The 104,902-nt window shown below is 40.5% G+C and overlaps 2 protein-coding genes, 1 long non-coding RNA gene, 1 other non-coding gene and 1 pseudogene across 8 annotated transcripts; 3 read left to right on the forward strand and 2 right to left on the reverse strand.

The window, feature by feature from the left end:
- Positions 1–336: 336 nt before the first annotated feature.
- LOC122198395 lies at positions 337–2,077 on the reverse strand (annotated as a pseudogene).
- Positions 2,078–15,580: 13,503 nt separating this feature from the next.
- On the forward strand, positions 15,581–26,455 carry LOC122226204 (zinc finger protein 300). 3 transcript variants are annotated; one of them, XM_042949056.1, is made up of 7 exons: positions 15,581–16,680; positions 17,390–17,516; positions 18,107–18,224; positions 20,840–20,949; positions 23,164–23,290; positions 23,535–23,657; positions 24,790–26,455. In XM_042949056.1, the coding sequence occupies exons 5-7, from the start codon at positions 23,257–23,259 to the stop codon at positions 26,337–26,339; spliced, it is 1,707 nt and encodes a 568-aa protein (XP_042804990.1). In that variant the 5' UTR covers positions 15,581–16,680; positions 17,390–17,516; positions 18,107–18,224; positions 20,840–20,949; positions 23,164–23,256; the 3' UTR covers positions 26,340–26,455. The 3 variants fall into 3 exon arrangements, with proteins under 3 accessions (XP_042804990.1, XP_042804973.1, XP_042804980.1); XM_042949039.1 differs by lacking the exon at positions 20,840–20,949; XM_042949046.1 differs by lacking the exon at positions 20,840–20,949 and having other exon boundaries at positions 18,181–18,224.
- A 7,698-nt stretch (positions 26,456–34,153) lies between these two features.
- On the forward strand, positions 34,154–43,084 carry LOC122201708. Its single transcript, XR_006194310.1, has 2 exons — positions 34,154–34,251; positions 42,810–43,084. It is a non-coding gene; the product is annotated as an uncharacterized LOC122201708 (long non-coding RNA).
- LOC122202527 lies at positions 42,106–42,212 on the forward strand. Its single transcript, XR_006194715.1, has one exon. It is a non-coding gene; the product is annotated as a U6 spliceosomal RNA (small nuclear RNA).
- Positions 43,085–61,322: 18,238 nt separating the features above from the next.
- Positions 61,323–81,965, reverse strand: SMIM3 (small integral membrane protein 3). 3 transcript variants are annotated; one of them, XR_006205520.1, is made up of 3 exons: positions 81,237–81,294; positions 63,316–63,671; positions 61,323–61,576 (listed from the first exon to the last, which is right to left on the reverse strand). XR_006205520.1 is itself a non-coding variant. In XM_042949079.1 (2 exons), the coding sequence occupies exon 2, from the start codon at positions 63,658–63,660 to the stop codon at positions 63,478–63,480; it is 183 nt and encodes a 60-aa protein (XP_042805013.1). In that variant the 5' UTR covers positions 63,661–63,671; positions 81,687–81,965; the 3' UTR covers positions 61,920–63,477. The 3 variants fall into 3 exon arrangements, 2 of the variants coding, with proteins under 2 accessions (XP_042805013.1, XP_042805006.1); XM_042949079.1 differs by lacking the exons at positions 61,323–61,576; positions 81,237–81,294 and adding an exon at positions 81,687–81,965 and having other exon boundaries at positions 61,920–63,671; XM_042949072.1 differs by lacking the exons at positions 61,323–61,576; positions 81,237–81,294 and adding an exon at positions 79,912–80,161 and having other exon boundaries at positions 61,920–63,671.
- Positions 81,966–104,902: the final 22,937 nt, after the last annotated feature.

The following is a 104,902-nucleotide window of genomic DNA, read 5'->3' on the forward strand; positions in this document are numbered from 1 at the left end:
GTCTAGCACATGGAGAGTTACAAAGGAAAAATACAAAACCAAACCTAGGTATAAAATTTAAAAAAAATTAAATATTGAAAAATTCAAAACTCTGGCTCATCAAAAATGTTGAATAATTGTCTTCTGTGAGAGCTCAAAGTTTTTGTTGATGTGAATGTGTTTACGTACAACTAAGGCTTACTGGTTAAATATCTGAGGAAGATCTGGCCTTGAGCACTTTCTTTACATCCTAGACCTGTAAACCAAGTTTTCTCAGTCATTAAAACAAACTTCTCAGCAGCTGCATTTCTGTGAAACAATGGTCTCAAAACAAGAAAAGAAAAGCAAACAAAAATACTAAGTGGGCATGTGGCAGAATCTCTGAAAATGATAGTCTCCAAGAATTTCAAGTGACTGTTGATTATGGTCCACTAGGTTATAATATGTAATTCCATTACTTGCTGTTTCTCTTTTTAATTGGGAAAGTTTGCCTATCACTCTGACCAGTGCCCTGTTTTCATCCTTTAGTTTCTATTTGTCTGCTTTTACGTCTGGTAGCATTGGAGCTCTACTACTTCTGGTATTCTTTCTAAAGCTTTTTGTTCCCTTTTTTCCATTTCCAGTAGAGACTTCACAGTAAATCTTTCTAATCTCTAGATGCCTTTTTTCCATCTGCATTTTAAGATCTGTCAGTTCCATACTTGCATCATGTAGCTATGTTTTCAGCTTTTTAATTTCAGCTGGAATTTGTTCATAAAAGTTCTTAAAGTCAGAAATCCTCCTTTTCTAGCCTGCCACTGTAAAGTTTTCTTTCTTTTAAAAAAGTGATCCAAAGCATCCCAGTAAGGCATCGCACTGATCACTAATTGATGTGGGACTGGCTTTTTATGTAGAAATGGAATCTAAGTTTTCTTTCTTATTAGATCCCTCTTCTATATGATTGTTGTTCTTATTCATTTTCACTGATAGCTTATTTCCAATATTAAACTTCTGTAGATCTTATTTCTCCTTGTTGCCATCATTCTATGATTGATTTAGGTAGTGATTCATCTTCATTCCTTTTTTTTTTTTTCTCCCTGTCTTTCATTTTCCTTTGTTAATACTCTGGAGTAAACAGACGTTATACCTACAGGAGTATTTGTCCTGTTTAGTTGACTTGAAGCATAGAGTGAACTGTTCATGGTAGACAGTGAAAAAGAGTGGTTGAACTTGAAGTTGATTCTGGTCTGTAACACTGATAAGTCTTAGCGTATGTTCTGAAGTACTTTTGTTTATATTCATCTCTAGATGTTTCTGGCTCCCTTTCTTCTTTATCCTTCTTTATCCTGATTTCCTTCATTCTTGTTCTCTGGTTCTGGTACAACTTACTGTTTTTCAGCCTCTTCAGTGTCACTCCCTGCGTTGATTTTCTAGACTGTTTTGCTTTCTAGATCTTGCTTTTCTTTGGGATTCAAATTTTTCATCTCTAAGAGGATTGAGGTATGGTCTGCATCTCTGCTCACCTCTGGTGCCGAGGAGACACTGCCAGGCAGCAGTTGTCGTCAGGATTATATTTTTGGAGGTTTTTATTACTTATTTAATCTCCTTACTAGTTTCAGGTTTATTCAGATTTTCTACTTCTTTTATCAGTCCGTCGTGGTACATTTTGGGTTTGTAGGAATTTGTCTATTTCATTTAGAATATCCAGTTTCTTGGTGTACAGTTATTCAGAGTACCCAAAATCTTTTTTATTTCTGTAAAATCAATTACAGTGCCTTCTGTTTTGTTTCTGATTTTATTTGAATCTTTTCTTTTTTTTCCTAAGTCAGTCTAGCTAAAAAATTGTCAATTTTGTTGTGCTTTTGAAAGAATCAACTCTTGGTTTCATGGATTTTCACTGGTTTTTATTGTCTACGTTGTTTATATCTGCTCCAATTTTTGTTATTTTCTTCTGGTAGCCTTGAGGAGCAGACACTGGTAACTATTATATAATTTTATCACTGTAGAATTGGCAGTATATTCTGACTCTGTGTTCATAGATGACTGATTAGGTGAGACTTCTCTAAGACTAGCAGACCTCTGTATGTAATACAACACTCCCCCAAGTGTTACTGCTCATCGCTTTGCTTTATTTCACTTTTTTAATGGCATTTTTGTCATGTTATAATTTGTTTATTTACTCTCAGTCCACTTTGCTAGCATTTAAGTACGACTGGAGCAGGAATATTTAGCTGCATTATTATAATGATATGGCTCAAGCTCTAGAAGAGTACATAGTATGTAACATTCACTAAATATTAGTTGAAGGACTCAATGACAGGGTGAATGAACAGTTTTACTGGTTTAACAACCTGTGTGGAATAATATTCCAAAATTTCATTACATTAGGAAGTTTATAAGGTGTGGGTAAACTGGGACTAAGAAAGACCAGAAGAGAAAGGTATTTTTATTTGGGGAAGATAATCTAAATCTTATTTGCTGTGGCCATTGGTGAGAGTAGTGATAAATCTGTATACTAGTAAGAAGAGCTTTCTCAAAAGCCTTGAGGTGAAAGGTGGGGAAGAACAGAATGTCTAAAGTGGAATGAATTAGAAGGGGTATTTGATGTAAAAAAAAAAAAAAAAAAAAGCAGATAAATGTAGGGCATTTTAAACATGGTGAAGAGGTTTTTTTTTTTTAAGAAAATTTTTTTTAATTTAATACATACCATAAACTACACATAGTTAAAGTGTATAATATGGTAACTTTGGTCTTACATATATACCAATGAAACTGTCACCACAATGAAGACAAGGAACATGTCCATCCTTGAGAGCTTCTTCTTACCCCTTGGTAATGACTCTTTATTCACTTGCTCTCCACCCTGTACCCAGGCAACCAATGATCTGCTTTCTGCCACTATACATTCATTTGCATGTCCTACAGTTTGAAATAAATGGAATAATAAAGTGAAAATTTGTTTTTCCTGGTTCCTTTCAGCATATTGTTTTGAATTTTAATCCAATTTGTTGTGTATCAAGAGGTCTTTCCTTTTTCTTGCTAATTTGTATTCCATTGTATGAATATTCATTTTCCTATGATAGATATTTGAATTACTTCCAGTTTTTGTTACAAACAAAGCTGCTGTGAGCATTCCTGTATAACTATGCACGCGTCCTGGATATTGTATGGTGTATGCACACATGCCTAATATTTAGTCTCTTGGATAATTATAAATGGAATGGCTGGATCGTATAGGTTTATGTTTAAAAGAAATCACCTATTTTCCAAAGTAGTTACACCATTTTACATTCCTACGAGCAGTGTCTAAAAGTTCATTTCTCTATGTCCTCACCAACATTTGGTAATACTAGTTTTTAAATTTTAGTCATTTTAGTAGGTGCATAAGTGGTATCCTATTGTGGCTTTAATTAACATTTCCTTGATAGCTAATGATGTTGGGCATCTTTGTATGTTCTTTTTTGCCATTAATACACCAGGGAAGTGTCTGTTTAAATATTTTGCTCAGTTTTTAACATTTTGGTTTTAGAACTCTTTGTACATTTTGGCTGCTGGTTGTTTAACAGATATATGATGTGAAAATATCTGTCACTAGTCTGTGGCTTCTCTTTCCATTCCCTTAGTGGGGTCTTTTGAAGACTAGAGTCCAATTTCTCATTTATTCTTTTGTGGTTCATGCTTTCATTGTCCTTATCTAAGAACTCTTTGCCTAATTCTAGGTCCCAAAGGTTTTCTCTTACATTTTCTTCTAGGAGTTTTATAGTTTTAGATTTTATATTTAGGGTTATGGTCCATTTTGAGTTAATTTTTTTATATGTTATGAAGAATGGATTAAGGTTCAATTTAAAATATAGATATCCAGTTGTTTGTTAAAAACACTATTCTTTCCCCCACTGAAATGCTTTTGTTGAAAATTTGTTGTTATTATATCAGTTGTATCTATTTCTGATCTATTATTTCATTTACCCATTTTTCTGTCTTTACACCAATACCACATTGTCTTGATATTGTAGCTGTGTATATAATAAATCTTGAGATCAGGTAGTATTAGACCTCAAACAAATTTTTTTTTTTGCAAAGATTTTTGGCTATTCTTAAGACCTTTTCATTTCCATATGAATTTTAAGAATCTTGTCAATTTTGGGTCACCTGGATGACTCAGTTAAGTATCTGACTCTTGGTTTCAGCTCACGTCATGATCTCATGGTTTTATGAGATGGAGCCCTTCATCTGGAACCTGCTTGGGATTCTTTGTCTCCCTCTCTCTCAGCCCCTCCCCCACTTGTGCTGTCTCTATCTCTTGCAAAAATAAAATGAAACTTAAAAAAAAAAAGAATCTTGTCAATTTCATCTCAAAAGTTTGCTGCAATTTAAATTGATTGCACTGAACCTCTAAATCAGTTTGAGATTTACAATAATGAGGCTTCTGACACATGAACAGGACATAGTCCTTTTATTTAAGTCTCATTTCTATTTGCATTGTTTTCTAGTTTTCAATGTATAAATGTTTCCATTTTCTGTCAGACTTACCACAAGTCTTTCATATTTAAAAGAAATTCTGTAGATATTTTAAATTTTAGTCTGATCATTTGTTGATAGTATATGGAAATAAAACCGTTTATTGATCTAGTATACTGCAACTTTCCTTCCTAAACTTACTGATTAGTTCTAAGAATAGCCCTTTTGTTGTTGTTGTTATTGTTGTTGTTGTTGTTGTTGTTGTTGGCAGAATACATCAAGTTTTCTATATAGAAAATCATATATCTATAAATAAAGATTGCTTTATCTTTCCCTTTCCAAACTGGGCATCTGTTATTTCTTTTGTTTACACTGATTTAGAACTTCCAGTACAATGATGAATGGAAGTTATGGGATTGATTTCTTTCACTTTATTCTTTTTTTAAAAAAAGTTTTTTAATGTTTATTTATTTATTTTAAGAGAAAGAGATCAGGGGAGGAGCAGAGAGAGATGAAGAGAGAGAATCCCAAGCAGGCTCCACACTGTCAGTGTAGAACCTGATGTGGTGCTTGAAACCCATGAACCGTGAGATCATGACATGACCCAAAACCAAGAGTCAGATGCTTAACTGACTGAGCCACTCAAGTGCCCCACCTTCACTTTATTCTTTTTTAACTTTTTTTTTTAAATTTACATCTAACTTAGTTAGCATATAGTGCAACAATGATTTCAGGAGTAGATTCCTTCATGCCCCTTACCCATTTAGCCCATCCCCCCTCCCACAACCCCTCCAGTAACCCTCTGTTTGTTCTCCATACTTATGAGTCTCTTCTATTTTGTCCCCCTCCCTGTTTTTATATTATTTTTGCTTCCCATCCTTTGTGTTCATCTGTTTTGTCTCTTAAAGTCCTCATATGAGTGAAGTCATATGGTATTTGACTTTCTGTGACTAATTTCATTTAGCATCATACCCTCTAGTTCCATCCATGTAGTTGCAAATGGCAAGATTTCATTCTTTTTGATGGCTGAGTAATACTCCATTGCATGTATATACCATTTCTTCTCTATCCATTCATCCATCGATGGACAGTTGGGCTCTTTCCATACTTTGACTATTGTCGATATTACTGCTATAAACATTGGGGTGCATGTGCCCCTTCGAAACAGCATGCCTGTATCCCTTGGATAATACCTAGTAGTGCAATTGCTAGGTCATAGGGTAGTTCTATTTTTAATTTTTTGAGGAACCTCCATACTGTTTTCCAGAGTGGCTTCACCCGTGTGCATTCCAACCAGCAGTGCAAAAGAGAGCCTCTTTCTCCGCATCCTCGCCAACATCTTGTTGCCTGAGTTGTTAACGTTAGCCATTCTGACAGGTGTGAGGTGGTATCTCATTGCGGTTTTGATTTGTATTTCTCTGATGATGAGTGGTGTTGAGCGGTTTTTCATGTGTCAGTTGGCCGTCTGGATGTCTTCTTTGGAGAAGCATCTATTCATGTCTTTTGCCCATTTATTCACTGGATTATTTGTTTTTTGGGTGTTGAGTTTGATAGGTTCTTTCTAGATTTTGGGTACTAACCCTTTATCTGATATGTCGCTTGCGAATATCTTTTCCCATTCCATCAGTTGCCTTTTAGTTTTGCTGACTGTTTCCTTCGCTGTGCAGAAGCTTTTTATTTTGTTTCCTTTGCCTCTGAAGACATGTTGAGTAAGAAGTTGCTACAGCCAAGGTAAAAGAGGTTTTTGCCTTCTTTCTCCTCAAGGATTTGGATGACTTCCTATCTTATGTTTAGGTCCTTCATCCATTTTGAGTTTATTTTTGTGTCTGGTGTAAGAAAGTGGTCCAGGTTCATTCTTCTGCATGTTGCTGTCCAGTTTTCCCAGCACCACTTGCTGAAGAGACTGTCTTTATTCCATTGGATATTCTTTCCTGCTTTGTCAAAGATTAGTTGGCCATACGTTTGTAGGTCCGTTCCTGGGTTCTCTATTCTGTTCCATTGATCTGAGTGTCTGTTTTTGTGCCATCACTTTATTCTTTATTACAAGATTGCTTTAGTATTCTAGGGCCTGTCCTTTTCCATTCAGATTTTAGAACAACCTTGTCTAAGTTTGCAAACAACAACAGCTTTCTGTGATTTTAATAGAAATTGCATTAAATCTATAGATCAATTTGGAGGAAAACTAATATCTTTACAAGTTATGATCTTCAAATCAATAGACATGAGCTATCTCTTCATTTGTTTGATTTCTTTCAACAACCTTTTGTAATTTTCTTCGTAAAGGTCCTTTATGTGTTAAGTATAAGCCCAAGTGTTTTGATTCCTTTGAACTGATTCAAATAGTGTTATGTTCTTATTTCCATATGCTTATTATTAGCATATAGAAATGTGATTGATTTTTATGCACTGATGATCTTGTATCCTTTGACTTTGCTGACCTCACTTACTAAGTTTTAGGCTTAATTTTGGTAAATTCCTTTGGATTTTCTATGAAGGCAGTGATTCATATCAGTTTTATTTCTTTCCTTTTTGACCTCTGTGCTTCTAATTTTGTCTTCTTGTGTTATTTTGATAGGTAGGATTTTCAGTACTGTGTTGAATTAAGTAGTGAGAGCAAATACTATTCTTCGTTCCTTATCTAAAGGAGGAGATGTGTAGTCTTTCACCATTAAATATTATGTTTGGTCTGTTTTCCTTTTTTGTATATACTCTTTATCAAGGTGAATAAATTCCCCTCTATTACTAGTTTGCTGAGAGTGTTTGTCATGAATGGTGTTGGACTTTTGTCAAATGATTTTTCTGTGTTGATTGATATAATCACATTTTTTCTTTGTATCTTTTTGATAAATGGGTTACATTGGTTAATTTTCATATTTGAGCCAGCTTTGCATACCTGGAATACATTTCACTTTATCATAGTGTGTGATTCTATTAATAGATTGTTGGATTTTGTTTGCTAATATTTTGTTAAGGATTTTTATGGCTAAGTTCATGAGAGACATTGTTCTGTAGTTTTCTCTGTTGGTGTGATTTTGGTAATAATTCCCTGATAAAATTATCTGGCATGTAGTCTCCTCTGTTTTCTGGAAGAGATTGTATAAAATGAGTGTTATTTCTTTAAATTTAGGTGATTTCTCCAGTGAAATTGTCTTTTCTTTTTGTGAGGTCTTTACTTAAGAATCAGTTTTAATTTGGAGTATGTAGATTATTTCATCTTGGTTGAGTTTTGGTGTTTGTGAAAATGGTCTATTTCTTCTACCTTGTCAGATTTATGAGGCTAGAGTTGTTCATAATATTTTAGCATTATCCTTCTAATGACTGCAAGAACTATAACTTCTTAACATCCAGATCTGTAATTTCCAGTATCTTTTTCGATTCTGATCCCTTTTCTTTTTCTTTGCTTTTTCTTGTTATGAGTATCATTTTCCAGTTTCTTTTTTTTTAATTTTTTTTAACGTTTATTTATTTTTGAGACAGAGAGAGACAGAGCATGAACAGGGGAGGGGCAGAGAGAGAGGGAGACACAGAATCTGAAACAGGCTCCAGGCTCTGAGCTGTCAGCACAGAGCCCGACGCGGGGCTCGAACTCACGGACCGTGAGATCATGACCTGAGCCAAAGTCGGACGCTTAACCGACTGAGCCACCCAGGCACCCCTCATTTTCCAGTTTCTATACATGTCTGATAATTACTGATTTGATGCAAGACATTGTGAATCTTACCTTGTTGGGTGCTGGATATTTTTGTATTCCAGTGTTTTGTAAACCTTTCTCTGCAGTTCAGTTGTTACTTGGAAACAGCTTGATCCTTTCAAGTCTGATTATTAGGCGGCACCAGAGCAAGATTTTAGTGTAGAGCTAATTACTTTCACTATTGGGGTAGAACCTTTTGAGTACTCTTCCCAATGCCTCACGAAGAGTGAAGTTTGCCAGTCTGGCTGGTAGAAATAGCATTAATCTTGGCTTTTTTGACACCTAGTTACTGTTTTCTCCTTCATTTCAAGCGTTTATTTTTCCAAACTTTGATAGATTACTTATATGCATACACTGACCAATATTCTGATGAGTACTTACATAGACCCTCTGCAAGCTCTGGAGCTCTCCTTTTGGTGCAGCTTTGTGCTCTTTGGTTCTCTGCTCTGTGAATCTAGCTTCCTTGGTCTGTCTATACTCTTAGTTCTTTCTCCTCAACCCTGAGAGTCTGCTGGTTGTTGCCTAGGCTCCCCTTCCCTATGCTGCATCCTGTAAATTTTCTTAAGGCAGTAAACTGAGCAATCAAAGGGGTTACCTCATTTGTTTCCCATCTTTGAGGATCACTTGAAAACCATTGTTTCATACATTTGTCTGGTTTTTCCATTGTTTCAGGTGAAAGTGTAATCCATTCCTTGTTACATCACTTTGGCCAGAGGTAGAAATTTGGGATTGTTTTATAAAATTTAATTTTGTTTCATAATTATGTAAGTTTTTAAAAAATGTTTATTTAGTTTAGAGAGAGAGAGAGCAAGAGCACAAGGCGGGGAGGGGCAGAGAAAGAGGGGAACAGAGGATCTGAAGCCGGCTCTGCACTGACAGCAGAGAGCCCGACGTGGGCTTTGAACCCAGATCCATGAGATTATGACCTGAGCTGAAGTCCAATGCTTAGTCAACTGAGCCACTCAGGCACCCCTCATAATTATGTAAAAATTTGAGGTTCTAAAGTTAAGTCAACATAACATGTACATTCAGAGAAGATTAGGTACTGTCTCTGCACCCTCTACCTTATTTTCTTCTTTCCTGTGGTAGGAAGTGTCTAAAATGGGCAAAGATTCCCACCTCCAGGTATCCTTTGTTGTAATACCCTCCATATGAGTAAGTAGCTTTGAACCAATGGAATATAGCAACATTGAATGAGTGCTACTTCTGTGATTAGGTTATAAAAGACTGACTTCTGTCTTGCTTATAGACTCTTTCTCCTGCCTCATTAAATATACAAGTCATAAGTTGGAGAGTCCTACATGGCAAGGTACTATGGGTAGCTTTCTTTCAACAGCCAGTAAGGATGTGAATGCCCTTCGTTCGACAACTCTTGAGACAGTGAATTCTGCCAACAATCATATTTCCTCATTTGAATCTTCAGATGAGATCCCAGCCTCAGCCAATACATTGATTATAGATTTTTGGGAGTCCTTGAAGCAGAGGACCCAAATAATCCTTGTCCGGATTCCTGACACACAGAGACAATAAATGTGTGTTGTTTTAAGCCACTACATTTTGGGGTAAGTTGCTACATTTCAGTAGATAACTAACAACACTTCCCACCTCCACCCCCCCAAGAGAAAGCAGGGGAGGGGCAGAGGGACAGGGACAGAGAGAATCTTAAAGCAGCCTCCACACACAGTACAGAGCCAGATGTGGGGCTCAATCTCACAACCGTGAGATCATGACCTGAGCTGAAATCAAGAGTTGGATGCTCAACTGATTGAACCACCCAGGCGCCCCTAACAACATCCTTTATAGATAATATTTTGATGGTTTATTCTTTCATTGCTTGCTTTTTTTCAGGTAAACATACATACAGTTGATCTTCATTATTCACAGATTCCATATCTGCAAATATACCTAATTGCTGAAATTAATTTATAAACCCCAAATCAATGTGGTCCTTTTGTAGTCATTAGCAGACATGTACAGAGAGTGAAAAATTTGCATTGCCTCATGCACACATTTCCATGTGAGACTGAACTGAAGGGATACTCTTCCTCTTGTTCCAGCTTTCAAGAGGATGGAAATAGCAGGGGCAGTGTACTGGAGTGTAACAACCTCCAGCTCTAGGGCCGCTCTGGTGGAGTAAGAATCCAACTCTGGCATCTGTTAATGGAGTCACCTCAGGCAAGTCACTTAATGCTTCTGAACCTAATTTTCTCTTTTGTAAAATAAAGTATAATTTACCAGGATTAATTGATTATAAGATTATAATCTTAATTACACAAAGTTGTAAACTTCACGAAGTTGCAGTTTAAGATTATATCCAATATATATGTGTGTGTGTGTGTAAGTATATATATTTATATATTTCCCCTAGGAGCAATGTGTTTTTTTAATTCACTAATTCTGTTTGCAGCAACCTTATATAGGACATAAACATGAATAATGACAATTGACTGCATATATATTCATTCATTTTCACATTTTATAAAACTAAATGGTAATAAATTTTTCATTTTTTTCTTGTAACATTATATCCTGAATTTCACTCCATATTAGTACATAGAGATTTTTCTGTCTCTCTTACTGATGAATAATACTGTTTTATGTTGATACCATAATTTATATAACCAGACTTCTATTAGTAGATGTCCGGTTAACTGCTATCTTTTGATACTAAAAACATTATTGTAATAAATAATCTTTTGACCATATTTTTTTGTCTTTTTTTTTTTTTTTTTGGCCAATATATCTTTGAAATATATCTTGGAAGTGGATTTTCTGAATCAAAGGGTGAAAGTTATGTAGTGTTGTGATTTTAGAGATATGTCCATATACCCTTTAACAATCCTCCCCTTAAGAAGTGGCGCTCAATTCCCATTTAACTGTGGGCAGGCAGGCCTTAGTGAATCACTTTTAGCAAACAGAATACAGAAGAAGTAATAAGATACCACTTTCAATTTAGGTTCTAAAAAGAGTGTGGTTTCTGTTTTGTGTGCCTTTGCTCACCCTCTCTCTCTCCCTTGACTTGCTCAGTCTTGGTAGAAGCCAGCTATCACATTATGAGGCAGGCTTGAGGAGAGGGAAGACCACGGCCATGTCAGGAGTAGCCTAAAAAAAGGCCCACATAGTGAGGAACTAAACCTGGAAACTGATATTCTGAGACTTGTCATCAGCCACTCGATTGAATTTGAAAGAATATTCTTCTCCACTTGAGCCTTGAAATAACTGCAGCCCTGGCCAGCAGCTTGACTGCAACCCCATGAGACGAAACCTGAACCACTCAGCTAAGCTGTTCCCAGGCTGACGCACCGAAATATGTCACAGTAAATGTTTATAATTTCACACTAACTTTCAGGTAATTCATTACACAGCAACAGATAACTAATACATGTATTTATTTTTATTTTTGTTTTTTATTTTTTTAATAGTTTCAAGTTCTTTAAATTCCAGTTAGTTAACATACAATATAATATTAGTTTCAGGAGTAGAATTTAGTGATTCATCACATACCTATAACACTCAGTGCTCATCACAAGTGCCCTCCTTAATACCCATCACCAATTTAACTCATCCCCCTGCCAACCTCTCCTCCAATAACCCTCAGTTAGCTCTCTGTAGTTAATAAACCAGTTAAGAAATGGGCAGAAGGCGTGAATAGGCATCCTTCCAAAGAAGACATACAGATGGCTAACAGACACATGTAAAGATGCTCAACATCACTCATCATGAGGGAAATACAAATTAAAACTACAGTGAGCTATCACCTCACACCTGTCAGAATGGCTAAAATTAACACAGGTGTTGGCAAGGATGTGGAGAAAGGGGAACCCTCTTATGCTGTTGGTTGAAATGCCAAGGTGCAGCCACTCTGGAAAACAGTACGGAGGTTCCTCAAAAAGTTAAAAATAGAACTACTCTATGATCCAGCAATTGCACTACTAGGTATTTATCCAAAGAATACAAAAATACTAATTCAAAGGGACACATGCACCCTAATGTTTATAGCAGCATTATGAATAATAACCAAACTATGGATAGAGCCCAAATGTCCACTGACTGATGAATGGATAAAGAAGATGTGCATACTGCTAGGAATTTACCCAAGGAATACAGGAGTACTGATGCATAGGGGCACTTGTACCCCAATGTTTATAGCAGCACTCTCAACAATAGCCAAATTATGGAAAGAGCCTAAATGTCCATCAACTGATGAATGGATAAAGAAATTGTGGTTTATATACACAATGGAATACTACGTGGCAATGAGAAAGAATGAAATCTGGCCCTTTGTAGCAACATGGATGGAACTGGAGAGTGTTATGCTAAGTGAAATAAGCCATACAGAGAAAGACAGATACCATATGGTTTCACTCTTATGTGGATCCTGAGAAACTTAACAGAAACCCATGGGGGAGGGGAAGGAAAAAAAAAAAGAGGTTAGAGTGGAAGAGAGCCAAAGCATAAGAGACTCTTAAACACTGAGAACAAACTGAGGCTTGATGGGGGGTGGGAGGGAGGGGAGGGTGGGTGATGGGTATTGAGGAGGGCACCTTTTGGGATGAGCACTGGGTGTTGTATGGAAACCAATTTGACAATAAACTTCATATATTGAAAAAAAAAGACAATGTGCATAATGGACTATTACTCGGCCATAAAAAGAATAAAATCTTGGGGCACCTGGGTGGCTCAGTTGGTTAAGCGTCCGACTTTGGCTCAAGTCATGATCTCACGGTTTGTGAGTTTGAACCCCACATCGGGCTCTGTGTTGACAGCTCAGAGCCTGGAGCCTGCTTCCGATTCTGTGTGTCTCTCTCTTTCTGCCCCTCCCCTGCTTGCACTCTGTCTCTCTTTCTCTGTCTCTCTCTCAAAAATAAATTTTAAAAAATTTAAAAAGATAAAATCTTGCCATTTGCAACAATATGGATGGAGCTGGAGTATATAATGCTAAGTGAAATAAGTCACTCAGAGAAAGACAAATACCATCTAATTTCAGTCATGTGGAATTTAAGAAATGAAACATGAACATAAGGGAACAAAAATGATAATTTTCTTGTTTCTGAATCCATTTACAGAACTGAGTTAAGCAAAGCCTCAGAGGGACTCCTTCATCAACTTGAGCCCATTTTATGCCTGTCAGTTCCATGCAAAATTCAGAAAGAATTGGATGTTCCTGAGGCTGGACATAGGCCTGGAAGTGGAAGTCGGATTCAATTTTTCCAGTTAATGTGTTCAGCAAAGTGTTGGAAGTTCATTAATTTCTTGGCTCTGGTGGCGTTTCCCATCATTCCTACATGCTGACTCAAAATTAGTGACAATTATGTAGTCAAACAATGGATTTGCTTCTTCCTAGATTTCCATTTGTTGGCGCAACTGACTCTTCTAATGAATTCAAGCTGCCACGCCAGCTTCTTGGTCACCATTCCCAGCACGCCTTTGTCCTCACAGCCCAACTGCTGGAAGTCACTAATACATGTATTTTGGCTAGCTATTGCTAAACCACCTATATAGGGACTGTATCATTTTTCTGTCCCACCAGTAACATATGAGAATTCCTTATTCCCTTGGCCTTATCAACACCATATATTTCCAAAAGTAGAATACTTTTTAACAGGCTAATAGATGAGAAATAGGATCTTACTGCAGCTTTAATTCTTATTTCTTTCATTACAAGGGAGGTCTCCTCCTTCAGCTTCTTTTTTAATGAGATACTACGTTAGGGACAGCTTTGCATCACACTTTGGCTCAAGAGCTAAACTTTTTTAAATTACTACAAGGTTCTCATGGTTAGGCCCTTCCCATATTTACAGCATCCACTGGCATCACTCCTTGAGGAGTCTTTTTTTTTTTTAAAGTTTATTTATTTCGAGAGAGAGAGAGCATGTGTGTGAGCACAAGTGGGGCAGGGGCAGAGACAGGGAGGGAGAGAGAGAATCCCAGGCAGTTTCCTCACTGTCAGTGCAGAGCCTGATGTGAGGCTCAAATTCACTAACCAGGAGAACATGACCTGAGCTGAAGTCACAGGCTTAACTAACTGAGCCACCCAGGTGCCCCACTCCTTGAGGATCTTAAATTAATCATTATACCCCTAGTGCCTAGCACAGTGGCTACACTGCCTTAAGCACAAGGCATGCAATAAATATTGATGTAACTGTGGGAGTTCAAATTGATCGCAACTGCCCACTTTTTACCCTCTTTTTTTTTTAAATAATTACTTTAAAAAATTTTTTTTAACGTTTATTTATTTTTGAGACAGAGACAGAGCATGAACGGGGTAGGGTCAGAGAGAGGGAGACACAGAATCTGAAACAGGCTCCAGGCTCTGAGCTGTCAGCACAGAGCCCAACGCGGGGCTTGAACTCACGGACCGCGAGATCACGACCTGAGCTGAAGTCGGCCGCTTAACCAACTGAGCCACCCAGGTGCCCCTAAGTAATTACTTTTTAAATTTATAGCCAGGTTAGCATATACTGCAACAATGACTTCAGAAGTAGATTCCTTAATGCCCCTTACCCATTTAGCCCATCCCCCTTCCCACAATCCCTCCAGCAACCCCGTTTGTTCTCCATATTTAAGAATCTTTTATGTTTTGCCCCCCTCCCTATTTTTATATTATTTTTGCTTCCCTTCCCTTATGTTCATCTGTTTTTCTCTTAAAGTCCTGAGTGAAGTCATATGATTTTTGCTTTCTCTGACTAATTTCACTCAGCATAATACCCTCCAGTTCCATCCACATAGTTGCAAATGGCAAGATTTCTTTCTTTTTCATTGCGAGTAATACTCCATTGTACAAATATACCACATGTTCTTTATCCATTCATCCATCAATGGACAGTTGGGCTCTTTCCATACTTTGGCTATTGTCGATAGTGCTGCTATAAACATGGGGGTGCATGTGTCTCTTCGAAACGGCACACCTGTGTCCCTTGGATAAATACCTAGTAGTGCAATTGCTATTTTACTCTCTTCCTTGAGCAATAGTTAGGCCCCTCTCTTTTCCACAGGCCCCTAAACTTGGCTGGTCCCCAAGTTTAACCACATAAAGCAATATGTATATGCATAACGTCCTCCCTTAACAGCTTTTCACGGAATCTGAGAACTCCAGAAACATTTTTAAGTGTCCTGTTTTTGCCACTTGCACTCCTACCTGTTGAAGGTTACTGCTAACCCTTCTTAACCCTCTATAAAAAAAGGGGGGTTGGGGCGGGGGTGGGGAAAGGTAAGGTTTGATTTTGAGATGCTTGCAGATTTCTGAGAATGAAGTGTTCTCCCTATTGCAACCATCTTTCTGAATAAAATCTCTCATCTAGATCGATTTGTTTTTACTTGACATGATAAAACTGCTCAATGTAAAACTGCTATTCATTTAATTACGTAAGCCAAAAATCTCATGGCTCTTTCAAAAACTGATGATTCAAAAGCATATCTAAGCACAGGAAACATTAGTTAGCACTTTTTTTTTTTTTTTTTTTAATATAAAAGCCTGAAGTACCTAAAGGTTATGGTAAGTGCTTTGTGGTTCATTATTTTTTCAAGTGATGTTTTCCTGAAATCTAACCTCCTCCCCGCTTCCTCTCCATTTTTGTTTTTCAGTCTCCCCTTTCTCGGTCTCAACCTCCCCCCGCGTCTCCCGTGTTGTGTCCCCTAGCTTCCCACTTCTGTTCCTACGCGTCCTGCTTTCGGTCCTGCCGGCTCCCACCGCTGTCTACACAGCCCTCTCCTTAGCAGCAGGATCGCTGCCCCTCTTCTCGCCAGCTTCTCCACGTCAACGCTTTGTGCCTCCGTCTCCTCCTCCTCCCTGCCTCTGAATGTTCCTTTTTCCTTCAGGCCGCCTCAGCAACTTACAGCAATGAGTAGTACTAATTTCCCCTAGAGACTCCCTTATAATAGCTTTTAGTATAAAGTTCATTTCTACTGTGGATCCCCTCCTCCGCCCACCAGTGAACTCTTCCACCACTTCGCGCCCACAGTGGGATCTCCGCGGAGGCACTGTGCCATTCTACGCCTCACCCCTCCAAGCTAGGCGAACCTCCCGGTGTAGGCTGTACCATTACAAACATATTTAAGGAGTGCCGTCCATGAGAGTATTTTAACATTCGAAATTCTTCCTCTTTCACCAAATGCAGTCTTCTAGTAGGGGTCGTATCACTCAAATTTCTTCCCCAAACCTGTAAAAGCTCTCTGCAAAACCTCGCACCTAGCTGGTTCGTAAAATCCTCCTCCCCGTCATCTTGCCCCCTTCCCTGGGGCAGGGGGCGGTGGCACATCCCAAACTCCTGCTCGGAAGGAACCGAATTCCTCCGCGTGTACGGAACTGACCAAATTCTCAAGATGGCGGCCCCAGTTCCGACATAGCACCTGGGGGCGGCCATATTGCCTCCTGAACAAAGCCGCCGAGGATGCGGAGTGGGCAAAACCTCCCAGCACGGCTCGGCGCAGGCTCGGGAGCCCCGCGCTGTGCTCACCCAGACAGGAAGCGGGAGAGTTCAGCAGTATGGCTGTGACAGCCGTCCCGGTTAAAGCCGTGATGGGCGTTTCGAGACCTGATAACGGAGCCGCAAGACAGAAGGCGGTTATGTGCGGTGAGTCTGTTGGATTGATAATGGGAGAGGAGGGGTCTGTGAGGGTCAGTGATTGCAGATTTATGAAGTCACGGGTGGGGAGGTGTGTGGGATTCATGTTGGGTTTATTTGGGAGTCAGGGTTGGAGTGAGGTATGAGATTAGTAATTGGGGAATAATGTGTCAGTGATGGAGTTGTCTGTGGGATCCGAAATGGCGTGTAGGAGGACTGACTGGGGTCAGTGATTGATGGGACTGTGGAGAATCAGTGATTGGTGAGGAGGCTGCGGACTAAATGACCATCCATGTGGTGGTCAGTGATGTAGTGGTCATGGGGGAATTCTGTGGGTGTGTCATTGCTAGACCCAAGGATTCAGAAATTTGGAGGGAGCAATAATGGGATCAGGCATGATCAGCCCTACTTTTCGGGAAAGGCTTTTACATACTTTAAAGTTTCCACAGGTTTTAGGCAACCATTGAGTTCTTAAAGGTCAGACCCCTTCGCGGTCCACCATTGCCCCCTTAGCCTGGCCCTCGTCTCCCCCCAAAATGGTCATTTTAAAACAAGACCAAACAAATTTAAAAGGATGGATTGTTATCAAAAGTATGATTTTCAGCCCAGCTTTTTCTAAGAATTGAAATCATGTTGTTTTATTCAAGAAACACTTACTGAGCACCTGCTGGGTACCCAGAGATGAGTATAACTATTTCTCTTGATTGTTTCCTTCCAGATCAGTTTTGACAACGCCTGGAATACCCCATGTAAAACAGCCTCCCTGTCTTGGGAGCATTCAGTTGCTCTGAACCAGTTCAGTCTTGTCTGAATGACTCCTTCTGGGACTGAGAAAAATTGACCGGGTAATATGCCTTCCTGCATTGTAGTATATTCTCTTGTATGAGTGTTTCCAACCTATCACCATTTTTATATGTAGATGACTGCACTGTTGAAAATCTGTAATAATAGTTTAAACAGAAAACATCTTAAAATTAACATTTTGGCCCATGAATATTGATTGGCAAGAGAGTTTGCTGAGTTGGGGGAAAATATAGAAGACCTGTTGGGAGATTATTGGAATTCAGCTGCTGGTTCTTTCTGGGGAATAAGGGAATGCATTTCTCAGTTTTCCATTTGGTCATGGCCATTCTTGTTGCTGGAGCAGTCCATCTACAGTTTACTTTATACATATCCATTTATGTTTATTGCCTTAAGAGAATATTCTACAAATAGAATTACTGATTCATAGGGAAACAATAAGCTGTTAGTAAGTCAGTGTGAAATATACCTTCACATCTTTACAATTAAACCACCCTGACCAAGTTCTGTATCTTCATAGTGTGGTCATGAGAGGACCTCCTTCACCTAGTGCTTCCTGACCCTCTCAAGGACCAAATAGCCTTATCCCCACTGGTTGTGTCATCATACAGCTGATTCTAGTGGTTGTTTCTAGATTGGTGAATGTGGAAGCAGCAGACGGTCTGGTCTGTGAAAATGCCCATCTGAGCACCAGTCTTGCTTTTTCAGACATCTGCACTTGTAGAAGAGAGCAGAGAATGATGAAGTCCCAGGTGAGTTGCTTTTGTATTTAATTTGCAGAATTTCCTTCATTTTCTGTCCGACCAAATGGAATAGTGCAGATAGCTGAAATTTGGATTAGGGAGAAGGTAGCCAAAATGAAAGTTAAGACCTGGAAAGAGTTTCTAGGGAACATGTAGATAAACCTGGCCTGAAAACATTTTTAAAAACGAACGTACCAGTTTTTCTGATCTTTCTTGAAGACATCACCACTTAATTGATTTACAGTCCTCTAAAGAGAAAACAGATCAATTTCCCATGGGAAGAAATTCTTTCTTACCATGTAAGACTAAAACAAATTTCCATTCTGGGTCTTTGTCTAGATGATGGAGTACACAGTATTCTTAGCAACACTCCTGTGGTAAATGCAACAGTAGATTTCTGGTAGCTGTATCACAAAATGATCTGTTTTAGAGGGAAGTTATAGTGTCATAGCCAGACTCCGTGAACTTTATCCTTCAGAGCTAGGCTCACCAAACTATTGCCCGTAGGCCAAATTCAGCTCTCTATTTTTATGGACAGTTTTATTGTTCATGTATTGTCTGTAGCTGTTTTCCTGCTACAATGGGAGCATTGGGTAAGTACAACAGAGACCGTATGACCTGCAATGCTGAAAATATATGCTTTACTGAAAAAGTTTGTTAGATTTCTGGTTTAGAGGACCTGATTGATTATAGAGGCTTCCTATTGTCCAGTTTTACCTACTGCTAAAATCTAGATAACACAGGATGGGTGCATTTTGAATGGTCTTCCCAAATCTATTTTTCTCCCAAAGGGCAGTTCTTACATTATAATTCTCTGGCAAAGCTTTGTAGAGCATGGGTCCCTGATACTCCATACCCTTTGCTGTGGTTTCAGATTGTGTAGGATCACTTTCCAACTCGAGGCCAGTTCCTTCTCTGCACTTCCCTTTTTAATAGTGTGTAGTGATTTTTCTCTCTGCCAACATTGGCTATGTACATGGTATATAAATTTCAAACTATATCAGTGATAAAAATTTAAACCTTTTAACTCTCCTCCTTCTAAGACTCTGTGTTAACCATTTGTTTGTAATCTTCCAAACCTTTTCAATATAACTATGATTAAGTGTGTACACGTGAAAGTACAAATGTATAAGAGTGTCTTTTACTTTCTTGTGTTTTTCTTTTGGAGAAATAATGTTACACAGTAAAGATTCCGTGCTGCAAAACTTGCTTTTTAATTGTCCCAGGTAAAGATTTTTGTATACATTTTGAATATCTTCCTATGCCAGTACCTAGAATCCTTTTTTTTTTTTAATGATTATTTATTTTTGAAAGAGCACAGCGGGGGAGGGGCAGAGAGAGGGAGACAGAGGATCCAAAGCGGGCTCTGCACTGACAGCATCGAGTCTGATGTGGGGCTTGAACTTATGAACCATGAGATCTTGACCTGAGCCAAAGTTGGACACTCAACCGATTGAGCCACCCAGGTGCCCCTAGAATTCTTTATTATCTTAGCGGATGCATGATATTTCTTTCCAGCCTGGTCAAACAGTGACTGTTTTCTTATCTGTAAAATGGGGATTAGAAACCTCATAGGGTTGTTGTAAGAATTAAGTAAATAAAAACCATGCCTGGAATTGTACCTGGGATGGTTTGTTCTAAATTAAGTGTTAATTGTTGGTATTGTTATTATATTGTCATCATTATTATTATCAAATATAGTAATCAACTTTTGCATTAGGAGTGCTCATGTGTATTTTACAGTAAAGCTTAACAGGTGGGTTCTATTGCAAAAAGATAAGGTTGTTTTGTTTTTTTTCTTGAATGTCAGTAGCTTTAGAGTTGTGCTGTTCAGTGCAGAGTGACCAGCCACATGTGATTAGTGAGCACTTGAAATTGGTTAGCCTGAATTGAGGTGTTCCTTAAGTGTAAAATACATACTGAGTTTAGAAGACACAATTCCAAAAAGCACACTAATAATTTTTAAAGGTCAGTTATACTTTGAAATTATATTTTGGATATATTGAGATACCTATATATATTTGAAAATAATTTTTTGAATGTGGCAACTGGAAGGTTTAAAATTACATATCTAGTTAGTCTTATATTTGTTGGAGTAGCTTTAGAGAATGAAAATGGATTTTTATTAGCTTAATAAATCCGACTACTGGGGCTTATTAACGGATTGTATGCCTGTTCCTTTAGGAAGAGGGATTTATATTTTTCCCATACTGTCCAGAAGTGAAGTCATTATTTGTACACATATCTATTCTTCCTTTCTTCTTCTAACACCTTCTCTCTTCCATTCTCCCAGTCACCCAAGCCATAAACATTTGTTTGCAGATGATAAGAGTACAATTTCCCACTGATTATACATTATATTTTTCTCAAAATTAACAAAATTTATGCATACTTAGTATAATGAAGCATTTGAGTATAATTCATAAAGCAAAATCAGAATGTTAAAATTACATCTCTTAAACTTCCTGTCAGAATGGATTTTCTCTACATTCCACATTTATTTTCTTTCTCATGTCACTGTTCTTTAGATCAAAAGAATGTAACTGATTAATCCACAGAACTATTCTTAGTTAAATGTGAACTTTATTTTATTTTCTGTAATCTTCATTCATTCCTTTTTTTAGTGAACATTTCTTGAGTACCTAATTGTGTCACATGCATTGACTGGCTGTGGAGTATCTCAAGAAGATTTCGGTATGGTTTTTTTTCTGGGAGGAATGCAGAGAAAAATTAGGTAAACAGACATGGAAAGCAGCATTGACAAATAAAAATTTTATAATAGATATGGGAGCAAGGAACTGTTAAAACAGAGAGGGGGGAGCAACCAGCTGTATAAGGAGTTAGAAAATAGGCTTAAAAGATTATTGAGCTTTAGATCATGAGAGAAGTAGGATAAGGATGGGAAACAACATTTACAAAAGTAGAGAGGGCAGAGTGGTTTTAGGAAGGCTGAGCATTTGAGGAAAACGAAAATCTAGGGTGTTTCATTGGAAGTTTGACTAAGGGTGTTATTAAAACAATAAAATACAGAAGACCTTGTTTACAATATCAAGGAGTCAGTGTGGAGCCATTGAATCAGAATACCTGCTTTTTAAAGCTGAGAGTTAATCATATCTTCAGTGCCTGACCTCTGGCAAGTGATTACTGAACTACTGTAATTCTAGGTTTTCTCATATGTAAAATTAGAAAGTGAATAAGGTTGTTTTAAGGACAAATTAAATGTTTGGCAGCTTGATGGTGTGAATATGGGACTTGGCGTGGGACTGAGATGATTGAGACTGATTGTATACGAAAGGTTAGAACCAGTGGATACTTTTAAGCAGGGGGTTTTGACAGTGGAAACCGTGTTTAATCTGTTTTTGTTCTGAAAGCAATATTTGATAATAATGAAATATTTAGGAGGAAAAGCTGAAAAACATCACTCAGATTCTAGTAGATGACAACTGTGAACATGATGGTGACCTAATTAAAATAGTCCCTTTCCCCTCCAGAAATACCTTACGGCTCTACATTTACCCAAGTTTTTTTTGTGTTAATGTCACATCAATAATCTTATTTTTTTTATGAGTGTTTCCTGTACATTTCTCATTATGTCTGTTTTCAGTATTGCTACTGTAATTGGTATACTTCATTATATTACTAGTTATTACATATATATATCTATCTATATCTATATATCTATATATATATCGGAGAACCATTAATTGAGGTGAAGCTATGATTATTTTCCTATAAATTGAGGGTATTACATTATGATCTTAAAGAACACTGACATTCTGTGATTCTCTATATGTGTTTTTTCTCTTTTTAATCTCTTATTTTAAAAGGCTTTTTCTGCTAGGGGCGCCTGGGTGGCTCAGTCGGTTAAGTGCCCAACTCCTTGTTTTGGCTCAGGTCATGATCTCACAGTTGTGGGTTCCAGCCCCACATCAGGCTTTGTGCTGACAGCATGGAACCTGCTTAGGATTCTCTCTCTTCCCCTCTCTCTGCACCTCCCCTGCTCGCTCCCTCTCTCTGTGTCTCTCTCACTCTCTCAAAATAAATAAAAAAGGAACATTAAAAAAACTCAAAAAACAAAAGCTTTCTCTGCTCTGTAATTATTAACAAAAATCTTCCCATGTTTTGTTACTTTTATGCTCTTGGCTATATTTTTAGAATTTAATTTTTTGCTTCATCTAGAATGTATATTTTGCATTTCTCAAGACATAAAATATGGTGTATTCGTTTTCCAGGGCTACCTTAACAACAGACCACAGACTGGGTAGATTAAACAACAGAAATTTATTGTCTCAAAGGTCTGGAGGCTAGAAGCCAAAACTCAAAAGTGTCAGCAGGGTTGATTCCTTCTGAAGGCTGTAAGAGAACAATCTTCCAGGCCCCTCTCCTTGACTTATAGGTGACCATCTTCTCCCCATGTCTCTTCATATCATCTTTCTTCTATGTGTGTCTGTCTCTGTGTTCAAATTTCTCCCTTTCATACGGATATTAGTCATATTGGATTAGGGTCCATCCTAATGACCTCATAGAACTAATTACATCTGCAGTGACCCTGTTTTCAAATAAGGTCACATTCTGAGAAACTAGCAGTTAGCATATAACATATGAATTTTAAGAGCATACAATTAATTCCACCTTTAACATATGGATTCAACATTCTTCCTTTCCTGTTGACTCTCCTGTTGTTTCAGTATTATTCTTTGAATAATCTGTTTTCCTCTCAGTTATTTGAATGCTGCCCTTATCATTTATTAAATTACCATTTGTATTAGGTAGGCATTTTGATTTACCTCTTCTGTTTTCCTAATCTGTCTCTTCTTGTAAAGACAAGATTTTGTGCTGTTTCTCCCAAATACTATGATACAAAACTAGGTGTAGTTGTAGTTTTATATACTATAGTAGGAATGATGAGAATGGTCACTTCAGACTGAACAGGAATATACTGTTACAGGGGTTGGTATCATTCAAGGATGTGGCTGTGGATTTCACCCAAGAGGAGTGGCAGCAACTGGACCCTGCTCAGAGGACCCTGTATAGAGATGTGATGCTGGAGAACTTCAGCCACGTGATCTCATTGGGTAAGGATGGCTTCCCTGCATCACTCAGACTTGTCCAACCAAGGGCCTTTCCTTATCAGGTGCTGTGCTTAGGTGGTTCCTGAGATATATAATGACTTACGATCTTCAGACCTTCCCAAACAGAGGTCATGGTGTTTGCTGAGGGTCAACTGGACTGATTCATTGTAGCCCTTCTGAAACAACACCTTCTCTTTTTTCCTTCAGTGCCCCCAATCCCAATTCCTCTGTGATTTCCACTTAATAGGATATCCAGTTTCCAAACCAGATGTCATCTCTAAGTTGGAACAAGGAGAAGATCCATGGATCATCAAGAGAGACGTATCAAATTGGATCTATACAGATGAAAATCAGGCAGATGGGAGACAAGGGAAGTGAAATCTCAGATTGTTTTGTTTTCTTAATTGATTGATGCCTGAGGCTTGATAAGAAATCCTTATCGAGATTTCTTATTGTTTGTTCCTGTGCTGAGAATTTAGTAGGCATTTGACAAATAATTAAATAATTCTTAACCTTTATAAGGAGGAGGCTGTTTCTTATTGATCTTCTTCCTTTCTGCATATATGTGTATCTTTAACACCTTTTATGAAAAGGCAATAGAAAGGCAAATTCCTCCGAAGAACATAGGTTGTACTTTACATGGTAAGACCTCCAGGCACATGGTGTACAAAATTATGTGTCAAATATACCATTTTAAAAGTTTTACCATTTTAAAAGTTCGGAGAAAATGCACGTCTAAATATGCAGCAGAATTTGAGAAGGTGTTTTTTGGAGCGTGCAGCTGTAGCTGCTTTGAAACATACTAAGTGTTGGTGATGCTGAAGGAGGAAGGTGAAGGCAGATTGTGGTGGGGAGAGGGTGTGTGAATAAAACTTTGAAGGTAGAGAATGAAGGCTTTTCTGGGAGAACTTTGCTAGTTTCTGTTGGTATATATTGAAGGTGTTATGGGAAGTAGTGGAATATAAGCTTGGATTCTTGGTGTGAATCTGATACTGAATCCATAGCAGGATCTTGGACTTTTCTGTTGTTTGTGTTAGTTTTTAATTAGGAAAGTAGACTGAAGAGAGTTAAAATATTTTGAGTACAGAAGGGACCTTGTTTCTTTGGATAATGGTCACAGGATAATAGTTACGTATATATGTAGCAAATGGTTTATAAGATAAATGAATTCAGAAAGTGAAAAGGATTTCCATTCAGAAAGCAGGAGAAATGGGAAAATTCTAGAAGAATAATCCACGATTAGAGTGATAATAACCCAGATACATTTCTATTTCCTTCAGGTCTAATTTTTCTCGTTAATATCCTTTTCCATCCATTCATCTGATCATACTTTATGCTGACCTGTGTTAGGAGATGGCCTGTCTCTGTCCCTGTGTTCTGAGTTCATCAAATACATTGGATTAATCATTTGTTCTGTTCTTCTGCATTATATTTATTGTTCTTTTTTGTTTGTTTGTTTATTGTTCTTTATAATTGTTTTATTTTATCTTTCTTTCTTTTAGACAGGAAAAGTAACCTTGACAACCCCAAATCATGTATTTTGGGGTCTGTTTCCTTCCGTAATAATATCCTGAAAGGAGTCACAAAGGATGGTTCATTGTACTCCATTTTAAAAGTCTGTCAAGATGATGGCCAGCTACAGAGATGTCAGGAAAACCAAGACAAGCTTTTCAGGCAAGTAACAGTCATCAGCAACAAAACAGTGACTGTGGAGTCAGGCCATAAATATAATGCCTTTGGAAAAATATTTCAAGAGTGCATAGAGCCAGATACTTTAAGACAAAGATCCCATAGCTATGATGTATTTAAAAAGAACTTGAAATATAATGCTGATCTACGTAGTTGTAATAAGAGTAATTCAAGAAAAAACCCTGATGAGAGTTTGGGATGTGGAAAATCATCTAGCTATGGTGCATCTAATTCTAATCTTGAGAAAATTCACAATGGAGTAATGCCCTGTAATAACAATCAGTGTGGGAACATTTTTAGTAGTAAACAATCCCTTATGCAATATCAGAATGTTGAAACTAAGGAGAAAACCTGTGTGTGTGTTACATGTGGAAAAGCCTTTGCCAAGAAGTCACAGCTTATTGTACATCAACGAATTCATACTGGAAAGAAACCATATGATTGTGGTGCATGTGGGAAAGCCTTCAGTGAGAAGTTTCATCTCATCGTACATCAGAGAACTCATACTGGGGAAAAACCTTATGAATGTTCTGAATGTGGAAAAGCCTTCTCTCAGAAATCCTCCCTCATTATACATCAGAGAGTTCACACTGGGGAAAAGCCATATGAGTGTAGTGAGTGTGGGAAAGCCTTCTCCCAGAAATCACCCCTCATTATACATCAAAGAATTCACACTGGAGAGAAACCTTATGAATGTAGAGAGTGTGGGAAGGCCTTCTCCCAGAAGTCACAGCTGATCATACATCATAGAGCTCATACTGGAGAGAAACCATATGAATGTACTGAATGTGGGAAAGCCTTCTGTGAGAAGTCCCACCTCATTATACATAAAAGAATTCACACTGGGGAGAAACCCTACAAATGTGCTCAATGTGAGGAAGCCTTCAGCAGGAAGACGGAACTCATTACACATCAGTTAATTCATACTGGGGAGAAACCTTATGAATGTACTGAATGTGGGAAGACCTTCTCCCGGAAGTCACAGCTCATCATACATCAGAGAACACATACTGGAGAAAAGCCCTATAAATGCAGTGAATGTGGAAAAGCCTTCTGTCAGAAATCACATCTCATTGGACATCAGAGAATTCACACAGGAGAAAAACCTTATATATGCAGTGAATGTGGGAAAGCCTTCTCTCAGAAGTCTCACCTCCCAGGGCATCAGCGAATTCATACAGGAGAAAAACCTTACATATGTGCTGAATGTGGAAAGGCGTTTTCCCAGAAGTCAGACCTTGTTTTACATCAGAGAATTCATACTGGGGAAAGACCCTATCAATGTGCTATCTGTGGGAAAGCCTTCATCCAGAAGTCACAACTCACTGTACATCAGAGAATTCATACAGTAGTAAAATCATAATGAACTGAACGCAGAAAAGCCTTCAGTATTAGCTCGAGCCTTAATAAATACTAGGAACCTGATTGATTTGATATTTATGAGACATCTTTATAGATGTCTGTAGTGTGGTGATACCCAACTCAGCAAAGATGATGGAAAATAATCATAAATGAGGAACATTTTCAACATGGTGTGTAAAACTTTTAAAGTTATGTATATAGAATGTTGTCAAGTTACATATTCTATGTTATACCACATTAATAATAACCAGACATTGTGAAATAGCTAATATTAGCTTGGCATCATTTTGGCCATACAGTAATTCCCTGTAAAGGACATGAAGAAAGCTTGAGTTAAGTAAATAAATAAATAAATAAATAAATAAATAAATAAATTCCTAGAAACTACATTATAAGGAGGGGCTTAGCATGACCCCTAAAGATACATGTAAAATTCTTGTACAAAGATGGAAAGATAGGTGGATCAGATGATGTTTATACATTTTCCCGTCTCAATCATATAAGTTGACCTGTCTCTCTGGAAGGATCCTGGATCTTGAAATTGGTGCTACTTGACCAGATCACCCATTTATTCTCCCTCACTGGGAGTTTGGTGTTGTGGAAATGCTTTGGTACTGAACCAGATGGTCTTGTGTTCTAATACTGGCTCAGCTACTCGCAGATTGTGTAACTTCAAGCAAGCCTGCTTCACCCATCTGAATATTTCCTATCAGTAAAAAAAAAAAGTATAGTGAAGAGTACATTTTCATTTATTATTCTTTTTGTCTTTCATTTCCATGCAGCTGGATGCTAAGACTAATATGTAAAAGCTACATCTAAACTTGTATTTCAGACACTCTGCTTTTGATAACCCATTCCCAGGACTGTTCATTTTACTGTTTTTGACCCTAGTGGCCTTGATTCTTGGTATGTTCAAGTGACATTTTATTATGCATTTGTTGTTTTTTACATACATTTATAAACTGGTGGTTACACATAAAGATCACGTCTAATGTCTCTTCAGTTATTTTCTGATTCCTGCCCTGCAGCCCCAACTGTTTTCTCTGGGAACAAAGAACACTTGTAGAGAAAAACTCTTCACAGGCTTAAGAACTTAATATTTCTAAAATATCTCCTCTCTTTGCTTTGGTTGTCTATTCCTGCATGAGCAGCTTTAGATGAGGACCCTTGCTAGAGGTTTCTGCAGAAGAGCATTCCTGGCACGAAGGAGAATGTCTGTATACTTATGTTCACATAGTTCTTTATATAGTTTCCACTTGATTCTTTCACATTTCCTGCCCACCAGATCCTCTTCCTCAATGGCTGAACTGTCTGTTGTGAAAAGATGGGAACCCCCTGGGTGAGAACCTCTTCAGGGGATGCCTAACATGGATGTGGGAAATTCCTAGTCCGTGCACGCAAATTCTTGGTCTCATTATGAGCAGTGAGCTGAGAACACTGTCATCAGATGTAATTGACAATTCATACCAGGGAAAGAATGCTTAGGAGTACATGTTTTGGGTTGAGCTGCTCTGATGTTTTCTCGTGGAAGACATCCCAACTGATCCTTACAAAGGCGTGAGAAGGACAAATAAATAGATAAATAAAATTTTAAAAAGGATAAGAAAAAAAAGGAACATATCAGGAATACATAGAAATTTAATGAAGAGTGTGTTCTATATAGTGACAGATACAGAACTTATGTAGAATAACAAAGATTCATAATTCCTACTTTACAAGCCTCCCATTTGATTTTCTGCTGTCACAAACCTCCAAGCAGCCTGTTGATCTGATAATGGGCTTCTATAAACATCCAAATTTAGACTTAGCACCTACTGACTTAATACTTCACCATACTTTTTTTATTTTTTTGAGCATTTTATTAGAGGAGCTGATCAGTGCAATGAAGGAAGAATAGGAAAATGGGCATAGGATTAAAAAGGAAAAAGTAATAAGGACATAGATGATGCAGTGGTGTATAAGGAGAACAAAAATAACTGATTAAATATTAGAAATAAAGGAGTTTAGTTGCTTTATATAGTTTTAATATTAAAAAGTAAACTCATTCTACATATCAGCAGAATGAAAATTTTAAAATGCCATTTACATTAGCATAAAAAATATGAACCCCCCCTAAAGTAAGTCTAATCATGGAGTATAGAACTTCTATATAGAAAATTATAAAACATTACTGAATAAATTAAACAAGACTTAATTAAATAAACTGAGAGACTTACCAAGTTTTTTGGTTGAAAGACTCAATATTAAAGATGCCCATTTTCCCCCAAAGTGATTTGTATATTGTTGGGGAGATGAGAAAAATTGAAATCCAAAGGAATAAGCCCATTCGTAAATATAGAGTTAGCTTATTTTATTATTGAGCAACAACAAAATACCAGATAGCATGCAGGTAACTAGCAACTGGCTACAAATTTCTGTGTGGATTTAGCTCTATTATGTGGAATTAAAGCTACAGTTGTTATGAATCATCCTACTGTTAGTAAGTGGCAAGGACTCCATTTTTATCAGTAGTTAATTGAGCTTGCTCTGATGCCCTGTTTTGCTTAATTCTGTATCATGCTTATTCTGATAGTCCATTCTTGATAAGTTTTGACAGTACCTATTACCATGTTTGCCCATGGCACCGAATCTAGGACATATGATTATATCCCTCAACGTCCCTGAATAAAGATCAACTTCCCATGGTATTCAATGCATTTTATATCAAAACCCCAATAAGCTTTCTTTTTTTGAAATTTTTACAATTTAATTATAAAATTACATATGGAAATGCTAAAAGGTAAGACTAGCCAAGATACTTTTGAAGAGCAAATTTGGAGAACTTACCAGACTAAGATTTTCCATAAAGTGATAATTAAGACAACGTATTGCACATGGGCGGCCAAATAGACCAATGGTAAGAAAATCCAGAAACATAATTACCTATAGGTATTTGAATTACGACAAATATGGCAATGTAGAACAGTAGGAGAAATGTTGTACTTCAATAAATGCTTCTGGCTCAGTTATCCATATGGGTAAAACAGAAAATGAAAACATAATTACTGCATACTATTCACAAAATCAGTTCCACCTAAACCTGTAATAGAGGGAAATGTATTGCAGTAAGTACAGATCAGACAAGAAGAAAGCCCGAAAATATCTAAGCATCCAACTCAATAGGTTAGAATAAAAAAGTATGGTGAACTACAAGAAAGTAAAAAAGGAAGTGATAAAAATAAGATTAAAAATGGAAAAAAAAGAAGTAGGAACAACAAAATGTTGACTAAAAAGATCATTAATACCATGGCAATACAAAGAAAAAGGAGGTATAAATATCCATAGCAAGCAATGAAAGGAAACAGCATCACTTCAGAATCTACAGATAATTAAAGGATCTTAAAAAGATTTGAATACAACTAAATAAAAAATGCCGATTCATACATATATTCCAGAAAAGAGAAGAGCAAGGATTTCTAACATATTTTATGAGGCTAGCACTAACCATGATGCTAAAGCCAGACAGAGACATTCTAAGAAAAATACATTTGGTGGCCAATGTTTTTCCTGAACATAGACCATAGCCATCCTTAACAGGATGTTTGCAAATCAGATTTAGCAATAGTTTAAAAGGAAAGTACATCACGGCCAAGTAGTGTTTAACTTAAAAATGCAAGGTTGGTCCAATATATGAAATCAATTGGTGTCATTCATCATATCAGCAGCCTAAAAAAAAAAAAAAAACCATGTGATCATTCAATGATGCAGAAGATTATTTGACAAAAATTCCACATCTTTTTAGAGCAAAACTCAGTGAACTAGAAACAAAGGGTAGCTACTTCATAGTGTTAAAGAGCATCTATTAAAAAAAAAAAAATCTAGTCATCATATTTAATTGTGAAAGACTAAATGCTTGCCCCCAAGCATTTTTTTCATTTGGCAAATGGTCAAAGATGTTTGCTTTGCTCTCCCTAGTGAACATTGTGCTGGTGATCTTAGTGCAGTAAGGAAAGCAAGAAAGGGAAGGTGGTTGTGGTGGTGCAGCATACCTTTGGGGAAGGAAGAAATAAAATTGTCTCTATTGCAGACAACCTGGTCTTCCACGTAGAATATTTCAAAAACTACAACAACAACCACAAAACTAATAGACTTAATAAGTGGCTCTTGTGTAGAATTTTAAGAAACAAATGAGCAAAGGGGGAAAAAGGCAAACTAAGAAACAGACTCATAACTATAGAGAACAAACTGGTGGTTACCAAAGGGGAGGTTAATGGGGGGATAGGTTACATAGGTGATGGGGAGGGGCGCCTGGGTGGCTCAGTTGGTTAAGCCTCCGACTTGACTTCGGCTCAGGTCATGATCTTACTGTTTGTGAGTTCAAGCCCCACATTTGTCTCTGTGCTGACAGCTCAGAGCCTGCAGCCTGCTTAAGATTCTGTGTCTCCCTCTCTCTCTGCCCCTCCCCTGCTTGTGCTTTCTTGCTCTGTCTCTCAAAAATAAATAAACATTAAATAGGTGATGGGGATTAAGGAGTGCACTTGAACTGAGCACCAGGTGTTGTATGGAAGTGTCAAATCACTATATTGTACACCTGAAACTAATATTGAACTATATGTTAACTAACTGGAATTTAAATAAAAAGTTTAAAAAAAAAAGTGACTCTTGAAAAAAATAAATGGAGAGATAGTGTGCTTACAGATGGAAAGAGTCAGTGTTAAGATATCAGTTCCCCTTAAATTGATGTGTATGTTGAAGCACCCACAAAAATATTCCAGCAGCATTTTTGTAAAAATTGACAAGCTGATCCAAAAATTTATATGGAGGTGCATGTGGATGGCTCAGTTGCTTAAGTGTCCGACTCTTGGTTTCAGCTCAGGTCATGATCTCGTGGCTTTGTTGGTTCAAGCCCCACATTGGGCTCTGTGCTGGCAGTGTGGAGCTTGCTTGGGATTCTCTCTCTCTACCCCTTCCCCACTTGTGCTCTCTCTGTCTCTCTCAAAGTAAATAAATAAACTCAAAAATTTCTATATGGAAATGCAAAAGACCTAGCATAAACAAAATACCTTTTGGTCGGTGGCGGGGGGTGGGGGGTGGCGGTACGGTTAAGAAGAGTCATATTACCTGATTTCAAGGTTTGTAAAGTTAGAATAATCAAGTCTGTGGTATTGGTGTAAGAATAGACAGGCCAATGGAACAGGACAGAGTCTAGAAACCAAACCATACATATATGGACAACAGATTTTTAACAAGGTCATCAAAGTAACTCAATGAACAAAAGGTAGTCTTTTCAACAAATAATGTTGGAACAATTAGAAATCCATTTGCAAAAACAACCAAAAAGGATTTTGATCCATAGTTACACACCATTTACAAAAATCAACTTGAAATAGGTCATGGATATACATGTAAAAGTAGAAACTATAAAGTTCTAGAAGCAAACAGAAGATAGCTGACTTTCATTATTCAACGGTTTTTCAAGCAAGAAATAAAAAAAACCCACGTCATGAAATTAAGAATTGATAACTTAGAGTTCATTATAATGATAACTTATGTTATTTGAAATGCACTGTTAAGAAATTGCCATAGTTACAATACTTCAGATTCATCCTGCATATTGCCTCTGCCAGGCCTGGTGTCAGTCATTCCTCCAAACAGCACTGGTTTCTTTTAGTGGGCAATGGTATTTGAAAACCCCAGTCTGTCTGCCACAGGTACTCATATCCAATGGGGTGTCATTGAGTCTTGACCACCTTCAGTGGACATGGCAACAAATCAGAACATACTGTTTTAAATTATGAGTTCATACTGTTACATTCATATTTTTCATAAAACCCTGATATTTTACTAGTATTTCTTTCATCTTACACTGAAAATAATGATTCCTAAACACATTAGCAGAATTATGTAATTACTTTCTCTTATAGTATGCTTAAACAAATATCAAATATTCAACACTAATATTACTATAACAATAAATGAACAAAACTTCAGATGAACAAAATATTCTTATGTAGATAACCTTATTCATAATATTTTTCCAGTTCAATGGCTATAAAAATTCAACCAAGTTAAAAATAATTACATTAACAAGCTAAAATTGCAAACTGATAAGTATCTAAGGAAGCATAGTCATGTATTAGATGGTCTATGAAAGCTCAAATTCTCCCTTCTTACTACCCATAAAATTCTCTTTTTAAGTCATCTTTGCAGATGAATCATTGACATACTTCCCCACGTTGATTCTTAATTTCATATTCTAGATGTCTTTTTTGTTTTCTCATTACCAGCTCTATATTGTGCTTACCCACCAGGCATAGCCATGTCAACATCATTTCTATTCATATCATTACAACTAGGAATTTCATCTTCCTTTTGTGCCAATGAAAGACTTGATGTTTGAGTCCTTATCTGTAGTAGCTCTAGAAGAACCCATTCAGTCATCTTAATGAGGACCTCCTGTGGTACATCATATTGTGATATGAACTGAGGATTATATATTCTAATGGTTTATGCTTTAAGTGGATTAGAGGTTTTGAAAAATTCCTGCCAGGGGGAAATAATGTATTTCTGAGTTGGTGAGACTGAAAGATCACAGAATTCTCTAGGAATGCATTCAATTACTGCCTAGCACTTACTCGTGCAAATCTGGATTTGTGAGAGATCTCAAGTAATCCTTGAGATGGTTATCTGGAAACTTCTCCAGTCTCCTGAACGACTATACTTCTTTCACACCACCAGGAGCTTCATAACTCTGATGGTAATAGACTGCACACCCATCATGACTTACCTCCTTACCATACAATGCATGCCATGTGACCACAACCTCTTGGAATCTTTTCACCAGATTAAACAAGATAGCATCTTCACACAAAGGCTGTAGCAATATTTTAAAGCAGGAAAGCTGTTTTGAGAGCACACAGTTTTGTATCATCAAAACAAAACAGAAAACTGTTTTTAACGCCTTTCCTTTATACCTACCAGAAAAATCAAAATATCCGACAAACAAAAGAGCTACTTAGTTTTCATTTTTCAGAAGTCATAATTCAAACCCAGGTATTCTGATTTCAGAGTCCACACTTATAACCACTGTGTTGTGCTGCCTCTCCTGCTTTGCTCTCCCTTCTAAACTGTGCTTTGAGCTAGTTCATGCTTTGTGATGCCTGCACAAAGGCAGCATATGGTTGCTTTCTATTCAGCAACCTTCATTTTCACCAAAAAAGATCTGCACTTAAAAAAACTTTTTACATCTCTATTCAAAATTTTATCTTAATCCTAAAGCTTTGGTGTTCAAAAAGGACCAATCCTACATCCTGGCAGTGAGAATTGGTTGGAAACACATAAACATGGGGGCACCTGGGTGGCTTAGTCAGTTAAGCATCCGACTCTTGGTTTCCTCTCAGGTCATGATCTCATGGTTTGTGGGATTGAGTCCTGCATCTGGCTCTGTGCTGACAGTGTGAAGCCTGCTTAGGATTCTCTCTCTCCCTCTCTCTCTGCCTCTCCCCCACTCATGCTCCCTCAAAATAAAGAAACAAACACACATTTAAAAAATTGTTCTGGAAACACATAAACATGAAAATCAGGCTAGATTTTTAAATAAGCTAAGAAAACCGGTGCATAAAGAACATTGGAGAGACCACTGATGCTACATATTCAGTGAACCCCCCTAAGCTTTGTCCTTCTAAGATTGGACCATCCAGAAATATAGTACCTTGGGAGGTATGTCCTGATTAATGATACTCTCTTTTTGTTGCAGGTGGTGCCAAAAAATTACCAGCAGACACTGGCTCTGGATTTTGTTGAGATGATCCAGAGAAAGCCTGATCAGATGTCTCATATTGCTTTAGGATTCCTTATCTAAGGAAACCCTTGGTGAGCTCCTGGATATGGCTGTCTGAAGAAGGTCACACCATCCATAAGTATACCTATGAAAGGTAGGCCAAACCAGCCATTAGAGGGGCATTATGGTCACGTAATGGCAAAACATGATCATGACCATATTGTAAGAGTCTCATACTATATACATGAAGTGGTACATTCCTTGCAGGTAGATTGGGACAAGCTGGAAGTATATGGTAGAAATGCTAAATAAACTAAAATAACTAAACATTTATAGCTAATAATCCAAAAAAAGGATAAAAAAGAATAACAAATATACAATTAATCCAACAGAAGGCAGAAAAAGGGAAAAGATAGCAAAAGATAGAACAAATAGAAATCAAAATTGAGATGATACACTTGATCTAACAAATATATATTTTCACATTAAATATAAATGATCTAAACACCAATTAAAAGAGTAGGTTGTCATATTGGATAAAAAGGCACAGCCCTGGGGCGCCTGGGTGGCACAGTCGGTTAAGCGTCTGACTTCAGCCAGGTCACGATCTCACGGTCCGCGAGTTCGAGCCCCGCGTCGGGCTCTGGGCTGATGGCTCGGAGCCTGGAGCCTGTTTCCGATTCTGTGTCTCCCTCTCTCTCTGTCCCTCCCCCATTCATGCTCTGTCTCTCTCTGTCCCAAAAATAAAATAAACGTTGAAAAAAAAATTTTTTAAAAAGGCACAGCCCAAATTTATGCTGCCTGTAAGCACACTTTAAATATAAAGACACAAATAGGTTAAAAGAATGAAAAAAGATATACCAGGCTAACTCAAATTAAAATTATAGAAGGAACTGTATTAATATTAGACAAAATATATCTCAGAACTAAGAATAATTACAAGGGATAAAGAAAAACATTTCATAATGATAAAGGGGTCAGTTTATTATGAGGATGTACCTAAAAGTTTACACACCCAATAGCTGAATTTCAAAATACATGAAGCAAAAACTGATAGAACTATATGGAAAACTAGACAAGTTCATAACTGTAGTTGGAAATTTCAGTCCCCTCTCTTAATAATTAATTGAACATGGAGATAAGCGATCAGCAAGGATAGAGATAGACTTGAACATCCTCACTACCAACCAACTTGACCTAATTAGCATTTGTAAGAACATTCCATCTAACAACAACAGAATACACATTGCTTTTAAGTGCATACAGAACATTTACTAAGGTAGATCATATTAAGGGGTCATAAAACAAGTCTCAATAAATTTAAAAGGTAAAGTGTATTTTCTGAGCACAACAGCATTAAGTTAGGAATCAGTAACAAAAGTATCTCCCAATATTTGGAAACTAAATACATCTTCCTAAATAATCCACTGGTCAAAGAAAATATTAAAAGGAACTGAATGAAAATGAAAACATAACATATCTAAAGTTGTGGGATGCCTCTTAAAGCAGTACTTGAAAGGAAATGTAAAGCACTAAATACCTTTATTGGAAAAGATGAAAGGCTATGGCCTCTCACTTTCCACCTTAAGAAGCTGGTAAAAGGGAAGAATGAAACCCATGGTAAAGAGAAGAAAGGAAATAATGAAGTTCAGAGAACAAATCAAATGGGGAAAAAATAGAGCAAATACAGTTGACCCTTGAACGATGTGGGGGTTAGGGGTGCCAGTCCCCCATGCAATTTGAAAATCTGCATATAACTTTTGATTCCCCCAAAACTTTACTAGTATACCTACTGTTCTCTGAAAGATTTACTGATAACATATAAACAGTCGATTAACACATATTTTGTGTGTTGTATGTGTTATACACTGTATTCTTACAATAAAATAAGCTAGGGAAAAGATAATATTAAGAATATCCTAAAAAAAAAAAAAAAAAAAAAAAAAAAAAAAAAAGAATATCCTAAAGAAGAGAAAATAACATCTTAGTGCTGTACTGCATTTATTGGAAAAAAATATGTGTATAAGGAGACTCATGCAATTCAAACCTGTATTGTTGGAGGATCAACTGTAAAAGAAAGCAAAAGTTGGCTTTTTGAGAAGATTGATGTGAGTCACAGTCTCATCAGGATAAAAGAGAGAAAACGATCGGAATCAGAAGTGACAGAAGTGACATAACTACAGATTCTGCAGACATCCAAATAATAAGAAAATATTATGAACATCTTAATGCCAGTAAACCTGATAGCTTGGATGAAAGGGACAATTCCCGTGAAGGACCAAAATACAAAAATCAATGTATATCTACATAGTAACAACAAACAGAAACCAAATTTAAAAACAGTGCTAGGGTCATCTGGGTGGCTCAGTTGGCTAAGCGTCCAACTCTTGATCTCAGCTCAGGTCTTGATCTCAGGGTCGTGAGTTCAACCTCTGCGTTGAGCTCGGTATTGGGCATGAAGCTTACTTAAAAAACAAAAAAAAAACCAGCACCAGTAATAGCATTAAAATATGCAATATAAATATACCTAATAAAATATATGCAAAACCTATACACTGAACACTATAGAACATTGCTGAGAGAAATAAAAAGAACCCAAATAAATGGAAAACTGTATCTGGTTGGTTGGGCAGAAGACTCAAGATCCCAAGTTTCCCCAAACTGGTCTATACATTTGACATAATCCCTATCTAAATCTCAGCAGGCAATTTTTGTTTGTTCGCTTTTGTAGAATTTGGCAAGCTGATTCTAAAATTCATATGGAAATATAAAAAACGTAAACAAGTCAAGACATTCTTGAAAAGGAAACATAAATTTGGAGAGCTTCCTACTCAATTTCAATACTTTCTGTTAAAGCTACAGTATCAAGACCGTGTGATACCAGCTTAAAGTAAGATATATATGACTCCATTTATATGATGTCCTGAAATAGGCTAAATTAATCTCTGGTATAAGAAATCAGATTTGTACACCCAAAACTAACATAACACTGTATGTTACCTATACTGGAATTAAAGTTTTAAAAAAGTCAGAGCAGTAGTTGTCTCAGTGAGTGGGTTAACTGGAAGAGACATAAAGGAATTGATGAAAATTTTCTGTATTTGGGTATGCATTTCTTAAAACTCAAGCAATTCACTTAAATTGTTTGCACTTCACTGTGTGTTACTTATATACAATGAAACAAGACCACAAAAAATCACATTGTCGATGAAAAAAACACAAAATTTGTAGCATTAGAAATGAAAAGTATTTCAGTGAGAGAACAGAATATGAAGGTGCAACCTACTTTATATATATTTTAATGTTTATTTATTTATTTATTTTAAGAGAGAAAGAGCACAAGAGGGGGAAGGGCAGCGAGAAAGAGAGAGAGAATCCCAAGCAGGCTCCATGCCATCAGCGCAGAGCCCAATGAGGGGTTCAAACTCACAAACTGTGAGATCATGACCTGAGCTGAGATCAAGAGCCAAATGCTTAACTGACTGCGCCAGCCAAGCACCCCATCTACTTTGTATTTTTTAACAGTAGTTGGTAGTGTTCTGAGGTTCAGGTCTTTTGGAAAAGGATCTTCATATTATCATGGTTATAAAGCAATGAGATGATTTGGAATAACCTGCTTTAATATCTGTATTTGTTGGCTATTTCCATATTTCCTCCTTTTTGGCATTTCCACTTAGGTATATAATCTTAGGCTCCTTTCCATTGGCTTATATGAAGGGTTTCTGGGATCACATAGGATTACAAAACAAACCCAAAACAAAAGGGGCGGGGTCTATGGTTGTATCCTGTCTTCAGAATTTCAGACCTCCCGAGTTGTCTGGACTGGACAAGGGCTGTCTCCATGCTGAGACCGATAAGCTTGAAACCCACGACCCGTGGGCAGAAGTGTCTGTTCAGGGTGGAAGAAGAGGAAGATGAGGAGGAGGAGGACAAGAAACCCTTGTCCTCAACACAAGTGGTTTTATGCTGGAAGCCACAGGTGACTACTACCACCTAACATCGAGGAAGAGTGCTCTGTCTTCAGCCAGGCCTTTGAGGAAAGGGAATCTGACAATGGGTCTGACACCGATGAGAATCTAACTCCCAAGCTGAGCAGATTGAAAATGAATGTGGCTTCTCTCGGGACAATTCACAAATACTGCCACCGGAAGAGAAGTCAGGGCCGGGGCTCCAGCCGCAGTACTTTGGAGGCCAGAGACGATGCCGTTTGATAAAGGTACTCTGGCCTCATTGCTGTTCCTGGAAATGTCCCAAAAACTTAGAACAATGCCTGTCAGGGGCGCCCGGGTGGCTCAGTCGGTTGAGCGTCCGACTTTGGCCCACGTCATGATCTCACAGTTTGTGAGTTCGAGCCCCGCGTCGGGCTCTGTGTTGACAGCTCAGAGCCTGGAGCCTGCTTCAGATTCTGTGTCTCCCTCTCTCTCTGCCTCATCCCCACTCATGCTCTGTCTCTCTCTGTCTTAAAAATAAATAAAACATTAAAAAAAATTAAAAAAAAAAAAAAGAACAATGCCTGTCACAGAGTAGGTATCCCATAAATATTTGCCAAATGAATTAAATAAAAATTTCTTGATTCTGTTCATGGGAAAATAGAGACTTAGGTAGCTGCAGCCTTTCAGTTTAGTAAGTGTTATTTAATATATATTTTGTAGGGGCAGAGAACATATGCCTTAGGCTTGTCTATAGCTAAAAAGCTGGTTGTTGGAGGAAAAGTTGGCCTGGAAGCTTAGAGAGGTAATGTAAGAGTTAGTGAGCATTAGTTGAGATCAAGAGAAATGAGGTAGATTCTATGATAAGCTAGCAGCAACTGGGTGATAACTAAATGACCCAATAAGTATGACAGGTTACTTCATACTTCATGTATGATGACTTCTTTGTGTTCATGGCACCCAAACCTCTTATTGACCAGAAAGGTCCGTGAATCAGACCTGCTGTCTCTAGCCTTAGCATGGTGGCTCTCGTGACATTAGAAGCCATATTTATTTGGCATCTGATTTAAGTGACAGAGTCTGTAGAGAAAAGTCCAGATAAGTTCTTAAGTTGCTATTGCCGTAATTAAGAAACTGTGCTGAATGTTTTGAAAAACATCACAAACATCACAGCTCTCAAAATCCACTTAAATCATGTGATTTAAGATTAAAGACTGGCAGAAAAAATTTAACCATATAAATGACCTATTTGACAACTCCTGTACATTTGAATTAATTTTCTGAATATGTGTTGCTTCATATTATTTTTAAAATATTTATATGGGATAAAAATTTTAATGCATTTCTCTAAAGTGTTTACAAACCCACTGTAATTATGTGTAGCATATATAGATATGAATGATTTATTCTAATTGTATTATTTTCCTTATCCCAAATATTTTTCTTTCTAATGCTGAATACCCTTAGATTTATTTTTTATTTTTTTAATGTTTGTTTATTTTTGAGAGAGAGAGAGAGAGAGAGAGAAAGAGAGAGGGAGTGGAAGAGGAACAGAGAGAGAGGGGGACAGAGGATCCTAAGCAGGCTCCATGATGACAGCAGAGAGCCAGATGTGGGGTTTAAGCTCATGAACCATGAGATTGTGACTTGAGCCGAAGTTGGATGTTCAACCCACTGAACCACCCAGGCACCCCAGAATTTTTTATTTTTGGATTCAAGTTAGTTAACTGAATCCCCTTAGATTTTTAAATTCAAAACCCGAACAGTATCACAGGATATTTGATGCCTAAGTTAGATCTCCATAGAAAATTAGGCCTACTATCATGGGCTCCATGATAAAATATCTAGTTCACAGACAAGAACCAAATTAGTCATAATATGGGGTAATTTTTGTTTTCTAGTTATTGTGAAGTTGAGAGTATCATTTAGAACATATAATTCTCAAGGTTTAGTGTTCATTATAATTACTAGCTTCATTCCAGTCCAGTTAAATGTTTAGAGCTGTGTAAACATGGATTCAAAACCAGAAAATGTTTCCTAAGTTCTAGCTACTGGAAAAGAAGCTTGACATATGGTAATGTGGAAACATTTTCTAGAAATATCAAGTTGATACTCTTTCCTATTATACTGGATTCAACAAGTATCAAGAGTTTTGACTCTCTCTTTCCCAGGCTCAGTTAGAACACCATGCAGACACTGAGAATAGTATGTACATATGCTATTCAGACTTGAGTGTTGAGTAAATGGAATTTCCTTAAATGAACAGAAGAGAAATAGAAGGCTCATAATTACTTGATGATTTTCGGCCCAATCTAACTGGAGTTATGGTATTGCCATTCATAGATTCTGGGATAACTATTGGTGAAACAAGTTTTGGAGGGAAAGTAATAGTTCCATATATAATGTTGATCTTTTCATCAATATGTAAGAGCTATAAGTTACAATTTTTATTTTTTATGTTTTTTTAACATTGCTAATTGTAAATTTTTGATAACTGATTGTATTTTTTTGTGGGTGCATTTTTAATCAGACTTTTAAATACATTTCTCACACAAAGATTTTTAAATAACTCTTGGGGCACTTGGGTGGCTCAGTTGGCTAAGTGTCTGAGGCTCAGGTCATGATCTCATGGTTCGTGAGATCGAGCACCATGTGGGGGCTCTGTGATTCTCTCTCTCTCTCCCTCTGTCTCTCCCCTGCTTACATGTTCTCTCTCTCTCAAAAAAAAAATTTTTTTTTAACTTTTAATTTTCTTTAGTACATTTTAATCTTAACTCTTAAATCGTTTATCTATTTGAAGTTATTCTACAGTAAACTATGCAATATGAGTGAAATGTTCCTCCCTAGGGCTATCCAGTAGTCTCAAGTCTCAAGTCTAATTATTGAACATTTCATCTTTCCTAGGCTGGTATGAAGCATCAACTTTATGATGTATGATATTTTTGTATGTGATTGAGCTTATTGTTTTGTTCTTTTGAGAAGATAGTATATAAAATCCAAGTTTGGAAATGTGAATATCAAGAGCCATTGGAACATCTGTGTGTCTCTGAATGCTTCCTCTAATTTACCCCCATTGTTTATAATTTTCTGCCTCACTCAAGTCCGATGTACTGCATATATTGAAACATGCTTCAATTTGATCAGATGCAAACTGATCAATATATCATTTGTATTTATAATTTACTCTAAGTATATTCATCCCATCTGTCATGCCTGCTGCCTTTAGCTTTCTTTGCTCCCTGCTTTGCATTGCATGCCCCACTGATCCTCAGTGTAGACAGAGATGACAGCTGGAAGATATATTAAAAGAAGTTCTAGATTATGAAGAACTATGAGCCCAGAGGATGGTTAAGAGAGGTGAGGGTCAGAAACATTCTCACTGGAGCCCAGTGTTCCTTTCATGCATGCTCAGAAATGTGTCATTGTCTTTCCCCAAGTACCTTAAGAGAAGCCACATTCCACAATGCACAGTATGGTGTCTGGGGAGCTCTGGATGTTCTGACATATTCTAATTCACTCTCAGTGAATTCACTCTCCCTGCCACTGTCATTACTGCAATTCATGCAGGTCCCTGCAAAGAAAGAAAGAAAGAAAGAAAGAAAGAAAGAAAGAAAGAAAGAAAGAAAGAAAGAATAAAGAATTAAAAATAGCTCTGTAACTCTCTCCTCCACTCTGATGGAATTTACAAGTAGGAAGATAACCAAAGAAGTTCTCATCTAAGAATGTTTTTAGGAGCATTTTTGCATTGCTTATTATAAACTAACCTGGAATATATGGATTAGGGGTCATAACTCAGAGAACAGAAGTTAGTCACATAGGTTCCCTGTGTAACTGATGGAATGTAAAAACTAAGAGGCTCTGAACTTAAACAGCTTCCTCAGGCAAACTGTACAACACACACAGTGAATATTCATCTCTTATTCTGAAAACAAAATATATCCCAGTGCAAAAATCTATTTTTTGGAGGCACAGATGATAGTTTGGACTCCTCCAGAGATAGATATCGCTATCTTTGTGCCTGCTTTTTTGCTTGTATCCTTCACTAATTATTAGTAAAATTTGCTATTAAGTACACAGCAGTGCTCACTTCGGCAGCATATGTACTAAAACTGGAATAATGCAGAGAAGATTAGCATGGCCCCTGGGCAAGGCTGACACGCTATTAAGTAAAGTGTATAATTTCTAGGGATCTACTTTGACAATTTGACTTCTGTGGGTAGTGTAAGGACTTTTGATCAGAGCTGTGCCATTCAACTGGCTTTTGGTGTGCTTCTGAAATTGCTATGAATTCTTATGCTCAGTTTCTCACTATTATCTTATTTTCTCCAAAATTTCAATTATCTCGGGTCTTTAAATTTTCTTGTTCTTGTCTTTTTCTACTACTTTAAAAAAATAAACATTTATTCATTTTTGAGAGAGAGAGAGAAAGAGCAGGGGGAGGGACAGAGAGAGAGGGGAACAGAGGATCCAAGGTGGGCTCTATGCTGATAGCAGCGAGCCCAATGTGGGGCTTGAACTCAGGAACTGTGAGACCATGACCTGAGCTGAAGTCAGACACTCAACCAACTGAACCATCCAGGTGCCCCTCTACTAATTTTGATTCCTTGGGGTAATCATTAATTTTGATAAAATTATTCATAAAATCATTGTTTTCTTCCTAAGTTATATAGGAGTTAGGAGTTAGGCAGTCCTTCTGTTTGGTGCATCATATTCAAAATACTCAAACTAAAATCAAAACATTTGATTTCTTAATTGAACTGCTTGTTCCCTTCTCATTTCACAGGAATGGAAAGTTCCTCATATGTTCTCACCAAGAATAGTGATGCCAATTCGGTCCATCTGGTGTGTAAAGCTGCAGAGTGGTACCCAGAGCCTGAGGCAAGCTGGAAACCTCCAAGGACATAATTTAAAGCCACCCTCTGAAAATGACGGAGCAAATGGGAAAGGCCTATTCTCTAGTGAAACTTCAGTCCTGGTAATTGAACTCAAAAATTGTGCTCTGTTCCATTCTCAACTCCAGGCTCAACCAGAAAAAGTGGACAACTATTTCTGTTTCAGGTTAGTTTGTCTATAATTATATCTCATTGCCTGGAGAAGTACTTTAAAATTGAATGCATATTGTTGAGTTTCTAACAGAAAGGAAAATGATAACTGAGTTCCTATACTGTACTTTTTAGAACCAAATGAACACTTACCAAAATAACTACATCATTCTCTTCTCTGATCTTTATCATTTTATTCTTTCTGCTAGCTTTGAGTTTACATTGTTCTTTTTCTAGCCCTTTAAAGTGTAAATTTAGGTTGCTGAATTGAAATCTTTCTTTTTTAACATAAACATTTACAGCTATAAATTGTCTTTTTAGCATTGTCTTTTATTGTATTCTATAAGTTTTAACATGTGTTTTGTTTTCATTTGTCTCAAAATATTTTCTAATATCCTTTGCAATTTCTTCTTTGACCCATTAGTTGCTTAAAGTGGGGTGTTTAATTTCTACATACTTGTAAATTTTTGGTTTTCCTTCTGCTATTAGTTTTTTGTTTTGTTTCATTCTAATTAGAAAGACACTTTGTGCAATTTTAGTTTTTTAATACTTCTTAACTATTGTTTTGTGGTCAAACATATGGTCTGTCCTGAAAAACAACCCATGTGCACTTAAGAAAAGTATTTTCTGTTGTTGTTGGAATGTTCGATGTGTCTGTTAGATGTATTTGACGCTTTGGTGGTGTTCAAGTCCTCTATTTCCCATTGATGTTCTGTCTGGTTGTTTTATACATTATTGAGGTATTGAAGTTCCCTACTATTGTTGCAGATCTATTTCTGTCTCTGATTCTAACAATGTTTGCTTCATAGAGTTTGGAGGTATGTTTGGTGCATATATGTGTGTAATTATCATACCTTCTTGGTAAATTGATCCTTTTATCAATATATAATGTCCTTTAACACTCTTTTTTAAAAAATATGTTTACTTATTTTTGAGAGAGAGCATATGGGAGCAAGCAGAGGAGGGGCAGAGAGAGAAGGTGACAGAGGATCTGAAGCGGGCTCTGTGCTGACAGCACAGAACTCATGAACTGTGAGATAATGGCATGAGCCAGTCGGATGCTCAACTGACTGAGCCACCCAGGTGCCCCTTTCTTTGTCTCTAATGACAGTTTTTGACTTAAAGTCTATTTTATCTGATATTAGTATAGCCACCCCACTCTCTTTTAGTTGCTATTTGCATGGATATCTTTTTCCCATCCTTTCACTTACACATTCTTGTGTCTTGTGGACTGCATATACTTGTATCATTTTTTAATCCATTTTGTCAATCTCTACCTTTTGATTGGGGAGTTTAATCCATTTACATTTAAAGTAATTGCTGGTAAGATAGCACATACTTCTGCCATCTTGTCATTTGTTTTTTCTATGTCTTACAGTTTTTTGTTCCTTGTTTCATTACTATTTTTCTTTATGTTTAGTTATTTTTTTTGTATTTACATGTTTTTATTCCCTTCTCATTTCCTTTGGTGTATATTTTATAGGTACTTTTTTGTGGTTACCCTGGGGATTACATATAACATCCTAAAGTTATAACAATGTATTTTGAATTGATACCAATTTACTTTCAGTCATATACAAAAACTATATTTCCTTACAGCTCTACCTCTCCTTTGTTATCGATGCTATAAATTAAACTTTATATATTGTGAACCTATTAACATAGATTTATTATGTTTTATCCATTTGTCTCTTAAATCCTATAGAAAATAAAAAGTGGAGTTACAAGCATACCCTAGAGGTATTGCAGGTTCAGTTCCAAACCACAACAATAAAGAAAATATTGCAATAAAGCAAGTCAAATGAGTTTTTTGGTTTTCCAGTGCATGTAAAACTTAGTTTATACTGTAGTGTAACTAAATCATAACATTATGTCTAAAAAATATATATACCTTAATTTTAAAATACTTTATTGCTAAAAAATGCTAACCATCATCTGAGCATTCAGTGAGTTATAATTTTGCTGGTGTAGGGTCTTGCCTCACTGTTGATAGCTGCTGACTGATCAGGGTGGTGGTTACTGAAGGTTGGAGTGGTGGTGGCAATTTCTTAAAATAAGACAAAAATGAAGTTTGTCACATTGATTGATTCTTTCATGAACAGTTTCTTTGTAGTATGCAATGTTGCTTAATATCATTTTACCCACAAGTTGTTTTTAAAAATTGGAATCAACTGTTTCAAACCCTGCTGCTGCCTTATCAACTTAAGTTTATGTAATATTCTAAATCTTTTGTTGTCATTTCAACAATCTTCACAGCATTTCACCAGGAGTACATTACATTCCAAGAAACCACTTTCTTTGCTCATCCTTGAGCTGCTTCTTCTTCTCATCCATTCAACTGCAGCAATTCAGTCACATCTTCAGGCTCCAGTTCTAATTCTAGTTCTCTTGCTATCTCCACCACACCTGCAGTGACTTCCTCCACTGAAGGCTTGAACCCCTCAAAGTCATCCACGAGGGCTAGAATCAACTTCTAAACTCCTTTTCACATTGATATTTTGACCTCTTCCCATGAATCACAACGTTCTTAATGGGATCTAGAATGGTGAATCTTTTTTTTTTTTTAATTTTATTTTTTATTTTTTAAAATTTACATCCAAATTAGTTAGCATATAGTGAAACAATGATTTCAGGAGTAGATTCCTTAATACCCCTTACCCACTTAGCCCATCCTCTCTCCCACAATCCCTCCAGTAATCCTGTTTGTTCTCCATATTTATGAGTCTCTTCTGTTTTGTCCCCCTCCCTGTTTTTATATTATTTTTGTTTCCCTTCCCTTATGTTCATCTGTTTTGTCTCTTAAAGTCCTCATATGAGTGAAGTCATATGATTTTGGTCTCTCTCTGACTGACTAATTTCACTTAGCATCATACCCTCCAGGTCCAGTCATGTAGTTGCAAATGGCAAGATTTCATTCTTTTTGATTGTCGAGTAATACTGCATTGTGTGTGTGTGTGTGTGTGTGTGTGTGTGTGTGTGTATACGACATCTTCTTTATCCATTCATCCATCGATGGACATTTGGGCTCTTTCCATACTTTGACTATTATTGATAGTGTTGCTATAAACATGGGGGTGCACGTGTCCCTTCGAAACAGCACACCTGTATCCCGTGAATAAAAGCCTAGTAGTGCAATTGCTGGGTCGTAGGGTAGTTCTATTTCTAGTTTTTTGAGGAACCTCCATACTGTTTTCCAGAGTGGCTGCACCAGCTTGCATTCCCACCAACAATGCAAAACAGATCCTCTTTCTCCGCATCCTTGCCAACATCTGTTGTTGCCTCAGTTGTTAATGTTAGCCATTCTGACAGGTGTGAGATGGTATCTCATTGTGGTTTTGATTTGTATTTTCCTGATGATGAGTGATGTTGAGCATTTTTTCATATGTCGGTTGACCACCTGGATGTCTTCCTTGGAGAAGTGTCTATTCATGTCTTTTGCCCATTTCTTCACTGGATTATTTGTTTTTTGGGTGTTGAGTTTGAGAAGTTCTTTATAGATTTTGGATGCTAACCCTTTATCTGATATGTCATTTGCAAATGTCTTCTCCCATTCTGTCGGTTGCCTTTTAGTTTTGCTGATTGTTTCCTTTGCTGTGTGGAAGCTTTTTATTTTGATGAGGTCCCAGTAGTTCATTTTTGTCGAGTGGTGAATCTTTTCCAGAAGGTTTTCCATTGACTTTGCCCAGACCCATCAGAGGAATCACTCTCTATTGCAGCTATAGCCTTATGGAATGTATTTCTTAAATAATAAGACTTGAAAGTTGAAATGACTTCTTTTTTTTAACCAATATGGGGCTTCAACTCGGGGTCCTGAGATCAAGAGTCTTATGCTCTACTGACTGAGCCAGCCAGGTGCCTCTTGATACATGCTTATTATTACACTTCAACTTTCTCATCTGTAGAAGATATTCATCTAACAGATGCAGAGGATTAAATGATTTAATGTGAGTAAATTACCTAACACAGTGCCCAGCATACAGTAGGCATTACATAAGCTAGACAATAGCACAGGAATGTCAAAGGCCTCCATGCGTCTTTGAGAAAATGTGTGAAAGAGTAGGTTTTTCCCTTGAAATTTAGAATATTTAGATTAGGCAGGAAACTTGCCAAATTTCTGTAAAATTGACAATGAAATCATAATGGATTTTTAACGGAGCTTGAGAATCCAGCCTCTTCCAAATAATCCATGTTTTTATTTCAGAAAAGTTCCTACAATTGTTCACCATTATTTAACAGGAGACAAACAGCCTGAGAAATATTCTCTCATATCTTTTTTTTTCCTAAATTATGGAGAGACATTTTGAATGATTCAGTACATAAAAGCTTAACCACTAAAATATGCCATAAAGCAGAGCAGAGACGTAAGATTGTGAAATGAAATAGTATAAATTATAAAATACCTTTTGAAATCCTTAATGCCATCATTAATGAGGGAACATTTTCTTTACGTACAGTCTTTTCAAAGTGCCTAATTAGCAAATTAATACTACATGGAGAGAGCTCTTCTCGGCTTATAATTGAGACATTTGAGAATTCATATCCCCAAAAGATTTATATACTAGAAATTCTATAATGATTATTGACCTTAAAAATGAACCATTTTTTTCTACACATTTGAAAAGATACGAAATATATAACACATACCACAGCTTCCAATTTGAATATTGGTTATAGTCAGAGAGATAGGACCAGCCTCATATCTGCCACTTATTGGCTATGGATGCTGGCAAATGACATAATTTCTTTCATCTTCACAGTGCCAATGTGTAGAAAGTAATTATATCTACTTCTCAGGGTCATAATGTCACTAAAATGAAATAATATAGAGCTTGGTAAATAGTATTTAGCAAATGCTTGAAAATAAAGTGGTACTCTTCTTTTCTTGTTTCCTTGATCAGATCAATACAAAAACCATTAGGTGAAGCTAAAGCAAGATAGATGACCACAGTAGGGTTAAGCAGACTCCTGTGGTGGCCCAGAGCACGGTGTAAAGGCCCAACCAAGCTAAGCACAATGGAATAGTTAGGAGTGTTGGAACCCAAGCCAGCGAGGAGGGCATCACATAGGGAGTGTGGGATTCAATGGTAACAAGAGATAGGTGACATCCAGAAGAGTTGATCAAATAAATACATTAAAGTTTCTCATTCTTGAGAAGACAGTTTCAAATATAGAAAAGGAGAAAACTTGAAGGAACCCTATGGTATTAGACTGGAATTGGGGATATTAGCATGAACCCATAGTTTTCAACATAAATAGATACAGAAATACTGATGTAAATACATGTGTATATGTAATACATATAATACAATTGTAATATATTCATTAGCTCTGTCCACTGAAGACAGGAAGCAGCAAAACTCCGATAACATTCAGCACATGTAGCTCCAAGATCTTTTCTAAAGAAAAGATCACACTCCCCTAAAAGGAACCAAGGTTCCTTGGAGAAATGGCTGACACCAAGTCTAAGGCAAGGAAAGTATAAGATGAGCCTGGGATATCTTGTGCCAGGAAGTAAAGAAATGCACAATGAAGTATGGAGACATGTCAAAAGGACACTTTTGACTGGCCAAATCTGGAACCGTTTGAGCATCAAAACAAAAGGTGATAGTAACAGGTTGTAACCACTGAATAAAAGTAGGAATCCATGAATCCAGACTGAAATAAATAAATGAATGGAGATATTAAAAGCTTGATGAGAAACAGGATATTTACATAGTCTCAAAATACTTCCTTACAAAAATACTTATTAATTACAGTGGGAATACAAAATTACAAAGTGTAACTTTACAGTGGAGAAGCCTGACAGACAGGAATAAGTGACCAAAACTAACACTGCCAACTAATGGGACACATTGAAATTGTGAACCATCTGATAGAATGCCATGAGAATAGAGCATCACTTCTGTGATATTCCTGTCAAAGGTGCAAACCTAAACCTAAGCATAAGAAAACATCAGACTAACAACTCACAGTGAGGGCTAGTCTACCAAATAACTGGCCTACAATCTTCAAAACGCTAAGGTCATGAAAGTCAAGACTCAGGAAGTGCTCCACAGTGAAGAAAACTAAAGAGATAAGACAATGAAATGAAGCATGGGACACTAAGCCGGGTCGTTTTGCTGTGAAGGACAATATTAGGAAAATGGGTGACACTTGGAAGAGTTGGAGAGTTAGATGACAGTCACGCATCAGTGTCAATTTACTTACCTGGATAGTGACGTCATGGTTACGGAGGAGAATGTTCTGGTTTGTAGGAAGTACACACTAAGTACTCAGGTAGTGAGGGAGTCATATCGGCAATTTAACTCAAAAAATTTCAGGAAAAAATATGCTCTTTTACTATTCTTGCAACTTTCTGCATGTTTGACATTGTCTCTAAATAAATAAGCAAATGGAAAGTTAACAAATGAAGGAGGAAAACACTAAATCCACTCTGAAGGAAGGAAAAGGTATGTCAGATCAGTCACATAGTAAAGGGATGATATCAAACGAAACAGACACAATACATTTTAAAAGCTCAAAATTTTCTTAGAAGATCGTAACAGGGATCGTTTTAGAAATGTATACCTTCTAGGTTTCGAATGACCGGGTTTACTGTTACGATGAATCATAACGCAGGAGTGCTTTAAATCTCTTCCCATCACCAGGCAAAATTTCTCTCCCCTCAGTGAAGAACATGAGAGGTTATTTTAGAAAAATAGTTTAGTGTGTCTCTGGCCAGCCTGCTTTGCTCATGATGACTAAAGAATTAGAAACTGCTCTTTGTGAGGCTGGGGGTGTGGAGTCATTTGTGCCATGAAACATAGGGGTGGCTTGGTTAACAGGCTCTAATCATCAGCAGGATCCAGAACAATGATTTCCTTTTAATGCTTGAGTGAAGGGTCGGAACTCCTGGGCAGTCAACCCTCAAAAGTATGCCTGACGCTTTCAAACTAAGCCAGTTCTGCTCATCATTTAGTGGCAACGGCCTTTGATAAATTAAAACGTTTTACAAGAATTACATTAAAACTTTCCAAAAGTTTAAAATAAACATCTTCTCTTGAAGAGGAGAGACATTGTTATCATCAATTAAAAAAAAAAAGAAAAGAAACAGAGGGAGACAAAAGAAGAAAAGAACTCTAAGAGCCAAGTAAGTTAAAAATTTGTTTAATTTTATTTTTGAAAGAGAGAGAGAGAGAAGGGAGACACAGAATCCAAAGCGGGCTCCAGGCTCCAAGCTGTCAGCACAGAGCCTAACGTGGAGCTCGAACTCATAGACTGCAAGATAATGCCCTGAGCTGAAGTCCGACGCTTAACTGACTGAGCCACCCAGGTGCCCCCCCCCCACCCCCAAGTAAGGCTTAAAGGAGTAAAAGGAGAAACATTTCAGGATAATTAGAAAATTAAACTAAAAATGATCTGGTCTGAGGTAATATATTAAAGGCCTCCTATGTTTATTTTATACTAATGTGACCCATTTGCCCAAGAAATGTATACGTGTCCCTGCAGACACCTAAGACATGCAACGATTTTGGAGGTAAATCAAAGAGAAGAATTATATCAAAGTCACGGTCTCCATCAATAAATTGGAATTGTTACTAACAGAGGCGTTAAAGGATCTCCCACTTTTTTTTCACTGCAATGGACAGAGTAGAACATGGGGAGCACCTGCAGGGTGGGGGGAGGAAAATCAGAAAATAAGGCAGTACTCTGGTATCCTATAGCCCTCCTGCTCTTGCCGGTCCCAGTGGACCGGTGACATTCCACAAAAACATCTTGATCACAACCATTTTTTTCTTGAAAGAATTTTGTTAAGGAACATTACAAAAATTGTTTTTATCACTTTCCTCAACCTTATCTTGACAGATTAAGTACACAGTTAACTTTGTCAGGAGACACTGGGTGGCTTACCTGGGAGAGCGAAGGCAGAGAAACTTCTTCATTCAACACATGAGAGGAAATATCCCAAGAAACGCTGTTTTCTGACATAGACGGTGAAATTTGTCTTTACAAGGAAGTCGTGTTAAAGGCTGCATTCCTGTGATTTTTCTTACGTGCCTTTCAAGGCCTTTGCACAAAGCCTTGGCTCCACACCTTGTGCTTCCAGCCTCAGTGGCCCACCCTCCTGGGACTGACACATTTCTGGGATGTTTTCAGTTGGGTTTCTGAGGATTGCTGTGAGGAGGAACATTGCCCCAGTCATTTCTCGGGACAGAAATTACTGACCTTTCTGGTTTTCTATCAGAAGAAAAAAAATTTTTTTTCACATGGCTCTAATAGTTACAGACTATTTTTGTAAAAATACATAAACAAAATTATTGGGTTTTGCGGGTACTGAGGACCCTGAGAAGCAGTGAAGAGACTTTTCAAATACCTTCACATATTTAAAAAAATGAGACTTTCTTCCATGATTTGATGACCAAGAAGTTGTATTCTTGAGTATGTTTGAAGTAGAAGTTTTAAAATATATTTTGAGGTGTTTTCATTTTTGTCTTCTTATTTTAATATTTTATTTTTTAATGTATTTTTATTTTCAAGAGAGGGGTGGAGGGGCAGATAGTGACGGGGGTTGATGCTCTGGAGCAGGCTGTGTGCTTGACAGCAGAGAGTCCAACGCGGGGCTTGAACCCTCGAACCTCAAGATCATGACCTGAGCAGAAGTCGGATGCTTGACTGACTGAGCCACCCAGGCGCCCCTATTTTTTAAACTTCAATTTTTTCAACCTAATTTTTACTCCCCAATGTCAGGTAGAAAACTGCTTTGGTGCCTAAACATTGAGTTACCAGAAATATTTAAGAAGAACTTGCAGTAGATGTTTAGAGAATATTTTGATGAGGGAAAAATCGATCAAAATAATTTTCTAACAACAGCAGATTTTACTGAACAGGAAAAAATTTTTTAAGTAAAATATTTATGTGAAACCTCTTAAACTTCTAAACTCTGAATAAAAGACATGGGAGTATTTCATTCATTCATTCATTCATTCAAATATAGAATTTAATATTTATTTTTCTTTTATTAGGGAGAGAATTTTAAATTCTGTTACCTGTAGCTGGGTAGCTGGAGACCTCTGGTCATTAAATTGGCTGTTTTGTACATTCTTTTTTTTTTTTTACTTTTTTTAAATATGAAATTTATCAAATTGGTTTCCATACAACACCCAGTGCTCATCCCAAGTGCCCTCCTCAATGCCCATAACCCACTGTCCCCTCCCTCCCACCCCCCATCAACCCTCAGTTTGTTCTCAGTTTTTAAGTCTCTTATGGTTTGGCTCTCTTCCTCTCTAACTTTTTTTTTTCCTTCTCCTCCCCCATGGTTTTCTGTTAAGTTTCTCAGGATCCACATAAGTGTGAAAACATATGGTATCTGTCTTTCTCTGTATGACTTATTTCACTTAGCATAACACTATGAAATACGGAGTTTTGCAGCAACATGGATGGAACTGTTCCGTACATTCTGAGCCTTTTCAGAATTAGCCTAAATTGAAGACAGAGCTAATTATCTCACTCATTATAATGGCTATGGTTCAGGAGATCCATTACTGGACAGAAATCTATGCTCCTCACCATACTTCATATCAGAATCCATGTAAATGATTTCATTAAAAGTAATGTTACTTTAGTAAGCTTACTGTATAATTCTCTTAAATCTGCCAAATGTTTCTCAAACAGGGGTGGGGCCACACAATGCTTTCCGAGCTGATTAGATGAGACCAAAGGGGCAGGGCTGAGCCTCACTCCCAGCCCCACCTTCCCGCCCCCATCCTGACCAAGCTAAGGACTCACCTCCTCTGTTTTTCTTAAGAGAGTCCTGGAAAAATCATCACTTCTTCCCCAAAGCTATTAATTAGAGAGTGGAGTGATTTGATAGAATTTAACACAAAATCGTTAAATCTATATTCCACTTCTTTTCTTGAAAAAAAAGCGTGGCAGAAAATATAACCAACTCTTAGAACTGATATCTACAATTATAATATGTGATTAATTGGGACCAGAAGAATTTTAAATTAGAGATTCTATTTTTTCCTATGGTTGTTTTTCCTGGCAGGAATTCCCAACCTCTCCAGTTTTCTTTGTTGAAGTTCTTGTAAAAAGAATGCTCAAAGACCACAACAGATTTCAGGAATGTTACCTCTACCTATCATTTTATTCTTCTCCCAACCGGAAATACTATTTTTTGAATTAATTTTGAAATGGAAGTTTCAAAATATTTCTGGAACATATTTCTCTTTCCTTTAAATAAGGACTTAATTTCATCCTCAGATCTTAGGTGTAAAATAACCATTTTACAAAACTTATTTTTAAGTTTACTGAAACTTTGTATGCAGAGACTTTTAACAACTATATTTGAGGTATTTCAGTGAGGACCAGTACCTTAAACTGAGCCTTCCAACTAATTATGAAGAATAATAGATATCCTTAAAGAAATTTTCTTTTGTTTTTTTGTTTTGTTTTTTAATTTATTTTATTTTGAGAGACAGAGAGAGAGAGAGAGAGAACATGCTCGCACATGGGGGAGGGGCAGAGAGAGAGAGAGAGAGGGAAAGAGAATCCCAAGCAGGCTCCCCACCAGGGCAGAGCCTAATGCAGGGACGGGTCCCACAAACTGTGAGATCATGACCTGAGCCGAAGTCGGATACTTAACTGACTGAGCCACCCAGGCACCCCTTCTTGAAGAATTTTTTAATAGAATATTCAAATCAAATAAGTTTAAAATTCTAACAATTGCATGAGGACCAGGGAGACTGTACAATGTTTGCCACTTTGTTAATTCTCATCTTTCTCTCTCTCTTTAGTATATCAGTTATGTTCTATCTAATGCATTATAACTATTATTTGAATTATAGTTAAGTTTTTATTAAAAATTTTTGCAAGTACTCTGCAAATTACTATCAGAAATTAAAACCCTTTCGAAATAAGTACAGCATTTCAAGTTTTATTTTTTGAATATTATTATTATTATTGTGGTAAGAACACTTAACCTAATTCTTGTCTCTTTTCTTGGGTGTTCTAAGCTTCTATTTTACATGTAACTTTGGATACCTCAGCTCTCTCTGATTATTAACATCTGTTTTTGTCACATTCATCCTGCAACAGAATAAAACCAGACCATCTCAAAGGGCAGAGCCACCTCCTACCCTTTCCCACAAAGTGTAGAGATCGCTTTGGATTTACAGGAATTCATAGCCTTTGCCAAAAAACCTGCCTTTTTTCACAATGGATCGCCTATTTCCTCTATGAGTTTGGTATCTGTGCTGCGGAACTGTAAGTGAACGTCTTCCATTTTCAGCATTTTCAAAACTCAAAAAGAACAAAGGCCTTTATTTGAGGTCTCAGGCTTGCAATTCCGGGAGCGGAGGTTCCAGCAGCCACAGTACCCCACTTTTGGGGTGAAAGCAAAGAGTTTTTCTGAAAAAGAGGAAGGGGGGCAATTACATGACTTGCGTAAAAGAAGAGAAAAAAATGTGGCTGGTACTAACAAGCTAAGTTGCTTTTGGCTACGCATTGATAGATTATTCTATTGGTGTTAACAAAGAAAACCATGCCTGGTATGCATTTCTTAACTGTTCTGTCTTCAGAAAGCCCACAGTCAGCAGCGGGTCATCAGGATGCCCCACTGACTTTACAAACAATTGCTTGTGAAACAAGTGACGCTTCTAGACCATTCAAGGGTCTTTTTGCCCAGTTCAAGGAGTCCATTAGCGTTTGTTTTAGAAAGGAAAATGGAACTTTATCTCAAAGTGGAGTCTTCCGTGTCCAGGAGTTTTATACAATTCCACAACCCCGACTCCTAGAACTTGTCTAAGGCTTTTTTCCTAGGCGACTCCTTGTTCTTTGCCATCATCTCATTATCTTCCCAATATGCTGACTGACTTCTGCATGTCTCCATACTTAAGATACTAGTTTTCATTTAGACTTTTCCATCTGCATGGGAGGAACATTTTCCCTGTACACTTCTAGGTTTTTTTGGCTGGTCTGAGAATTAAACTGGCATAAAACAGATTAACAAACAAACCTTTAATTTCATATGTACAGGAGCCCCATTAAAATACAGATCCAAGGGCAAGTCGGGCAGTTGAGGCTTCTATGCCATCCTGAGTCAAGGACTGGGCTAGGGGCCTGGGGCTTCAAAGGGGAGGAGGGTAATTCACAGGACTGTAGAAGAATAGACGTTTGGTAATTAGATGCTTGCCCTGCCACAGGGGAAGGTCATTCAGATAAACATAATCTGTGGTAATAGCTCTGTTTCTAGACCAGGCCCCCTAGCTAAATTCCTTTAGGTAGTTAAGGGAGAGGTAAACAGTTTTTCTTCAATCTGCTGGGTTTTGATTGCCTTCAGGTCAAAATAATCCTTATGCCAAAGTGATATATTTTGGGGTCACGTATTCTGTTCCTCTTCACATCTTTCTAACTTAACTATTTCCAATGGGAATATTATCAAAAGATTGTATCTCATCCGAGAACTTTCTCTGTAAAGCTGTTTCTGAGATAAAATATTTATTTAATTACACAAACACAAAGGTCTATCAGTAGAACATGAGAAGACAAAGTAACTCCTTAAAATTGGGAAAAAAAAAAAAAGGATGTGATTGTTTTTCTTTCTCTTTAGTTCATACTCCTCTTGGCCGCCTGGCAAAGCCTCAGTGTTCCCTCCCCCACAGCTCACATTCTGGCTACCAACCTTCATCTTCTCTCCCCCACCCCCCTTTCCCTTTTTCTTTCCCTTTCTAATGTGGATGATGCTATCTCCCCTCATTTGATAATGTTAACTCTAGAATTCTTAGTCCATTCACGCAGTTGTGGGAAAACTGTCATCCCACATCAGCTTACCAAGTGTATTCGTTTCCTAGGCTGCCATAGCAAATAACCACAAATTCAATGGCTTAAAACAAGAATGATTCCCTCACAGTTTGGGAGATCAGAAGTCTGAAATCCAGGTGTTGGCAGAGCCCTGTTCCCTCCAAAGGCTCTGGGGGACAGTGCACTGCATGGCTCTTTCCATCTTCTGGTGGCTCTGAGAATTCCTTAGCTGAAGGCCACTTCAATCTCTGTCTCCACGGTACTTTGCCTCTTCCTTTTCTCCCTGTATGTCTCTCCTATGTGTGTGTTTTATAAGGACACTTGTCACTGGATTTAGAGCCCATCCAGATAATCCAAGATGATCTTTTCATCTCAAAATCCTTAACTTAATGATGTCGATAAACACCTTTTCCTCAAATAAGGGCACATTCACAGGTTATGGGAATTAGGAAGTAGGCATATCTTTTGGGGACCACTGTTCAACTCATTACAGTATGAATATTAGTCCCTTGTAAGTGTCAGGCTCCTTGCAACAAAATGAAAAGTTATGGTTCATTTAGCTTAGCTTCCCATACATTTAAAATAATTTAGTACTAAGTATGAAAAAAAAAAAAAAATGAGTGATCTACTGCCCTCATGTCCAGAGAGTCAGTCCATAAATGATTCTTTGGCCAATTGCTGTTCAATTTCTAGAACACAAAATATCTTCATTTTAAAAGTAAATGTCAATTCTTTGTTATACATGATGCAAACATTTGCCAGGTACAATGAGACAAGAGCATTCATATTGGACTTTTTTAACAATAGCAACAATATATCTTCTGAGGTTCAAATCTTGAGGAAAGGCAAATAGAAGTATATAGAACCCCAGCAGAGGCACTAATAACAATTCAGACGTTCATAAGGAATTGGGACACCTGGGTGGCTCAGTCGGTTAAACATCCGACTTCAGCTCAGGTCATGATCTCAGCTATGCTGACAGCTCAGAGCCTGGAGCCTGCTTCAGATTCTGTGTCTCCTTCTCTCTCTCTGCCCCTCCCCTGCTCACCTTCTGTCTGTCTGTCTCTCTCTCTCAAAAATAAACAAACATTAAAAAAAAGTTCATAAGGAATATATCCCTCGTTATGAAATCTTTTGTTGAAATGAAAAATTATGAAAACTATTTTTTGGTAAAAACTATGTTTTATTCTCTTTGCATTTATCATGTGTCTTCATGTCATCAACACTGAGTTCCAACCATTACTAAACTTTTATTGTACAGTCATATTATAATTTGGATTTAAAAAAAATTAGTGTTTATTTTTGAGAGAGAGAGACAGACAGACAGAGTGTGAGCAGGGGAGGGGCAGAGAGAGAGGGAGGCACAGAATCCGAAATAGGCTCCAGGCTCTGAGCTGTCAGCACAGAGCCCAACGTGGGGCTCAAACTCACAGACCGCAAGATCATGACCTGAGCTGAAGTCAGACGCTCCACCAACTGAGCCACCCAGGCGCCCGGGTATTGTTGTTGTTGTTGTTGTTAACATCACTAAAGACACAAATCTGAGAAGAAAGGCTTGATCATTGCAGTAAAATAATTTAAGAAAAATGTATAAAAAGAATATGAGGATAATAGTTATTTGAATTAGATTTTTGTGTTATTTTCTAATTCCTCCTTAGACTGTTTAGCTGTTGTGATATTGAAATTTATAAAAATATAATTGGTCATTCAGATGACCAAAATCTCTTCCTCATATATATGTGTTCATTGGCCACAGTTCCTGGCTCACAGTTACTTGGAATTTCCTGAGTGATAAGAGCACTGGGAGCATCTTTTGTCATCATATTTGGTCTCTTGGCCTCAGTTCCTGAAATTGCTTCAGAGCCGTAGAGGTGAAATGGGTGTCTTATTATTCGTAACAAGCCCTTTTCCACCACAGCTGGATTTGTGTCAGTGAGGTGACTTGGAGGGCATGTAAAGATGGGGCTGGTTGCCAGGGAAACCGACCATCAATCCCACCCCAGCCTCCTGATTGCCAGGGAGGGAAGAAGGGTTGGAGGTTGAACCAATCACCAATGATCAATGATTTATTCAATTATGCCTATGTAATGAAGCCTGCATAAAAACCTAAAAAGAAGGGGTCCATAGGGTTTCCATGTGCCACGATGCCAGGCCCCAAACTCTACAAGGATAGGAGCTCCTTTGTTCAGGGCCTTACTCTATGTTTCTCTCTGTCTGGCTATTGATTCATATCCTTTGATATCCATTGTAATAAATCAGTAATCTAGTGAGTAAACAGGTTTTTCTGAGTTCCATGAGCTACTCTAGCAAATTAATGGAACCCAAGGAGGAGGTCTCGGGAACCTCTGATTTATGGCCAGTTAGAAGTACCCGTAACAACCTGGACTTGACAATGGCATCCTAAGTTGGAGAGGGGTTGCTGGAACCTCCCAATTTGTAGCCGTAGGTCAGAATCACAGGTAACTGAGCCTTTTACTTGTGGGATCTGACGCTATCTCTGGGTGAACACTCCCAGAACTGAACTGTCAGACACCCTTTCGTTCTTTCTGCTCTCCTGCAGAGGCCCTGGGAACATTCTGAGGTGTTTGGGTGAAACCGTTCTAGCAAGACCAATGCAGCAGACTTGCCCCACCCGTATCTGTATTCTTCAACAAAGCTAAAGACCCTCCTCCATTTTTAGGTAACATATCAGCATTGAGTACTTCCTGCGAGCCAGGCTCTCTGTAAATATTTTAGACGTGGAGTCTTGCTTAATCCCAGCGGCACCACAGAGATAAGTATGATCTCCCCTTTTACAAACGAGGGCGGCAAGACACTGAGACAGCTCTTTTCAACAAACAGAACATGCTGGTGGAGCCAGATGGAATTCAGTCTGCTTGACTGGAAGTTTGTACATACAGACAATTCACTGTATAATGGTAGCTGTCCAAATTTAAATATATATACTAACTTTCTGGATTTTGACAAGTAATGTTATTAGAAACCTGCTAACACAGAAACTTTTTTCTTTTTCTTTAAAGTTTATTTATTTTGAGAGAGAGAGAGAGAGTGCAAGTGTGAGCAGGGGAGGGGCAGAGAGAGAGGGGGAGAGAGAGAGAATCCTAAAGCAGGCTCCGTTGGGCTTCAGCACGGAGCCCAACACAGGGCTCGATCCCACAAACTGTGACATGATGACCCGAGCCAAGATCAAGAGTCAGATGCTCAACCGGCTGAGCCACTCAGGGCACCCCCAGAAACTGTTTTCTAGCATGTAAATCTCTATGGGAACTGATGAGCCTCTCATACACCTCAATTAAATTCTTTGTGTGATTTGGACAGTTTAAAAGTTACTTCAACTTTGGGAATTAAGGGTTTCAAAATTTTATCATCATCATTTCATTTCATAACCCTCTTTCCATTCTCTCTTTAGCAAGAATCATGTAAAAACCTGATGAAAGTTTTATCTTAGAAAGATTTTTAATTTAAAAAAAAATTTTTTTTAACGTTTATTTATTTTTGAAACAGAGAGACAGAGCATGAACGGGGGAGGGGCAGAGAGAGAGGGAGACACAGAATCCGAAACAGGCTCCAGGCTCTGAGCCATCAGCCCAGAGCCCGATGCGGGGCTCAAACTAATGGACCACGAGATCGTGACCTGAGCTGAAGTCAGACGCTTAACCGACTGAGCCACCCAGGCGCCCCAATTTTTTTTTTTTTTTACTTAAAAGTATAGAAAGCGATTTCTGTGAAGAATTAAAACTTAAAAGTAGAAAATTTTGTGTTTCATTAAATGTGAATTAGGGGCGCCTGGGTGGCTCAGTTAAGTATCCAACTTCAGCTCAGGTCATGATCTCACACTCTGAGTTTGAGCCCCACATTGGGCTCTGTGCTGACAGCTCAGAGCCTGGAGCCTGCTTTGGATTCCGTGTTTCCCTCTCTTTCTGCCCTCCCCACTCCTGCTCTGTCCTCTCTCTCTCTCAAATATAAATAAACATTTAAAAAAATGGTGAATTACTTATGAAATCATTTTTCAAGGAGGTTAATATAGAAGAGGTAGGACTTTTATACTTGTTTGAGGCCCTCCATGAATTTAGTGCCAATCCTACAGGATGCCAGCGGGGAAGTCTTCTGCTCATCTCACTAGGGTAGCTGGCAATTTAAGAATCCAGCCCCATTAGGCCTTTGGTATTTTTGCATTATTGGCCATCTTATAGTTACCATTATTGAGAGACTCCCATGAATCAGGCACTGGCCAAATTCATTACTTTTTAATCTCATGGAATCCTTCCCACACTCAGAAGTAGCTGTCATCACCATTTTTCAGATGAAGAAACTGGGACTCACTAGTAATAGATCACACGTATTGAGCATTCGTGTATTTGACCATGTCGCCTTGCAATTGTGACCTCATTTAATACTCAACAATCCTGTATTTTACAGATGAGGAAATTGAGACTCAAAGAGTTTGTTAACTTGGCCACAGTCGGAAAACAAATGCATAGTGAAGCCAAGATTCTTCAGGCCCTTGCTCCTAGAAAAGGAGGGAGGGAGGACAGTGGCCACCATGTAATGCAAAGTGTGAATTTCCCCACCCAGGCAAGATGGTGGGCTGAGGTAAGTCATGACAGCCATCTTTGCAATGCTCAGAAGTTGTCCTGAGGAAAAGGAAGTTGATCTCTTCAGGGTGGCCCCAAGAGGGCAGAGCTGTCATCCCAAGGCCTGACTTCCCTCTTACTGAAGGAAGAATTTTAACTCAACAGCTGACAAGGAGTGGTTTCAGCAAGAAGTGGACTCCTTTCCACTGACATGTGGTTCTCCACTTTTAACCTGCTCACTGATCACCCAGGGAGCTTGTTTTTACAAAACACATACTCAAGACCTTTTTCCAGGGATTCTCAGTAAGTGTGGAGCAGGACCCTGGGTGAACCTGTCCCAGGAGGTCAACACTAGGATACTGAAGAGGCAACACTTGGCAACCCTACTATTAAAGAGGGGATTCCTTCATTATAGGGGAGTTTGGACTGGATGATCCCTAAATTACCTTCAGAGTCACTGAAACCAGAACCGTAAAAATAAAATGCTGAGCTGCTAGGAACTAGGATTGGCTGGAAACTTCTGTGAGCTAAGGGCTCCACTTGATAAAAATAGCTGTATCGCCATCTGGCGGACTGCCTAAAAAGTCTTTATTTGCACTCCTTTATCCTAAAACCATAGCATGATTTTTTTTTTTTTAAATTCTGATGCCCTTCACTTTACAAACCAGGAATCACTCAGAAAGGCTAGAGCCTACGCCCCACATCCAGCCAGCAATCCCCAGTGTACTGCTTCCCGTAGGCTTGAATTGCACAAGACTGATCCTAGGCTTATCAATCACAAAATGTTCCAAGTTTTTCCTCCAGCAAGCAGTTAGGAGAAGGTTTAAGTTTTAGACAGCTGTCACGATGCAACAAAGTTCCCAGATACTTTAGTACTATATCTCTCAAAGGATGGGGCACTGCATTAAAAATGCAGAACTCTTGGCTCTATCTCATGTGCACACCTATAGACTGACAGTTGGATGGTGGATGCTTCACAGCCTGCAGGATCTCTCCAACCTAACCAGGTCCCAAACAGAAACCTCACATGTGTGCATCTGATTAGCAAAACCGAAATCACTTCTGAATCTCTGGCCACAGTTTAACGAGGGAGATGTAGTGTTCGCGTTCAATGTCGTTTCTCACTTTCCAGCTTCTGCGACCCCGGAAGGCATCTTAGGGGAAAAGAAAAGAAAAGCAAAAGTTGGGAGAGATGCTGAGCAAACCAATCAGAGTCTTATATATCTATCCCCCTCGACCATCCCCCCTCCCCCCCCCCCCCCCCCGAACCCTCCTCTCTTACCTCTATGTTGCAAATTCCTGGAAAGAGTTGTCTATTCTGTTTCCACTTCCTCACCTCCCACTTATTCCTTACCTCACAACTGCATCCCTCTCATATCGCCTCTCCGCACATGACCTTTCCAATCCCCTTGCTTTGTCTCCCCCTCACCTCCCAGCCCCCTTCCACTCCTATGTGGTGATTGCCAAATTCTGCATTTAGCACCTCACTGCCCTCAGTCTGTGTTCTCTGCCTCGGTGGTCCTGTCCACTTGTGTGTATATCTACCACCACGTGCAGATAATCCCCCAAAGGATAACTCCAGCCATACAATCTTTCCCAAAGGACAGACCCAGGTTTCCAGGTGCATCCTGAATGTGCCCAACTGAAGCACAAGCAACTCAAACTCAACATGTCTAATATGAAATCCATCACTTAAAAAATGTGTTCTTCCCCCTGCGTCCTAGATGTCTATGTCAACTGTACAACTACCCACTTGCTAAAGCTAGAATCCTGGGATTTGAATGGATTCTTCTCTTTCCCTTTTCTGTTCCTACATTCAAGTTGTCTCTAAGGCCCATAAATTCAGTGGAGCCCTTTTACCTGAGTTCCTGGGCTTAATAAGCGCTCTCTAAAGAAAGACCGCAGACATGCTCATTCTAGCACTTTATTGGAAATTGGTTGTGTACATCAACGAAATCAGACCAAAGTAAAGGCATTACTTCCACACAATATTCTGATGTCTGTGCTATTACATAATTTAATAAATCCCAAGATGTCGTTGATTTTGGTCAAAGAGCTTGAGCAGTCCAGAAATCTATATAAATATAGACCATAGCATCTAAAATAACCACCGTTGTTTTAAGTTAGTTCCAAAAGTCCCGGGAACATCTCTTAAAATCTGTAGCTTAGATTGGTTGCAGTGCTGGTGGGAGGGAGGGAAGGGCATGCACTTTATACCACGGAGCTGATGATAGCAGGTGCTGGGGTGGGGGGACATTTCTCAAGTGTGGGCACACAAGCGGGTGGGGGCTGGAGATCATGAAAGCTGGCCAGGGAACTCGACCACCCTGTGTTTTCCCGCAGTGCTCGACTATCGCAGCGCTGAGACTCCAATGCAGAAAGAAGCCTGTCACCCCAGGTCCCTTGGCATTGCCAAGAAATGGCAGAGCCCTCCTGACTGTCGACATTCTGGCACAGACGTCCTGGGAAGTTCGACCCATCTCCCTTCCCCTGCTGTGCTCAGTTCCCTCCAAATTACATAACGTGAGAGAGGGGCACAGCAAAGAAAATGCTGTGAACCAAAGTGCCGCTGGCCCCTTGGAATGCGGATAGGGTGCCTTTGCTTGGTTTGAACTGAGGGGCACTGGCAAAGGCTGCTCTGCCCCCAGTGTCTCCCTCACCACCTTGAAGGCCACCATCAGTAATTAGGTTGTTTGGTTCTTCAAAGCTTCTCAGCGTTCAGCAGTGACACCTGTACATCCATGGTGGCTTTGCTGCTCACTATCGCAAACAGCCGTAACCTCCACCAACTCATCGGTTCTTACAACCCCATGAGGTAGGAAGGGCAGGGATCATGACCCCCATTTAAAAGGAACCGGGAACCCACAGAATTAGGTCCCTTGACTGAACTCACACAGCTGGCCAGTGGCAAAATCCAAACAAGAACTCGGATCTCCTCTCACATATCAAGCTCCTGAGTCCACACAGCAAAGCCCGTCCCGTCGCTTTTCTGAGAAGGAAGAGGCTGGGGGAGGGGACACCATCCACATCCCTCACTGCCCCTCTTGGGAGGTTCTCACACAGCCCCATTGAGGACAGGATGAGTCCGCATGCGATAGATAATGACCGCAGTGGCCGGGCACAGTAACAAAGAGGTCATGATGACAATGGTGGCCAGGATGATGAGGACAATGACCCAGATATCCAGGATGTGCTTGGGGAGCACAGCCTCCATGGGGACCTGGCTGACGGCATCCATGCTGCTTCACTCTGCAACAGACAGGAAAGAAGAAATCACTATTTTGTACACTCTCCAGGAGTCAGAAGCTTGGGTCACTTACCAGCTGTGTGCTCGTTAAGGTAATCTGATCAATAATAATGGCCTCATTTACCAAGTGCTTCCTATGTGCCAGGCCCAGCACTGGGCTCTTTATGTGTATTAACCCATTGAGTCCTCCCTTCAACCACCAGCTCCATGAGATGGGGACTATTACAGTCATCCTTTATTTCTTGGACTTGATCGCCAGTTATTTCCGCTTTACAGATGATGACTCTAAAACCTTTACAGATGTAAATGTGGTTAATTTTCCCAAGGAAGTGAAGCTAGATGGGTGGGACTCCAGAGTCATGTTTATTTTATTTTATTTTTTTGGATTTTCTTTTTTTTTTTTTATAGGAAATTTATTGTCAAATTGGTTTCCATACAACACCCAGTGCTCATCCCAAAAGGTGCCCTCCAGAGTCATGTTTAACTAATAAACTGTCACACCGCTGGTCTGTCCCATCTGTTAAAATGCTTTCTCTTGTTCTCCTCTTACCAAAACCTGATCTTTTCTGTGGAGACCCTACCTATGCAGTGTGGTTTAGTTAGGGTGCTCGTGTGAGCACAGGGGCAGATACGTGATCTAGGTTTGGCCATCACAAATCATAGCCTCAAGTGGACAAGTGGCCCAGCCCAGCTCCCAGGGCTTTCATGTGCAAGCTATTGGGAAAGATGATTCTTTCTGCTGGGGATTGCTAAACCAAAAGGTTGTGAGTCTGGAAAGGACGGGGTGGGCTGTGTCACCCACGTGTAGAGAGCCTGTCTTAGAGATGGAAGGAGAAATGGAACCTTCAGGACCTGAACCCAGCACACTCTGACTCCATGTGCAACCCTGGACACGCCCCCCTCTCCCCGTTCCCAGCCCCACCCCTACACAGAAGCGAATAATTCCCTGTTTTAAGCCGGAGTCAGTTTGGCTTCTCTCACAGCTAAAAGAGTTCTGATGGATAAGATGTAAATCAGTTGTTCCCAAACTTTTTCAATTCACAGCACCCTTAAGTAATTATTTCACAGCTCTCCAGGCCAAAAGAAATACCTAGCAGTTGCATTTAGTACGTTTAGTAGTCAGGTCCAAACACTTCAGTAAGTATTTATATCCTAACAAATTAGTAGCTGTTTGAAAAACATTGTACACACAAATGGAAAGGAAAAAATAGTTTTATTTCATCCTTAGCCAGCTGCTTACTCATGGGAGGTGGGCAATGGTTAGACGCACAACTTTTCAGACTCTGGAGCCAGAGTCGACAATGCCATGACCAGTCCCATTCCACATTCATGTGTGTGCAGAACTTGCTGTATCGTGGCAACAGCCAAAAACTCAGCTTCACAAAATACAACATCGCCAAAAGGAATGCAGTAAGGTTAACGTGAAACTGTAAACTATCTTGAGCTAGTCATTTTTACAGAGTCTGAGAGATGTCAAATATCAATATTCCTATCTAAAATTAATTAAAAGATCCCACAGTCGCCCCCCCCCCCACACTTTTCCAATGAGTTCACCGTGGCTCCCCAGGGCTCACTGTATAACTTGGGAACCACATATATCACACATTCCCTGCCCAGAGGGCACAGGCTGGAACAAACACTCTCCTATGGTTCCTTCTAGATCTGAGATCTATTATTTCTGTGATTCTAGGTCCCAGGCAAAATTTCCAATTCCAGTCCAATTTCCTGCTTTCTCCTAATCAGTAGCTTTTCCTTTCCAACGCCTTTGGATTCATGCCCACTGCTGCCCCTCTAGGAAAGGTACTGATTGCCATATCTGAGGCAGAGTCCCCAAGATATACACACAAGGATGTTCATTTCCGCATTGTTTGTTACAGCAACTAATGCAACAAGTGTCCATAAACAGTAAAATAGAATATATCCATATACTAGAATACCATGCAGTGGTTTTCATTCATCTAACAAATACGTAGTCCTTTTTACTCACCGAGCATTGTTCCAAGTGTGCTACAAATATTAACTTATTTAATAGTTATTGTTACAAAGAATGATGATCTATGGTGAGTTCTGAATAGTTTACATAGAAAAAAAAAGTGAAGTACAGAATAATGTGTATAGGATTATTCCCCTGGCTCAGATTTTGTAGAATTAAGTAGATATATAGGTGGTGATACATAAAAGCAAAATCATTTATGAGCAGAATCCAAAGAAAGTGCTAGTAGTGACTACCAGGGGGGCTGGACTAGGAGTAGGAGAAGCTTTTGCTTTTCATTCTTCATGTTTTCATGCTGTTTGAATATTGTAAACATGAGCATGTCTCACATTTGATTTTCTGAAGTCCGCTGGATTGAGGGGGAAATGGACTTTTTTCTTTATAGTTCTCTGTATTAAAAATTTTCAAGTCCAACAAAATTCAAGGATGTGCCTAGATCAGTGGTTACCAAATGCCCTATACCAAGCTAAGTGAGAACCACCATAGGACAGTATAAAAAAACACTAATTTCTGGGTCCCATTATAGACTTACTGAATTAGACTCAAGAGGGGACAGGAGGGGGCTTTTTTTCCCCAATATGCACCCAGGTTTGGGAACCCTGAACCCACCGATCTCTAAGGCTGCTATGATGCTCTCCAGCACTGTGATGTGGGAACTCATTCCTAGGTGCTCTGTAGCCAGTCTTACCAGACCTGGGTAAGGTCCAGGATGAAGGAGAAGGCTCGGGCAAGGCTCCCCAGGACACCAGGATTATCAGGCTGGGGCTCCCTCCCAAGGAGGGAGAGGCACAGCCTGGCCCTGCCTCAGCCTTGGAAATGTGGTTACTTTCTCCCAAGTCCAAGGCACAGAAGCATGAATCACAGGAGACGCACACTGTTAAAGAAGGACGGAGGCGGCAGAAATCATTCTTTGTGGTCTCCTGATTACATCAACAGCTAGCTTGCCCTGAGCCAAAGGAACCCCACGAAAGCCCTTTCTGGTAAACCCATTAACATCAAACAGTTTCTGTGACTCCAAATGCCAGGAATAATCTCCCTGGCTGTTTCTCATAAGGAAAACCTGTCATTTACAGGAATCTAAGCTTCAGGGCTCATTCACAACCACGAATCATGGAAGCTACAGCCAGCAGTATCTCACAGATGGCAAAACTGAGGTCCACGGGTCTTTCCCCACCTTCAACCCCACCCTCTTCCAGAATAATCATTCAAAGATATAAATCTGATCAAGACACAACACACAAAAAAACAGGATAGAACAAGTAGATAAACAAAGGAAACTTTTTCTGTAACCTGTACTCAAGACTGTACCCATATTACTCTTCCACACGTGACATGATTTAAAACCCTGATCACAAAAACAGATAAAAGCAGAGCTGCTCCAGAATGCCAAGGAGGGACGAGACAAGGGTTTTGGGGTCCCACCCAGATAGCGAGGCTGGATAAATATCCTTAGAGGCCCTGAGCACTGGAGATTAGGGTGCCCATCCCCTTCACACATACAACTCAAACTAAAAGCAACATTAAACCATAACACATAAAACTAATTTTCCCAGGTACTTTTTTGGTATCCCAAAAAAGTAGCACAGCATGTTCACTTGCTACAGCACAGCTGTTCAGCTTCCCCTTGACCCTTTGGGCTCCACAAAACACAATCTGGAAACCACAGGTTGTGATATTCTCCAAGGGCCTTCCCAGAGCTGTTGTTCCAGGCCTCTAAGTCTGGCCATGAACTTGGCCAGGCATCAGAGGACACAGGGAGCTCTCTTTCCCTGTTTCAACCTTCTCAGTCTTCAAACACGTGTCCCCGATGGGCTATTTCTTCCCATAGAACAGGGGTTTGGGTTGCTTCTACCTCTCCCCACTGCGAAAGAAAAACTTTGTCCCCCAAATAAGAACTACACAAACCATATGTTCAGCATCTTTAATGGCATGCTGGAAGAATTTGCTTGAGAAAAAGCAGGACTCCAAGCTTCTGCTGGCTGACTTCTGTTTGACCTTTATCTGGCATCCGGGTGCATGGCTCCTTGTGAGTGCCTAAAACCCTGTTTCTTGGTATGTCTAATTAATAACCGTAGATCAATCTGCTTATCATTTACTTTTCAGATATATTACTTGTTGTTTCTTATCAATGGGTTATATCGGACTATGGCCCAAACCATTCATGTCACCAATTTAACCTTATCACAGATAAAAATGTGATGTTTTTATGGCCACGGGAGGTAAAACAGCAGTCAAGCCTACACTCCTGTCATTTCAAACTGGCATACCTTATCTGCTATTTATCTCATTAAAGGAATAAATAAACTTTGACATATGTTCAGTATAAGTTTGTCTAAGAAACTGCGTTAACACCACCCTGAGCTGACAAGCAAGGAAGTCACTGGTATCACCAGCCACTGATGCCATCTGGGCCCTACCCCACCAGCCCTGTGAGAGGCCAGTTTGCACAGGCAACTGAAAGTCTTTTGGGAAAAAAAAAAAAAAAAAAAAAGAATCATTGTTGCAGCCGATTCCATCACAGGGCAGATTTTCTAGTTCCAACAAAATGTATATAAGTTTCATAGATCAAAATTTCCTGCAAGTCCATGGTTTTAGAACAACTAAATTCAAGGTGACTAATCTATGCCGTATCTATCCTTTCAATCATGAGACTCACTCCCCAGCAAACGGCTCTCTCCTCTCTGACGAGGCAATATTGGTTTTGGCTGAGCACCATCAAGACAAGTAACTGTGTCCAGGATGTTCGTTTGTTCATTCATTCATTCACTCACTCACTCACTCATTCATTCATCACAGACTTGCTATATACAAGATATTCTCTTAGCAGTGCCTGGGTGGCTCAGACGGTTAAGCATCCGACTTTGGCTCAGGTCATGATCTCACAGTTCGTGGGTTCAAGCCCTGCATTGGGCTCTGTGCTGACATCTCAGAGCCTGGAGCCTGCTTTGGATTCTGTGTCTCCCTCTCTCTCTGTTCTTCCCCCACTCATGCTCTCTCTCTCAAAAATAAACATTAAAAAAAATTTTTTTTAAAGATATTCTCTTAGGAATTACTGTTATTTACTCAGAAGGCCAAATTTAATTCCAAGAAGCACAGAGAAGTTAAGTACCTTTCCTCTTATTTCCTCAAATACACGCTCACACAAGCCAGCATTTGTTTAACAAATACGAACTGCTAAGTAAGTACTGTGTTGGGACTTGTCCCACACATTAACTTATTTCACCGTCACAACAATCCTGTGCAGGATATATTATTTTACAGATGAGGAAATGAAAGCCAAGAGAGGTTGACTGGCTAGTGACTCATAAAGAAAAGTAAATGGCATTCAAACGCAGGCCTCCTGACCCTGTATTCACTTTCAAAGCCTCCACACAGACCCAGGAATAAGAACATGGAATATGCCAAATCTACAGCTCTCTCCTAAGTCTACACTCATTACTTTCAGCTAAAGGCATTCTGGACTTAGAGATATGCAAACTATAAAAGATCAGGATTTCCACTTCCAGTAATGGCAAACTAGATCATTTTGACCTCTAACTGAGGACAACTGGAAAAATTGGACCCGCCCCCCCCAAGAAAATCTGTCTCAAGGCACTAAGAAGTAACAAATAATGGGGAATTAACCAGCCTAAGATTTGGGAACAGACAGAAATCCAGGGAGGTGAGCCTGGCATTTGAAACAGCATTTCCCCTAGTGGAGGATGGAGACTAAGCAGTGTTTCTGACAGACTCTGGGATCCAAGACTGCCCAGATAGGGACAACAAAAATCCTGCATTTTGAGGTTGGACCTCAAAAAGCATTCTTGGTGCTAAGAGTGAACCAGAAGTATGCCAATTCTAGAGACTGCAACCCAGGTTTGAATCATCACAGTCCCTGAAATTGAATTAAGGTTATTTCACATTGCGAGTACCTCCAGGTGCTGGGCAGAAGCAAACCTACATCCTCTCTAGAGGAGATAACATCACAATAGGCTTCAAAAATTTTTTTAATTAAATATAATGCCTAATGCATAACCAAATGTAAGCAGGAATGAAAAAAGACAAGATGACAAGAACAGAGCAATCAGAAACAACAGACAATAGAAAAAGATCTACAAGGGCTACAGATAGTGGAGTTGTCTGTCAGATACACCTTTAAATAACCTTGCTTACTATGTTCAAGGAGACTGAGAATTTTGACAGAGATCTGGAAATTATAAGAAAAAAACACAACAGATTTTTTTTAAAGAGCCGAGCAGAAATACTAGAAGTGAAAAACACAATAATAGAAATAAAAATTCAACAAATAGGCTTAACAGCAGATGAGACACAGGTGAAAAAAATATTAGTGAACTAGAGAATAGATCAGAAAGAAAAAAACCCAAAATGCTTCTGTAATAACAGAATTTCCCAAAGCTGATGAATGACAGCAATTCACAAACTATGGAAGCCTTACGAAATCCTAGCAGGATAAATAGAGAAACTCATAGTTAAGCACATTACAGTAAATCTGCTGAAAACCACAGGTAAAGACAAAAAAGACAGATTATCTTCATATGAAAACTAATCAGACTGACATCTAGCTTTTCAACAGAAACCATGGAATCTAGAAAACAGCAGGACGATATCTTTAAAACACCAAGCAAAAATAACTGACAAGAATTAAGATGAAAGAAGATATTTTCACCCAATAAAAAGACAGAATTGAAATGTGCAATAACAATAGCAAATATATAAGGGTTCCTGGGTGGCTCAGTCAGTTAAGCATCCAACTTCAGCTCACGTCATGATCTCACAGCTCGTGGGTTCGAGCCCCACATCTGGCTCTGTGCTGACAGCTCACAGCCTGGATCCTGCTTTCTGCCCTCCCCCAGCTTGCGCTCTGTCTCCCTCTCTCTCAAAAATAAACATTAAAAAAAAATTTTAATTAAAAAATAAAAAACAATAGCAAATATATAACAATAAAATTAAAGTATTCTGACTTCCTTGCATAGCCTGGGAAAGGGCAAAAGAACCAGATAACATTAGACTTTGTTAAGTCAAGGATGTATATTGTAATCCCTAGTGCAGCCATTTACATTTATTTATTTTTGAGAGACAGAGACAGACCACAAATGGGGGAAGGCAGAGAGAGAATGAGACACAGAATCCAAAGCAGGCTTCAGGCTCCGAGCTGTCAGCACAGAGTCCGACATGGGGCTTGAACTCACAAACCGTGAGATCATGACCTGAGCCAAAGTCGGAAGCTTAACCGACTGAGCCACCCAGGTGCCCCTTGGAGAGACCAGGGCAGCCATTTAAAAGTAGCAAGAGTGTACAACTTCCAGAGAAAATGAGAGAAGGAGGAAAAAAACAGAATACGTGGGACATATAGAAAGTACACAGAAAGATAGTAGATTTAAACTTAAACCAACAAAAACTACTGGAGTATACATAAAAATTAAAAATGTATATAAATATATATTCTTCATAAGAGACACATGGGATTTAGAAAGGTTAAAGGTTAAAGGGTACAAAAGAAATACTATCTACTCATGAATTGTGTGAGCTAGTAGAGTTATCTTACTGTCAGAGGAAGTAGACTTTTAGACGAAAAGTAGAACTAGAGACACCAGAAGTTAAAAAGATTTTTAATTTTTATGTACCTAATTTCAGAACTATAAGGTCAAACAGATGAAGCCACAATTATAAGGGGGAGTTCAACACAATTCTCTCAAATACTGGTAGAACAAAGAGTTTTTTAAAATCGGCTGAGGATATAGAAGATTTCTTAAACTAATAGTTTTCTATAATATATGGTTTCAAATAAAGAGTACCAAAACTAATTAAATATAAAAAGTTAACATTTAAATTATTTCCTCTGGGAATAATTTTCATATATTAATATATTTAATATAATAATAAATATTGAATATATATGAAAGAGGAATACATTATACTATATTTTATATATAATTCCAAATTATATAATACTATATATTCATTTAGTGGTATTGGAAGAAAATAACTTTAAGGATAATTACATGAGAATAAAGGGAAGCACAATATACTGTGTTTAAAAAACAAGTTCATAGTAGCATAGTTTTAGTGTAAGAATAGGTAACTTTTAGAACGGATTTCATATATTAGGTCACTTGACCTGACTTAGAAAATAGAAAGCTGGCTCTAGTATGTTTCAGTCATAACCGTAAAGAGGATATTTCCATAAAGCAATTGTGGTAAGAACTCTAAGATGGCCCCCATAATCTCTAGTCCCTGGTGCTACCCCTGGGAACAGGTTAGGTCACATAACAAGGTGAAGGGATTTTGCAGATGTAGTTAAGGTTCCAGATCCCCTGACTTAAAAGTAATCAAAAAGATCATCCTGGGTGGGCCTGACTTAATCAGGTGAACATCCTTTAAAATAGGGCTGAAGCTTCCCTGAGGTCAAAGACACTCACTGCTTTGAGTTCAACCTTGAGTTACAAGACACAAATCTGCCAACAACCTGAATGAGCTTGCAAGATGAATCTTTCATAATAGATCCTTCAGAAGCAAATGCAACTTGGCTGACATCTTGATTGAAGTTTTACAAGGACCCAGCAAAGTTGTGTTTGGACTCCTGACCCATGAAAACTATGAGATCGTGAATGTATTTTCAAGCCACTAAAGTTGTGGTAATTTGTTAAGGCAGCAATAGAAATATTTTCTTAAAAAATTTTTTTTTAACGTTTATTTATTTTTGAGACAGAGAGAGACACAGCATGGACGGGGGAGGGGCAGAGAGAGAGGGAGACACAGAATCGGAAGCAAGCTCCAGGCTCTGAGCCATCAGCCCAGAGCCCGACGCGGGGCTCGAACTCGCGGACCGCGAGATCGTGACCTGAACTGAAGTCGGACGCTTAACCGACTGAGCCACCCAGGTGCCCAAGGCAGCAATAGAAATCTAATACTGCAGTTCTATATCCTACTGGGTTTGTTCTGTGGAGAAAAAACCTCTACAAAGTAATGGTATTCTAGAAATCTACACAAAATTTAGACAGTAACCAGCTTTAACCACAGTGTACCTTCCATTTTACAGATGGAGGAAATGACTTGCCCAAGGTCATCTACCAAGTTAAGGGCTGAAGGGACTGAAGGGAGAACTCAGGCCTCCTGATCTGCCTGCTCTTTTTTTTTTTTTTAAGAGAGAGAGAGAAAGTGGAATCTGGGGGGAAGGGGAGGGGACAGAGAGAGAGAGAATCTCAGGCTCCACACTCAGCTTGGAGTCTAATGCCAGACTTGATCCCATATCAAGAGCCAGACGCTCAACCAACTGAGCCAGCCAGGTGCCCCCCCATGCTCTTTTCAATGCCATCACTATCCTGTTTGAGATGGGGGCTGGGAGACAGTGGGGAGTCAGGCTGGAGAAGGGGTGGTAGGAAACAAACTGATAGGAAGAATGACAGCCAGCCAGGCTTCTTGATTCTAACTTTTCACTGTGTTAAAGCCATTGGGGGCCTTGAGGCCCAGAGCCCTAGGCAACATCACAGTAGGTGAGGCAGGTGAGATGGTTTTCAAGGGCCAAACACGCGCGCGCGCGTGCGCGCGCGCGCACACACACACACACACACACACACACACACACGCGCCCCAACCAAAAACAAGTCTGGTCAGAATCATCAGTGAATGCAGTTCCACCCTTTGCATTCCATCCCTTTGACTCAAGACCCAGAGGCAAATAAAGCCAGTGAAGAAGGTAATGGCTAAGACTGTAACGTATGTATTCCTCACCATGAGAGCATCAGGGAAGAGAGGGAGAGGCACTGAAATCTTGTGGGAGATCCCACCAAAGTGGGAAAAAGCTCCGTGCATACAGGATGAAGGACTGCACAACGTGTCTGGACGCAGCTCTGCCCCAGCACTGATTTCACCCATCACAGCTCATTCTCCTCCCTTCCCTTCTCTACCCTGCATATGGGTACTGAATACACGTTTCTTAAGTCAACAGGGCCTCAAGCTTCCGGATTCTGGTAGGGCAATGGGAGCGCATCAGAATGGAGGGAATACTTGGAAACAGCAGGAGTTCTTTCCTTTACACTCACACTGCCGTGTTAAGAGCCCAGGCTCTCTCTGAGCCAGTTGGCTTGGGTTGGCTCTACCACTTTCTAGCTGACCTATGCTGGATCAGTTGAACTTCCTAATGCTTCCATTTACTCAGCTGAAAACAAAACAAAAATGGGCAAATAACAGTATCAGCCTTGTAGGGTTAGAATTCCATGAGAGAACCACACATAGTACTTGGCAGTGTTCTGACACACAACAAGCACTCCACGAATGTTCATTCCGTGACTGATTATTTCTGGCTGTAGGGACTCACTGACCTAAGCAAAGAGCCTCCCCCTCTTCAATCAGGATTTGTTAGCATCTGTGACTTGGCATGTGTCTTCACTTTATCAACAAAGATGGTAGATGCTTAATCCACACTGATTTTTTTTAATGTTTATTTTTGAGAGAGATAGAGACAGAGCATGAGTGGGGGAGGGGCAGAGAGAGAGGGAGACACAGAATCCAAAGGAGGCTCCAGTGTCCGAGCTGTCAGCACAGAGCCCGACGCGGAGCTCGAACCCACAGACGGCGAGTTCATGACCTGAGCCGAAATCCGACGCCGAACTGACTGAGCTACCCAGGAGCCCTGTCACATTATTGATTAACCTGTCATATGGTTGATTAACCTGATGGATTCCTCCAGTCCAACCTTGAAACTGGTGGTGTAGCAATTTAATAAACATTGCTGACGCTGTGATTAACACTGGGCATCGAGGAGTGGGTGCAGAGATGGAGATGTTTGCCCATAAGAAGCTTACTGTCTTCTGCAGGAAAAAGACATTACTTATCATTACTAATTGCCATACAAGGCAGAGCAGGGCTTGCTACATTGAAAGTACAAACCACATGCTCATGGAGAAGAGGAAGGAAGTGGAAAGACAAGTAGAGAGTTGAGACAATCTTGATTTGAATCCTGCTTTCCATCCTTATTAGAGGGTGACTTTGGACAAGTTATTTCAAACCTCTAAGCTTCGGTCTTCTCCTCTCTTAAATAGGGACATTGGAAGCACTATACTGCAGCCTGCTTCCACAAGGATAAAGCGAGACAAAGCATATATAGTCCTGAAACGAATGATGCTGAAAAAAATGTCCATCTTCATTCCTTTGTTTTTGTCTGAGTAAAAGAGAAAACTTTACAAAGAACGGGGACTTTGACGTGGGCTTTGAAGAGAAGTAGTGTTCAAAAGGAAGAAATAAAGAGAAATGAACAGATACATCAACGAAGCCTGGAAGCGATAAGATCCATGGTGTGTTGAGTGCATACGTAGTCCTAGTGGTTTTGGCAAGAGGCTTAACCTTTACAAGCTTCCGTTTCATTTGTAAAATGGAAATAGTCGTAAATAATGGTAGCCGCTACTTCACTGGCATGCCGTGGGATCTGAATGAGCTAATGCACATAACGCATGTATTTCGGACAAAGCCTGGTAAACAGTAAGGGGGTTCATACGTGTTAAACTGAGCAAGGCCCACCGCATTAGCTCCTAAATTAAAAAGAGAGTTCGGAGGCCCCACCATTACTTTGGGCACCATGACTGCTCTGAGGCTGATCTAAGAAACCACGGTGATAGTTTCGTATGCAAATGGCTTTTGATCGTCTGTCCTGGCTTTGATCTTCCACAGGAAAAGCGTGCCCTGCACATCTGAGCTGCAGCTGGCAGTTCACTTTTGAGGGATTGCCAGCGGTTATCCAACCGGTTTTACCACCAAGGAGTTCACTGAGGAAGGAGGCAATAAAAGAAATGACTTCCTGTTGGCAGGCAAGCTTAATTATCCCAAAGTGGGAGAGAAAGCAGATAGAGGCAGGTGGCTTCCTGCAGGTGTGGCGTTAGGCCAGCACTGTCAGAGCTCTGAGCACGGAGGCCAGAGAGCCGGCAGCGAGACCCAGCTCTGGGTCACTGACTCTGGAGCCATCTCTTCAGGCATCGCGCCGAACGTGAACACTGAGGCTGACAGTTCCCAGAGAGTAGACCTGGGGCTTACCAGCATCACTCGGCTTAGGAGACTCCTTCCTAAGGCCCTCCCCTCCGGAGGAGCTGGTGTGATGTCCAAGAGGAATGGAGCACTTAGGCCAGACAGAGAAAGCAGTGTCCACGATCTCAACTTAAATGTCCCCTCTCTGGAAAAGCCATTCCGGATCCACCCTTGCCCAGCAGCCATTCTCTCACACCTTGTTTTACTGTCTTCATACACTTTTTACAATCGAAAATTAGCTTGTTTGTCTGCTTGTTTGCTTTTATGGGCCATCCTTGCTCACTCAGATGAGGGCACAAGGAGAGCAGAAGCCTCGTCTCTTGTGCACGGCTGTACCGTCAGTACCTGTCACCGGCCCTGGCACACAGTAAGTGCCCAGTAAATCTAAGATCGGTGAAGGACTGAATACGGACAGACTGGAGAACTCCAGATTTGAGCTTAGTTAGAACTCAGCTGTCCCCAAAGGATTCTCACCCCCAATGACCTTAAAAGTCAGAATCCCATCTCTGGAATGCAAAATAAAATGCATCCTCCGACTTGATCATTTTCTGGGCTCTCTGTACACTTAGGATAATGGGGGCCTCTTTCTTTCCCAGCCTTCCCTGTTCATACTGGACAGAGGAGAGAGGAGGACTGACCTTTCAGAATAACGTTCTGTAGGATTCCCGCCTGCTGACTTGCTTGGGCTGAGGAGCTCAAACTCAAGATCAGGTTCCCTGCGCTCCAAAGCTGGGCACTGAGGTGAGTGTGGGGGTAGGGGAGTGGCTGTCCACAGTATGAACCTTTCTTTCTCTGTTCTCAGAAGAGGACAGAGAGCTGATAAAAGGGGAAAGGATTTCCCATGCCTACTCCAGTGAGCCCATCCCAGCCTCACTCACATTCACCCTTAGAGACAGCTCTCCTCCCTTTCTGTAATAGCCTCAAGCATTTACCAACCCAATCCATCTTTTGTTCCAAAGAGAGGGGCCAGAAGAAGGAACGGGCAGAACACATAACTATCAAAAATGTGAAATGAATCAAATCAGAGACGTCCTCCAATGATCCGAGGTCCCCTGAGGAGTGCTCTGTTCTCATTCTAACCCAGCTGGCTTCTTTCTCCATCAAAATTCTTAACAGTGTAAAGACTTGTGCCCTGCCTTAGTTTTTATCTGCTCTTCTGGGGCTGGAAAAATGGAAAAACACCAGGATATTTCAAAGAGATCAGAAAGCAGCCAGGGCTATTCAAGACTGCACGTACCCAACTGACCCAGCCAATCACAGTCTTAGAAACCAAGAGGGAGCCAGCAGAGAAGCCCAGGCCAAATCCACAGCATCCTGCTTAAGCCTCCACCATCCATCATGGTTATTTGCCAGTGACTAAGTGCCTGCTCTGTGCCGGGCTGACAAAGGAAACTCTCCATGGAGTGGGCTGGCAGGGCGGGGGGAGTAGTGACAGAGCAGCAAGGGCACCAGAGTGGTCTGAATCCCCTGCCAAGCTATGTGGCTGGGAACAAGGCACTCTCCTAAAATGGGCTTCCCTGTGTACAGCAGGCAGAATGATGGCCCCTCGAAGATGCCCATGTCCTGGTCCCTGGAACCGTGAATATGAAAAAGGAAGCATGACTCAGAGGGCAGTCATGAAAACAGAAGCAAAGGGACTTTGCAGGCGTGGTTAAAAGGCTTTGAGGTGGACAGAGTATCATGCACCACCCAGGTGGGCCCAGTCTCATCACTTGAGTCCTTAAAAGAGAAGAAGAAAGTAGAAAGGTCAGAGAAATATGGCATGAGAAGCACTTGACTCACCGTTGCTTACTCTGAAGATCGTGGAAACAGGCTATGAGCCAAGGAGTGCAGGGGCCTGTGGAAGCAGGAATGGCCCCTAGCTGACAGCCAGCAAGGCAACAGTGACCTTGGTCCTACACCCACAGGAACTGAATTCTGCCAACAACTCAAATAAGCAGGGAACCGATCCTCCCCTAAATACTCTACAAAGAGACACAGCCTAATGATGCCTTGATTTTCTTCTAGAAAGACCCATACCAGCTTCTGACCTGTAGAACTGTAATACAATACATTCGATTTTTTAAAGCCACTAAATTTGTGGTTATTTGTTACAGTGTTAGAAAATGGACTCATTGTGTGGTCCTAAGTTCCTCCTTCAAGCTGGGCCTCCTTTTCCTGTCAGTCAATCGGAAAGGGTGGTCAAGGTAATCGCCAAGGGTCTGGCCAGCTCTCAAAGTCTCACTCTGCTCTCCTGACATCCTACCTCCTCCAGAGCTCTGCCACGGAGCCAGGATGCTCTTGGATTGAAGACCATAATAGGAAAAATAGAAAGGAGCAAAGGGTGGGGAAGATGAATCTTTAAAAAAGTTAAAAGAAAAAAAAAGTATCTCCAAGGAGAAAAGTATCTTGTTTTGCCATTGGTTACTTCCTTGGCCGTTCCCCCAGAGGAACGAAGTGGAAAATCTGGGAGAGCAAGAAGAAAGCTTCACGATCAATTGGTAGAAGCTGTCCAGAGCACTGAGCTGGGGATTCTCTAGCCCTACAGGGATTTGGTGCAAAGTCTTGATTATCAATGTCTGCCTGGGACAGGGGATTCGGAGGAGTGACAGGTATGCCAGATATGTGCCACCACTGCTTGAAACCAATTTGGGGATCCCAGTTTCATTTTCCCTGTCTTTCCTTCTTCCTCTTCCATCTTATGTTCTCCGATCCTATGTAGTCAGTCACCAGCAATTCACATGCCCAATCTGCCAGTCGGAGGCCAAATCAACAAAATAAGGAAACTAGATCTATTTACAACGAAGCCATGTAAAGTACACAGTGTAGCTGCTGAATCTGGTTTGCTGGTGTCCAGTATGCTAGCCGGTTGTAGTTCTGGTCTGTTCCGCCTCCTGGCTACCTCTTAGCCTTTTCTCCTAGACGTACACCATCGTGTTTCCCAAAGAGTTGGAAGGATACCAAGGGCCCTGGTGACTGACTGGTGCAGTGGCTTTCAGCTTCTTCCTTAACATCCCTGAGGTCACCCTGCTAGTAAATGACAGAAGCAAGATCTGAATGCAAATCCCCACCCCCCACCCCCATTGCAATGAGGTTCAAAGCTTAGACCGCGGAACCGAACTGCCTGGGTCCAAACCACAGCTGCACCACTTACTTCTGTGATCATGGGTGAGTTGCTTATTCTCTCTGGACCTCAGTCTCAACTACAAAGTAAATATAATTGTGGTCCCTACCTGATAGGATCATGGTCAAAGACTAAATGCATTAACACAAGTAAAATGCTTATAATAACGCCTGGCTCACAGTCAGCACTCAATAAATGTCAAGTATAATTATTATTACATCATTTGGCTTGCCTGGCCCATCAGGGCGGATGTCTGCAGGATGTGGTAATACCAACATTTACTCCTATAAACTGTGAGCACAAGTACGTGTGTCTATCTTTGATAAATCAATCAAGATAAAGATTCTCTCTCCTTGGAGACATTTCCTTTATTTGTATATATTTTTTAAACGCTTATTTATTTTTGAGGGGGGGGAGAGCGTGTGAGTGAGCGGGGGAGGGGCAGAGACACAGAGGAGAGAGAGAACCCCAAGCAGACTCTGCACTGACAGCGCAGGGGTCAGTCCCACAAACCTTAAGATCATGACTCGAGCCGAAATCGAGTGGGACACTTAACTGGCTGATCCACCCAGGCGCCCCTGGACATTTTAAACCACAAAGAGGAGGGGCACCTGGGTGGCTCAGTCGGTTAAGCATCCGAGTTCGACACAGGTCACGACCTCGCGGTCGGTGAGTTCGAGCCCAGCCTCGGGCTCTGGGCTGATGGCTCGGAGCCTGGAGCCTGCTTCCGATTCTGTGTCTCCCTCTCTCTCTGCCCCTCTCCCGTTCATGCTCTGTCTCTGTCTCAAAAATAAATAAACGTTAAAAAAAAAAAATTTAAACCACAAAGAGGAAACAGAAGCACACTTTTTCATAGAAGGATCAGAATACAAATAGGAAAGCAACTGCGACTGTGACTGCCTCTCTATCCCCTTGGTCTGTCACCCCTGGGCCTGATATGTGACCCAACCACACTAGGCTCCCAAAGTCTCTAATTTGGCTTATGTCTCAAACACGTCACCGCAGCTCAGTGACTCTTAGGCTAGCAAGAGACGGGGAATCCCCAGACCTTTCGGGCAGTGGAGCCCACGGTTCTGACGCCCTGAGAAGTCACTCTTGGGAAGCTTTGATACAGCGGCACGATTCATACCCCAGAACAGCTGAAAACAGGAGGTCCCTCCTGGCATGGAAAAGTGCTTCTCCTCAACTTTTTCGGTTGTTACTGCAGAAGTACGTGATGTCCCGAATCTCAGCTGGGCCGTCCTGCACGTGCTCACGGGACTGCGGGTAGCCTGCATAACTAACACCAAGAGCGTATCACGCTCAACCGTAGGCGCCCATCTGTTCCATGCCCCACTTCTTCATTTTACAGATGGGAAGGGTGAGGTCCAGATGGGGAGAATGCATCATCAAGTAACGCAGAGCGTCTTCTGACTTCCAGAGAACTGTCCTTCCTACCCCCACCCCCACCCTCCCGCCCCATTCGGGCATTCGCAAGCCTTCCCATTTACCCACTGCGGTGGTACCGCAGACCATAACGGATGTTCAAGGAATCTCTGACACCTGAATGACTGAGCAGCTTTCCCTACTCCAGCCTAGAGCTCTGAGGAATCTATAGAGAAATGGGCGACTCCTGAGGCCCCAGGAGCCAAGAAACGGTGGAGCTGTGGGAACGGGAGTCCAGCCTGGTCACTCAGAATCACAACCTTCCACAGTTGTACAGGTTTCTATGGTTTACACCTCCCATTCTCCCACTCAGTAAACAGGATTGAGCGCCTATTTGCCGGGCCCTGGGCCAAGTACTGAGGATGCCTCAGAGATGAGGCATGGAGAGACAGTCTCTACCCTCAAGGAATTTGTGGCGGGGGGGGGGGGGGGGGGGGACAGAAGGGGTGCAAGAGAGCGGACAACCGGACAACCAAGTCCCAAGACGGAGGCAGGAGGAGAAGGAGCAGGGAGCTTAGAAGGCAGGCTTCGCTCCCAGATACTTTGCCCACCCACCCCCCTTTCTCCTTTGATTTCTGTCCGCAAAGGATGTTTTCTCCATTTCACAGATGGAGAAGAAAGGCTTCGAGACAGGATGGTGAAATTGCTGGTGACGGACCAGGGGAGCACCCCCAACTCCAATCTCCCGGCGCCTCCTAGACAGGATGGTGAAATTGCTGGTGACGGACCAGGGGAGCACCCCCAACTCCAATCTCCCGGCGCCTCCTAGGCGGGGCTTTGAGAGAAGCCGCCTGGCGCGCCGCTGGACTCACCCACCCGAGCTGCGGCCCCCCCGGAGGCCCCCGGTCCGCTGACACGGTGGCTGGAACTCAGGGGCCGAAAGAAGCAGTAGAGGGGAACGCACAAGTGATGACGGGGAAGGAGTGCGGGGAAAGAGGGCACAAAGAAAGGAGGCCGGTTGGGAGGGCGCTGGGGCAGGGAGCACACGACAAGGGAGCCCCACGCGCGACACCCGAGGGCCCTACTCACCCCGGGATCCGCGGAGCTGCTTGGAGAGCACGCCCGCGCCCCCCCACCCCCACCCCGCCCCCGCCGCAGCCGGATCGCGCGGGGTCTGCGGAAGGGTGGGCGGCCGGGACGGGCTCGCAGGGGCGGCGGCCCGGCCCCGGGGTCTCGGCGCGGCACGTGCCCGGCCCTCGGAGCCCGCGGCGGCGGGAGCGCGCGGGAGCGGCCGGGACGCGCGGCTGGGCCCCGGGGCTGCGCGCGGCGGCTCTGGAATGCACGGCCGCCAGGGACCGCCCCCGGAAAGCCCGGGCCCCCGGCCGCCGCCCCGCCCCCGCGGAGCCCGAGGAGAAACGGGGCGCGGGGGAGGCTGCTTCCCCGCCAGCCCCGCCGCTCGCTGGCGCGCAGCCCGGCGCGATCGCCTCGCCCGTCGGGGCCCCGGCTCTCCCTGCTGTGAACCGAGAGGGTCGCGCCGACCTGAAACGCGTCCTCCGGAATGCTTTCCCGCTGCAGTCTACACACGCGAAAGTCTGGCCGATGGGTTTGGACGGAGGAGCGGGGACTCAGAGCTCCTGCTCTGCGGTGCGCGGAGTTTAAGATCCGTACCAAGCGGCTTCGCCAAGTGAGGGGTAATAACACCTGCGTCCCAGCCCTGCTGTGAGGACGGACTTAGACGCCGGTGTGGAGCTGGTTGGTTGTCTGCTGTGACACGCCTCTGAGCATCCTGCTCATTTTTGTGACAACAGTGAAACGGCCCCATCCAAGGTGCTCATGGCCTCTGAGAGGACTCCACGCCCTGCCAGCTCCCCGCCCAGCTTCCACACAGGACAGTGCCAGCTCTCCGACCTCCCGCCGCCTTTGTGCTGCACCCAGGGACAGGGACCCCGGTCCCACCTTGGCACCCGGCTTTAAATTCAGCAGTCGAGCGCTCTTCCGTCTCTCTCTGAAACACGGGAGCGCAGGCCTTGACCATCAGTGTGACCTCCAGGAGTCTTGGAGCTCAGTTGTGGGTCAGTCTCTTCCTTTGCCCAATAGGTATGGTAAGAACCCTTCTGCCTTCCTCAGGCCTGAACCTGATACGGTGCGGGGGTGCCGAACTTAGCCCCGACTGTCTTCTGTAGGTCGGGGATGAGGTCAGCAGAAATGACACGGAAATCCTCACTACCAGATGCCAGTTGTCTAGAGGGGAGACAATGAGGATGAAGGGGGTTGACATGAGAAATGCTGTGCCAAAAACCCCAGGAATTGTCAGCCAACAACATGTTTTAATCAAAAGAGAAGTGTGGAATCTTTAAAACAAACACAAACAAACACAAAGCAAGTACCACACAATTCTGAATAGTTTAATACAAAATTCTCAGTGGAAAGAAAACAAACAAAAATGCTAAAGGAGGACAATCTCAATTTAATACAAAGTGTTCTCTGGTTAGTGGAAGGGGGAGGGGACTACTCTTTTGGGTGGACACCTGGTAACTTCATGTGCCCTGTGTGAGCACCGGCGTCTGGAGGGTGCAGAAGCCCAGGACTGAAGCGAGCACTAGCCGGGCTCAGTCTGACTTTCCCGTTAGTACTCTATCCGTATCTCTTTTTATTTTTTATTTATTTATTTTTTATTTTAGAGAGGGGAGAGCGTGTGCACGAGCAGGGGAGAAAGGCGGACAGAGACACACAGACAGAGAATCTTAAGCAGGCTCTGCTCTTGGTGTGGAGCCCAACCCAGGGCTTGATCCCACGACCCTGGGAGCATGACCTGAGCTGGTATCAAGAGTAGGCTGCTGGGGGCACCGGGATGGCTCAGTCATTAAGTGTCCAACTTCAGCTCAGATCATGGTCTCACCGTTTGTCAATTGGAGCCCCACATCGGGCTCTGTGCTGATAGCTCGGAGCCTGGACCCTGTGTCAGATTCTGTGTCTCCCTCTCTCTGCCCCTCCCTGGCTCACACTCTGTCTCTCTCAAAAATAAACAAACATGAAAAAAAAATTTTTTTTTAAGTGTCAGATGCTCAGCCGACTGAGCCATCCAGGCACCCCTATCAATATCTCTATCATTATCTTTCATAATGGTCTTCCCTGGCCCCCAAAAAGCAAGCAGAAAGAGAAAATTGAATGCCCTATGGAAAACATACTGCATTAGCTCTGATGTCTCAGCTGGGCTGATTTTGCCAAGGGGGCTTTGGAAGAGAAGAATAAGGGCTGCTGTGTTGGGGTAGTAGGAGGGAAAAGATAGCCAATTTCAGTAGCAAGCTTTGTTACAGCAAAAATCAGGGCAAAACTCACATTTCACTTCTTTGGTCCTCAGTTATAAGTACTCCAAAGGGAAAACCACCAAGAATTCAAAAAGCAGGCGGGGATGGGGTGGGGGGTGGGGGGAGCGCCTGGGTGGTTCAGTGCATTAAGTGTCAGACTCTGGATTTTGGCTCAGGTCATGATCTCACAGTTTTATGAGTTTGAGCCCCGCATCTGGCTCTGCGCTCACACGCGGTGCCTGCTTGAGGTTCTCCCTCTTTCTCTGCTCCTCCCCTGCTGGTGTGGACTCTCTCTCAAAATAAATAAATAAACTTACAAAAAAAAAAAAAAGCAATACTTACTGGGAGATCCCCCTGATAGTGGGGGGAATTTGAATAAAAGAGGTTGTAGCCTAATGACATTCTACCAAAACACTGCCTGAAGGGGGCTCCCTCTGGGATGCAATGCCTCTCAGAAACCCCCTCTGTGAATCACACTTATACAAGAATTTTCTTCTTTCATATGTTTTTCACTTGTACAAGTACATTTATTTATTTAGTTTTGGGAAATAATGTGGTATATTGGTTTGGAAATCAGGAAACCAAAATTCTCAGTCTGTCACTTAGTAGCTAAATGATCATCAATGCCTCAGTTTCCTCACTTGTAAAACAGTGAAATGAGACCGATTCCTTCTGTCACAATGATTGTGAGGAAAGATTTCATTCATGTGTTTATTCAAAACTCTTCATGGAAAGTCTCATACGTGTACCAGGCACCATAAGACAAAGTCTCTTTATAGTTGTTGGCATCTAGAGGGGAAATATTCACCATAAATAAGCAAACAAATAAATAATCAGAATGATATTAATTCGTGAAACCATGAAGAATATAAAACGAGCTGATGTAATAGAGTGATGGAGCACATTTTATGTTTTATTATGGAGACTGTAGTTAATCTGAATTTCCTGAATCATTTGTATTATCAATGATTAGGTTACTCTATAATATATCAGCTTAAATATAATTTCCAAGGTTTTCATTACACTTTAAGAATTTAGAGTGATATTAAATTACTGTCTGGATAATTTCTAAGGAAGATAGAACACAAAAACATTCATCACTAAGTATGGTATACACACACACACACAACTCACCTTTGCCTTGTATTTTTATATGTTTGAGAGTAGATAAACCTCTGGGGTTCATGAATGTATACGTTCAATTTTGCCATTTTAAGAAATGCAAATGGGATGTGTGTGGTCATAGGTTTTTAAATGTTTGTTTTGCTGGTCCACTTAATGTTTGTATATTTCAAACCATACTCAGTTACCTGCCTGCAGTTATTTACTTGAGGAAATAGAAGGCATTTACATTACTTAAAAGATGTGATTTATGTGCTAAGATCTCAATGTTGTCACCACAGAAAAGAAATGGTAACTATGTGACCAGATGGAAGTGGTAGCTGATACGATGGCAGTAATCATTTTGCAGTTTTTAAATGTATCATATCAACATGTTGGGCACCTTAGACTCACACAATGTTCAGTGTCAATTGTATCTCAATAAAGCAGGAAAAAAGAGAAATGGCTAGGATCTCATTTTATTCAATATGATGAAAACTAGAAAAATCTTTTTTTAAGGTACACAAAATAAGATATGATCAAATGTATGAACATGTCATCTTTCAAGAAGAAAAATCTACTCTGTAACAATGACAATTCTCTTCAAATAAATGTATAAACCTAGAAAACATTGAAATTTATATGGGGCATTGAGACTATTTTAAGAACTGGAATAGTAAAGAAATATGAATATGGAATAAGATTATGAGTGTAATTTTGTTATCAAAGGAAAAAGAGAACAATTTCCTCTTGAAGTAAAAAACTGTGCCAGAATGTGCAAGATTAGCAAAGACAAATTTTGAATGTGTAAGTTGTAGAAGTTTGATGAAAAGGAAACTTTGTTTCCTTTAAAAAATTTTTTTAAAATGTTTACTAAATTTTGTGAGAGAGAGAGAGAGAGAGAGCGAGAGCACGAAGAGGGGAAGGGCAGAGAGAGAGGGAGACAAAGAATCCAAAGCAGGCTCCAGGCTCTTAACTACCAGCACAGAGCCTGACATGGGGCTCGATGTCACAAACCGTGAGATCATGACCTGAGCCAAAGTCCGGATGCTTACCGACTGAGCCACCCAGACACCCCAGGAAACTTTGTCTCCTTGGTTTATAATACCTGCAAATTATGAGTCTAAAAGGAAACAATGAACTATGTTAAAATTTTGATAAAATTGGCTCTGTTTTAATGGGCTTGGTCATAAGACTTTAAAAAGGTCTTTCTGGCAATTGTTATATTAACACACAGGTAGAATTTGGTTTTGTTTTTCTCTATGTTAAAATGACACACTAGTCTTAGAATATTCTTTTTCTTCTTCTTCTTCTTCTTCTTCTTCTTCTTCTTCTTCTTCTTCTTCTTCTTCTTCTTCTTCTTCTTCTTCTTCTTCTTCTTCTTCTTCTTCTACCGAAAGGCAGACTGCCACATGCAGTGGCTCATTTGGATGTGTCTGGAGTCTTGCGGGCTCAACTACCCTATGTTCTCCTACAAATGGCCCTTGAGAGCTTGTTTGGAGGTTCTAGCAGGAGAGCACAGTGACCTGTATGCACTTGACAGAGAAACAGTCCTTCTCTATGGGGGAAGGTCATCCTCTTCCACCGCGTGCAGCTTTGGGAGGGGAAGGGACTTACAGGGAGCAGTAAGGTAGAAAGGGGACACCTGCCTAGTGAGCCAGATCAGCCAAATCAACCCTGGCAATCAATGAGGTGACGGATGTCACAGCCAGATCACCCTCACATCTTCTGTTCTTAACAAGAGGTAGTGAAAGTTATTTTTAATTTCTGTATAATCTGCCCAAATAGCAGATAGTATATATCTGATCAGAATAACTTGCTGTGTTTTGAGCTTTGTCATGCCCTTGATTATTTAAAAACAAAACAGTGCTCACATCAGCAGCACATATATTAAAAACAAAACAATAGCAGAAGTTCCTCATTTCTTAAATAAAGTTTCTTATAATCATACCTACAGTTATGTTTATTTTTTTAAGTTTATTTATTTTGAGAGAGAAAGAGAGAGCATGAGCAGGGGAGAGGCAGAGAGAGAGAGAAAGAGAATCCCAAGCAGGCTCTGCACCGACAGCACAGAGCCTGACGCAAGGCTTGAACTCACAAACCACAAGATCATGACCTGAGCCCAACGCTTAACTGACTGAGCCACCCAGGTGCCCATCTACAGTTATGTTTATTTAGTACTAGCATATTGCTTCTCTGATTAATAGGCAGCAGCGGTGCCTGGGTTAAGCATCCGATTTCAGCTCGGGTCATGATCTCGCAGTTTATGGGTTTGAGCCCTGCGTCGGGCTCTGTGCTGACAGCTCAGAGCTGGGAGCCTGCTTCTGATTCTGGGTCTCCCTCTCTCTCTCTGCCCCTCCTGCTGGCGCTCTGCTCTTTCTCAAAAATAAACAGACATTGGGGTGCCTGGGTGGCACAGTTGGTTAAGCATCCAACTCTTGATCTCGGCCCAGGTCATGATCTCACAGGTGGTGAGTTTGAGCCCCGTATCAGGCTCTGTACCATCAGTGATTGGCATTCTGTCTCTCCCTCTCTCTGCCCCTCCCCTGCTTGTGCTCTCTCTCTCTCCCTCTCAAAATAAATAAATAAACTTAAAAAAAATAGACATTAAAGAAAATTTTTTTAAATTAGGTAGCCACGCTACAACCATTCATTTTTTCCAGGCATGTATACTTCCGCCTTAAGCTAGGGATGATTCTTTTTTGAAAATTCTTTTTGACATTACCTTCCCAAGATCAGTTCGGTAGTTTATAAAGATGCAATGGGTTTTCACATGTCAAACCATCTTTGGTGCTTCCTGGATAGCTAAAATGCCAGAGGCTTCATCTCTCACGTTATAACCCATGATGTGTCTCTCATTCACAATCAGGAGGGAGAGTAGGTAGAATTAATTATGTATGTTTAAAATGCTCCATATTTCTTAGTCGTCTTACTACTGTTATAGGATTTGCATTATGTATTAAGCCCACAAAATGCGATAAACTATCCAATCAAAAAAAGTACATTCTATCTTCCCCATGTTTATTTATTTATTTATTTATTTATTTATTTTAACGTTTTTATTTATTTTTGAGACAGAGAGAGACAGAGCATGAAGGGGGGAGGGGCAGAGAGAGAAGGAGACACAGAATTGGAAGCAGGCTCCAGGCTCCGAGCCATCAGCCCAGAGCCCGACGCGGGGCTCGAACTCACAGACCGCGAGATCGTGACCTGAGCTGAAGTCGGATGCCCAACCAACTGCGCCACCCAGGCGCCCCTCCATGTTTATTTTTAAAAGTAGATTTGTCTGTGTCCCCATTTCCACCATACATTCTTACTTTTGAGGAAACACTGGCAAAAACCATAACCCGGTGGGATTTTACTCTCCTCTTCTCTGATATAGTTGCCTCGCCTAATAAATCAACAGAGGCTTCAGTCTAATCAACAAGTGGTTTTTGCTTTCTCTACATGCTTACCTGAAGTCCTCTGCTACACATTAAAGTGTCTCAAACAAAGGACAGTCCCAGGGACGTGGCGAGAAAGATTACATCAGGTACTCTTAACTGGAATAGGCTTATAGGGCCAGACTTCTCACCATAAACTGACATTGTAACCATAAGCAGATATCTATAGACTGAACCATAGGACCAAATCAGGATTGCTAGGACTCGTTTTAGTACAGAAACAAACAACTTCACGCAAATACGCTGTTGATCCAAAGTTTATGAGTCAAGAAAATCACATGATGCCAAAATTCTCAACAAGATACTAGCAAATTGAATTCAACAGTATATTAAAAGAAGTATTCACCACGATCAGGTGGGATTCATTCCTGGGCTGCAGGGCTGGTTCAATATTTGCAAAACAATCAATGTAATACATCACATTAATAGAAGAAGGGATAAGAACCATATGATCCTGTCAATAGATGTAGGAAAAGCATTTGACAAAATATAGCACCCTTTCTTAATAAAAACTCTCAAGCAAGTTGGGATAAAAGGAACATACCTTAACATCATAAAAGCCATATATGGAAAGCCCACAGCTAATATCATCTTCAATGGGGAAAAACTGAGAGCTTTCCCCCTGAGATCAGAAACATGCAGGGATGTCCACTCTCACTACTGTTGTTTAACATACTGTTGGAAGTCCTAGCCTCAGCAATCAGACAACAAAATGAAATAAAAAGCATCCAAATTGGCAAAGAAGTCAAAAGTTCACTTTTTGCAGATGACATGATACTTTACATGGAAAATCCAAAGACTCCACCAAAAAGCTGCTAGAACTGATACATGGATTCATCAAAGTCACAGGATACAAAATCAATGTACAGAAATCAGTTGCATTTCTATACACCAATAATGAAGCAACATAAAGAGAAATCAAGAAATTAATCCCATTTACAATTGCACCAAGAACTACAAAATACCTAGGAATAAACCTAAGCAAAGATGTAAAAGATCTGTATACGCAAAACTATAGAAGACTCATGAAGGAAATTGAAGAAGACACAAGGAAATGGAAAAATATTCCATGCTCATGGATTGGAAGAACAAATATTGTTAAAATGTCAATACTACCCAAAGCAGTCTACACATTCAATGCAGTCCCTATCAAAATTGCACTGACATTCTTCTCAAAGCTAGAACAAACAATCCTAAAATTTGTTTGGAACCACAAAAGACCCTGAATAGCCAAAGTAATGTTGAAAAAGAAAACCAAAGCAGGAGGCACACAATCCCAGACTTTAGCCTCTACTACAAAGCTGTAATCATCAAGACAGTATGGTGTTGGCACAAGAACAGACACATAGACGAATGGAATAGAGAACCCAGAATTAGACCCACAAATGTATGGCCAACTAATCTTTGACAAAGCAGAAAAGAGTATCCAATGGAAAAAAGACAGTCCCTTTAGCAAATGGTGCTGGGAGAACTGGACAGCAACATGAGGAAGAATGAAACTGGGCCACTTTCTTACACCATACAAAAAAATAAACTCAAAATGGATGAAAGACCTGAATATGAGACAGGAAACCATCAAAACCCCAGAGGAGAAAACAGGCAATAACCTCTTTGACCTCAGCCACAGCAACTTCTTGCTCTACACGTCTCCAAAGGCAAGGGAAATACAAGCAAAAATGAACTACTGGGACCTCATCAAGATAAAAAGCTTCTGCACTGCAAAGGAAACAATAAACAAAACTAAAAGGCAACCGATGGAATGGGAGGAGATATTTGCAAATGACATAATGGATAAAGGGTTAGTATCCAAAATCTATAAAGAACTTACCAAACTCAACACCCAAAAAACAAATAATCCAGTGAAGAAATGGGCAGAAGACATGAATAGATGCTTTTCCAAAGAAGACATCCAGATGGCCAACAGACACATGAAAAGATGCTCGATATCACTCATCATCAGGGAACTACAAATCAAAACCACATTGAGATACCACCTCACACCAGTCAGAGTGGCTAAAATTAACAACTCCGGAAACAACAGATGATGGCGAGGATATGGAGAAATGGGAATCCTCTTGCACTGGTGGTGGGAATGCAAGCTGGTGCAGCCACTCTGGAAAACAGTGTGGAGGTTCCTCAAAAAATTAAAAATAGAACTACCCTACGACCCAGAGATAGCACTACTAGGAATTTATCCAAAGGATATAGGAATGATGATTCATAGGGGCACACGTACCCCAATGTTTATAGCAGCACTTTAAACGATAGCCAAGTCATGGAAAAAGCCCAAATGTCTATCAACTGATGAATGGATAAAGAAGATGTGGTTTATATATACAATGGAATACTACTTGGCAATGAAAATGAATGAAATCCTGCCATTTGCAGCAACGTGGGTGGAACTGGAGGGTATTATGCTAGGTGAAATAAGTCAGTCAGAGAAAGGCAGATACCATATGTTTTCACTCATACGTGGAACTTGAGAAACTTAACAGAAGACCATCAGGGAGGGGAAGGGGGAAAAATAGTTTCAAACAGAGAGGGAAACAAAGCATAAGAGACTCAAACACAGAGAACAAACTGAGGGTTGATGGGTGGGTTGGGGGGAATGGGCCATGAGAATTGAGGAGGGCACTTGTAGGGTGAGCACTAGGTGTTGTATGTAAGCGATGAATCATGGGAATCTAAGAGCACACCGTATATACCGTATGTTGGCTAACTTGACAATAAATTATTTTAAAAAATGAAAAGAATAAATCACATGAGCCAAATAAGTTCATCAGGGGAATATAATTGTGGTTGTTTGTTTTAGAATGGTATTGGATTGTTTTTAATGCTTTGTATTTGATGTGCTTATAAGGAAGTCCTTTTTCCCCTTTTTTTTTCTTTTCTACTTTCTTCTAGACCTATCTCTAAGGCTCAATTTAGCAAGCTATGCTTATGCAAACTAAAAGAAAATATTTTTTTAGTGATATCTTGTTCCCACTGACCCCTCAGAATTCAAGAGTGAGCACTTTTACTGAGTCCCTAGAAATTAATTTATTTGTAAAGATCAAAAGAAACTGCCCTCCTCTTTACCAGGATGTAATTGGACAAATCTATTACACAAACAAATCCATCTAAAAGGTTTTATATTTGAGAAAAAAAAATTCATCTAATTGGCTATAAGGAACAAGAGTTATACCTCCTGTGTGTATAATGACCTTCCAGGAGACTGGTCTGGTGAGCCTATTCTGTGGTTCACAGTGTCCTAACATTATACTGGTAAGGAAGTTCATTTGCTGTCAGGTCACCAACCCTAGGAAATGTTAGAGACCTTAAGAAAAAGATGAAGTCTCTTATTTTTAGGGACTGCAAGTAGAGCCTGATAGAGATTGATTTTTTAGCTTTGGTTTTAGCTTTGGTTTTTTAGTTTTGGATGATATTGGAATAGATGAGCAAAGACATCAATCATTGAATAATTAAAATATTAACACTAGAAAATATCCACTCAATATAAAAGATAGCAGCAAAGAAGGAACAAAGACAAAAAAATGTATGATATAAAAAAATGAAACGGCAGATGTAAATTCAACTATATTAATGATAATATTAAGTGTAAATGAATCAAACAGTCCAATCAAAAAGGAGAGATTTTTCAGACTAGATAAAACAAAAACAAGCTCCAACTACATGCTATCTACAAGAGGCACACTTTAGATGCCATCACATGAATAGATTGAAAGTAAAAGGATAGAAAAGATGTATGACGCAAAGCAAACAGCAACCATAAGACGGCTGGAGTGGCTATACTGATACAGGAAAAAATAGACTCGTAAACAAAATGTCATTAGAAATAAGGAGGCACATTTTCTAATGATAAAAGCATAAAGCCATGAGGAAATTATAAACATATATGCACCTAGCAACACACACACATACACCATGAAGGTTGATAGAATTGAGGGGAGAAGTAGACAGTGTAATAATAATTTTCAGGGACTCTCATAACTCACTTTCAATGTTGGATAGAACAACTGGACAGAAGATTAACAAGGAAATGGAAGAATTGAACAGTATTGTACACAAGCTAGATTTAAAAGACAGATCTACCCAATGACAGAAGAATACACATTCTCCTTACATAGAATATTAGACCAGATTTCAGGCTGCAACATAAGTCTCAATACATTTAAATTGGCTGAAATCTTTCCAACCACATTCTCTAATCAGGATGGTGTGAGGTTGGAAATTAATAGCAAAAAGAAATTGGGGATATTAACAAATATGTGGAAATTAAGCATCATACTACTAAATAACCAGTGTATCAAAGAAGAAATCACGGGGGCACCGGGGTGGCTCAGTCGGTTGAGAGCCTGACTCTTGGTTTCGGCTCAGGTCATGATCCCGGGGTGGTGGGATCCAGCCCCACATTGGACTGAGGGATGAGCCTGGAGCCTTCTTGGGATTCTCTCTCTCCCTTTCCCTCTGTCCTTCCCCTACTCATGCTCTCTCTCTCTCTAAAATTAAAAAAAAAAGAAAAGAAAAAGAAAAAAGAAAATAAGATGCATGAAAATGAGGACACAACATAAAAAGTCTATGGGATGCAACAAGACAGCACACAGAGGAAACTGTATAGGTATAAGTGCCTACGTTAAAAAAAAAAGGTCTCATATCAACAACCTCATCAACACCAGAAAAAGAAGACCAAACAAGGCAAAGATACCACAAGAAAACTATAGACCGATGTTTCTTATAGTCACAAAAATCCTCAACAAAATACCAACAAATGGAATTCAGAAATAAATAACAAAATTTGTATACCATGACCAGGTGGGGTTTACCCCAGGAATGCAAGTTTGGTTTAATATGCAAAAATCAATTAATGTAATATACCATATCAAGAGAATAAAGGAAAAATGACATAATCATCTCAATAGACACAAATTCAGTGCAATTTCTACCAAAATCCCAATTGCTTTTTCTTGCAGAAATGGACAAGCTTATAAATTAAATTCATATGATGAAAATGCAAAGGATCACAAGTAGCCCAAACACTCCTAAACAAGAAGAACTCCAACAAAAAGAAAGTTGAAGGATTCCTACTTTCCAATTTCAAAACTTACAGAGCTGTAATGATCAACAGTGTAGTACTGGAATAGTGATAGGTACATAGATTGATGGTGAAATAATTGAGAGTCCAGAAATAAACCCTCACATTTATGGTCAACTGATTTTCGAGAAGAGTGCCAAAACAATTAAGTGGGGGGAAAGAACCGTCTCTCCAAGAATTGGTGCTGGGACAATTAGATATCCAAAGGCAACAGAATAAAGAAATCCAGTATACCATATACAAAAATAAACTAAAAATGGATCAAAGGCATAAATGAAAGAGTTAAAGTTGTAAAACTCTTAGAAGAAAACTTCAGGACTAAAACTTCATGAGCAAACAGTGGAATATTTACTCAGCAATCTGGGGGTAATGAAAATCTATAACTGGTTGTGATGATAGTTGCACCACTCTGTGAACGTACTAAAAGCCAACGTATCGTGTACTTTAAAAGAGTGAATTGGATGCTATGTGATTTATATCTCAATCAAGATAAGAATATCTTTGGAAGGATAGTGGGTATTGAAAATTCAATCCTAGTTCTTTGTGAAATGTCCAAACAGAAGTCAATGCTCTGGCTGTAGTAGTCGTTCAATACCATATGCTCCACATTTACTGACCACGCAAAACGATGAGGCTTCTATGCAAATAGGACAGGTCAACTAGCCCCCAAATATAATGAAATCAGCCATTTGTATGATCATGAATAATTTTTTGAAGTTTGTGATCATAGAGGTGGAGTTATAAAAATTATCCAGAACTGGGAAATAAACCAAAAGGAGGACTAGAGGTCTTCATGTAGATGCCTTGTTAACATCATGCAAGGGCACGGCTTCGCAAGTCTGCCTAAAGATCATCTGACTCTCCGGGGGTGTGTACCTTTGTTTGATTTACCATTTACTATTAATTTAAGGGTCTACATTTGGCAACTCTGTAAAGTTAGATCCTAACTTGTAGAAAGTTTAATAAGGTATAAATCTGTTGGTTTGGTTTGTCCAGTAGAGATGCAAATGACTTCTAAAAGGTAGCCCCAAGGTTGTGTTTTATTGCCCTCTAGGGCATTAACAACTTTGCATTTAACCCATCAGACGCATTCCAGCATTCTTTGGCATCCTGCTGGTTCCTTTGTTAAACACCTAAGGAAAACTTGGATGCATGCTCATTACATGCATGCATAAAAATTATATTTTTAATATTTTTAAAATTACACTTTGCCAAACTATTTGGAGAGAACGCTGTGCTGGAAACACATCCCAGACTTCTTAAACTCTTCCCAAATGGCCCAAATCCCTAAGCAAAAGGATGCGTGATCGTGTAGTTTAGAGATTTTAAAAATTGAGTTTGAGGGGTACCTGGCTGGCTTAGTCAGTGGAGTATGCAATTCTTGATCTCGGGCTTGTGAGTTCAAGCCCCATGTTGGCTATTGAGATTATACAAAAGTAAAATCTTTAAAAAATATTGGGGGGTGCCTGGGTGGCTGGGTCGGTTAGGTGCCTGACTTCAGATCAGGTCATGATCTCATGGTTCATGAGTTCAAGCCCCGCGTCAGGCTCTGTGCTGACAGCTCAGAGCCTGGAGCCTGCTTCGGATTCTGTGACACTCTCTCTCTCTCTCTCTTTCTCTCTCTCTCTCTCTGTCCCTCCCCTGCTTGTGCTTTGTCTCTCTCTCTCTCAAAAATAAATAATTATTAAAAAATATTTTTTTTAATTGAGTTTAAATCCTGGCTCTGGCACTAACTGTGTGACCTTGGGCAAAGTATTTAATGTCTACGAGCCTCAGGTTTTCCTTCTACAAATGTGAATGGCAGTACCTTCCTCAAGGGATTTTAGTGAGGAGGAAGTGGGATCGAGCAAAATCACGAATGTGGAAGAGCCTATGACTGATAAGCACCACTTATTTGTATCCATAATATGTATGGAGCATATATTCATGTATGGGTTTTTTCTGGGCCCTGAAGTAGATGTTCTATTGCCCTATAGAGTATTAACTAATTCTGCATCTTATTGATCAGTCTTGTTTCAGTATTCTTTGTCATCTTACTGGTTGACTGTTACTATTTACGATTCTTCTCTTCCTGAATTTTCGCTTATAGTTTTTAAAAAAATTTTTTTAACATTTATTTATTATTGAGACACAGAGAGACACTGAGCATGAGCAGGAAAGGGGCAGAGAGAGGGGAAGACACAGAATCCGAAGCAGGCTCCAGGCTCTGAGCTGTCTGCACAGAGCCCAATGCAGCACTCGAACTCACAAACTACGAGGTCATGACCCGAGCCAAACTTGGCCACTTACCCGACTGAGCCACTCAGGCACCCCATCTTCCTGAATTTTCAATAAAGACACTGTGCTTCCAGAATTAAAGGGAAAATTAAAGATCACTTACAGCAAACTCTTCCTTTTACATATGGGGAAACTAAGCCGAGGCTCAGGAAGGCTGGGCAGTTTTCCAAGGTCACGAGCTGGCCGTTGTCAAAGGCAGAATACTAGCCCAGAGCTGTCTGACTACAGAGTCTAAATTCTGTGTCATTGCACTAGCGATCTGGGGTAGGGTCTGATCAGTTCAGAGGTTGCAATATTGGGTGCCACATTTTCCTTTCTATCACCAGCACCTCGTGCAGAATAATGCTCTTTTGTGGAGTGAATAAATGACAGGATATGGAGAGGAAGATGAGGGATCAACAAAGACTTCTCTTTCTGGTTCTGAGGTTGTGCCTAAAGGCTTGAAAACTGGTTGTATTAGTGACGGTTCTCTAAAGAAACAGAACCAATCTGATGGTGTGTGTGTGTGTGTGTGTGTGTGTGTGTGTGTGTGTGTGTGTGAAAAGAGAGCTTGATTTATTTTATTTTTTTAAATATTTATTTAGTTTTGAGAGAAAGACAGAGAGTGAGCAAGGGAGGGGCAGAGAGAGGCGGAGACACAGAATCTAGAGCAGGCTCCAGGCTCTGAGCTCTCAGCACAGAGCCTGACTCGGGGATCAAACCCACGAACTGTGAGATCATGACTTGAGCTGAAGTCAGATGCTCAACTGACTGAGCCACCCAGGTGCCCCTGGTCAGTCTTTTTCTTAAGGCCTTCAACTGATTGGGTGAGGTCTGCCCCCATTATGCAGGGTAATCTGCTTTACTCAAATTCTACTTATGAAAATGTCAATCTCATCTAAAAAAAAAAACAAAAACAAAAACAAAAAAGTCTTCACAGCAACACCAAGAAGTGTTTGACCAAGTATCTGGAAACCATGGCCCAGCCAACTTGAAACATAAACATCACATTTGTGTACCCTTCTGGCTATGGGTGTCCGAACAAAATCTTAACTACGTAATTGATCAATCTAGGATATAAAAACTCTCTTGGATTCTAAAATAGGCCAAAATGTTTGGTCTAGAGACGAGGAAATCATGGAGGTCATGGAGACTCTGAGCAAACCTCGGAGGTATGTTGGGGCTTTGGGAGCCAACCAGAGGGCTGATGTAGAACTAAAGAGGGTCATTGAAGATAGGCAGATCTTAGTTTGCTCTAAGAAGGAATGTTTTGAGAGCTGTCTGAAAATAGAACAGAATGGGCTTTCTTGGGATGTCATGAGCTCCCTAACACTGGAGGTATGCAAGCAAAGTGATGTTGCAGAGGACTCCACTGGTGGAGGGCTGGTGAGACAGGGGTGAGTGACTGCACCCACGGGCATGATGGAAATGGCACTAAAATGGCACTAAACAGTTCTAAACTGTGGCTCCTTGTTCTGGCTCTATCACTAGCTTGCCACGTGACCTTCAATGAGTCCCCATCCCTCTCAAGGTCTTTTGGCCCCCAAAGTAGAAAGAAGGGAGGTGAATTAGATATTCTTTGAAGTCACTTGCAATACCAATATCTTTTCAAAGCTAAGAACTCAGGATCTGAAGACCGCTATAGTTTTGAGTTAACGCATACCCATGCAGGACAACCCATCTTGTTCCACATACCAAAATGTCTGCTCAGACATCAATCCCTCCTTACAGACTGACTCCTCAACAGCTCAGTTCTTCCCAAAGAGTCAGGCACTGGGCAGCAGGACTCCTGAGATGCCTGTTCTCTCCCTTCCCTTATTTCCCTGGAACAATTTCCAAGAGCATTTCTACTGTGTAGATCCTTAGGCAACATGCCATCTAACTCTTAGGGGAAGCCCCACTGGCTTGCTAACTTTCAAAAGAAATTCTGAATTCATTTCTTTTGAATTCCTGATGCAAGAATTTTTATTTTAATTCCGCAATGCAGGAGTTTTTAATTACAACCTATTTTATTGTAGCCAAAAGACTTCGTTGAATTAGCGATTAGGCAAGAAGGTAAAATGATGAGACTTTCTAAACATGTGGAATTTGAGATAAAAAAAAAACAAGCTGCTGTGCAGACAGGAAGAAAGAAATGGAGACAGAAGGGTTCCACATTATAGCTTTCAAGTGGATAGTCACGTGGTCTCATGAGTGTGGTTGTAATTATATGCATTAATTCTCATGGCTTCATTCCAAAGTGTTCAATTATCACAATCATGTAGCTGAGAGGGAAGAGAGTGCCTATTACTGGCAGATATCACAGTCCAGCCAGTATAATTTTTGAAGTAAACAGTGGCCTTAAGGAAAAAAAATATATATATATATATATAATATATATATCATATATAAAAATATATATTATCATATATATCATATATATGATATATAACATATATATTATAAATATATAAAAATAACAATATATAAATATACATTATATTATATAATATATAATATAATGTATATTTATAAAATAAATATAATGTATATTTATAAATTTATAAAATTATATAATTTATAAATTATATAAATATATGATATACATAAAATCATGCCCTTATTTTTTTTTCCAAAAAAGATTACTTAAAGAAAACTTCTTTAGCATTTGCCCTGTAGCAAGAATCTTACATGCATCAAACCACTTAATCCTGGCAGCAATTCTGTGATGCAGATGTTATTAACCCTCATTTTACACATGGGAGAACAGAGCCCCAAAGAGGACAAGCTGACTTGCCTAAGATTACTCAGCCAGGAAGTGACAGGACCGTTTCTAAATGTCCTCCAGCTGACTCACTGAGTGTGGTCCTCCCTGCGCTGGGCCCCTGTTCTCTGCTCCATGAGAAGGAGTAATCCCTGCCCTGACTAATGTGCGATGCACAGCGTACAAGCACAGACTATTAGATGTATGACTATGATGGGGGCAAAGGACAAGAATTGGGAGAGTTGAAGGAAAAAGTGTTTTGAAACCAAAACACAGTGCTATTAAATTTTAGAGAGTATTGGTAAGTATTACTCATTTACTTTATTTTTTGTCTTTTTTTGAGAGCCAGAGAGAAAGGGAGAGAGTGCAACCAGGGAAGGGGCAGAGAGAGAGGAAGAGAGAGAAAATCCCAAGCACGCTCCAAGCCATCTGGACAGAACCCAATGTGGGTCTCGATCCCACAAACTGTGAGATCATGACCTGAGCCAAAATCAAGAGTCAGACACTTAACCAACTGAGCCACCCAGGAGCCCCCATCTTTTTGTCTTTATCCCTGAATTATTTTTTTTTTTTTTTTTTTTACTTTTTTTAATATTTAATTATTTTCAAGAGACAGAGCATGAGCATGAGCAGGGGAGGGGCAGAGAGAGGGAGACAGAATCTGAAGCAGGCTTCAGGCTCCCAGCTGTCAGCACAGAGCCTGATGTGGGGCTCAAACTCATGAATCGCAAGATCATGACCTGAATTGAAGCTGGACACTTAACCGACTGAGCCACCCAGGTGCCTCTACTTCTTTTTTTTTTTTTTCTAAAGTTTATTTATTTATTTTGAGAGAGTCGGAGTGAGAGAGAGAGAGCAGGGGAGGGGTAGAGAGAGAGGGAGGAGAAAGGATCTCAAGCCAGCTCTGTAACATCAGTACAGAGCCTGATTTTTTTCAATGTGTATTTATTTGTTTTGAGAGAGAGAGAGAGAGAGAGAGAGAGAGAGAGCACAAGAGGGGGAGGGGCAGAGAGAAGGAGAGTCAGAATCTCAAGTAAGCTCCATGCCATCTGTGCAGAGCCTGATGAGGGACTCAAACTCACAAACTGTTGAGATCATGACCTGAGCCGAACTCAAGAGTCAGTGGCTTAACCGTCTGAGCCACCCAGGTGCCGCCCTCCCGACCCCCGAATTACTTCTTTTAAAAAAATTGTTTATTTATTCATTTAAGTAATCTCTACACCCAACATGGGGCTTGAACTCACTCCGAGATCAACAGTCACATGCTTTTCCTACTGAGCTAGCCAGGGGCCTCTACACGTTTTAATGTTTTTGTTTGTTTGTTTGTTTTGAGACAGAGAGAGACAGAGCATGAGCAGGGGAGGGGCAGAGAGAGAGACACACACAGAATCCAAAGCAGACTCCAGGCTCTGAGCTGTCAGCACAGAGCCCGACGTGGGGCTAGAACTCACAGACTGTGGGATCATGACCTGAGCCAAAGTCGGACACCCAACCAACTGAGCCACCCAGGTGCCCCTCTACACATTTTAAATATGCATGTAAGTTTTATTTGTGCATCTGGATTCACCCCCCACACACTCCTCCAGCCTGCGATGTGCATGGGAGGTGCGTCTGTACAAGCTATAACCCCCATCAGTGTAGCCCACGTCGGCGGGACACTGTCAGTGCCGTGGCCAAGTCCCTTGGACCTCCCCCCACTTTAGCCCTCCACAGGCTCTCCACTGCCAGCATCTGCTCCTTGGTGGCTGAGGGCTTTTCCCACACAAGCTCTGTCTGCCAGGCTGGCAATCCAAAAGTACTTAGGAATTCACACCCGTCCCCAGGAGCAGCCTTTGGTCAGAGACGCTAGAGTCATAAACACCCCGACTCCTTGACCCTCTGGTGGAGACGTTTTGAGGCATGTGTTTCCATTGTTCCCCAGAGTTTCTCTGTGACACCGAGCTCCAGTCACCCACCCTCCTCTACAAGCATTTCCTGAGCTTCTCCATAAATGATTGCACTGAAACCCTCATGGCATAGTGTGCCTCAGAGGGAAGCCGAATGAAGAGAAATTTCCTGGATGTCTGGCTTCCCGTTGCAGTCAGCTAAGGGGAAAGAGGCAGCAGGAGCGGAGGCTTTTTACATTCTACCTTCCACCCTGGGGATGCCAAAGCCTGGCTCTGTCCTGGGCCCAAAGGTGCCAGCTCCTGTGAGGAGGCCCTCTTCACATTGCTCCCTCCGACTCCAAGTTCCAGTAAGTACTCCGTCCCCTGGCCCCTTCAGGCCTCAGGCCATAAATGGCACCTCATGTTTACTAGCCCCGGGGGTGTTCCAGCATTCCTTGCGATTATGCTCTGCTCCACTCACCCTTTTTGTAAGCAAAAACACTAACTCAAAAAGATATACGCACCACCATGTTCATTATATACGATGTTCATTATATATAATAGCCAAGGTATGGAAACAACCGAAGTGTCCATCGATGGATAAGCGGATGAAGAAATTGTGCAATAAATGCGATGGATATTATTCGACCATAAAAACAAATGAAATCTTGCCACTCGTGACAACACGGATGGACCTCATGAGCATGTGTGAAGTGAAATAAGTCAGACAGAGGAAGGCAATTATCATATGATCTCTTCACTTACGGATACGTCCTGGAATGTCCTACAGATGGAATCTAAAACCAAACAAAAAAACTTTCCTGGGAGGGCAGGAAAATTCTCAGATGAAACACTGATGGCTCAAAACCTAAAAGCATCCCCAAGAAATGAATTGTTAAGAGGCACCCAAGAGGCACAGATAGATGGCGGTGTGGGCAAGACTAGAAATCCCGGTCATCCAAACATAATAAAAGAAATAACTTGGTGTTCATTCAGTAAGCTGGAGATCCAGTTTAACTTCAGACAAACCACTTCCTCTGTCTGAACCTGTTTTTCCACTTGTAAATGAAGGAATCAGACTAAACTCTGTGGTCTGATGGCAAATACTTACATAGCAACCTAACACGGTCTATGTTCTACGCGCTTAAACTTTTATTCATTTGTTTTACCTTCACGGCAAAGGGTAAAGCTTGTTTGGAAGAGCCCTTGACACCCTTCCAAATGGCCTGCCCTCTCCCACACCAGCATCCCCTTCTCAGTCCGAGCAGGAGCTCTGAAGATCTGATGAATATGTTTAGCAGCGGACTGGCTCTTTCTCCGGGCCTATTGTGAAATATGCTTTCCTGGTAATTTCCTGTGGTAATCATCATGCTTTGTGATTTGGAACAAAGTAGAGACTGGACAAGTTAAGTTTCATCCCCTTGTTTTGAACATAAAAGCGTCCGATCCTTTCCGTGATGTTTTTATTTTGACTTCAGAAAGAAGAAACAGATAGTCTTGATAAGGAAATAAACTCTCAGTAGCTGAATTGAGCTAAACCATGAAATGGATTATCCCCTGGCCCAACAAGGGCCTCCGTGATGTGTGACTCCAACCCACCAGTCATTTGGTAGTCTGAGTGCATGATGTCCCTGGGTTGGGCATCAGGAAATCCTGTAGGTTCTACCTTCAAAATATAGTCAGAATTTCTTGTCCATGGCACTGTCCTGTCCTGCCTGGATGATTGCAGTAATTACCACACTTTGTCTTTCTGTAGTCCATTCTCAAAATAGCATCCAGGGTGACCCTTGTAAAACGTGAGCTGGATCATGTCACTGCTCTGCCTGAAATCCTGCGATGGCTCCCCCTTCCTTCAGAGGAAAAATCCAATGTCCTTAAAATGCCCTTCAAGATCCTACATGAGCTACAACCCCCTTACCTCTGGGACTTCATCTCCGAAACTTCTCCCCTTGCTCACTCCTTAACAGCCCCTCTGCTTCCTTGCTTATCCTTAGTCAGGCCTTAGAGACTTTGCTAGGCTCTGCTTGGAAGAGTCAGATAGCCACCAGCCTACTCCCCACCTCCTTCAAATATCTGGTCAAATCCTACCTTCTCACGAGGCCTACCCTGACCACTCTATCTAAAATTGCAACTTGCCTCCCTTCCCCCATTTCCTTCTGAAAGAAGGAATTGCTTAAAGATCAAAAGGGAAGTATTTTTTTTTTTTTATTTGCAGACTTCCGTCTGCCAGCAAATTCCAGATAGTTGAAGGTAGTATTCATCCATTCAGCACATGCTTATTCAGTGCCTGCTCTGTGTCAGGCACCAGTTAGGCAGGAACTCAATATTCAATTTCATTTTATTCAAATCCACAATCAACACACTGGTGGTCTTCTAGAAGCCAGGCTTGCAGGGCGGTGGTGAATTGTGTAGAGATGCAGGTCCAGCCAAGTGTAGTGAAGGCAATAACCTTGAAATGAGCACATGTGTTCAAACCCTGGCTTCACATCTAACTTCCTCTGTGGTCTTAACGAATCCCTTCCCTTTTCTGGGCTGGCTGTAGTTCATCTTTACAACAAGGAGAGTGGTCTAGTTACTCTTTAAGGTCACTTCTGGCCTACTGTTCCATGATTTTACCCTTATTTCCCTGAGGGCTGCGTCTCTTGAGCTAATTGTGAGCTCCCAAGGGTGAGTGGGCAAACAAGCCAGAGAAGGAGGATATGAGCGGAAGGCACGGCCATGAGCTGTCCCTTGCGAGCCAGCACTTGAGAGGCCAGAGGTCTGCCTTAAGCAGCGGCAGCAGTTGGGTAACAGCTGCAGTGGTTAACCCGAGGTCGCCCTGTGGATCCTCTGGCTGAAAGAGGACACCCTGCTCCCGTCTCCACATCCTTAGGAGAGCACAGAGGAAGTGTTCCCTGGTGCCGCAGAACTGACATCAGCTTTCTGTTGGTCTACTAAGCCCAGAGAAGGGAGAGTGAGGGGGACAGGCTTTGCTTTGGCTTGAGGTGTGCTTGGGAAATTCTCCAGGGTTGGGGGGGGGGGGACAGGGGGAGGCGAGGGGAGAGCACTCTAGAGGTGGGAAATATACTGCCTCCCATGGGAAGGGTGCAATCCCAGCAAACTTCCAGGGCAAACTTGAACAGGCTATCCATTAGCATTCCACTGATGCCTGCATTTGCTTGCTTTCTTCTTCTTTTTTAAGTGTTGTTAGAGTGACTGGTTTCTTACTCAGCTGTAGATACGAATTAACTGATGAGGCATGAAGCAGGGAAGGGCATTCGTGGAATGAGAAAACAGAATATGGCAACAGGAGCTTATTTCTTGACTCTCTGGACTTCATTTTCACCGCCTGAAAAATGCAGGGATTGAAGTAGGGTCTTTCTAGTATGTGATGATTCTGAATCGTCACCAGGGGCCAGCAAACTCCAAACCATGGCTACTGCCCATTGCTGGGAATGCAATGGTGCAGACACCACTGAAGCAGGTTGGCATGGCAAGCCTTGGAAACCAAACCAGGTGTCCTCCTGTGGTCCTCATTTTCTCACTGCTCCAAGGGCCTGCCTCCCAGGCCAGTGCGTGGGCCTTGCTGCTGTCCGGGGCCCATGCTGCTAACTATCTGCACCCTGGGGATTCTTTCCCAGTGATTGCCAGTCACTGAGCACAGAATTCTGTCTGTCCTAGCTGCGGTGGGCAGGCTCTCTTGGGAGGTGAAGGCACCCAAACAAAGGTCACTAGGGAAGAAAGTTAAACTGACCGTGGTGGTGGCCTCTCTCTCCTGTCCCCCTTTACCGCACCCCCTTGTCACTGGCCTTTCTCCCTCTTCGCTGGGAGAAGGTCTTCAACTTGGGGCAACGTGTGCCCACCATCCTGCAGGGGGCAATACAGAGAGATGGAACAGAAGTTTTCTCTGTTGTTATTTAGCTATATAATATCCTTGATTTTGCCTCTTGGCCTGCAAGGCCTGGAGATATTTGCTATCTGGCCCTTTACAGAACAAGTTTGCCAACCCATGGCTGTAGTGTCATCTGTAAGACAGTGAAGTATGGAGTCAGATGACCTGAGTTCATCCACTTCCTATTAGCAAGACCTCGGGCAAGGTCCTTAACTTCTCTGAACCTGTTTCCTTACCTGTAAGACTGAGTTAGTAGCTAGAGCGTCTGCCGGATAGGCTTGCTGTATATATGTTAGGTGACTTGTGAACAACACCAATCAGGCAATGTGAGCAGATTTAGCAATCTGTGCACATAACACATAGTCCCAGATGTATGTCATCAAACAAAATTTTCTGAGTCCCTACTCTCGGCCAGGCCCTCTGCCAGGCCATGGTCTGGAAGGGAAGATAGACTTGTTAAAAGACAAAGGCAATGCAGTGTGTCAGTTGCTCTAACAGGACACAGCTGTGGGACAAAGGCAAGTGTGTCCAAGTCCCTCTCTGTAGTTTCAGACAAGGTTCCACTGAGGAAATTAACCTCGAGCTGGCAGGCAGATAAAGGGTATTCCTGGCTGATGGAACTGCATGTACACAGACATGAAGGCAAACAAGGACACTGCACATTCTTGTTGGTGGCCTTGAGGGCAAGTGGGAGATGTTTGGAAGGTGGGGCTGAAGAGGTAGGCAGGCCCCGGAGCCTGGGGGACCTTATCACTGTCCCAAGAGTCTGGGGGAGTCTCCTGTTGCTAAGTGTTGGAGAGTCACTGGAGAAAGCGGAACAACCACAAAAAAAGGATCAAGATCAAAATACAGCTTTCAGAAACATCACTCTGGCTCAACACAAAGAGCCAACCAAGGAGCAGTCAAGAAGCTACAGTACATCCAAGAGAAAGATTGTAAAACTGAATGAAGGTGGTGGCTATGAGGATGAAGAGAGACAGGTGGATGAGTTATTTGGGAGGTAGAATCCAAAGGGAAGAGCCACCCAGGAAGCACCGAGGTTTTGGGCTGGGGCACTTACATGAGAGTAAGGGCAT

The sequence above is a fragment of the Panthera leo genome, chromosome A1 (genome assembly GCF_018350215.1).
Source record: "Panthera leo isolate Ple1 chromosome A1, P.leo_Ple1_pat1.1, whole genome shotgun sequence".
Classification (NCBI taxonomy): Eukaryota; Metazoa; Chordata; class Mammalia; order Carnivora; family Felidae; genus Panthera; species Panthera leo.

Excerpts from the sequence above, each read along its gene's own strand:
- LOC122226204 (XM_042949039.1), top strand. Across the intron at positions 23,291-23,534 it reads CAGCCACGTGATCTCATTGG|GATATCCAGTTTCCAAACCA; the intron begins GTAAGGATGGCT and ends TCCACTTAATAG. Across the intron at positions 23,658-24,789 it reads TCAGGCAGATGGGAGACAAG|ACAGGAAAAGTAACCTTGAC; the intron begins GGAAGTGAAATC and ends TCTTTCTTTTAG.
- SMIM3 (XM_042949079.1), bottom strand. The coding sequence starts at position 63,660 with ATGGATGCCGTCAGCCAGGTCCCCATGGAGGCTGTGCTCCCCAAGCAC.